General features: G+C 35.1%; 3 protein-coding genes across 3 annotated transcripts; 1 reads left to right on the top strand and 2 right to left on the bottom strand.

Moving 5' to 3' along the window:
- Positions 1-15678: 15678 nt before the first annotated feature.
- LOC126979599 (BTB/POZ domain-containing protein KCTD9) lies at positions 15679-24527 on the bottom strand. The gene is made up of 6 exons (XM_050828971.1): positions 23580-24527; positions 23217-23416; positions 22257-22392; positions 19149-19223; positions 18237-18355; positions 15679-16611 (listed from the first exon to the last, which is right to left on the bottom strand). Exons 1-6 carry the CDS (start codon positions 24112-24114, stop codon positions 16495-16497), a joined length of 1182 nt encoding a protein of 393 aa, XP_050684928.1. The 5' UTR covers positions 24115-24527; the 3' UTR covers positions 15679-16494.
- A 9491-nt stretch (positions 24528-34018) lies between these two features.
- Positions 34019-75874, top strand: LOC126979364 (methenyltetrahydrofolate synthase domain-containing protein). The gene is made up of 13 exons (XM_050828605.1): positions 34019-34207; positions 39152-39374; positions 57779-57939; positions 58814-58900; positions 59515-59603; positions 63285-63359; positions 64801-64916; positions 66190-66307; positions 67276-67443; positions 68875-68964; positions 71200-71250; positions 71935-72126; positions 72590-75874. The coding sequence occupies exons 1-13, from the start codon at positions 34168-34170 to the stop codon at positions 72596-72598; spliced, it is 1419 nt and encodes a 472-aa protein (XP_050684562.1). The 5' UTR covers positions 34019-34167; the 3' UTR covers positions 72599-75874.
- Positions 75875-77429: 1555 nt separating this feature from the next.
- Positions 77430-100664, bottom strand: LOC126979525 (uncharacterized). Its single transcript, XM_050828854.1, has 13 exons — positions 100520-100664; positions 100177-100394; positions 98433-98667; positions 93772-93983; positions 92841-93020; positions 89326-89478; positions 87282-87454; positions 86230-86304; positions 85055-85072; positions 84060-84077; positions 83538-83582; positions 79116-79145; positions 77430-77723 (listed from the first exon to the last, which is right to left on the bottom strand). The coding sequence occupies exons 1-13, from the start codon at positions 100560-100562 to the stop codon at positions 77462-77464; spliced, it is 1662 nt and encodes a 553-aa protein (XP_050684811.1). The 5' UTR covers positions 100563-100664; the 3' UTR covers positions 77430-77461.
- Positions 100665-103650: the final 2986 nt, after the last annotated feature.

The raw sequence follows: 103650 nt of genomic DNA, 5'->3' as shown, positions 1-103650 counted from the left end.
AAGACTTACTCATTTTTTGCTCACATATTTTGATTTTCGGATCATATAATAGCATCCATGCGAGATAGTGTAAAATTTATATCTTTGTTATTAACATTACAATTTTTTCATCATAAATCATACCAATCAATATACGGCAAACTGTAAGCCTCTATTTTCAGCGTCGCACGCACACTAAAACCAAATGACATACGTATCGCTAGTGTAAGGTAGCTTTTCATGTACACCAAAATAATTAACCTGGCCTGATGTCATCCGTTGCCTAACAGCATCTAGACGTAAAAATTATCTTAAAATTTTATGTATGTTATGGAGTTAATTTTACTAGAAATTTAGCCACTTACGGACAGTTTGTGGCGACATAGGGACCTTTAACCCATAAAAGCAAACTCCCATCATAAGGTCCCGCAACACATCTTGGGACGTTTGATAATGTTGATGACCAAGGGCAGCTGGATTTTATTTTCCACTAGCTGACCCGGCAAACGTTGTTTTGCCATATAAAGTATAATTCACGCGATAGTTTTATAAGTAATAAAATATTGCCTTTACAGCCTGTACATCATTTTGTTCTATTGTCAATAGTTTTTGCAGCGCACGCAAAAAATAGGTTTTCGATTTTACACCTTGTGTCACAAAATAGCAATTTTATTACGGATCCCTAATTTTGAAAAAAAAACATAGCCTATAGCCTTTCTCGATAAATGGACTACCCAACACTGAAAGAATCATTCAAATCGGACCAGTAATACCAGAGATTAGCGCGTTCAAACAAACAAACAAACACTGCAGCTTTATAATATTAGTATAGATTAGGAAAGCCTCTAATAAAAAAAAGTGTTTGTCCTTCTAGTAAACAAAAATCGCGAATCATTTTATCAGTGTAAAGAACGTATAAATGTAATTTTTAGCAATTGTCATTCCATTATTATTATCTCAGATTATTATTATAATAATATAATTTACTAACATTTTCGATAGATCAAAAATGAAATAACACAGGTAATTTTCACATTTGAAATAGATTTTTCCGAATTAAAATTTTCCCAATTCAAATCGTCTTTAAATTATTTTATATTATAATTATAAAAACAAATAAAATTTATAAACAAATTTTAAATGATCGATGCGGATGTAGAGAAATATATTTCTAATTCCCTACTTCGGTTAAAAATCGCATAGTAAGATTATATCGTGCCAGATATCCAATTTTAACAATGAAATTTATTTTTACATAATCTGTTAAAAATTAGGATACTTAACTTTCGTCAAAACCGACAGATAGACAGCTTTACTGTCAAAAAAAAACATAGCCTATAGCCTTTCTCGATAAATGGACTACCCAACACTGAAAGAATCATTCAAATCGGACCAGTAATACCAGAGATTAGCGCGTTCAAACAAACAAACAAACACTGCAGCTTTATAATATTAGTATAGATTAGGAAAGCCTCTAATAAAAAAAAGTGTTTGTCCTTCTAGTAAACAAAAATCGCGAATCATTTTATCAGTGTAAAGAACGTATAAATGTAATTTTTAGCAATTGTCATTCCATTATTATTATCTCAGATTATTATTATAATAATATAATTTACTAACATTTTCGATAGATCAAAAATGAAATAACACAGGTAATTTTCACATTTGAAATAGATTTTTCCGAATTAAAATTTTCCCAATTCAAATCGTCTTTAAATTATTTTATATTATAATTATAAAAACAAATAAAATTTATAAACAAATTTTAAATGATCGATGCGGATGTAGAGAAATATATTTCTAATTCCCTACTTCGGTTAAAAATCGCATAGTAAGATTATATCGTGCCAGATATCCAATTTTAACAATGAAATTTATTTTTACATAATCTGTTAAAAATTAGGATACTTAACTTTCGTCAAAACCGACAGATAGACAGCTTTACTGTCACTTGTTTAATACATATTACGGTATATATTGTATAATCATAAATTTTCTAATTGTAAGCTTATTTTTTTGAAACGTGAGATGACAAAAATAACTGATTAAAGACCAAATGGTTGTGACGAAAAAAAAACAAAACTCTACTTACTTTCTAAGGCCTGGAACATGAGGGCACCAAGTATACTATACACCAACAAACACAATGTCAAAAAGAAATGCGTGAACCATTTCTTCGACCACAATTTCAACTTATTATAAAACCAGAACGCGGTCTTTTCACCAGCACTCAAACCACTCTTCGCCGTGTTCATTGTAAAGTCTTTAAAACCTTCAAACTGTTTGAACATGAACTCCGAGGCTTTATTGTGGTACATGTGCACGAAAGGGTTAAAATACGGATTGATATTAGGATCTGATATATGGGAAACTGGGGTTAGGGGTACTTTGCCGTAGTACTTCGTTTGACCCCAGTAGACGGAAGAAGCGGTGGTGGGGCCTCTTGTTGTGGCTGCTGGGGTTGGGATAGTTAGTGTGATCTTTGGCCGAGGCTTGGGTGGCGGAGGAGGTGGATTATTCGGCGGAACGTCCAACGAATCCATGTTTGTTAAATGCACACTGGATTTTAGAACCGGCAGCGGCTGTGTTTGAAGCGATACTGTTTTATAAATAAGCGAGAGTTGCTTCCTGACGTGTCATCGGCGTGTGTTTAGGTAACTTCGTCAGATTAGCTGACTGTTTTTCAGTGAAGTGTCTGTTCGCTCTATATTTCACGCGCCTACGCTTTACGACTGAGCTACTTGGGCGAATGATTTCATAACTTTTTAGAAAAAACATGACAATGTTCAACAGTTAAAAGAAGTTATGACGAGATGAGCACCTCGTGGTGACACACCCAGGACTATCTAATGTGGATGGATTCTTGAAAACCCAAAATTCTAGGAGAAACGCCTATCTCAACACAGGAAAACTTCCTCAGGACAATTTCAAAAGAGTCTTGGGAAGAGCGCAAAAATTTATATAGCGCTTGTGTCATGTTGCAATACAGCAATGAACGTAAGCATATTGTAATTTGATTACAGACAGTTAGAAATTCTGCCACAGATTGCACCCTTACTGTAAGCCGTTAAGGAGTTCCATTGATCATCATATTCGACTACAATTTTACGCTAGGTGACTCAAATATACGATATATAGTAGCATATAAAAGATTCCTCCGAGTATCGTTATAGAATTAAAGAGTTTCGTTACATTTTCTATAATCAGAACCTAATCAAACTCCCATCGAACTACCCTTGAAGTACATTAGTTCCAATAAAAAAAAAGTCATCGAAATCGGTTGGCGTTTTCTCATTGATGCCATTGTCAGAACTGGACCAGCTTTCAAATAAAAAAGAATTATCAAAACCGGTTCCACCCAGTTGAAAGTTCTGAGGTAACGAACATAAAAAACCGACGAATTGAGGACCTCCTCCTTTTTTGAAGTCGATTAAAAATAACTAAGTAAGTAAATCCTAGTATTTAGATACAAGTAATGTATATTTTCATATTCAAAGATGTAAAACAGTTCCGTTGGTCATAATTATAAACTGTTTTTTGCGTTTAACATTTCACTCGTATTCAAAGTGGAAAGAAACCAAGTTATGCCTGACAAAGTAATAATGCTCTTTGTGACATCGTATAGTTACTTGTTAAACGACTATAACCTGTTGCTAAATAGCAAGAAAACCGAATATATAAAGTTATCCCGCCAAACGTTGGAAATATAGATACGAATGTTTTATAAGTGGAGAGAAGGTAAAATAGGTGTAATCTGCTATATCTAGGCATTAATAATTACTTTTGATACCAAAATAAAATGGAAAAATTTCGTTACAACCAAATTTATTTAGATATCTCCATTTCCAACCTGTGGTATCATTAAGAAAGTCATGATATTATTTTCCTTTTCCGCATAAACGTCTTTTAACAATTCTTTTGTATTTCGTAATACATTTGCTTTGAACACTTTCCGAGATCATGGTGTTAGAGCTCATGGTTTACATTGCCTCACAAACGAATTACTAACTCAAGTTGGGCGAGTAGGCATTATGTTTGTTCCTGATGTCAACATTATGATTACCACAGTTTTTCGAAAATTCGATTATAATTATAGTTTTATACGTAACTTTATAATCATCAAATTTGGCGAACGTATAGAGTTATCACCACCTCAAGACGAAACCTTTGGCAGTCAAACAGATAATTTCACGAAATGTCGCCGAAAATCAATGGAGTTGCCAGATCATGTTGTGTTCTGGAATATCTGAGTCATTATAGAGAGGCGCCTCACTGCATGATTCAATATTAGAAATAACTTTTTTATATATTTTAAAAGAAACTTTAAATTTTTTATGCCAGATACCGAAGGACAAGCGTGCCCGTACTCATGAAATAGTTTTAGGTTTAAAACCTTTTACCGCCACTTCGGAAAAATTGGAAGGAGTTTGTCTATGAATATGTGGACCGCCGCCTAGAATTGTATCCAATTCAAAATTCTTTTGGATGATATGTAATTATCCAATGTAGTAGTAGTACCTCCCAGTTTTAACTTCTTAACATCTTACGACTCAAGGTGACGAGCGTAATTATACTGCCTCTCAGAAATTTGGATTTTTCAAGAATCCTAAGCGGCACTGCATTGTAATGGGCAGGGCGTATCAATTACCAACAGCTTAAGGTCCTGCTCGTCTCGTCGCTTATTGTCATAAAAAAGGTTATCATATTTAAAATCAAAAACCGGGTTATTTGCCAAAATGACGACCGATATAGCCGAACGGTTAGTGACCCTGACTACTAAGCTAGAGGTCCCGGGTTCGAATCCCGGTGCAATCATTTGTATGAAGAATATGGATGTTTGTTTCCGAGTCATGGATGTTTATGTGTATTTTTGTACGTTTATGTAAGTAAACACATCAAAAAAGTCAAAGCAACATGCATGACATTACAAATTTACTATTTAAATGAATTAATTTCTAAGTCTTTATTCACTCAAAGTGCATAGGTATGTAAACTTTTTTGTTATTGATGACATATTTTTTTTTTTCATAAAATTAAATGAAAGTGAATTTCTTTGAATTTAAGTGCGTTTTTATTGCTACGTTTAGTCTTGATTTTCTAATTTTACCAACCATTTAAATAAAGTTAGCGACAAAATTGAACTTTTAGATATTCTGTACGTCATGGAGCGACGTCATTTGGCGGCAAATGAAATGCAATGAGCTGTAGGATGGTGCAAGCGGGAAGTAATCAATCTCAGGTATCTCGGCATTTTGGCATTCATAGAGGTGTTATTTGAATTGTCTTTGGCAGCGCTACTATAATACAAGGGAACCCGCTGAACAGCATTCAGGACGTAAAAGGATTACAACCACTCGGAAAGACCGGTACATACAACTGACTGCAAGACGCCAGCCGATGTTAACCGCTCGAGAGATAAGTTTGAGGCTACAAAATTCAAGTGCTGTTGATGCAAGTCTCCAAACTGTGCGAAATTGACTGCATGAGTACGGCCTACGAGCTCGACGCCCAATTAGGTGCCCACCGATACGTCACGGGAATCGCGCTCGTAGAAATTAATGGTTTAGAAAACGCAGAACATGGACCCAGGAACAATGGGTTAAAATTATGTTTTCCGATGAGTCGCGATTCGGGTTTAGGCCTGATACAAGAAGGGTGCGAGTGTACCGTCGGCCCGGAAATACTGTAAGGCTCAGGTGCATTCAGGAAGTTCATCCATACAGCGGCTCAACAGTTATCGTATGGGCGGGTATTATGAAGAACAGGCGAACTGAGCTCGTTTTTGTAAATGGAAACATGAACGCATGTTGCCATCGCCATCGCAATCTTCCTTAAAATAAATTCATATAATATCTTGGGAACGGGAGCGAAAACTGGAACCGGAACTGTAATAGGACATGAGATAACCATCAGTGCCAAACCTGCTTATTATTTTTAAAAACCCTTTGGCTGCGCGTACAAAGTCGGGGGCATCTGAAAATTACGTTGAGGATATTCTCAGACCTTATGTCCATCCATTTGCACAAACTTTGGCTCCGACTTTACGTTAATGCGCGTTCACATCAGCTCAGCGAACCAGTCAATACTTGGCAACGGAGAACGTCCGGGTATTGCCCTGGCCTGCACAATTGCCAGACCTCAACCCCATCGAGCACGCATGGGACAAGCTCCAGGTACGTGTTTTGAAGGACTTGGACTGAGTGACAACAACCCAACAGCTGAAGGATTTGCTACAATTCCATTTGGAGCGAATACCGCAAGATGACATAAACAGTCTCATTAATTCATTGAATAATCGTTGCCGACAAGTTCTGAATAGGAGAGGAGACTATACTTTGTATTAAATTATCCTATTCTTTCACAATAAATTCATTTTCTTTAGAAATTTCATTTTGTAAAAAAATGTTTAGTTGCTTATGTACCTTACCTTACAACCTTTCTGCAGTATATTCTAATATTGTTAATTTCTGTTATTAAAAGAACTTATAAAGACAACAGCTGTTATTTTTACATCATAGGACACTAAATATATTTAAAATAAAATAATTTCAAAATAAAATATAACGTTATAATGTGAAAAACCATCCTAAAATTTAAATTTGTACATGTTGCTTAGACATTTTTGAAGTGTGTATTTATTGTATTAAATATATCGTTGTCTTGTACGCATAGTAGAATGACTATGCCTAGTTTGGGGCAAGATAATTTGTGTAAGAGTGTGTCAATATTATTGTTATTATTATAAAAGGTATAACACAATATGTAAACGTAACCTCAAAATCAAACCAATTCGTATGAAATCCAGGTTAGGGTCCAATTATCTACAAGTTTATGTACAATCATATATTGACATAACTGATCCTAGTATTAACTACGAAAAGTTTTTTATTAAATTAAAATGTACATACCGATAAGCGCTTACTTGACCTACCAAACCAAAGATCGCCTAATTACATATGTACCTACCTACTTAGACTTGCAGATATAGTAGACTTACCCTATGTTAACACAAATAAAATATAACACTGTGGAATGAGAAAAAGAAACATTTTAAAACTGCAAAGTGTTTCTTGTGCTATAGTACGGAATTCTTCGTGATGCGAGTCCGACTCGCTATTGGCTACATTTTCTTTTTTTCGCTATTTGTAGCATTCGCGCCTCTGCGCGAAATATAGTAAATAGCCATTTAAAGTATAGTTATGCAAATTAAATTTGTAATCAAAATTTATGAACGTTTCGGGACTCGAACCCACCACCTCTCGGGTTCCTTCCGAGCACTGTTTCCACCTGAGCCAACCGTTTGAGCGACGCATGGTTCGAAAACCTTGGTATGTCATGTTCAACTCTCAGGTTGTGGCTCCATCTACAGGTTCTACTTTACAGTTGATCACCTGCTCAGCCTCAAAATTTATTGCATATTGGGAAATTGACCTGAGATGTCACTGCTACACACTTCGTTATTTTTAAAGTGCTTTTTTTTTAATTAAATTTGAATAATTATTCGCAGAAATGAGAGATATCACTTTTTAAAATAACAAATTGTTTAAAGTATCGTTGAATGCATCTGTTTGTAGTTTGCAGACTGTTATAATATTATCTAGTAGGCGGGAAAATTTCTTCCGCATTCCAAATATTTATAAACAGCTTTGTAAACTAAATTGCATCTAAATTTCAACAGTCTGTTCAAGTTTCTACTACAAATTGTGTTATAGAGTTCCGCACCTCGAAAGGAACAAATCGGAACCCTTGCAGGATCACTTTCTTGTCAGTCCGTCCGTCTGTCTGTCAAGACGCTTTATGTCGCGAACGCGTGTTCAAAATAAAATGGTATATATTCAAATTTACAGTCTCTTGATGCTGTGAAAAATCAAACTTCTAAGGTAATGTAAAAAAAACGTAAAACGACACTCTGAAGGCATTCAAAATTTATAGGGTATTTTGCGTTGACCTGGAACTTATGAAATCTGGAAAGTAATACCGTCTTATAATACTACAAGTATGGGGAAAAGTCTGAAAACGATATATTTTTAATTAAATCGTAGAGAGCAGGGTTTTTGTGCTCTTAAAACTAACCGTGTCATGTGAGTTATATAAAGGACTTCATTGGCACAAGCTTAAACACATTTCTTATTGAGTTAATTCGCCAATACAGAACGAATATATAACATTTACAACCACAACAATTTCGAGACGAGAGAGTCCGTGGGGTACTAATGCTATAAGGCTTTTTAAAGAAATAGCAATAAGGTTAGTCAGTTAACATCACAGGAGACCGAAGAGCTGGCCGGACATAGAATTAGTCTAGCTATTCAAAGGGGGAACGCTGCCTGTGTCTTCGGAACCTTCTTGCCTAAAGGGACTCCTTTTAATAATATATTTTAGTTATCATATTATGTTTATAGTTTTAGATTCATTTTTCTCATAACATTTTCATCAGATAAGTACCACGAAAATCTCACTAGTTTATCTGGGTACATCATTCATTTTATTTGACCTATTTTTTTTCAGGATTTGATTGCTTGATTCTCTAGCATTGCGTAGAGATGTGGGTTCTCTCTGCATCTTCTACCGCATTTATCACGGGGAGGGCTCAGAGGAGCTGTTCGGGTTGATTCCAGCGGCCGAATTCCACCATCGGACATTACGTGCAAAGTACCATCCGCATCACGTAGACGTATGGCATTCCACAACCGCGCGTTTTCTTCGAAATTTCTTGCCTCGCACAGCCACTTTGTGGAATCAACTACCGGCAGCGGTCTTCCCGAACAGATACGACTTTGGGACCTTCAAGAAAAAAGCATACTCCCACCTTAAAGGCCGGCAACGCATTTCTTGACACACCTGTTGTTGCGGATGTCCATAGGCGGTTGCCTCACCTCTCCCCATCCCGTGAGCCTCTTGCCCGTTTGCCCCCTCTCATATAAAAAAAAGGAAGTATCCCTACTATTCTGGTATTAGGTGATCCTAGTGCCTGCGCCGTTGCAGTAGCCGATGTGATACTGCAGGGCATGGATATTTTTATACCAAGCTCTGTAGTACCGATCGGTGGCAGATCACAGCCCTGGTTCGATGCGTCAGTTAAAGCAGCATCTGATTGCAAAAAACAGGCGTATCGAACTTGGGTTACGGCGCTGGGCACAAAGGATCCAAATTGCAAAGAGGAAATATAACCGTGCCTTCAGATTTTTTAAGCGGCAAATCGCCCGTGCGAAGTCAAAGCACGTCGTCAAAATCGGCGAGTAGCTTTCCAGTTACTCAACCGGAACACGCAAGTTCTGGTCGTTGTCGAAAGCTGCTCTTGGTAACTTCAACCAGCCGTCCATGCCGCCGTTGCACATGAGGCATGACACCCTGGCCCATACGGCAAAAGAGAAAGCCGATCACCTGTGCGCTTTTTTCGCCTCCAACTCGACTCTTGACGACAGCGGAAAAACACCGCCGACCATCCCACGGTGTCAGAGCTCTATGCCTGAAGTACAGTTCAGACAGAAAACTGTTAGGCGAGCTCTGTTTTCGTTGGACGTCAGGAAGTCGAGCGGGCCGGATGGCATTTCTCCAATCGTGCTTAGAACGTGTACCCCTGAGTTGACGCCGGTGCTAACGCGTTTATTCCAGCACTCTTATTCCAAAGGCGTAGTCCCTGACTCATGGAAGTCAGCCCTTGTCCATCCGATCCAAACAAAGGAGACAGTTCGGATCCGGCAAACTACAGGCCTTTTGCTATTACCTCCCTGCTGTCCAAAATCATTTTAGTATACCTAGAGGGTCACCAGTTGATCAACGACCGACAATACGGCTTTCGCCATGGTCGGTCGGCAGGTGATCTTCTGGTATACCTATCACATAGATGGGCGGCGGCTTTTGAAAGCAAGGGCGAAGGCCTGGCAGTTAGCCTGGATATAGCGAAGGCCTTTGATCGTGTATGGCACAAGGCGCTCCTCTCAAAACTTCCATCATTTGGGCTTCCCGAGAGCTTATGCAAGTGGACCTCCAGCTTCCTCACTGGGCGTAGCATACAAGTCGTTGTTGACGGCTTTTGCTCGAATCCCAAGCCCGTGAACGCTGGAGTGCCCCAAGGCTGTGTGCTATCTCCCACGCTGTTTCTTCTGCATATCAATGATATGTTGGACACCTCCAACATACATTGCTATGCAGACGACAGCACTGGTGATGCCGTATGCATGGGCCATGCAAGTCTCTCTCGGGAAAATGTCGACCATCGCCGACGAGGACAAACGAGCGTACACATATTGTTAAGTGATCACCGCCGCCCACAATCTCTTGCAACAGCAGAGGAATCACAGGAGCGTTGCCGGCCTTTAAGGAAGGTGTACGCGATTTTTTGAAGGTACCCATGTCGTATCGTCCCGGAAACACCGCACAAGGAAGTTCATTCCACAGCTTTATAGTACGTCGAAGAAAGCTCCTTGAAAACCGCACTGTGGAGGACCGGACACATCCAGATGGTGGGGATGATATCCTAACTTGTGGCGTGTCGTGCGAAGGTGGAATTCGGCGGCAGGAATCAGGTTAAACAGCTCTTCGGAACACTCCCCGTGATAAATGCGGTAGAAGACACACAATGAAGGGACGTCTCTACGCAACGCCAAGTGATCCAGCCGTTCACAGAGCACTGGGTCCCCGAGAATTCGAGCTGCTCTGCGTTGCACGCGGTCAAATGGATCGAGCTGATACTGGGGTGCGCCAGACCAGAGATGACAGCAAGACAGCAGCAAACTCCATGTGTGGCCGGACCTTCGCTTTGTACAGCGCTAGAATGTGGGCCGGCTTGAAGTATTGCCGTGCTCTATGACACCCATGGGCCTGGGACTCCCCTATTCTTTTTATGCCCCGGGGAAAGTACAGGGCAAACTGTAAATTGTTAACTGATAATTTAAAAAAGAATAGGGTGATAAAATCAAAACAACTACTGAAGCTCTACGCAAAGGGACTACGCACAGAAAAATTGTGTTTACGGATGAGAATTTTTTTTACAATTGAGCAACATTTTAACAAACAAAATAACCGTATTTATGCTCTCAAAGCTCTAAGGAAGCTACCCAATTAGTCGACAGAATGCAACGTGGGCACTATCCGACTTCAGTGATGGTTTGGTGGGGTATTAGCTATGAAGGAGTGACTGAGCCATACTTTGGTAAAAAAGGTATCAAAACATCGGTACAAGTGTATCAAGATACCACTCTTGAGAAGGAATCCCCTTAACAACATAATGTTCAATAACCAAGAATGGTACTTCCAGCAAGACTCGGCGCCGGGTCATAAAGCTCGGTCTACGCAGTCTTGGTTGGCAACGAACATTTCGAACTTCATTAGAGCTAAAGACTGGCCGTCGATTATGGTGAATTATGATTTATGGTCAGTTTTAGAGAGTCATCTCTCTAAAACTGACCATTAATCAAATAAATAATTTGGAGTCCCAAAAATAATCCGTACGATTGGAAGTGAAGAATTTTCCCATGGAGAGCGCGTGCTTCTATTGATAACTGGCCTCAACGTTTAAAGGACTGTATTGCAGCCAATGGAGACCACTTCGAATAAGCTTTTATATTTTAAATTGTTTTATATTTATGTCTTTAACTAAGACACTGTAAAAGTTAAAAAATGTTATTTGCAACAGAAAATGATTTTTTATCTTTGTTACAATATTGGCAAGCTGGTAGACATACTTTTACACAAATCATAATCTTGCCCCAAACTAGCCTGTAGGTACAAGACAACGATACATTATATACAAAATACTTATTTAAACATGCATAAACACATTTAAACATCCATGACTCGGAAACAAACATCCATATTCATCATATAAATTTTCGCAGCTACCGGGATTCGAACCTGAGACCTCTAGCTCTACCTCTTTATATCGCCATGAAATAATGTGGTAATGCATAGCTATATAGCCAGTAACTTTTATTAAAACTAATTTTATTTTTCGCTAAAGTCGCCTCTTAGCATAAATCACTTGGAATATTTTTCTAAGCTTATTATTCCTTTCCTAAAAATTCTCCATCTTGTACACTCAAAAATTCCAAACCTGCAGCGACTCCAGTTCCATCATCAAATCTCCCAAGACTCAAATAATGCTTAACTTTGAAAATAGATAGCAATCACTGGGAGGTCGAGTGAATTTGGAGAATGCTCAATTATTTCAAAGTCAGTACCTCCAATTGCACCCGTAAGCCGTGCCACTACATCGATCAAATAGTAGATTGTTAACCTAGGGTCGAAAGAATCAATTCCCGAGGTATTTAGACGCCGATAGTCCGAGTAGGAATTGATTCTTTTACCCGTGTTAAACACTTTACTTTTCATTTCGAAGAATTAGCTGAGTTTGTTGCGCCCATTCTTCTCAGGCCTGAGGCATTCATTTTGGAATGGATTTTTTGTTTGACTTTCAATAAGTGATTTCACATCCTATTTTGAATAAAAATATTTGAATTTGAATTTGAATAAAACTAGTTGTTTATCTAAACTATTTATTGATAATATATCATAATATTAGTAGTACCTATTTAAAATTAATTGTCAAATTAGGACAATTTATGACGATTTTTTAAATTTTAAATATGGAACTCACCGCGTAATTGTTGCGGCTTTTTCCGCTCAAAGAAGTTCACATTGGCTGTTTAGAAAGTCACATGACCACAGCTTTTTTTTAATTAGTTTTTTTTACATAAAATTCTTCACAGCTGAAAGCAGTTCTATTTTTGAAGTTCATTCCGGCCCTTAGATGGAACATATGTTGTATGAGTTTTTCCCTCTGCATGGACGGAAGCAGCATTTTCCACCCAATAATCAGATCAAGACAACATTACTTTCAGAGTATGAGAAATGAAAATAATTTTTGCCATAGTTTACCTAGCCATTTTTCACGCATTCCATAACGCTGTTGAAGTGAAAACTTCTTATTGTACTTATTATTATAAATTCTTTGTGGAGGGTAAACCGATTCTTAACGTAACGCGTTACGGCGCCAGTCTGTCTGGCTTCCCTTTTTCTCACGCATACGGCAGCGGCAGGCAGGCACCTCCTCTCTCACTCTAACCAATTGTTACTTTTACCTATAGGATTAAATAATGTACATACACAAAATTCTAGTGTAATGTAACACATTGAAGCATTATAACTAAGAATAAAATATATTTTATAATCAATAAAAGATTTTATTAGTAAATAATAATTCCTTACATTATTATATTAATATACATTAAATTTAAATAATAATCTAAGCTTTTCTCAAGTTAAACAATTTCAATATTACGTAGTTAAACTTAGATTAGTTTAAATTTTCACTTCTGTCGGGCCTACTGAGACCAACACCCGTTTTTCTATCTGCTCTGTTTAAAAAGCTTTAATAGTAATAAAAGACCCATAATTATTTTTATTTCCAATATTAATTGTTTTTATGGACATAATATTTTCTATGCGAGAATAAGGCCACGTTCAGATGACAAGCGCGTTGAATTGTTGTTTCAGTTTGAGTTCTACATTCGTCGACTCGCAAGAACTCGTCCTTATATTCCTTTGCAGAATATAAGGACGAGTTCTTGCCAAGCCCGTCTTCTTAAATTCTTATCTGAATAATCGCTACTTGTCATGTCCCAAATCGCAGGACGTTTCTCTATTTCATCAATTAATCATTCCGTATTAAAAGCTTCGGTTTCCATTTCGGACGATTTCCGGACGAACTATATGAACCCTAAAACACGCGCACAAGCTCAACTGAACGGAAACATAGAAAATCAATGATCTCAAAGAGCGCGTTGACGCGCGCTGACAACAATCGAGCGCTGGCGCAGCGATCAACGCGCGCTTAATTAAAACGCGCGTTAGCATGTGTACGGCCTGAATAAAATGTGTGTAGTAAGCGCGCGGTATGAAAACGCGCGTTGAGCGCTTGTCATCTGAACAAGGCCTTATTGAAGCACGGTTTGACAGTTCTGCTGTGAAACAATTTCATTATAACAACAGGGAGCATATTTTACGTAATAATTCTTGATGTTATGATATATTATTTTTAATTAGATTAGATTATTGAACAATTCGTATAAAACAGTATTTTATTTATTATGTACAGAATAACTTCTGTCGTGTCAACTAGTATTAAATAGTTTTTTTGGTGCGCAACTATTCCTCACACCAACAAACCTCACCTCAAAACTCCAACAAATATCGTTAATATATAAAAAAATATTCATTCATGTAGGTCCCAGAAATGACACTTATGTATAAAAAAATCTGTATTCATTCATGTAGGTCCCAGAAATGACACTTATGTATAAAAAAATCTACTGCTACTAATCGTAAAGGGTTGACTAATGAGACGAAGTAGCAAGAAACTCATTGCCACTCTTCTGAATCAAAAAAGATAATCTATTATTACTGTAACCAATTTTGATTGACAGATCGTATACAGTCCACCACGCTTGGCATTAGCTCCATAGTATTTTGAATATGGAATCACTCGCAAACGCACACAATGACAAATCAAAATTGATCACGGACTATCGGGCTATCAGAGCTACCATCAACTTTTAATAAGCGATGCTATTCCGATGCGGTTCAGTTTAGGTACCTAAACTGAATCGCTAAAATTCGTACAATGAAGTGCCTTTTACTGAATGGCGTTTGGATCGCTTAAGAAGAATGAACAAAATAAATTTGTCTGTGGTCCGCGGTGTGAGAATGAGATGACGCTCTACAGTCGTTGCATAAGTTTGTCTCTCTTACTCGAAGCATATGCGTTGCGTTTCGAAACCTAAAATGATATGATTTTAGCGGTTTTTTTGCGTAGATAATACCAAAAATACATTTTAAAATTGCGCTTTATAGCGTATAATTATAAACCATTAAGCCCTTTTTTGTACTTATTAAATAATAGTAATATAAATAAATACAGTTCTTTGAATTACATATTAAATGTTTGCTTAGGTGTTTTCATAAAAATAACGAGTTATGAACGCACCTCCATTGATGTTTGATTTGACAAGACCACAGAGAACATTTTTTTTAATTCGTTCTTGCGAACAGGCTATAGCCCGGGCCCTTTCTGCCTCGTCTTTAGTATTTTCCTTTTTGAAATTTATTTTCAGTATTTTGTATTACAAAAAAGTTCAATAAAGTATTCTAATCTCATCTTTCATCAAAAAGTTTCCTTTTCACGATTCTCTTTCCTCTAAGGAAGTAGCAATTTTTTTCGAATCGCTCACTTTGACACATAAGCTATCCAGTTTAGGTTGAAATATTACCTCATGGTACGAATGAATGAACGAACTAAATCAGTTTGCGATATAATTGATATCATTTTTGACATTCAATTGACATCATTGCGATTTTATCAGTTGATTTGACGTCAACCTAAATTAGATAGCTCTAAATCACGTCGTGGTACAAAATAGCAAAGCAGTTCATTTTAGGTTGTCAATTGAATCGCAATAAGAGTTCATGGTAGGCCCGCTGGTCGTTTATACGCTAGTGACGATATTTGATTGGTAACAATAAAAAGCTATTGTCAAACAGACAGCGAACCGAAAGCGAAGCGTTTTCATTTTGTTATGTATAGTATCGTTTGAGTCTAGTCACATAGAAAAGCGAAATCAAAACCCAAAACATGGCGAACCGAAAGGCGTGTCACTTCAGGACAATCCTGTAAAGCAGCCAGGGAAAAAATAAAAACAGTTTTCCATCACAAATTTTACACTATATTTCAGATTTTACAATTATTATAACTTTTAACGTTCACAAATATAGTCTCGTAATTATTTTACAACACTTTAACACTGCAAAATAATTAATTTAATCACGAGCAAGACATTTATATACCCCTCTCCTCTCCTCCTCCGCTCTTCACTTCACTTTACTCGTTACAATTTAAACGAGAGCGCCCGAAGCGAGGCGTGAGCGATATAGTTGTATTAGCTGGCTTTGAATGCACTACGTCAAACAGAGAACGAATGCGAGACGAGACGGTTTCATTGTAGCTTGACGTCTCCGCTTCGGTTCGTGTTGTCCACGCTTTCAGCTTGGTTCGGTTCGCATTTATGTTTGAACAATACCTTAAAGCTATTATGTCTGTTTGACAAAGCCTTTAATGATATCAAGACATCGCGAAGTACCACTGGGAGGCTTCTTTGCTCAGGATGCCGGCTAGATTATGGGTACCACAATGGTGCCTATTTAATAGTAATGTGTAAGCATTACTGTTTCAGTCCGCCGCAGGTAGTGAAATTACTAGGAAAATTAGACTTAACATCTTATGTCTCTAGGTGACGAGCGCAACTGTAGTGTCACTCAGAAGTTTTGTGTCACTCAAGAATCCTGAGCGCCACTGCATTATAATGGGCAGGGCGTATCAATGACTGTCTCTCGTCTCATCCCTTACTGTCACAAAAAAATCCCTCTGACACTAAGTACATGTAGAATGTCTCATGTCATAAATCGACGGAGATGTAGTAGAGGTTCTCTTATAGAATTAATTTATTTATCGCAGTAATATTATCGTATGGTTTGCGACATATGCAAGGGTGTTAGCATAAGTTCGAAGGCGGCATCTTTCAGGTTTGCGCCGCGTAAGTTAGCCTCGTGAAGATCGCTTCCCGATAAATCGCAGCTCTGGAAAATATAAAAAAAAAACATGTTATTGACAGAATAGTTACAACTAAAAACTATATATTAATATTAATACGATACAAACAAAATATGTATATACAAATAATGGGAATTGGCGCGCATGTTTTTTTGCACGCGCCAAATATACCTAAGGTTATTGATCAGGTACATATTGCCATACAGGCTTAAAAAATCAAATTAATAAATATAAATAAATAAAAAAAAATCAATCATAGCAACAATTTTAGAACTCTAGTTAAAGATTTTAAGAACTCTGTGAAAGTATTGGAATATTTTCTGAATGGTTGTGTCAATTTTGCTAAAGTTATGAGCGTAATGGCTAATTGTTGACATTGCATAATTATTTTTATGTACACCCATGCTTTGAATCCTCTATTAAAGATTCTGAAACAGTTAGCTTATTGCCAACATTAAAACACCCAATTTCCTAATAACCATTACATAATCCAAACGAGTGTTGTAATGTTGTACTGAATTTCATAACAACACTCCTTTGTTTTTTTTTCGATCCCTTCGTGCGCAAAGAGTTCCACCAGACAACCACATTATTTTTGCTCGATGCGTGGTATCTGTATGAATTTCAAAAAAAGAACTTTTTCGTTTACGCGCGTTCCACACTACCAGAACGTCTCGCGCCGTTAATAAAAGTAGGTTATTCGAATCCCCGCCATTTTTCCTGTAAAAATGAGCGATTCAAGTCTTGACAGCACACCGCCGGATATTTTAAAGTTTAAACGGTGCAAAAGAACAATGTTCAAGTGAATTTTAATAAATATTGCACTATACAAAATGTAGGTAAATAAATAATTCTGTCATTAATACTTAATTTATTTGTATATAATCCGTAATTGATTATATTAGCTTACTATTAAAACTGGCTGTTTTAATGTAAGCAGTAAGCTGTGTCAGAATCTTTTAGAGGATTCATATTGGTGTAGATAAAGTCTTGTATGCAACTGTTGATAATTAGGTATTAAAACACTCATGTGATACTATTATCACACTCAGCTTCGCCTCGTCTGATAAACCCACATTCGTGTTTTGATAGGTACTCCTCATTACACATCAAATTCAAATTCAAATATTTTTATTCAAAATAGGATTTAAAATCACTTATTGAACTACCACCCATTCGAAAGAGACTGCCTCAGACCTGAGAAGAATGGGCGCAAGAAACTCAGCGGGCTTTTTTTTTAATATAAAATATGGATTATAATGTGATATCGTACAATAAACATTTATAATTAAAGAGCCTGAGGGTGTTCGCTTCATTCCCAGTCCGTGGTGTCATTAAGAAAATCGTTTATGCTATAATAACCTTTCCCACACAAACGTTTTTTAACAATTCTTTTAAATTTCGTAACACATTTGTTTTGTACATTTTCTGGGATCATATTGTAGAAGCATATACATCGCCCAACTCAAGACTTACTAACTCGACCCAACAGTTGCATAAATAACTATTCTTACACGCTGTCACCGGAAAATTAATTTAAATGAAATTGAGAGTAAGTTTCTAAGCTATTTGGTAAATTAATATTAAATAAAAGTATTGATATTTATTGTAAGTATTATAGTTTATTGATTAAAAAACTGCAATAAATTACCTCTAAATCAGCTCCAGCTAAAACGGCAGCTCTCAAGTCACAGTTCTGTAGATTGGCATTCTTCAGTGTAGCTACTCGAAGAATGACGCCCGCCATATTGCTGCCTTCCAAGTTAGCACCTGGAATTAACAATTAAAAGTAAATAAATGAAATTTTAAAATTTTCATTGATTTATTTAGGTGAATTATTTTTTTTATATTATATTTCTTATAGTTACGGTTACATAGCACTTACCCATGTGTTTTGTAAGCTAGGTTATTTAAGCTGCAAAATAATTTATTTTGAAGTGAAACCTCTATAGAATCGTTGTGATTTTGTCAAGTCGATGAAACGAAAAAGCGAGACGATAGAGATACACACAGGTAAATGTATAGGATTCAGCCGGCGAGAGAATTATATAGAATACATTATACGTTAAATTTAAATTAATAATAAATAGTGTTTTGGTACCAGGCGATCATAGTTGAAAAAGACATTGTCTCGTGTATGACGCGAGTATGATTCTGACATCATGCGCACGATGTATTACTACATAGACACCAGGAGAACATAAATATGGTAGCGGTGATAGTAATGTATTTTATAGCGGTTGAAATCATGTATCATCCTAATAACATTTACCAGGACTTCTTATGCAGTTTAGAGGTTTGATGTAAATTTTGCTTCGGATACAGCGATTCCGTTGATTGCGTTTTTGGACGCCATATTTAATTTGAAAATGTGCATCAGTGATCATTCCTAAAACCTACTATTAAGCTCTTTCCGAAATTTTATATTTGTCTCATTATCTTGAAGCCAAGTTTTTTTGAAGGTTTCACTTCTACCACGAGTAAATTGCACAAATGTTTTTTTTTCTTTCTCTTATCTGTTAAATAAGTTGTAAAGACACAAACAATTTGTTATTGTTTTTACCTTTTAAATTTACACTTTCCATCACAGCCCTCGAACCCACTGGATCTTCCATGTTACAACCCTTCAAATTAGCACCTGCAAAACAACATAACATTGTTAATCTATACTAATTAATGCAAAACGGTTACATATCGCACAAGTAAAATTTGAAAAACAAAATTTTATGAACGATTCGGGACTCGAACTCACGACGTCCGGTGTTACGTGCCGGAGCTCTAACCAACAGAGCTAACCGTTCGAGTGACGTATCGTCATAAAATCTTGTATACTTCGTCCAATTCTCAGGTTGTGGCTCAGGTTCATCGTTCATAAAATTTTGTTTTTCAAATTTTATTTGTGTATTAATCCTAGAAATGAGGGTTATCACTTTAAAAACATAACAAATTGTTTAGGTTATATATCGGTTATAACGCGAAAGCTCAAAACCGATCGGAATAATACTTAAGTACCAAAAGATGCAGCGTGTTTCGGAGAAGGTTTTACTATAAAATATGTTCGTGATACTTATCCGGAACCTGTATTTTTTGACTTAGAAATACCTTAATTTATAGAAATAATTCAGTCATATGACAATTCATATAATGAACGGGCGCGGGACATTTAATACACTTAATCTGGCCATAAATTATTAAATTATTAATTAGAATTAAAAATAAACAAAATATTACATTTCAATTTGGAATCTGTAATTTTTATATGATTGTTGATTGAGTTTTCTAATTTTGGCGCCAATACAATACGAACCAACTGGTTGAGAGGTATTAAATCTCTGAGGGCAAATGAGAATGAGGTGATCGGACATTCAATTATCACTGTTACCCACTTTTTTACAACATCAGTGAAGAAATGGCAGTAACTAATGACGCGTTTATATAATATACAGGATGGAATCGTGAAGTGTGACCAAACTATTACTGATATCAAAAAACTTTGAACTGTTTAATATCAAAATTATATAACTGCATAGATATGCATGACTAATAATGCTCAGAAAGATAGTTTTATTCATAGTTCCTGTCAATATAGAAGTGACATTATAATTAATGTGTGCGTGAGCGTCACGTACTTACATTCGCCAACACGCACACAGACAACCAAAATATAATGTTGCAAGTGTTAAGTAAAGAAGTTGTTTAGAGTCGTTGTTTTTTGAAATTCGATGAAACGAAAAAGCGAGACGATAGAGGCGCCGTTCCCAGCTATATCCGAGGTTTTCTAGGGTGCAAAGAACGAATTTGGGATCATTTTTGAAATCCAAGATGGCCGCCGTGCAAAATTATGATTTCAACAATATGGATATCGTATCCGAGGCTCACGAGGGTGCGGATATCGAATTTGGGATTATTTTTTAAATACAAGATGGCCGTTGCGCAAATTTATAATTTCAACCACGAAAATCGTGACGAATTGCTATAAAATTTCTCTCATACGTCAATAAAGAAGTTTCACTTGAAAAACATACCGACGTATTGAAAACCTCCTTTTTTGAAGTCGGTTAAAAAGAGTGGCCGTTAATGTTCTCATGAGCTCAACTTTTTCCAACCATATGGTAAATTTAGTAATTTAAAAGAAATATTTATAGTGACTATTCAAAGCGCTTAGTTTCAGCCTAATTGAATTAACATTATTTGACTTTGACTTTGAATACTTATGTAACATGTAGCGTCGTACATTATAGCATCCTTTCAATATCTACCAATAAACACAAAAAACTATCGCAGCGGAGGAACTCGGGTATTATAGTACTTTCATAGCTGGCAACATATTTTTTTAATGGCGTCTGTTGTGTTTACAAAATATTTTGCTATTTTGACGAATGTATTAGCTTAAATTAAAATGTGATTTTCTTATCATAACTTTTATTATAAGACGCTTTGTGACACCCTTTCACTGCAATTAGTAATTTTTCAATTAAATTTCGCGCACTGATTGTCCTGGAAGTTGACAGAATGACACTGACGCGGCGGGAAATATAATATGTGGTCATGAAAGACCACATTTAAACTGCTTCATTTCGTTTGGGCCTACTCACGTTCTAAGCATTATTATTCTATGTATAACTATATATTTGCAAATTACAAATAAAGATTGTGGGGATTGTAGTCTTACATAACGTATCTTGTAAGCCGATATGTTGTTTGCGCCATAAACAATGGATTTAAACATAACCAGCGAGAATTAAATAAATTTCAATGTGTATGAGTTGTAAAATCAGTTCTTTCAAATTGTATAAACATAACTTAATGATTAAAAAATTTAATGTATACCAAAATTTACTAACGATGCGGGACTCGAACCCGCGCCTCTCGGATTCCGTCCGAGTGTCATGTTTAGCTCTCAGGATGTGGCTCCATCTACAGGATCTACTTTATAATTGATAACATGCTCCACCCCAATAATTGCATATTAGGGAGTTGACTTGAGATGTCACTTTACAAATCTAAACATGTGTTATAATAATAATAATTATCATAAATTTGATTTTATAAACGTTATTTAACTAGATCTTAAAGTAAGTATAACAATATTTTTATTGGTTGTATTTAATTTCTTCTTTATAACAATATTGTTCTTTCTACAAACGTAAAATAGCAAGAGGAAAAAGAAATTAAGGATTTTTGTTTTGTTACACCAAAGAAGTATAAGCGCTGACAAGTTACAACCATCAACACAACTGTGTATTGTATGTATGTACATATACACGCGAATATATATACACATATTTTATTATGATAATAAATGATGAGGACATTCAGCTGATGGTAATTGATACACCCTGCCGTTAGGCAGGGTGGCTGTTGTGTTGTAATTGTGGCTGTGTTAACAGCCACAGCCGCAGTGCCACTCAGGAAAATTATGTGTGGCACTACAACTGCGCTCGTCACCTTGAGACTTAAGTTGCTATGTTACATTTGCCCAGTAATTTCATTAGCTACGGCACCGTTCAGACCGAAACAGAATAATTCTTACACATTACTGCTTCATGGCAGAAAAATCGCCGTTTACCTACCAATAATCTAGCCGGCATCATGTGCAAAGAAGCCTCCCACTGGTTAATGCCCTAAGTTGCCATACAGACACTTAGATAATTACAATATATCAATTTACCTTCCATGTTGGCACAAAGTGCTTTAACACCCAATAAATGAGCACCTTCCAGATTAGCATGGGATAAGTCAGCTCTTTCCAAGCAGCAATGAGACAAGTTTGCCCCACTCAGATTACACTTCGACAAACATGCATACTGGAACAGAAATCAATAGAAAGATATAGGTCCAAAGTATGTAGTAGAGTAGTGGTGATATCTCTACCTATCTAAATATACAGGTTTCCCAGAACATAATGATAACCTGGCATCAGAGGAAAGGTCCTCATATGATGAACTATAACAAAAATCAGCAATCCACACCGTAGTACCACAGCACAAGTAATAGAACAGTAGCATAACTCAGAGGTTTTCTTGAAATTTAGACTTTCGTCTGAGTGGAGTGCTAGGGTACATACAAAAAAATTGACGACATGCACTATGCGGACTAGTACTTGAGTAGCAACCATTTTACTATTGGGAAATTAAATAATACGCAAACAATTTCTTTGTAGAAAAATAAGATAATATTGTTTTAATGTGCTATAAAATTTACTATTCCTAACTTTGACTACTCACACTAAAAATAATACACTTAGGGGCTGTTTCACAATGTCCAAGTAGCAGATATTCATAAAATAATGGCTACATAAAGTTCCAGATAAAACAGATTGCTTTTCACAATCACTTTATTTAATTTCTAGATGACTTATCTGGCAGATTGGTCTGGCAACCTCACCTCTTTATTTCCCTTTGATGAAATATAATATTAAATAACTGTTTCTTATAGGAAATAATGTAACACAAGCTTATTATACTTTTTAATGAAAATATTATCATTTCTTTTTCTATATATATATCTAAATAGCACTTTTACTATAATTTTCACAATAAAATGAATCATCACATAATTGTATTTTTACACAAAAATTCTAATAATGTTATATAATATTTGTAGTTATTTTTAAAACAGTTGTTCTTACTTTAAAATTAATATGCCTTAGATCCAGTCTACTCAAATCAGCTCCGGATAAGTTGACACCTTGAAATCTAAGCTCGGATGTTGTAGGGGTTATCATGATTAGCCGAACAACATCCATTCTTGTAAGTGATTGGTATTTTCCCTGTTGATTGGTTGACTCTTCAATCAATTTATTTAGCTGAGGTATAATTGAATCAAGGCCTGAAGTGAGTAAAAATAATTGTAAGAGTGTAATATAATATGTTTAATATTTAATTTACTCATTGAAAAATTGGTATATTTCAGAGAGTGAATAAATTAATATGTTAACTTGATTGATGTTTAAATATGTATGAATCATTAAGTTTCTATATATATACATTACCATAAAATTTGGCTTCTTCCAGCACACCATTAGGATTCACATTTCCATCTAATATTACCTGCCCATGTCTCAAATAGTTTAATATTGGTTCAAAATACTCAGGGCTTCTGTCAATTAAATATGCACCACTTCCATCTTTTACACTTGGGTTCATCAAATATAAATTATTTTCGTCAGCAAACATCCTAGCTAGCATTGATAGCGGTTCCTTAAGAAGTGTAGACCGGGATGTCATAAAATGCTTACCACCAACATTCAAGCTAATCCAGTCAGATACATCTCTTTCATTGTGTTCAGAAATAATCTCATCTCTCATTGGCTTATTTGATTCTAAGGACAAATACACCTTCTCATTGTCTCGTATAGCCCGTATATCAATTATCTCACAACCATTCAGAGAATAAAATTTCAAATTATCTTCAGGAATTTCAAATTTTGATGATATGATTGCTCTGAAGTGTTCAATGGAATTTTCTACAATAACCACTTTGCCTTCAACTTCTGATTTATTTCTGTAGATGTAAGCGCGTTTCATCTTAAAAGATTTGGTAGACACAGGTTTTAAGCATATACTAAGGGCTACAAATTAAATATAGTTAGTTTCCTTCAGCTCACAAAATCTTAAGCTTTTCTTTCATTATTAATTAAAACACATGAGTTTTGTAGCAAGTTATAATGAATTGATATAGAGTGCTGTAGTTTTGTGTTTTTGACCCTTTCTGTCTATATATCTGAAAATGTTTGTTGATAAGAATCAACATTCCATCCAACAAAACAATCACAGTCACACAATATTCACTAAAAATATAGTATTGTAATCTTGTAATTAACTGCTGTGTAATACGGTGCAACACGCTCGTCTCAAATAAATTTTATATGAAATATTCTTTCCAAAAGTATAAATTTTGATTCTCCAATTCACAGAACACTTTTACAGTCGTAATCAAAATAAACATACTCAACTATTTTTTTTTTTTTTGGGATTTTATGACCTGGTAACTAAGACCTTTAAGTCACTTTTTTTTATTATCTAAATATGTATACTTTTCATTTCACAGTTCACTTATCACTTCACTTTATATTGTCAGAATTGTATTCTTAATATATTTATATAATGGTTTATAACTTCTTTTGTCTCTTAATAACTGACCAAGTGGAGGCGGGCGGGATGAATTTGATTTCACAAGCCAGCACAAGTCTGTCAATCAAAAATGTTTGGCAGTCGAAAATAAGGTGGTCCATAGTTCCTTCATTGCAATGTGGGCAAATTTTATTCTCAACAATACCCAATCTTGCAAGGTGTGACGGTACAGTATTATGGCCAAAACGCAATCTTTTTATCGTGGTAATAAAATCTCTGTTGCAATCCTTCAATTGATTGTACCAGGGACTGACAGGTATGTTTTCTTGTATGCGGAAGACCACCCATAGGAAGGCCACTTGAATATGCTCAAGGTGGTATTTATATATTATTTCTTTATAAAAAAGTGGATATAGTTAGATTTAAAATTAACTGTGAGATTAGTTTAACCTTTTATTAGGAATAGAGAATCGGTTACTATTCTTAAAGTTGTGAATTTCGAGTATTCTTATTAATGCCTGATGAATTGCATATAATTCTGCTGTAAAAATTGAGCATGATTGGTGTAGAACAAAATTTTTACAAAATTTGGTTTGTGGATCGAGTGCAGAATGTGCATAGTCACTCCCTTTACTTCCATCAGTATACATAACATAGTATGTTTTATTATTACTTAAAAATTGAAGCATATCTAAATTGAAACGAAAAACATTAATAACTTATACAAAGAGTATTTAAACACTAGATTTAACTTATAATAAGTGTTTCTTTTATTTATTTAGTGGCACGGGATGCAAGTCCATAGGCCTAATAAAAAGTGACAAGCAGAATGCTGCCATAAAATAGATGTAGTTTTACCCAAGTAATAGGGTAATGTTTTGCTTAAATCAGGTTTTTATTCACTTTTATGAAACTAACATACAACAGATATTTATTATAAGTATTAATTTACAACGATATTTTTAAATCGAGTAAGGAAATTAAAACGACATTTGTACGATTTCATTGATATTAAATTAAGGGGCATGACAACAATGTGTAATGAAATAATAAACAAAATTATTCTATTTCAGGTTTCCATTAGATCCCATAATAAAAAACAATGGACAAATGCAACGAACAATTTTATTTGCATACGCAAGAATTTGTTCAGACACAAATAGTCACAAAAATTTAAACGAACGGGTTATTGAAGATGCAATTCCTTTGAATTTACATATGTAACTGCTTTATTGCTGTTAACAATAATTTAATTTGTAATGTTGCATCAAATAGAGCTCCATATTACGTCTTGTATTTTTTTAGTTATTAAGAATTTTTGCTGTCATTAAGTAGGTACCTACTTTTTTTGTTTGTAAACACATACAACAGCGCCTAGAGATGCAAGCTGTAAGCAATCAAGCTATTGTTGAGGGTACTTGGAGACAACGAGCAAACAAGCCAAAATTGAGTATTGTCTACTAATCTGGAGGCACGGCAGCGCGTGTGTGTTTATTAAAATATGTATTAATTTGGAGATAGGTACATTGTGTTTTAATAAATAAAATAAAATGAAATAAAGTAAAATAAAATAAAAAAAGACGTGTGGCACTCGGGGACTACCACGGAAAAGCTATGGCATACCATTTTTTATCAACTTATGCAATTATAATTATTCATTTATTTTATTTATGCAGTATTTTTTTCCTTTGTTTTTTTTTCTTTGATATTAATAATTCAAGTTACACTTCTGAGCGTCATGACCGATAAGAAAACAATTTTTTTTCTTTTATTAAATAAATGAGAAGTAAGTATTGTTCAAAATATTTTTATTATCTTACAATACATGTAGGTTATTGAGGAATATTTATCATTGAAACTATAGGTTTATGGTAACTGAAATAAGAAACATAAGTTTCAGACTTGATTTTTTCTAAATATCTGGAAAATACCGCGTCAATGGTGGTCCCATATTTTGTTGTGGATTCTTGTGGATCATTATTCATTTTCAAATTCAATAGTTTCGAAAGAAAAGTTGTCAACCGCTCTGATTTTTAATCAGCGAAGTTAATGTTGAAATCGCCAGCCAAACTAAGTGGAAATTTATTACCATTTGTACCAAGTATTTTCGACCCTTCTTCTGTGTACTCCAGTAAAGTGCGATGAATAAAATGCTCTACCTCGTCCAAATTTGGATTCGGAGAAATGTAAATATAAATAAAAATGTAATAAAAATTAAAAAAACCTGATAAAAAAATAAAGAAATTAAAAAAAATCAAGACGTACCCCAAGCTCGACCCTGAGACCTCCTGCATAAAAAGCATACGTGATAACCGCTGTTCCACGGCAACTGTAATGATCATGGCGAAATATCTATATACATGTAGTAAGTGGGGTGTTAGGTTATTTTCGTTACGGAATTTCTGGATTCGGTCTCCACGCTCAAGGCCCGCGATAGAAGCTATGCAATAGCTTAAAAATTCGTTACCTTATTCCGGTTTGATAAATCATAAATGTTACTCCTTTATTTCATACCTATACTATATACATACTGTAATCAATATTGGCCTTTATCTTCTTAATACTTTAAATTATGATTAAATGAATGAATGAATGAAAACTTTATTAATAACAAACACAAACACAAACACAGAATAATACAACTAAAAAAGACTTAGAGGTAAAAAAAATAATTAAAAACTTATAGCATAAAAATATACAAATTATAAAAAAAAAAGAAACAAATGTATGCATAATATTTTAGTGATTATCTTAATTTAAAAGTACTGTGTAGCAGTTATTGTTATCAAAAGGAACTGACTCAGCGTCATGCTGCATTGGAATAATACCAACACAGCGCTGATTTTCAGCAGCCCGCAGGTGACCGATTGAGTAACTACTATTGTTAAAAAATAAATTTAGTTTTATTAAAGGTTCCATAATATTATTTTTAAAGATGATAATTTTAAAAATTAGGTTCTACTTGTTCAGAATATTACATAAATATACATACATACATAAATATTAAAATAATAGCAATTTTAGAAATATTTGCAGAAACAAACTAAAACTTCGATCCCATTATGTATTATTAATAAGATATATCTTATAATGTAGGACTTATGCACATAAATTGTGAGCAGATACTTAATAATTCAAATAGACATAAGGATGAGATTTTTAACTTTTTTCTGGAAAGTTCCAACAGTCTTCAGATTGCGAAACGGTGGTGGTATATCATTCCAGCACTTGGTGGCACGGTACCTAAAACTTCCTCTAAAAGAGGCGGAATGATGAAGTGGGACTGACAGGACATTGAATGCGAACCTTGTTTCAAAATTTAACTGGCTGCGCTGACCTAGCCATTCCAATTTACTGTATAAATAATTTGGCGTTTTTGTCTTAATAATACCAAAAAGAAGCGTGGCTAAATGAAGTCGTCTACGAGCATTCATATTTAAAATATTTGCTTCTTTGAGGTATGGAGAAATGTGTTGCCGGTATGTCCCAGCAAAAACGAGCACATGCATTTTGTACTCTCTGTATTGACTTTCTTGTTCTGCCAAGAAGCCTCGGACCATACACTGTATCGGTATAGTTAAACTTGGATAGTACATGAGCCTCACAAAGACGTATGCGCAATTTTGTGGTTATAAATGGTCTAATTTGGTACAAATTTTTTAATCTATAAAAACTGTTGGAAATGACTTTATTTATATGCTTCTCAAATGTTAAGGATTCATCCATTATCAACCCAAGATTGCGAGCTTCTTGTACGCGTTGGATATCCTTATCATTAATGAGTAGTCTTAAATTGAATTCATTAATTAACTCTAAGCCGTTACAATTGCCGAAGATCATAAATTTTGTTTTATTCGGGTTCAAAATCAGCGAGTTTTTTTCAGAACACATGAATATTTCGTGAAGATCAGCATTTATAATATCTATTGCCTGTTGAGCTTCGTGTGGCGGAAAAGAAAAATATAGCTGTACAGCATAGATTTGATAATTGCAGTGTTTTATTTTTTTAATTATGTCTGGAATATATATAATAAAATTAAGGGGCCCTAAAATAGAGCTCTGAGGAACTCCCCTCGTTATAGTGTCATGTTCTGAAAATTTTGTGTTACCCTGCTCTTTTATCACTGAGACCGTCTATGTTCTATTAGTGAGATAGCTTACAAACCACTTAATACAATTTTCACTGACGTATATAAATTATGACGCTGTAGATTATATCAAAATAAATAAAATACAATGATTGCTCGCATAATACTTTCACTTATTTACAGCGTATGCGGATTGATGCATCTTGTGCACTATTACTCTTTTGAGCTTTTTTAATGATTAAGCACTTTTTCTTACACCCTTGTGTGACTTTTGACTTACTTAAGTCAAAACTTCGGTACGTATTAATATAATGTAAGATTCTAAAACTAGAAGTATATATATATTAAAAATGGCAAATAGTTTCTCGCCACTTCTTCTTATTACAACTCAGCTTATCCGATGTGTGTGGTGTTAAAAACATTGATATTCATAAGTGTGATTTTGACGAAAATGAATATGTAGCTGTACCTACAACCAATAACATCAATTAAGGACGCATTCTCAAAACAGAGAGGTATCGAATCGCACCACTACACTGACACCGCTCAAACACATACACGAACTTAAAGTTAATTGCGGGAATCAAATGAATTTGATACTTTAGCAAGTTTGAATATTGTTTTTTTTAATACCTATGTATTTTAGATAATTGTTTAATGTATTCGTTTAGTAGTTAAATATTAGAACTTTAGATGGCAATTCAGTGGCATAACGTCGTGTGCAGTAAACGCAGTTTTTTTTAAATCCAAAATGGCCGCCGCGCAAAATTATGATTTCAACAATATTGATACCGAATCCGAGGTTCTTGAGGGTACAGAGAACGAATTTGGGATCATTTGTGAAATCCAAGATGGCCGCCGCACAAAATTATGATTTTAACAATATGGATATCGTATCCGAGGTTCTCGAGGGTAAAGAGAACGATTTTGGGATCATTTTTAAAATACAAGATGGCCGCCGCGTAAAAATATGATTTCCACAATATGGGTATCGTAACCGAGGTTCTCGAGGGCGCAGAGAACGATTTTGGGATCATTTTTGAAGTGAAACTTCTTTGCCCGCACGAGGGTAAAATTTTTACGGATGAAAGGAATAAAGTGTCACGAAAATTAAGGACGTTTTTATCCAATAGAGTGAGAAAATTCGAATGTAGCATGAAGCAGACGGTACCGCTATGAAGTAAAACAACTTCACTACTAGCGTTGTATCATGCAGGTTCAGCGCGCGGCCGCGAGTATGAAGAACATCTTCCCTACTAGCTTTGTATCGTGCAGGTTTAAGAAGGTTTAATTATGATTAATTAGTAAAACATCTAATAATTTCTAATATTGACAAAAAACAATTGGTTTAGAGAACAGATTAGGATAATTATTAATATAAACGAGATTCAAATATTGGTTTTCACAAATAAGTTTCACTTCTGACATGTGTTCTTTGTACGCACGCCATTTTTTGTGTTGTTTGGTGCTTTGGACGTAGCTTCCCCCCTGAGTACACCTCCCCTAAAAGTGGAGTTGAAAAAAATACTGGAGACATACCTTGTGGGGTATCGTTGGATAGGCCTTTGAAAGTTAGATTCAGATTTGGTACATGATATTACCTTTGGTCTTTTGAAAATAATGCGGGATTAAGGAAGATATACGTTACATTTATGTGTATAGGTATCATTATATAGGTCTTTCAAAAGCAAATTTTCAGATTTTTTAATTAGATTAGTAACGGAATGTGTTTTGTAAATATTGTGGGTAAAAAGTCGAAACGTAAATATTTCTATATTTTTAGGGAATGAAGAATTAATTTAGCATGTGGGATATTGTTAGACAGGCCTTTTATTATATAATTTAAGTTCATGAAAGAATTCTAATTTTGGCGATGTAAATAACACCCATGAAGAAATTTTTTTAAATTTCATAGGCGCAAAATCAAATCAAAATCAGTTTATTCACGTAGGTCACGGAAATGACACTTATGAATGTCAAAAAAAAATTCTTATTGAATCTACCGCCATCTTGAAATTAGATTTTGACCCGAAATTCGTTATTGTTGACCCCGAAAACCATGAAAATAACACTCATGAAGAGTAGTTGGTAAAATTCATAGGCGCCATCTTGGATTTCGATTTTGACCCGATATTCGTTATTGTGGACCCCGAAAACCATGAAAATGACACCGATGAAGAGAAGTTGGTAAATTTCATAGGCGCCATCTTGGATTTCGATTTTGACCCGATATTCGTTATTGTTGACCCCAAAAACCATGAAAATGACACCCATGAAGAGAAGTTGGTAAAATTCATAGGCGCCATCTTGAACTTCGATTTTGACCCGATATTTGTTATTGTTGACCCCGAAAACCTTGAAAATGATACTCATGAAGAGAAGTTGGTAAATTTCATAGGCACCATCTTGGATTTCGATTTAATAAAGACCTTGAAGAATTTTGAGATGAAAATAAATCACTAATTCTTCAAAAAATACAGAAACAATTTTTTGAAAATATGACTGCGTACATAATATGTAAAGTATCAATGGCAATATTGTAGAGTATAAATTCATGTTCGCACAGCGATCTTTCCGAGTACGAGCTGCTACTTACAACCAACACAGTGTCTACCCACGACGGCGGCCGAGCGCGGACTGACGTTGTTTCGATAGATCTCTCTGTGCAATGCGTACGGAGGGACAAAATAACATAACCCTTAATACCACTCATTTAAGTTCATGCTTATCAGAAAAATATATGAATTTTAGACGATTCATTTTAATTTTTTTTCTGAGACTATTTATGACATATTCATTAATTTATTTCCCGTGTTTTTGAAAATATTATATCTGCTTTCCTTACGTAATTTTTAAGAGACAAAATTATGCAGGTAGTAGCAGAAAACTGATCCTGAATGACGCCCCATTTCGTCAATTTTGTGTGAAGAGGTAACAGATAATCGTTTTTACGACATAAAATATCAAAATTTTAAAGAAAATATTTCCCGATAATTGGAGATAAAAAAGTAATATATTTATTTAGTTTCATTTCATCACAAACTCTACCGAAATATATCTTATTTTTGTCGGGTTCGTAAACGCGTCCTTAATACAAATGACTAATATCTAACTTGTAACGTAATACCTTCGTAGCATTATAGATCGTAGAAATATAAATCGTGCATATTAACTGTAATAAGCGTATACCGAAAGATTCGTTCTTAAAAGAACATATTATTTTATATACCGTAATATTAGGTACCGTAATATTAAAAGAACCATTTCATGATGCTGTACATCAAGTCATAGAATAGCCAGTAGTCATCTCATCGAAGTACAAGCATCGTCACGTTCTCTCGAAGACCGCAGATATCCTCACGTGACCAGTCATATGCTCCGCGTTACACAACCTCACAGCAAGGCCGAGCGTACTCTACTAAAGCGCGTCGCGGCGTCGATCACTATTCATTCAATTTTAATCAATGAGCGACAGAGTGGGTGCTCATTGACATCCGCTAATCGAGCATCGACGCGAGTTTACACAAGCGCTCGCTGGCCGTTTTACTGCGATAGCATTCGTTTTAGAGCGAGATAGAACACATAATATTATTCTCAATTCTTATTGAATGAAACGTTTAACTATTGGTCAAAATGTAAGCTTTCGTATTGGTGTGTAATTTCTAAATTTGTAAATATTTTTTAAGTAACAATTGTAATTGGTTAACTAGTTTTAAGGATTTTGTATATATGTCGTGTAACTAAAGTAAAATATATATTCCACATATTCCTCACATTCTATATCCTACTCAAGCATTTGTTTTATTTAATCTCCAAACGCTCAGTCTCTAAAAATAAATGATTTTTTTTTATTTCTTTCTATCGTTAACATATAATATAGTTGAGGACCAGCGGAATTCTTTGAGTTATTTTAATAATTTATATAATTTTAAACAGGAAAAATAACGATACTATTAATTTTAGGTATAATAACATTTTTGTCAAAATATATAATCATCACTATAATTATTATTGTATGATATTGATATTTTGGAAATGTGAAAGAAATATCTACCTCTCTGTCTCACGAGCTCTCACTGTAAGTTTTGCAATTAAAATTGCCATACAGCACCGTACACCAGAAGATTGCCAACCAATCGACCATGACGGTCGATGATCAACTGACATTACTCTAGGCCTAGGTAGTATGCTAAGATCTCCTCTCTCCATGATTTTCGAGAGCCTAGCGGCTATGGCAATAGACCTGTAGCTAGCCGGATTCGAGCATGTCTTTTGAGTATGACCAAACGTTCTGAGCATGAGAGAAGAAATGCCACTCAATTAAATGAACATTTTAGGGTGCAAGTCTCTGAAAAACAATCTGAACTGTAGTTCAGGCACAGAACATTGATACCATAGGATGGTCGGCGGGGTCTTTCCACTGTCGCTAAGAATTGAGTTAGAAACCCGTTTTTGAAGGGATTGATAACGGGTGATGAAAAGTGGATCACTTACGACAAGTTCGTTAGGAAAAGGGTCGTAGTCAAAGGTTGGTCAGGCTTCACAATGTGGTAAAACCCGGGTTAGTTTGTAATAAGGTTATAAGATGATGTGTATATTATGGTAGGACTGGAAGGTAGGATTGTACATTATGAACTTTTACCGCCGCGCGGAACACATATAATTATACTATAATTAAATATACGTAGACTTTGATTAGGTAAGTCTTGTGTTTTCATATAAATTGCGAAGAAAAATTAACCTAGTTTTTATTTACTAATAATACTCTGAAAAATTTATAAAACCAAATACCTTATGAAGCAATATATTGAGTAAGGTAGGAAATTCCTGACATAAATTCCAAGATTTTTATTCTTTGTATTATGTCGTGATAATCTACGTTCCCTATTAAAGAAAACCTTCTCAGTAATGTATTATACGAACAAAAAGTTATGAAAAATTATTGAAAATTACTTGCGCCGACAGAAATCCTTGACATTGAAGTGCGAGATCGCTTGTATAAGATATAAAATATAACTATGGTTTAAATGGATGAAATAAGTGCTGAACTATATTCTACGATAAGTTTCCAAGTAAAGCAAACATATTTCAAAATAAATAAACAGTAAAAACGACACTTCGTTATTCGATTTGAATGGACTCTATTTCAAGTCTAATTTGTACCAACAAATATTATCTTTTAATAGATGATGTCTCAAGTCTTAAAATACATACTTACCATGTCATAAAAAAAAAGAAATGTGACGTTTGTCGCGTTTAGCTATTTGCATTTGTTTTAATATTCGCGTTCTATTTTTGTGTGTGACGGTTCTGTCCGACAAATAGAATTTTGTAATTTCATCCAATTTCATTGATTGTTTTAAATTATTCATCTATCCCTCCGAATAATTGATATATCCTGCTCTGAAAAAACCCGATCATGTTGAACGGCGAGGAAACGACGGCGGCTACAGAATCCGGTAAGTCGTAGTGAGGAATATTTATTTATTTGTCATAAAACATAATTTTCCAGGTTTCAACAAAATATTTGCAGCTTATTAAAAATCCATATAGCCATGGCATACGTATTTCATGAAACCGAAAACGTGGTCTTTTATTTTGTAGTACCCACATCATACACCGTGAAATGATTTTGTGGGCACTCACGGCTTTTTTATAATTTTAAGCGACTTATTTCAACACGGTAGTAATTTCACTTCCATTAAATTCCGTTTCGTGCATTGATTTACTGCGATTTGGGTGGGTTCCTCGGTAATAATTGCTGTTTGTAGCATAATTGGAGTGTGAAGCATGACTCACTTTGTTCAACCCACCTACTGCAAAAATATTTTATATTATTTAATTACCGGCTTTTGCTTGCTGTAATAAAATAAATTATCATCACAGGAGATATACCCAGCAAGAAAATACAAGTCTTGTGACACATGATTGATAGATTTTTTTAATCTACCCCCCACTTAAAAAATATCACACAATTTTTACTCATTGTGTATTGATAATTTTACAAATGATTTAAGTTTTCTTTAGTGTTAATTCCGCCAATATTTTCTAATTTCTTCTTTCTTTTCTATTTCGCCAAAATCTGACACACAAACACGACATGCCAGATTTTGGTGAGACAACACGTCCCGAGGATGCCTCATGTAGAGGCGAAACATGTGTCGAATTGTTTTAAAAACAAATATTGGCGGAATTAACACTAAAGAAAACTTAAATCATTTGTATAATTATGGATTTCCGCAAAGTAACACCTAATTCAATAAGTTTTTTTTATTGATAATTTTTCTAGGTATATGGTGTTATTTAAATTCATAGCACCTTTAATCAAGACATATTATAAACCTAATTAAACATCATCTTCCAGTGAATTAGGACAATTAGTAGAGAGTGTATGTACCTTATTGGAATTATTAAAATTTTAAAATATTCTCACAAACAGATGTAAAACTCAAATCACAATTATTATTCAGAATTGGATGTCTTAATTTGCTTTTTTTGAGTGTTAGTAATCTTTGGAATCTCTTTTTCAATGCACTCAAATAGTTTGTGATGCTCTGGATAATATTGGAGATTATGTTGTAGATTAAAAAAATTATAAACATTTTTTTGAAGTGTAAGCCTCTTTTGGCCACCACACATAATTATCATAGGTCAAGTTAGGCTGATCTGTCACACTCTGAGATAAAAGACTCCATCGGGTGAACTTGGGATGGTCGAGTGTGCCTGAACGTGAAAGACACTAACAGCTACTCTTTGCTGCTGAATGGTGAAAGGTTCGATCGGAGTCCTGAGTTACTACCTATTGTTATCATTAGGAATTTCTCTATTAAGTCATGGTGGTCTAGTATATTCCATAGTTTCAGACTGCACATTGCCTCTGGAACTTATTTTCAAATGTTCATTTGACTGCTCCATCAGTTTTTTTGTATTTAATTTTGGTGTTCCTCATAACCTCTTTCAATGTGTTAATATTAAGGTACCTATGGACTTCAAATATAAGAAATCACAGTGTGTTTCTGAATTGTACTACTTAATAACATAGTACAAGTCTAGGAAAGTACTGGTGATGCCAGATTTTGCTCTCAGCTTGAAGTTTCCTTAGTTGTTTCTGTTTGGGAATACTGCAGCCTGGTCATGGGGCCATCATCCCTCAAATTTGCCCCTTAAGTACCATTTTTCTTTAAATTCAGGCCATCAAAATGACAAACAGACTGAAAGATCAGCTTGGATTGTTGGGGACCCATTGCTCTGTGAATGGCTGGATAGCTTGATGTTGCGTAGGGGAACAAGTTCAAGAATCTTATTAGAAAGCTGTGGAATGAGCTTCCTTGTGAAGTGTTTCCAGGAAAATACAATATATGGGTACCTTAAAAAAAAGTGTGTACACCTTTCTTAATACCGGCAACACTCCTGTGATACTTCTGGTGTTGCAAGAGAATGTACGCAGTGGTGATCATTTAACACCAGTTGACCCCTATGCTTGCTTGTCCTCCTTTCCCATAAAAAAAAAAGAGATTGTTGTTAGAAAATCTTTGATCAGATACGGGATGTTGTACCCATGTCAAGCATGGTGTATGCAAGTATTGGTGAATGTGTTAGACTTAAATATCTTTTACTTTGTGCCTTTAAAATAAGAAAATATTCCTACTTGAAACCTATCACTGCATATAATTTTATTGTTTAACAAAGAATTTAATTGTATGAACAGGTGGTTTACTTGTCATAACCTTGTTAACACTGTTTGCTTAAATAATACAATTATAATAATTTAAATTAAATTATATGGCACATGCATGAATTTCTTACTGTAAGTGTAAGCAACAGGAACCCTATTACTACTACTTACTATTTGTTGCCCGTCTTGTCTGTTAGCAGGCTGTATGTCAGTGGTCTTAAAAGGCTCACTTTTCGGTCTACCCTCATTACTTTTTAATCATTGCTATGTGCCAATGAATTTGAGTACCTTGTTGATTCACAAAATGTGGATTTTCTTTATATCTGCAATCAGCTTCAGCAGTCTTAATCAGATTTGTAGATCATTCAGTGATGTGTCAACTCTTAATTATTAGGCACTTCAAATTGTCTTTAGGTAGCTACTTGAGATCTTTTCAGCCAAAATGTGGAATATTTTGTATTTATAAGATTTATAGCCAGATGACTCTTATGTCTGTCAAGTCTTTGTTTATAGACCTCAGAAGACCTTTCTATTTCTTCTTTGATTTTTGGGATTCCCAGGTAATCAGGAACACGGAAGTCCTTATGAACCACACATTGCCCAAGGTCTTTAGTACTTTATACCGGTAGCGCGTAAGAATTTATTAAAATAATAATTACAAATTATTAAAAAAAATCGTAATTATTATTTGGTTCAGTGTAAATTATAAATCCCTCTAACATATTTCAGGGAAGGAAACGACCCGCCACATGGTGCTGACAAGCAATAATAATCATTGTTAGTAGGCTCCATAAAGATCAGTTGATGCACTTTTATAATTAAACCTTAGCCAATAAATTTTAAAGGTTTTTATTCTAATAAGACTTGTGAATGAATAACTCAACTGCAGGTTATCTAATCTATCAGACAAACTGGGACTAGATTGTGATTGTCTCACAGCAGTTCCTTATGTGCCGCATTGTATGTATTATGGTATTTTATAGTAATAGTAAAAATAAAAGGCAGGTAGAATTTCTATATTTTTATTACTTGATGGCAAGTGCCTGCCCTGCCCAGTATAATGCAGTGCTGCTCAGGATTCCTGATTGCAGTTACACTCATCACTTTGAGACAAAAGATGTTAAGTCACACTTACCCAGTCATTTCACTAGGTATGGCAACTTTTAAGGCCTGACTTTGATTTCCGAAAATTCACTCTAGTTATAAGCGTTTTTCTTATAATAATTATATTATAAGAAAAACATAGATAATTACCACATAAACATAGATAATCACCACATAAACATAGATAATCACCTACCCTCGCCCTGTGAGCAAGGTCACTGGCATGTATCAACGCCACTGAAACCACTGACCACTAACAGTTACCACTGGACTGGCGGCTGTCAAAGTGGTTTTGTGCCTGTTTGATATTCGCCATTTTGGCGCTGTTGGCTATATAGTCTGCGGTACTAAAACTAGTGATGACAACCTCAGCAAACATCGATAGATGGTGGGAAACTATTTACAAAAAAATTGTGTACTTTATTACGTTGATTCTTGAAGTATAAATAACATGGAAAACAAACGAAATTAATTCAAAATGAAAAAATACTTCAAAGTATTGTACGTTCCTTCGCAGCAATTTGTATTACACGTCAAAATTAGTTCTCGGGACGCTCGCGAGTGGCGCTTCAAATAGGTTCAAAAAAAATTGCTGTCAAACATATGGAACAGCCTGCCCAGTGGTTTTTATACAGGTCAGTGACCAAAACACAATACTGCTTGACGCCTGAAAAACGATATTACACGACGGACCAAATAGCAGTCATCCTGCGCAAAGAAGTCTCCCATTGGTTCTTGCGTCGTGTCTCCCAGCGCGATGTTTTCTTCCGAAGCGGTGGTAGTGATGACTGAACATCAGGTGACCCGTGCGCTCGTTTGTCCTCCTCTACCATAAAAAATATTATAATATATACGCCCATATAGTCTCAAGTGATTTGAGAAACTTAGTGATGTTCCCCACTACACCGGCTTCCAAACCGGAACATAACAGTAGGTTGATTCTAGAGTACCGTTGGCTCGCGGCAAAAATAGGAGGCCTACGTCGAACAGTGCAGGTAGAATTATTTCTACAAGTTGTACACAATGACTCTGTGCATGTATAATAATGTTTAATACTAATCGTTTACTTCGTAATACCAATGTAATTTATATTTTATACTAGGCGTTGTATGTCTTGTGGGGAAAATAGAAAAAAATAAATAAATACATAAAGCGGGTAGTGCCTAATAAACGTATACAAATCAATGTTTACCTAAAGAAATAATAAAATAATCAAACATTAGTAGAAATACATAAGAATCGAGTCATCTATTATCATAGCCTATAGCATTTTTTAAGATTGTAGTTTAAGAAATAAAGAATTAAACAATAATTATATTTAGATTTGAAAGAGCGACATCTCAAGTCAATTTCCTATGCAAATATTGGGGTTGAGTAGGTTAACGACTGTAAAGTAGATACTGTAGATGGAGCCCCAACCTGAGAGTTGAACAAAGACGGCTAGCTCAGTGGAACAGCGCTGGCACGGAACGGTAGAGATCGCGGGCTCGAGTCCCGCATCGTTCATACATTTTGTTTTCAAATTTAATTTGTGTAATTTATACCAGAAGTGAGGGTTATTGCTTAAAATATATATTTCCATTTAGTACAGATGTGTAACGTCTAACTACTACTTTTGTTTCAGCAAATAACCCGATACCGGAAGAAGTGACGAAGCAATCGTTCCGCCTCAAGGTATGGCGCCATTTGGAGACCAATGGTCTGGCTATGTTTCCGAGGCCGGTGTACAACCGCATCCCGAACTTCAAGGGCGCGCAGGAAGCCGCTGCCAAGCTGGCGGAACTCGACGTGTTCAAAAATGCCAAAACTGTCAAAGTCAACCCGGACAAACCGCAGGAGCCTGTCAGGTACGTATAGTTAACATGTAAAGAGAATGTAAATCACACTGACCTCTACTATATACCACTGGACTGGCGGCTGTCAAAGTGCTTTTGTGCCTGTTTGATATTCGGCATTTTGGCGCTGTTGGCCATGAAGAGTCTGCGGTACTAAAACTAGTGATGACAACCTCAGCAAACACCGAGAGATGGTGGGAAAATTCTTGAAGTATAAATAACACGGAAAACGAACGAAATTAATTCAAAATGCAAAAATACTTCAGAGTATTGTACGTTCCTTCGCAGCCATTTGTATTATACGTAAAATTTAGTTCTCTGAACGCTCGCGAGTGGCGCTTCAAATAGGCACAAAAAATTTGCTGTCAAATAAGGAACAGCCTGTCTAGTGGTATTTATACAGGTCCAATTTACGTAAACATTGAAATTGGACATAAGTTTGAAATAGTAATTACAATTAAAGCGACGAAGTATAATCCGGCTAAGTTTGAAAGCGAACATTTACTTAAAACGTAGTGGATTTCGGCTATATCCCTTTTTTTTACAAGATTATAGCCGTCATCTGTCAATCTATCAATGACTGCACGTTTCAGTTACATATACATCCCCCCCCTTTTTTATAAGATGTTATCTATTCATAGTTATGTCCAATATAGTTATAGTCCACTGTTTTATGTCGATAGGTTATTGAGGTTATTAAGTAAGCGTAAAAGGATAGATTCGTCTACCTCTAGTAAGTTAAACTAATGATAGATAGGATATTGGAAACGGCCGTTATACAATTGCATTCAATCGCTTTAGCAATATCAGTGTCAACATTTTATATATAATGTACAACGCAAACAGACAATTTTTAAAGGTTACAAATTTTTATATGCTAAGAATCCATTTTTTAAATTATCTCATAATTATCTGTTTGTTTCGGTCTGTCATCCGTTACTCTTTAGCTGAAAGTATGTGAGTGATTCTTTACACCAATCGAGCAACGAATACATGCAACTTATAATTAATTCATAGTTTATTTCGATCACGTAATTTCCGTGTCATATTATATCAACGCTAACTAGCTGGTCACGAATGGGTGCACACGCTGTGTTCCCGCATCAACTGTTTTGTGTCCCATATCGAACAGCTATTTCTACCGACTGGTTACATAGAGTATAAAACCAAAACACCACAGAGTAAGCTTATTAAACCATATTTTAAGAATACAGATTAAACGAAAGCGTACTCAAATTTTTGTGTCTGTTCATAAGAAATCTAATAATATGTCATTCACACACCTACCAGTGGGATGCTCCTGTGCACAGGAAGCCGGCTAGATTATGGGTACCATAACGGCGTCTATTTCCGCCGTGAAGCAGTAATGTGTAAGCGTTACTGTGTTTCGGTCTGAAGGGCGCCGTAGCTAGTGAAATTACTGAGCAAATGAGGCTTATCATCTTATGTCTCAAGGTGACGAGCGCGATTGTAGTGCCGCTCAGAATTTTTGGGTTTTTTGAGAATCCTGAGCGGCACTGCATTGTAATGGGCATGGCGTATCAATTACCATCAGCTGAACGTCCTGCTCGTCTCGTCCCTTATTATCATATAAAAAAATATATTATAGTATTTTAGCAATTAAAAAGCTACTTAAAAGGTTTTCCGTTTATATAATATCAGCATAGATGTTGCTAAACTATTGTCATTCACACACTTACCTAGTCTAGGTTTTTTTTTTTATGATAATAAGGGAGGAGACGAGCAGGACGTTCAGCTGATGGTAATTGATATGCCATGCCCATTACAATGCAGTGCCGCTCAGGATTCTCAAAAAACCCAAAAATTCTGAGCGGCACTACAATTGCGCTCGTCACCTTGAGACATAAGATGTTAAGCCTCATTTGCCCAGTAATTTTACTAGCTACGGCGCCCTTCAGACCGAAACACAGTAATGCTTACACATTACTGCTTCACGGCAGAAATAGGCGCCGTTGTGGTACCCATATTCTAGCCGGCATCCTGTGCAAAGGAGCCTCCCACGGTAATATAATATAGTAATGATACTATATAATATATTACAGGGCGTCCCACGAGCCATATGCCACATGAGTACCTTTAATATTGTAGATGTAACATTTCATGAAAGAAGACATTATTTTAATTTAAAAAACAATTTAAACTGCTTTCATAGATTTTTAAATAATCGCCTTATTGAACCTTGAATTGAACCCGCTACACGAGTAAAAAAATACCATGTAGCTTTATCCATATCCTATGCTGATGCTATGTTATGTAGCAAAATGTAAGGCAGAAATAAAAGTAAGACCGTGAATTTTAACATATAATATGATGTAAACTTTCAGTTCAGAAAATCGAAAATCTGACACTGCCGTAAGGCTATAGAACTGACAGAATCATGTTTGATTTCCGGTTCTATCAGTTAGTTTGTTTTTTAAATTAGAATAGTCTTTTTTCAGTAAAACGTTACATATTTAATGTACTTCCCCTCCATGTGGCATAGCCGTGGGACGCCCAGTACATAAAAAATACGTTAATGAAAAAATAAATTAACTTTAATAAAAGGCATTTATTTTCTCAAAATTGATTCCTTTAGAATTCTTTTTGATGTCATTCCTAATATACTAGATACTACTACCGCTTCGGAAACAAATGGCGCTCTGAGAGAGAGAAGAAGCGGCGTTACATTTACCCTTAAAGCTATTATGTATCCTATGAAGCCTACTAGAATTAGTTACAAGCAATCCCCTTATTTCTAGTGTTATAATAATGAAAATCACTACTAAGAGCAAAAGGTGACGTTTTTTGTGGACGTATATTAAATTTTCTTAAATGTACTGGACAATGAACAGTCATAATATTTATTTCTTTAATTTTTTTTTTAGTATATAGTTTTAATTAATAGCACAAGCCATAATAAAAGAAAAGTCACTCCCGAAGTGCATTGTTTATTCGCTTGCGCTGCCGTAGCCTATATGCTTATTATATTGTTCCTTGGGAATTTCCTATTTGTTATAATTCATAAAACACAAAGATTAGAACGCGGTTCCCAGATTGTTAGTTTATAATTAAAATACCCTGTTTTACACTTACCTTCTTCCCGTGGGGGTAAGCAGAGACAGCAGAATGTTCTATCCCTACAAACCTCACGCGCTTCCTCCACATTCATTACTCTTTTCATACATGCTCTCCGGATCCGGGTGCTTCGGACCTTTCCTTTCTTCAATAGGTCTCCAATTTATTCGACGAATATTCCACTAGGTCTCCCGCGACCGACTTGCCCACACACACATACATGCCTTATATTTGATAATTCATTCTTTCTTCACTCAGTCTTCCACGTGTCCAACAATAATATCCCAGAGGTTAGTGACCCTGCCTACTGAGCTAGAGGTCCCGGGTTCGAATCCCGGTAGGTGAAATCATTTATATTATGATGAATATGAATGTTTGTTTCCGAGTTATGGATGTTTATTTGTATTTATGTATGTTTAAGTAAGTATATTGTATTTAAATAAAACACTTTTAAAGGTTTAAAACGCGTGTTATTGTAACTGTTTTTACATTAGATTTTTGCGTAAAAGTTACATTTTTATTTTAGTTGTTTAGTGTTGAAACGTAGGGTTGTCTAAAATAAAAAAAAATGTAACTCGCGTTAATCAAAGAAAATACTAAGTATTAAATATATCGTTGTCTTGTACCCATAGTACAGGCTATGCCTAGTTTGGGGCAAGATAATTTGTGAAAGAGTGTTAATTAATCAGATGTTAATAATATTATTGTTACTCAATAGGGCTCAAATTTTCAATAGATTATTTGTATACAACATTTTCAGAAGTTTTTGATGCGTTGAATACTCAAAGACTGGATAGAATCCGGTCAAACATTTCACTAGTTTACGTGTATATTTAGATGTGTTAAACTATTCTATTACGTCACCCGACTTACTAAAAACTCGTATCATGAATATAATGCTATCATACTGTTATTTCTGTACTGCGGTGAGGAGAGGATTTACAAACGAAATACTAGGCATTTCGATAGACCTTAATTGACTATTTTAAAAATATTTATTTATTATACCAGTTGAGGAATTATTAGTTGGTTAAAACCATAGAATTGGAGTGACATATTTAGCTTATTTTTTTTATAACAACCAAACTCCTTTGTTTATCAGCGGACTATCTCAAACCATAATAGTTTACAGCCTTAGATTTAGTATTTTATAAGTCAAGATAGATCCTCTTGCTGTTAGGCAACGCATGAAAACAGGCCAGGTTTATTACTTTAGTGTGCGTGACAAGCTATGTCTTACACACGCGATACGTATTTTACTTTGTATTAGTGTGCGTGCGTAGCTGAAAATAGACGTTAACAACTCGCCGCTATTTTTTTCGACGTGTTCACAGCTGTCATAGTCTATCTAGACACAGCTTTACAATTAGAAATGGCCGCCATGCACATTTAAGAAAATTTGTCATTTAAAATAGTATTTTAAAAGTGCAGTGTTATATATTGTACTACTGTACAAAAGCGTTCGTATTTAGCTCGCACTTATTTTGGGTTCTGTTCCTTAAAAGGAAAAAACGTTACCCTTTTTGATCACTTTGTTATCCTTCCGTCCGTCCGTCCGCCTATCCGGCAAGATCCTCGGGAACTCGTCATCCTGGGATCCAATGGTATTGATACCGCGTTGAAATCAAAACAATACACTTACTCAGGTGTAGAGTAAGCTCTGAAAATAATCAAACTTCTAAGTGAACGTAAAAAAAAGATATGGACATCTATGGCGCAAAAAAACTACATTTCACACTCGCAAGGTATTTCAAATTTCTAGGGTATAGTATAAAGAAATCTTCTTTGTTTGAGGCTCATTCGAGCCTAAACCACTGATCGTGTCGACATGAAACTACCATCGTTCGATGCAAAATTTGTCCTAGTTATTTTTTTTTTATTCATTTATTTATTTCCTTTTAAAATTCGTCCAGCGATGCGGGCGGCAACGGTTAGTTATATAATAGGATGGAATATTGACAAGGCACTGTTATAATTTTAACGCGCAGAGACTGTTGATAGTTCCTTGTTAATGGGCCAAATTGATGTGAATAAAACTAATTTAATACTTACTATTACTACGCGGTTACATTATCTCTGGAGCTGACGTCGATGACGTCACATCGTCGCTTTGTTACGGTGTGCAAAACAAGCATCACTAGGATATTATTACTATTAAAAAATAAACAACGATTTATTTATTTTACCTATTTTAACAACATTTTACCACTTTGTCTCGATATAATTTTTAAAGACCTATCCATAGATAACAGGTATGGGTTTGATGAAAAAAAATTGAGTTTCAATTCTAAGTATGGGGAACCCCCTTTATGGTTTTTATATGCTACAAATATGATGATACTTGAAATGAAAATTTTATTTTTATTATTATATTATATTTATTATATTTTTGGAAGAAAATCTTAATGCGGTTCCCAGAATACCAAGTTTTAACAGTATATTTCTTATAGTGACATACGGACGGACAGACAGACATGACGAATCGGAGCCCTTAAAATCAATGAAAGAATCTGAGTTAGGTAAAGTATTTTTTTTTGGCAGTAGGTACTATTGTAGCGACACAGAGCAACAGAAACACACATTAAAAAAGTCTAAGCAACATGTACTAATTTAAATTTTAGGATGGTTTTTCACATTATAACGTTGTATTTTATTTTTAAAATAATATTTTTAGGGTCCTATGATGTAAAAATAAAAGCTGTTGTTTTTATAAGTTCTTTTAATAACAGAAATTAACAATATTAGAATATACTGCAGAGAGTAAGGTACATAACCAACTAAATATTATTTTTAACAAAATGAAATCTCTAAAGAAAATGAATTTATTGTGAAAGAATAGGATAATTTAATACAAAGTATGGCCTCCTCTACTATTCAGAACTTGTCGGCAACGATAATTCATTAAATTAATGAGACTGTTTATGTCATCTTGCGGTATTCGCATTGGAATTGTAGCAAATCCTTCAGCTGTTGGGTTGTTGTCACTCCGTCCAAGTCCTTCATTTCTGGAGCATGTCCCATGCGTGCTCGATGGGGTTGAAGTCTGGCGATTGTGCAGGGCAGGGCAATACCCGGACGGTCTCCTTTGCGAAGTATTGACTGGTTCGCCGAGCTGTATGTGAACGCGCATTGTCATGCATTTACGTAAAATCGGAGCCAAAGGTTTGTGCAAATGGATGCACATAAGGTCTGAGAATATCCTCAACGTAATTTTCAGCGTTCATGTTTCCATTTACAAAAACGAGCTCAGTTCGCCTGTTCTTCATAATACCTGCCCATACCATAGAATTTTGTAGCCTCAAACTTATCCCTCGAGCGGTTAACATCGGCTGTCGTCTTGCAGTCAGTTGTATGTACCGGTCTTGCTGAGTGGTTGTACTCCTTTTACGGCCTGAATGCTGTTCAGCGGGTTCCCTTGTATTATTGAAGCGCTGCCAATGACGACAAATAACACTTCTATGAATGCCAAAATGCCGAGAAACCTGAAATTGATTACTTCCCGCTTGAACATCCCTACAGCTCTTTGCACTTCATTTGCCGTCAAATGACGTCGCTCCATGACGTAAAGAATATCTAACAATTCAATTTTCTCGCTAGCTTCATTTAAATGGTTGGTTATAATTTTATAAAATCAAGACTAATCGTAGCAATAAAAACGCACTTAAATTCAAACAAATTCCCTTTCATCAAATTTTATGAAAAATACAAAACATAATCGATTTTTTTCCACCAGCCAGCAGTATTGATTTCAGAATATTTATTATCTCAAAAAGAATACAAATTCACTTACTGAGATACTTAAACTAACATGATACATATATTGAGCGGCAAATCGTTATATACTATACACAATTTAAGACGTTATATTTAAAGTTACAATAATTACACAGAGTTACAATAAATACTAATTAGGTAGATACATTAATAACGAAATAGGTGGGTAAAGTATAAAATAAATGTTTACAGTAATGAATAAAATACCTACACTATTTTATTATTTATTATAATTACAGCTATGAGGGTATTTGTTTATTAAGGTCTCGTTCATGGTCATAGCCGGAAGCGGTCTAATAAAATAAGTTATGAGAAATCCTTCAAAATGTGGTGTTTTAACGTTTTTTTAAAAACATTTAATGACTGTAATTCTTTAATATCTTTTGGGAGGTTGTTATACAATTTTGCCCCTTCGTACATTATATTTCTTGTTCCATATTTTGTTCTAGGTTTTATTAAGCAAATATTGAGGGCTTGTCTTGTTAGAATTTTTTGAATGTTTATTCTTTTTGTGAATGTAATTTGTGTATGTAAATCCTTAGTTAAAATTTTTCTTATGAGAATACATGTGTTATATTTATATATTTGATTTAAATTCATTAATTTTGTTTCCCGATATATTTGAACAGTAGGAGTTAGGTAGTTGTATCGAAACAAAGTTTTAATAATTTTATTTTGACTTATTTGTAAGCTTTTTAAGTTAGTTTTTTCCGCCGTTCCCCAAATTTCCACTAAATATTCTATATGTGGCTTTATCATGGAATTATATATTAAATACCGCACCTTTTTTGGGAGGCATCGGGCCATTCCACGAAATGCTCCTGTTAGGGATGTAAGTTTGCTCCGCACACTTTCTATATGCGGTTTCCACTTTAATTGAGGATCAAGAATTAATCCCAAGTATTTCTCTTTGTTAACATTGTTAATAACTTGACTGTTTATAGTCAATGGGTTGTAATGACCAATTTCTTTATTTTTTGCAGCGAATATAATATAATTTGTTTTGCTTGTATTTATGGTTAGTAAATTTGTTTGCAACCATTCATGTAGAAGATCAAGGTCATGTTGTGCTTTTTTTACTATGGTATTTATTGATCGACCCGTGTAGAATAAACTTGTGTCATCAGCGTATAATGTTATATCTCCTTGCAAACCGATTTCATGAATATCATTTATGTAAATTAAAAATAATAACGGTCCAATAATTGAACCTTGTGGAACGCCATAAGTTACTAATTGTGGACTGCTCTGGGTATCTCCTAATTTCGTTATTTGGTATCGATTTGAGAGGTATGACTGAAAGATTTCATAGGCCGATCCAGTTATTCCTATGGATTTTAATTTAGTTAAAAGTTTTTCATGGCTAACAGTGTCAAACGCCTTTTTTAAATCGATGAATATACCAAGAATTATATGTTTCTGATCTATGCTGAGTTTTAATGATGTTATTAAATCCATTGCCGCAGTAAGAGTATTTGATTTAGGCCGGAAACCATATTGTTTTTTAAATAAGAAATTTTTAGATGAAAGGTACTCGTTTAAACGATTATGTAAAATTCTTTCAAATATTTTTGATAATATAGGTAGTACTGATATTGGTCTGTAGTTGTTCGGATTGGTTTTACTTCCTGCCTTATGTAATGGACTCACTTTGGCTATTTTTAAAGAATCGGGGAAATGGCCGTCAGTAAAGCACTTATTTATACAATGAGTGAGACTTTCTACTATTAAAGATTTAACGCATTTTATGGTTTTAGTTGTAATTTTGTCTATACCAGAACTTGTGTTTGAGTCCAAATTATTTATTATTTTTTCTACCTCGTTTACAGTGGCAAGTTTCAGTTTATGTAGGGCTGAGTCATTTTGTAAAGTATTATCAGCCGTTAAAATCTTTTGAGTTGTATGATATTTTTGAGGAATTTGGCCAGCTAGTTCAGCTCCAATATTAGAAAAAAAAATATATTAAAATATTCGCAAATATCTTTACTTTCTGTAATTTGGCCTGAAGGAGTATCTAGTTTTGCAGGTGTTATTAGGTTTTTTTTTATTTTATTATGTGCTAAATTATTTATAAGTTGCCACATTTTTAATGGATTTTTCTCACACTTATTGAAAGCGTCATAGTAGTACTGATTTTTCGTAGTTTGTATAGCAACATGTACCGAGCTCCTTTCCTGCAAGAAATTTTGTTTTAGTTCTTTGTCTTCAGGAGAACGCTTTAATTGATGCCAGAGAATATTTCTTTTGTTTATAGAAGCAATCAAATCCTTGTTAATCCAATCTTTCTGGGGTTGATTTTGAACTTTAATTTTCGTTGCCTTGTTTTGTGATATTGCTTTTAATAGAGTAGACTCTAATAAGTTAAAGTCTTTATACAGATTAGTCTCAGTCATGTCTTTTAATGTGAAAAATAATTGTTTATAATTAACGGCTTCATACTGTACTCGTTTATTTGCTTCAGGTTTGACTCTCTTTACTTCTAGATAAATTTGTTTGTGATCTGAAAAAGAACTTTCGATGAGAGCCATATGGAAAGTGTTATTTTTTAAGCTGGTACACACATGATCTAATAACGTTGCAGTGGTTTCTGTTTTGCGTGTGCAGTGATCTTTGTCAATTTTATTCAATACTCTCATACCATTTTCCTTTAGTACTATCTTATATTCTTTGATGGAGTTTTCTTTACTGAGTAGATTTAGATTTAGGTCTCCAAAAACTAATGCTCTTCTTCTTCGCGAAAGTTGGTTACTATACGTCTCCAAAAACTTTTTCACATTTGAGGAAGGTTGTTTATATATGACCCCAATGTCTAGAGAGAGATTTTTCAAATGAATCCATAGAAAGTGGTTGAAGTCTTCACATTCATCATCTAGAAATTCCTGTTTTAAATTTTTGTGCACGTATATTGACACACCACCTCCTACACTTGTAGTTCTATGGTTATAGTAATGATTGTAACCTGGTAAGTTAAGTCTCTGAGCGTCTAGTTCATTTTTAATCCATGTTTCAGTTATAATGACAACATTCAATGTTGCTTTAAAACTTTCTATGATACATCTAAGTTCATCGTGTTGACCAGGCTTTACTAAGCTTCGAGCGTTTGCGTATAGAAATTTTAATGTTTTGTTTGTGATTGTGACGTCGGCATAATTATTAGTTATTTCGTATGTATTGATATCTAGATCTGTTGATTCTTGGTCTTTATTTAGTTTTTTGATGCTTGTTTAATAATTTTTGGATTTCCTTTGATATATTTAATAGTTAGGTGCTCTTCACCATTCTCCTGTCGTATTTTGAGTTTATTTTTAAGTTCTGTTAAGTATTTTATCTGTTGCGGAGTTTGATCGGAATAGATTCGGACTCCTTCTAAGTTGATAGAGTTTTTGTTACGTAGTATTAATTTAGCCGTTTCTTCTGATGTAAAACATACTTTTAACGGTCGTCCTTTTTTATTATTATATTTTCCAAGACGTAGGATTTTCTTGACATTTGGTAAATAATCAGGGCAAATACATTTTAAGATTTCGTCTACCTTAGACCTATCGACCTCTTGTCTTGCTTCCCGGCTTTCCAGGTGCTGTTCGGGGATACCAAATATTACTACATTTTTACTTCGCTCTACACGTTCTTGAATTTCCGTTATTACATCGTTATAAGAACTTACTACTGGAGATTGCAATTGTAAGTTTGTTTGAAAGCACGTCTTTATTTCTGAGATTTCAGTTTGTAGTTCAGAAATTTTTTCTTCGTTGAGCTTTACTGTATTTTTTAATGTTACCATTTCCGATTTTAATTTCTTATTTTCAGTGAGTAGGTGTTCTGTTGTGGTTTTGATGTCCTGTAACTGTTCTCGGATGGAGGTAGTATTCTCACTTATTGTAGTGATACTCTCGTTATGACGTCTGCTAGATTCTTTTAGTATATCTAGAACTTCTTTCTTAAATGTGTTGAGTTGGCTAAAAAAGTCATTATCAGGTGCTTTTCTTTTTCGCAATGAGACATTTCTTGATACCGGTTCAGCTACGTCTAATAGAAGCTTAGACAGATCAGGTTGGGAACTGCTGTTATTTCCCGTTGATATCATCTTCTCTGATAACTTTTTAGTAGGAGAATTAGAGACACTCATTTTTTTTTGATAAGTTTTTTATCGCCCCGCTTATCACCCCGCTAAGTACTTAATACGCACCTTTATAATCTCTCAGGTAGATGCGTCGGTGCCAGATTTTAACTGCGTTTCTTTTACTCTAATGGTTGATTAATAAGCACTTTAGGTAGCACAACGAAACACGGTTATTGCAGTACGCACTCGAAATTAAGTTCTTTAGTTAGGATGTTTGAGATAAAAGTAAAACTATTTTATAACACTATAATAATATATACACGTCCTGTCACAACGACTGCCTGCAGTAAATGTAAGTAAGTATGTCATCAATAACAAAAAAGTTTATTGACGGATTGCAGAGAAATATTGGTTCTTATATAAAATAGTTACGTTTAATGTCTATGTATCTAATGGCTGTAAATTGTGCGGGGTTTTTATGTGCCAAATGTGTTGATAGTTTGTTGAACTCTGCATGTATTTCGGGACGTTTGTTCGGCAATGATAATGTTAATGATTCCTCTAAAAACATTTTCACTCATTTTATAGACAAACATTTGTTTTTCAAAATTGATTTTATGAGAATTAATACGGTTTGACGTAAGTTTTTTAATTGAATAAAACTAAAATTCTCCTAGTGTGCGGTGTGTCCTATAATTGCACGGTAGGGTTTTCAAGGAACTTTCTTCCACGTGCTGCAAAGCTGTGTATTTCGAATTTCGAACAGCTGCTTAAAACGTATCAGATATTTTTTATTTTACAAGACAATAGCCATCATCAGTCAATCTATCAAAGACTGCACGTTTCTTACAATCGAGTGAATCGCTTTTTTTAATGAGAAGAAGTCGCAAGGAACTCATTGCTACTACTTTTACAGCTTTATCATTCCACAAAACATTTGAATTAGAATTTATGCGAAGCAATTTATCAAAAATAATCAAATGTCTGAAGTACACCAGTAAGTTAGTAGATAGAGACAACCGATGAAAACAGGCTAGGCTTATTACTTTAGTGTGCGTGACAAGCTGTCTTACACTCGCGATATGTAAGTCACTTTGTGTTAGCGTGCGTGCATTGTTGAAAATTGAGGTAACTGTAAACCTCAATTTTTCCCAATTGTCCTTTAGATTTCAATACCTACGCGGGGAGAGTGAGACAGACCTGCCGTAACGCATACCGATATCGTCGTCGGAGCCGACGATGTACCAAACTTGCGTCCGATAGGTAGAATCTCGCTTTAAAAGTTGTTAGGTATATCACAGGTTCGCTTCGCTTCACATAACCAATTGCATAATATACCTACACAAAATTTAAAAATATTTTTGGTTGTTACGAAAATTATATAAGTTTATATTACAATGTTTATTTCGGTTTTCCCTGTTCTTGTAATGAAGAATGTCGCAGCAGAACTGTAAAAATGCGGGTCAAAATATATCTCATATCAATTATATTATATTTATTTTTATACATTCTTATATTATTATTATTCACACAGATATAAAATACTAAATAAAAATATATTACGGGTCACGAATCGAAAGAAATAAAAACGATCACATCTCTCAAGTCGGATTAAAGAAATTTGATTGACTTCATCACGGACAAACAACGTGACACGAAATTGTATAATATTATTTATAAGAAGATTTGGAATAAAAATATTTAGAATTAGAATTATTTACTGTTCATGTAGTAACAGTGCATGCGCTGCAACTGTGCAGTAAATTATTTATATTGAATAATGCGATGATAACCCGTCGCATTGAACTCTATACTTTGTTTGGTAAATATGAACCAACTACAAAGATTATAATCTAATTGGTTGCTATTGACAACAATCACAAGTTTTTATACTCACATACTGTCTCCCAGCAGGGTAGAGCGAGATTAGGGTCTTCCAATGGTTCTTCCTTCTTCCACTCGCAATCCAACCTTTTATATCATAAATACATCCCAATCGCGAACTATGGGCCTTATGAGAAAGCTCAAGGTCGCTCTGAGGGCAATGATGCGGGCTACGCTCAGAGTTCCCTGCGAGATCGAATCATAAATGAGGAGATCCGTGAGAGAACCAAAGTCACCGACATAGCGAACATGATTGCGAAACTAAAGTGGTAGTGGGCAGGGTACATAGCTCGACGTACATATGGCCGTTGGGTCAGTTAAGACTTCGAAGAAACTGAGGGTCATAAATAGCGAGACACTATTTCAAGCCACGCTCTTTAAAGCGCAGGTCCGGCCACATATGGAGTATTGCAGTCATCTCTGGTCTGGCGCACCACAGTATCAGCTCGAACAAGTATATTCATGATTATAAATGTAAACATTTATTAATTATTAATTTTTTTTATAAAAAAAATATTTTTTTTATAAATTTAATTATTATTTAATATTATTTATTTTATTTATTTATTATAAACAAACAGTTTCTTCTTAAAATAATACAAAGTCCTGTAAAACTGTTTACACAGTTTGTCTGAAGGATCGAGCGAGTCTCATAAAATAAATCTTAAAATGTATTTTACAAATGTTACTGCAACAATAAATAATAATTGAATAGGTTTTTAAATTTATTTTTGTTTAGGTCCCATCGGATGTCCTATGGCAAACTATTAAGCAGATATGGTATTCTTTTCTTTAAAGTTCTATCGCCAAAGTAATTGTTTACTCTAGGTACTTCAAGTTTGCCTGATGTCATCGAACGGGTGCCATGATTATGACTAATTAAGGATGGGCTATGATCTTGAGGAGTCATGGTTATTTAAGGCAAATAGGTATTTGTGCTTTTTACTTTAGCTTTTGTTTTTTTGTTAACAAGTAATTTTAAAAACCTTATTTGCAATTATTCGATTTTATCAATATATGTTTTAAATGTAAGACCATAACTATCAAAAGCGTAGGTCAAAATTGAATCTACTAATGAAAGATACAAACATTTTAATGTAGCTAAGGGAACCTTAAAACTGAAGTGATAGAATTTACCTAAAAGTATCCGTAACTTATTTACAAATAAAATCTATATGGTGGGACCATGAAAAGTTTGAATCTACATAGGCTGCACTAAAAGTGTCGGGAATGGAATATTTCCACTGTTCCAGTCATATTAAAATCGTTTTTATTGAAAATTCCTTGGTTTTAAAAATCGAATACCATTTATTTATTTAAAAAAAGATTCTCGGTCTTGTCACAAGGTCTTGCCAAACTTGTTTAGTCGTTGAGAAAATGGAATTGACTCGTGAAAATCCTAGAGCGATGATTTATTATGACTTTCGAAGTGGTTTAACACAAAACAGTGTGTTGACCGGATGATTTCTGCATTTGGTGATGAAGCCCCATCCATAACCACAATTTATCGCTGGTTTGCTGAATTTCAACGTGGACGTGTCAAGCTCAGTGATGATCCCCGTCAAGGTCGTCAATAAACTGCAGTCACCAAAGAAAACGTTGATGCTGTGCGTAAGCTGATTGAGGAAGATCGACATGTGACATACCGCGAAATTCAGGCAACTTTAGACATTGGCATGAGTCAAATAAAAATAATCTTGCATGAACAATTGGGTGTAAAAAAGTTGTTTTCCCGATGGATACCGCATTTGCTCTGTGAAGAGCAAATGCGGTATCAACTCCTGACAAATCCTGGATATACGCGTACGAACCCGAAACAAAAAACCAGTCACGAGTTTGGGTGTTCGAAAATGAGTTAAAGCCAACAAAAATTGTTCGTTCACGGAGTGTTGCAAAAAAAATGGTGGCCACGTTTGTCTCCATAACCGGCCATGTTGCGACTATTCCTCTTGAGGGACAAAGAACGGTTAATGCAGAATGGTATGCTAGCATTTGTTTGGCACAGGTCGTTTCTGAACTCTGTAAAGAGAACTCGCGAGAATGCGAGTCCTCACACCGCGCATAGTACAAAAGAGTTTTTAGAGCAAGAAATAAATATAATAATATAATAAAAAAAGATAGAATTATTAGACCATCCGCCGTACAGCCCCGACCTAAGCCCTAATGATTTCTATACTTTCCCTAAAAGAATAAATTGCGTGGTCAGAGATTTTCATCACCTGAAGAAGCTGTGGACGCCTACAAAACAGCCATTTTGGAGACCCCAACTTCCGAATGGAATGGTTGCATCAATGATTGGCTCCATCGTATGGAAAAATGTGTCAAATTTCGCGGAGAATACTTCGAAAAGCAATAGCAACATTTTTAAATAGTAATGTTGTGTCACTTCCTTGATTCCCGAAATTTTCAGTGCTGCCCTCTTACTTTAACACCGAGATAAGTTATACAATTAACTCTTTCAATTGGTTTACACTTACAGTTTGTAAAATTATTATGAAGGCACAGTAGACTATGTATATACATTCGGGGGTAAATATGGTGAGTGAATAATAACTAGTTTAATTTTTTCCAAATTATATATAGAACTATACCATTATCGTGAGACCACTTAACTACGTTATCTATGTCTAACTGTACTAAGCTACACGTTTCAGGGAGTTGGTGCCGGCTAGCAATGTACATAAATCGTCGGCAAATATGCAAGCTTAACAATACCGAATTACTCCACATAAGCTATTTACTTGCATTAGGTAGCAGATGGGCCCACATCCGGACCCTTGTGGTACTCCACATCCCTCGCTGAACGTGTCACCGACTCTAACACGATAAGAGCGTGAGGTGAGGTAGTCGCGGAACCAGTGGTTGATCGGCTATCCCACACGACACATGATGTCTAACAGAAAAATAACTAAATTAGCTATAACAGACTAGACTTTATCAACAACTAACTTTATATCAGACATGCGTAGGAGATCTTCTACCAGGTGATTTATTTTTATTCATATTAAACTTTTTTGACATCACTACTAGTGACTGGTTGCCATCTCTTGCCCACGTCGCACTTTACCACATAGCTGTCCCTTTGTAAAAATTGATCACTACATATATGTTTAATTAGGTTCATTTCATTTAAAAAAATTGAAGCAAACTTGCCACAAATCTCTTTTTGATTGCCTTGTTTTACCATATTCGTAAGTATCAGATCATCTACAGATTGTCTAGGTTTATCCAATAAACTATTTATCTTATCCCATATATTTTAATATTTTTATTTCACTTTAATATAGTTAAATCATACTCTGATTTATACTTAATAATAGCTTTATTACACTTATTTCTAAATTAAGTAAAGTTTAATCTTTTTAACATATTTTTTGCACCATATTGCAAATAACCTATCTCTTTCTGGTATCATTTCCTTTAAATTATCAGTTATCCAACCCTTATTATTCCATTTCTAGTAGGCTTCATAGGATACAATATAATAGCTTTAATACACAATACAATATTGTATATTTTATTAAAAAAACAACCGACTTCTATAACACTATTCCAAAACAATAGATATAATATGCACTAAACAGTATAAAAATAATTGCGTATTTTTATACAATCAAATTAATCTAATTCTAGTTCCGATTATTGTTATTTTTTTCGGCCGAGTATCGTTAATTTGCCCCTTAGAATTGAAGAGTTCCGCTACTTTGTCATGGATTCCGTAATCAGATCCTCACCAAAGTCTCACCAAACTATCTTTGAAGTATATACTTTATATGCTTCCGAATTCGGTTGGCGCGATATTGAGTTATTCGTAAATTTATCATCCACTTTGCTATACGTATGTATAGGTATTCTGGACCAAAATACATTGGGACCACACGTGAAGCACCAGCTTTCAAATAAAAGAATTATCAAAATCGGTTCACCCAGTCGAAAGTTTTGAGGTAACAAACATAAAAAAAACATACCGACGAATTGCGAACCTCCTCCTTTTCTGAAGTCGGTTAAAAAGAGCGCAAAAAAAAAGAAAGCTGGGAGAGTTTCTTGCGCCGCTTTTTCTCCCTCAGAGCGCCATTTGTTTCCGAAGCGATGGTAGTATGACATCAAAAATAATTCCAAAGGAATCAATTTTGAGGTAATAAATGCCTTTTATAGCTTTTTAAAAAAAGCAAGTAGGTATTATCAACTTTAATATTGCAAAGTTTATTTAGCGTCTTAGAGCTTCTGGTGTTAAACGGTATCAAATGCTCATTATAATGTCAACAATATGATCTGAGTAGGCATTATGAGACGTAGCGTAATTAACATAATAACTAACAGTTACATCTCGAAGCATATCGCAATATTATAACCTTGACTACATCACACTGCTCGGCCGTCATCCTGAAACGATAAAGGAGATTTGTCCGCATACAATCCGATATCTAGTGATGACCTAGTATCGAGTCAATCCTACGCTCGAACATCGATGAAAAAGTTGAATCACGAACTATTTGATTTGTTACATAATATTTACCTTTACGGTAGAAAATTAATGTGCACCCACACATTATTTATGCAATTCCTTACGTTGCTACTCCATGGAAATGTCTATGACCATAGATGTATTTTAACTAATAACTACGTGCATTACCTTAGTTGATGGCAGTTTGTTAATAGAAAATAAAATCAGTGGGAGGCTCCTTTGCACAGGAAGCCGGCTAGATTATGGGTACCACAACGGCGTCTATTTCTGCCGTGAAACAGTAATGTGTAAACATTAATGTTTTTCGGTCTGAAGGGCGGCCGTAGCTAGTGAAATTACTGGGCAAATGAGACTTAACATCTTATGTTTCCAAGTTGTCCAGCGCAGTTGTAGTGCCGCTCAGTAATTTTATTTTATTGCCCGCAAATAAAAAAGGTAGCGTACCTATATCTTAAAATATAACGCCAGGCGTGCAAGTTTGAAGTAGGGCTTCCAATCCCGCGGCCTGTAATCTCGGCATTTGCGGGACCACAAATTTACAATCCCGCGGGATCTCGGTATTTGTGGGATCCCGCATATTGCACATTACACAGCATAAGCACATTGTAAAAGAATGAGTTTACCAACTCCACATTTATTTACTTACATATTACTATTAAAATGAGATCAATCATATTATACTGTTTTTTTTACAAAAAAACCAATAACAAATTCTGAATAAAAAGCATATCAAAAGAAAACGAATCGTTTTCAAAAAATACGCAAAGCAAAATTAAAAAATCAAGCAAAAAAATAACACACAAAAACAATTTTAAACTGATAAATTATTACTTAATTATTAAGTTTTTCAGCTTTTAATCTTAACTGAAACTAATTTTAGACGCAATATAGCCTGCAGCAGAAAATGCCCTTTCTGCTTCCACACTTGTGGGGTTTAAGGGGTTGTACGTGAATGAAAGATTAATTGGATGTATTAATAAACTTCACGAAAATACGAAACAGTTCATAACTTGAGTTATTAAGAATAATATTTGACGCAGATTATCCTATTTTGGATTGGAAAATGGCGCGGGATCCCGCAATACCGAGATCTCGGCAGTCCTTATAGTACTATGTGCCCCTCCAGATAGTGGTCATTAATATATTTGTTTCTTTCAGAGTGCTGTGTCTCGAGCAACAAAAAACACTGTATGTGCCGGTCCCTCGGCTGCAGAACGGTTTCCTGAACCAACTCGTGTTGCCGGAAGGAGAGACCGGCCCGGGTGCGATCAAGAAGGCTGTCTCCCGGAACGGAATGGAAACCTATGGAAAACCACTGTGTATGTTTTTATTAAGTTTTTTTGATATCGGTTCCTGTAGCGACTCCATAGTCTATACACAGTATAACAAATGTTGCACTTTCACGCAAATTATCTATAGAAAGGCCAACACGACGAGATTAAGAATGTATTCAAAGTTTCGGGAGTTCAAAACATTTTTATCGATGTATTTGAATATTGAAAATAATTGATATATTTCGAAGGGTGTATGGAGGCGCCAGGCTGTGATTCCATAATTAAAATCAACAATTACTCACAATAACAGCGAAAATCAATAAGAAAACTAAAACTAACAGGAAAATACGTGTTTTGAATCGATATTTTCTGTCGCGAGTCCATGCTCTATGCACAGTATAACAAATGTCTCACTTTCACGCAAATTATCTATAGAAAGGCCAACAAGACGAGATTAAGAATGTATTCAAAGTTTCAGGGGTTCAAAACATTTTTATCGATGTCTTAAGTAATTGATATATTTTGAAAGATGTCTGGAGGTGCCAGGCTGTGATTTCATAATTAAAATCAACAATTACTCACTATAACACCAAAAATCACCAAAAAAACTAACAGGAAATACATGTTTTGAATCGATATTTTCTAATAATTTAATATTATGAATGAAGTGTTAAAAACACTTGCAAATACCATATAGGATCATTAGGAACATAGATATACAATAATTGTAAATCCACAGAAGCCAGTAGCAATTGTTTGCGATATGTTGTGATCATAGCTTGACCAATCAGCACTCACCTTAGTTGATGGATAGACTGGTTTGCATTGCTAATATTAGTAATTCTACTGGATTTTGAAGGTCGATGGTTTAAATATAGCATTACGTTGTACTCATGGATCGTTAATTATTATTTTTCAGCCATAGAAGACTCGGTGACGCTGGACCTCGTAGTGATGGGTTCCGTTGCGGTCTCAAAAGAAGGCTTTCGTATTGGCAAAGGAAAAGGTTAGTCGTGTTATCGTGTTCGGAAGAATACTTTATAATAGGTCTTTACCTAATTTATTAAGATTGTGCAATTTTTTATATTGATAGGGATTGGCTGTAATACCAGACATAAAATGTGTCGTAATTTTTTTATTATTTTGAGATTTATTACTTAATTTTTTTATCTCTAGTTACTATCTCTAGTTCTAGTACATAATTATAACATTTGCAAGGTAAAAAAAATCTTCCAAATGTCATTAAAAATTAATTTGTACCAAAACTTTATGCACGATGCTCGAACCTCTCGGGTTCCGTCCGAGCGCTCTTACCATCTGAGCCAACCGTCCGAGTGACAAAATCGAAACTTTGGTAAGTCTTGTTTAACTCTCAGGTTGTAGCTCCATCTATAGGATGTACTTTACCGTCGATAACCTACTCGACCCCGATAATTGCATTTTAGGATATTGACTTGCTTGTTATTTCTAATTTCGAGACCCGAGTTGTCCATGAATTTTGATACAAATTAATTTTTATATTTAATCCCAGAAGTGAGGGCTTTCACTTAAAAATAAAAACATTTTTTGGAATTTAAAATCATGATAATATGGTTATTATTATGGATTTTCAAACCGCAGGCTATGGAGATTTGGAGTTTGGTCTGATGATGCACATGAAAGCGTTGAAGCCGACCACTCTTGTAGTGACCACTGTACACGACTGTCAGGTATTGTATTCTGTCCTTTTATTATGGCGACCCCTATAGCCTAGTGGTTAGTGACCCTGCCTACTGAGCTAGTGGACCCGGGTTCGAATTCTGGTAGGTGCAATCATTTGTATGATGAAAATGAATGTTTGTTTCCGAGTCACGTATTATATATATTTATATTATACAAGCTGTCCCAGCAAACGTTGTATTGCCGATATTAAAATCGCTATAAAAAAGTAACTGTTGATCGTAGATGGGTAAAATTTGAAGTTGTATGTATTTTTTAATGCTTACTCATAATCAAACAAATAAAAAAAAATCGTGTATAAAATAACCACCCTTAACATTTAGGGGGATGAAAAATAGATGTTGTCCGATTCTCAGATCTACCCAATATGCACTCAAAATTTCATGAGAATTGGTTTTTAAAAACACGTTTTTTACAAAAAAAAAAGTGTGTGTGTACATACATGTACGCACGTAAGAAGTTACACTTCTTTGGCGTAACAAAACAAAAATACTCTAAAGTTAATTTTCCTTGTGCTACTTTACGTTTGTAGAAAGAACAATAATATTATGAATGTATTAAATAAAACCAATGACAATATTATTATACCGCTTTATAATGTTAAACAACGTTTATTTAAATAACATTAATATTTTTTAGTACAATTAGGCAATAATTAAATTTGTGGATCTCACAGAACTTGACAATAACAATGACACACTTTTGTAGTTGCAGATAAAGTGCCATCTAGCGAATCTAAACATAATTAAAGTGTTCTTCACGTAAGAAAAGAGTTTGATATGTATTTAACCATACTACAAGTATTAACCTAAATGTCTTTTATTAATAAAATCAAATCTATAATACTTGCTAATAAAGTTAATCGACATCTTTTATAGGTATAACAATTTTGGATGGATACAATTTAAAAAAATACTGTTATAGCCCATTTTTTTTTCTTTTATCCATTTAGGGGCTTTTATACGTATGTACATGTCAGCCCCATTATAATCTAAGTACATTAAAAAGACAAAAGAAAAACAAAATTCTTAACTTAACAAACTAACAAAAAAGTTAATAAAACGAAAAGCAAGTTATATCTATAGTTCAACAAATAAGGCTTATGGATCAAACAGACCTATGGCATCCTTAGATGCAGGGCGGGCAAGCATATTTACAAGCATGCCCGTATCGAATCTGTTCAAACCCATAAGTCTTACAATTTTGTCTGTACTAGACTGACATCGGACACATTCCTTTAACAAGTGCTCAACATCCTCAATTGTTCCACATGACTCACATAGAGGTGACTCCGCAATTTTCATCAAAAATTTAAACTTATTCAAAGATCGGGACACATCCGGATCTCAGTCTGTGAGCAATAACAATCAACCTCCTTTTAACTTTACATTAAGCGCATAATTTAATTAAATACATGTGGTCTAGTTAACCAAGTAACGACAGAGTCTCGAATTTGGGTGTCGGTGTGCACACGCCAAAACGAGTTGCCTAGAAGGGCTCTGAGCGGCGCGCAATATTATGAGGTTCCGTGGGGATATGGGGGAGTGTAATAAGAGTTTTTTTTTATGGAATAGGAGGACAAACGAGCGTACGGGTCACCTGGTGTTAAGTGATCACCGCCGCTCACATTCTCTTGCAACACCAGAGGAATCACGAGCTTTTTTTGAAGGTACCCATGTTGTATTGTCCCGGAAACACCGCACAAGGAAGCTCATTCCATAGCTTTGTAGTACGATGGAGAAAGCTCCTTAAAAACCGCACGTGGAGGACCGCCACACATCCAGATGGTGGGGATGATATCCTAACTTGTGGCGTGTCGCGCGAAGGTGAAATTAAATAAGGAGTGATATTAAATAAGGCAAAATTATTGCACTTTTCTCGTGTTCACATTATACTTTAGTTTATTTACAATATGTGTACGTTGATGATATTAACATGCTATGGTATAGGGGCCTTGAAAAGAAACCTTTATTTACCTTTACCGGCGCTGAGCACACTTTTCTAGGGATGGGTATAAAATGTTAAACTCGCGTCAGGACACGTGGCCTGACGAAAATTCGTAAAGCAGTCGTTGAAATTATGAATGAAATATTTACACTTCTATCTAATTATAGTTCGGCTAAGTTAATCATCATTGAACCAGTGGTTGAATCATTGTGATTGGGAAGACGAAACACCGCGAGATCAAGGGATCGAATCTCAGCCGTTAATATTTTTACAGTTTAGTTATGGATGAAAGTTAATTTTTCTGAGAGATAAAGTAATATAAATTGTCATCTTTGTGTACGGTAGCGCAATAAATGAATATTATATTTCAGCACATAAATTCTAGTACTTTTGTACTGATAAATAAAGAAATTCGTGCGAAACTATTTCTTAACCATTCCAAAATATTCAAAAATGCACAACGTTAATGTTGAATGAAGTTTTCACTTCTGCCGGCACTCCCGTAGTGCAACCCGTATTTTTTAATGTTTGGGTAATCCGGGAATATCACGTATCATTGCATATCCATGCATATATTATGAATTGATTAAAACCTTGATTAACTATCGGCCCATATAGTCTGAAGTGTGGGCGCTCTGAGACATGAACACTGAAGTCTCGTATAGAGCGAGTATTTAGCTAAAATGACTATTAATGACTTATTAGCCAACTGTTTCCACCAAAGCGGAGAGGAGACGAGGGGAGATAGGCCGCGAAGCGGTCAGGTTATTTCCACCGAAGCGGAGAGGAGATTGGTAGCGTGGAGGAGATGTGAGCTGTGCACAGCGGAGATGTGAGAGCTCGAAATCAGTCAACTGATATCTACGAAAGGAGGACGTCCTCCTTATTTGAGTTAAAATAGTTCTTTAAACTGCTAAAGTTGGTTAAAAAAATGGAAGGAACGCCTTTTGCATGCAAGATCAGTCAATCGAATAAATGAAGCTTTCGGGTGTGCGAGACGAGGGGAGAAGGTGAAAACTGCCGCGCCGTTTGCTTGCTCGCGGCACAAAAAAAAGACATCTACTCTCCGCTTGATCCATTTCCGAAGCTAAGCGGAGAAGAGATGTGTAAATACCGAAATCTGATTGGTTATCAAAACGCATCCCCTCTCTGCTTTGGTGGAAACCGGACCTAAAATCAGTACGCTCCTGTTAGATGCGTGGATATATCGCTCGCGTCCGTGAAAAAAACTGATTTATTACAAGGGACACACATTTTTGGAACGAAGCTCCTTACGGCAGGCTTGGAGGAGATAGGGATTTTGCTGCGGGACCGAACTGAAAAAAATGTGATAGTAAAACCGTAAGAAAAAGTCCGTGGAATAAAACCGTTAAATGAGATGTGCGCAGGCGCGACAGTCATTTCTATTTCTATGTAATTTTATGTTGTCAAACAAAAATAAAGAGACATATTATGTTATTTTAATTGATAATTTGGATTACGATTTTTTTTATTTTACGTAATTTATTATTTCCTAAAATACTGAATTTCCTAAATACTTTCGTGTACTTAATAAACACTAATCTGCAAAATTTGAGAGAAAAATCAAGAAAACCTACATGAAATTGAACACGATTTTTTTTTACAAATTGTGTCGATTCTACATTAGGTGAAGGAACTTCGTTCCTACCTGGTGTCCCACGACACCACATCTTTTTATATTATTAATACTTTTTTTTGATCAGGTATTCGACACGCTTCCGGCAGAGCTGTTCAAGCCACACGACGTACCAATCGATATCATAATAACGCCTACACAGGTAAGTGAAATATACCATTTACATTTATCTTACCTTTGTCACAACAGAATGACATGACAGGGAGAAGTTATTTTAAATTTGGAATGACTTTACACTTCTTTTATTAATAAGACAGTAATTAATTAGCATTAATTTACGCTTTAATTATTTTTAATACATTTACTGAAATGGTTGCTTTTTCCATGTGTAGTGAGCGTGCGTAAAGTTGTTCTTTTCCGCACTAGTGCTTCTTGTTTTATTGAATTAGCGTTTTTTAACTCTATCCTCAACAATAATTGTTCAAACTGTATTTATTACATGTCTAGGATTAAACTGTTTTTCATTGATTTCTTTTCGTTATTTTTTTATTGTATTACTCATGCGGGAAAAGTAGTATCTCAGCGCTCGTTGTTGCGGTTGAAAAAGAGCCGTTTGCCCATTTTAAAATTACGCTTGAGTTTTTTCGTAAATGAAACTGTTGTTTGAGTGCGAAATGTTTACTTGTCGCACGCAAATTGAGATAAAATCGCTAAAATAAATAAAATAATAACAAAAAAAAACCACATCGACATTTGATATGTCCTGTAACTGAATTGAGGTAGACGCGTCTGACAGTTTAATTTAATAAATATAATTATAACTTGTCGCACGAGTTGCACAAAATATACTATTTCATTGATTTCTTTTCGTTGTTTTTTAGAATTTTCTCGAGTCAATTCCATTTTCTCAACGACTAAACAAGTTTGAAAAGTCCTTGTGACAAGACCGAGAATCTTTTTTTCAAAAAATAAATGGTATTCGATTTTTAAAACCAAGGAGAACAGTAACAGGAAATATTCCTTCCCCGATACGTTTAGTGCCGCCCTCGTATTTACATAACATTTGCCTGTAACGTTCATCTTATTATTTAAATAAAAAGTATTCCCAGGCCATAAAGATGCATGTCTTTTATACACACTGCTTTGATTGTTGGATAAAGAAGTGTGAATCGAGTGTGCGTTAATCATAACACTCTCGGTTCCCTTATCGCGCTCGCCTGTGGATCGGGCTATTAAATACCACGTCGACCTTAGATCATTTATAGATTATAGATTGTGACAGCTGTGAAAACGTCGAAAAAAAATGAGGTTGACAGTTAACCTCTACTTTGAGCAATGCACGGCACACTTACAAAGTGGCATAAAAATCGCGATTGTAAGTCGTACCTAGCTTGGGAAAAATTTTGAGGTTGATAGTTAACCTCTATTTTGAGCAATGCACGCACGCTTACACAAAGTGACATATAAGTCGCTAGTGTGAGACGTAACTTGGCACGCACGCACATTATTAAACCTGGTCTGTTTTCAACGGTTGTCTAGCAGCAAATGGCTCTAGATGCTAGATGCTCTAGACGTATGAATTATCTAAGACGGCAACGTAATGATCAATTTAGCACAGTAGTCGCATAATGCATTATTTCTAGGTGATTGAAACTCATCGCGTGAGCCATCGGCCCACCGGCATATTGTGGCATCTGCTCTCCAACCGCCGTGTGGAGATGATGCCCGTGCTGGGACAATTGAGGGAGATTGAAATGCTGTATGTTTTTCACTTCTATTTCATATATACTAGCGCCGACACTCGTTAAATAATTGACAGTATAATGTTTTTTTTTGTAATAAGTAATTGCACTCTTCGTTGACAGTATAATAACAAATTCGTAGTATTTTTGTAATAAGTGATTGCACTGTTTATTGACAGCATAATCAACAAATTTGTTTTTTTTTGTAATAAGTAATTGCACTCTTCGTTGACAGTATAATAACAAATTCGTAGTATTTTTGTAATAAGTGATTGCACTGTTTATTGACAGCATAATCAACAAACTTGTTTTTTTTTTTGTAATAAGTAATTGCACTCTTCGTTGACAGTATAATAACAAATTCGTAGTATTTTTGTAATAAGTGATTGCACTGTTTATTGACAGCATAATCAACAAATTTGTTTTTTTTTTTGTAATAAGTAATTGCACTCTTCGTTGACAGTATAATAACAAATTCGTAGTATTTTTGGTATAAGTGATTGCACTGTTTATTGACAGCATAATCAACAAATTTGTTTTTTTTTTTGTAATAAGTAATTGCACTCTTCGTTGACAGTATAATAACAAATTCGTAGTATTTTTGTAATAAGTGATTGCACTGTTTATTGACAGCATAATCAACAAATTTGTTTTTTTTTTGTAATAAGTAATTGCACTCTTCGTTGACAGTATAATAACAAATTCGTAGTATTTTTGTAATAAGTGATTGCACTGTTTATTGACAGCATAATCAACAAATTTGTTTTTTTTTGCAATAAGTAATTGCACTCTTCGTTGACAGTATAATAACAAATTCGTAGTATTTTTGTAATAAGTGATTGCACTGTTTATTGACAGCATAATCAACAAATTTGTTTTTTTTTTGTAATAAGTAATTGCACTCTTCGTTGACAGTATAATAACAAATTCGTAGTATTTTTGTAATAAGTGATTGCACTGTTTATTGACAGCATAATCAACAAATTTGTTTTTTTTTGTAATAAGTAATTGCACTCTTCGTTGACAGTATAATCAACATCTTTGTTGTTTTTTGTAATAAAAAATTTGCTCTGTTTGATGACAGTATAATCAACAAATTTGTTGTTTTGTAAAAAGTGATTGCTCTGTTTGTTGACAGTATAATCAACAAAGTTGTTTGTTTTTTGTAATAAGTAATTTCACTGCTTATTGACAGTATAATCAACAAATTTGTTGTTTTTTCTCGTAATAAAAATTTGCACAATCTCACGAGTCACCAAGTAGATAATGATACTAAAGCAAAAATTACAGCGCTGGCAAAGCTTGCACATTGAAAGAAGAAGACACGGACGTAGAGGAGCGGGCGGTACAACGAGCGCGTAGACAGAGACGTCGCACTAAGTCTACCAAGACACAGAGCGAGGGAGAGGTAATATATCTACATTTATATCACTCTATATGAACCATAGAAATCTTAAACAGAAGGTACTAGAAGTATTTTTAATTAGGAACTACGTTTTAATTTCGGTTTAACCGAACTAAAAGTATTATTGTTAAAAAAAAAAACGTAAATGACTTTCTTAATTCTTAATCTAAATTTCTTAATCTACTTCAGATTGGGAATGGAGCGACCGCCCTCATGCTATTAAATAATAAATTTTAAAGTACGGTATTACGTTGTAATTATATTATTTAATTTAACAAAGAAGCCCGCCAAGTTTCTTGCGCCCGTTCTTTTTTAATAGCAAAGTTTTATTCATATATATCACAATCTTAAATATATAAAACTCCGTCTTAAAGAACATTTTCAACGGCTGACTGAAAAAATAACGCGGGAGCAACTCCCCCGCTTTCCGCACGCCTCACCTCGTGCGCCTACAGTGTAGTGCTGTGCCGTAGTTGTAGCTTACCGTGTTATGGCGTTAATACTAAAGTTTCGGACCCGTGTTATTTTTTTGATTTTAATTATGACTCATCCGACTCCATTGGGTTCTGTTCCAAAAAAAACGAGTTTTCTTTCATCGCGAAGCACGAGAAACGGCGAAAAATGTTTTAGACAATGTATCTTGAAGAAGTAAAAAAAAAATATTTTACATTTAATTATTAGCTTAAAAAGATGAAAGAATTACTAAACTATTTTTTCCTACATTTCAACATAGTGTAAAATGCTGAATTTGAAAGCATTGTATAAATTTATCGACATACTACTAGGTCGTCAATTATAATTTGGTCACAGCACTATCGCATTTCTAAACTCTGCATTCAACTCGCGCGTTATCTGTAGTTGCATTTGCAGTTATGTAATTACTAGTAGCTAATACACTTATACAGTACTATTACCACATAAACATTGAAACAGCGTATAAATTATTAAAAATTGTGAATTATCGTAAGCAGGGTAATACGACAGAAGGCGAGGACGGCAAGAGCAAGCCGCGACGCAATCCGCGCAGGCGCAACAGTCACAAGTCTGTCGGTCCCGAGGACACCCTGAAGGCTGACGGCAAGGAACAGAAGTCCAGGAAGTTCAAGCGGCCAAAGCCGGTCATCGACTTCTCCGTAAAGGTCAGAATATGTGTTTACTGATTTTTTGAGGCAACCGCCCATGGACAGCATGCATGGACAGCAACAACAGGTGTGTCAAGAAATGTGTTGCCGTCCTTTAAGGTGGAAGTATGCTTTTTTTTCTTGAAGGTCCCTAAGTCTTATCTGTTCGGGAAAACCGCAGCCGGTACTTGATTCCACAAAGTGGCTGTGCGAGGCAAGAAATTTCTAACAAAACGCGCGGTTGTAGAATGCCAGACGTCTACGTGATGCGGGTGGTACTATTTCTTGTTATGGAAGTCTGAATCGCATGAAAAACAGCACAGATATTTGGAAACAGAGGACAAACGAGCGTACGGGTTACCTGATGTTAAAGTAATCAACGTCGCCCACATTCTCTTGCAACATCTGAAAAATCGCAGGAGCGTTGCCGGCATTTAAGGAAGATGTAAGCGTTTTTTTTTTGAAGGAAAGAAGGAAGGAATCTCACTGCCTTGTTGTATGGAAGAAAGTTCCTTGGAAAACGCACTGTGGAGGAACGCCAAGGTGGAGGATGACATTCTAATTTGTGGCGTCTCGTGCGAAGGTGGAGTTCGGCATTATTAAAAAGACATATTTTAATAATATTTCAAAAGAGATGGATAAATTGTGCCCCAAAGTGAACAAAAAAGAATTACAAATGAAAATTATAAAAAAAAGTTATGATTTTTATAAATTTATTAATTCACTATATTGTTCTATTTGATTTCATTCTGTGGCTAAGGCTGTACCCACAATGTTGCCATATAATATTAACAAAGAACAGGGAATACTAGCTTAACTCAGACCGAGCCTAAAATGTACAATATTCATAACTCACCGTAACTTACGGCCGGTCTCAATAATCTACCTACAGTTAAACTCGGTTAGCTACTAGAGTCTATCGTATCTTCCAAACTATCTGTTACTGCCGTCTCAATAACGAAATTCTCGCAAGGCTAACTACAGTTACAGACGGATAGGCCTTTGGTAAACGTCTCCCTCTCGCGCGTTCTGCTTTTATTTTTTAACAAAACGGCTGAGTTATATGTTAACAAACAAATGTTTAGAATTTAGATTTACTTTCGCAATATAATTTTAAGTAATATTATACTTATTTTTAAAGTTCTACTTAAAATTTATACACAAAAATGGTACAGTTTATGAATGAGATAATCTTAAAAATACTAAAGCCGAGAACAATTATACTCTGAAGCAAGTAATTGAGACCGGCCGTTAATATTTAATACATCATTATTATTGTTTATGTATTATCAACAAATTGAAATATAAAATAATATCTATGCACACTATCGAATAGTCTATAATTATCCATGGTTATTCAATGAGTGTGATTTATGTCATGTGTAAGTAAAATTTTATTTAAACGTAATATTTGTGATATATAATAGTTATTATATTCTTTGGAAACAGATCTCGAACATCAGCCCAACCACAAGAGTTCGCGATCTGAAGCAAGCGCTCTCTGAACGCGGCGTCAAGCCGCAGATGATGACATGGAAGGTGAGTGTTGTGGCCTTAACGTGGTCTAAGACGCAGAATTGAATCGTATGACGTACGTAAACGGCGTGTTGCGATCCGCGTCGGTTAATAACCCAGTAAATTTCCAATACTATCTGTATCTCTAAGAAAAAGTGTGTACAGTCCCTCAAAGAAAAAGTGTGTAAAGTCTCTCAAAAAAAATATTAAATAAATATTATGACTGTTCATTGTCAGTACATTTATGAAAATTTACTATACGTTCACAAAAATCGTCACCCTTTTGCTCTCAATTGTGATTCTCATTATAATAACACTAGAAATAAGGTATTGCATGTATCTAATTCTAGTCGGCTTCATAAGATACATAATAGCTTTAAGGTTAAATGTATACACTTTTATAATAAAGGCATAAAAGGCATTTATTTTCTCAAAATTGATTCCTTTAGAATGTTTTTTGATGTCATTTCTAATAAACTAGACACTACTACCGCTTCGGAAACAAATGGCGCTCTCAGAGTGAATTCTTTTAGTGCGCTCTTTTCAATAAAATTATTGTATATTGTACAGTCATTTCTATCGCTATAAAATAATCACAATCTAGTCCCAGGCTGTCCGATCATTTAGATATTCAGCTGTGGAGTAATAGGATTTACGATAGAGCCATTTTTTTTATAAATCATTTAAATTAATTTATAGATAATGCCTGAACAGTGGCTGGGACTTTATTATAGAAGTGTATACATTTACCCTTCAAGCTATTATGTATCTTATGAAGCCTACTAGAATTAGTTACAAGCAATCCCTTATTTCTAGTGTTATAATATATAATAAAGTCCCAGACACTGTTCAGGTATTATCTATAAATAAATTTAATTTTCACTTCTCATGCTCTGAAATTGCTTATTTGTGCACGATGTAGGCTGCACAAAATCGATTTTTGTGCACAAGTGCACAAAAGTATCTCAAGTACTCATAAATGTGTCTATATTAAGGCAAAGAAAATGAGCCATACAGCCAAACACAATAAAAGTTCAGAAATAGAATTTAAGACATAAAAGATATTAAAATTTTAATTAAAATACAGTAGGTTATTTAATTAATTAAAAAAAAATATATATATTACAAAATGAATTTAATAGTAGGCTGTATAGGTCTGGAGCCCAAGCCTAATATCAATGTCGTAAAATAAAAAAAAAGCGGCGGGAAACAGGTCATGTTTTTTCGTGCGTTAAAGAAGTTCTTCAAATTTGCTAAAGTTGTTATAAATGTCCATGTTATACTACTGTTTTATTTCCTCGCAATCGAAATGAAAAGCAGAATTTATAACTCGTCCACAAAATGATTTTATCCTCGACATTACTATCAGCCCGAGCCGAATTGTGCACTCGTTGTAAAATCTACTATGTTTTATTAAAAATGGCTCTATTGTTAATCTTACTACTGCGACAGACAGACTACGGACAGCCTGGGACTAGATTATAATTATTTTATAGTAATAGCAGTGACAGTACAATATTGTATATTTTATTAAAAAGAGCGCAAAAAAAGAATGCTGGGAGAGTTTCTTGCGCCGCTTCTTCACTCTTAGAGTGCCATTTGTTTCCGAAGCGGTAGTAGTGTCTAATATATTAGAAATGACATCAAAAAGAATTCTAAAGTAATCAATTTTGAGAAAATAAATGCCTTTTATGCCTTTATCGCGCTAGTTGAATGCAGAGTTCAGAATGCGATAGTGCTGTGACCTAATTAATAATTGATGACCATTATCATGAGTGTGTCGATAGATTTAAACAACGCCCCAAGTTTATCATTTCAACCTAATAGTTAAATCACAAATTTTTGTACTGCCCTTCTCCAACACATATGTCCAAAACATTTTTCGCTAAAAATAACACGCAATCGCAACTTTGGTATAACTACTATTCGTATTAACGCGATGACGCGATAAGCGATTATGGCACAGCACTACACTGTAGGCGCACGAGGTGAGGAGTGCGGAAAGCGGGGGGAGATGGAAATGCGACTGCATTCAACTTCGCGTTAACTGTACCTATATATTATTTACAATGCATAAATATCAGCCAAACAACTGAGGTTTGCGGGCACGTGTTACTGAATGCTTTATTGGTGAGGTAATGAGCACAATTATTCTAATTGGTTGTAATCGTAATGTATATCGTTAAGCAATATGCAATCGTAGTTAAAAGTAATTAATGGTGACTGATTAAAAGTATAAAGATATATTTTGTCTTTCAGGGTTTCCGAGGATACTGCTATTTGCACTTTTTAAAGCCTGGACCACAAAAGGTAAGACTTTGTATAAGACATTATCCAGACACCTTATTATCCTTAGAACAAAGTTATACATCTAAAGAAAAATCTATAGTAATACAAAAAGACGGCATTACTTTATCGTCATCGACTTGTTCGAGCGTTAACTTTTGGTTTTCGCGCAATATAAAGAATTATCTTATAGTATCCCGAAACTTGTAATAAGATTAACTAATTTAAACATGCATTAATTGAAATACGCAACTTTACATGAAAAAAAAACGCAATTGTAAATATTCATTATTTGTATTGGATCTTCAACTCGGGTTTGTACTAACTAAAACGTAAGAGATGTCATTAATAATTTAATATCTTAACCGATAGTAGAGTCTCCGAATTGGAAGCAACATACTCATCGTATTTTAGATAAACGTTTACCATACAAAAAGAGAGTCGGCTAGATTACGAGTCACAACGTTGCCTTTTTCTGCCGTGAAACATGTGTAATGTGTAAGCATTATTGTGTTTCGCTCTGAATTTACTGGGCAAATGAGACTTAATATCTTTTATCTCAAGCCGACGAGCGCTAATGTAGTCCCGCTCAGAATATCAATTACCGTTAGCTGAACGTCCTGCTCGTCTCGTCCCTTATTGTCATAAAAGAAACACACACATACATATTTTTTTACAAATCTTTTATAGAAGTTTTTATGTAAATAGGGCGAAGGCGACAATTTCGAACCGCCGAACATGGACGGCATCATAACGGCGCTTGCGGAGATGTCGATAGCCGCCGAGGAGGGCCAAGCCGCTGAGAAGCCCCGCCTGCTGAAGGTGGAGCCGGCGCCGCCCCGCGACCCGTTGCAGCAACCGCAACCGCAGCAACAACAACCGCTGCCGCAGACTGCAGAGGTACTAAAAGCTATTTTTCTTTGATTAACGCGAGTATTACACATTTAAATAAAACATCTTTAAAGGATTAAAACGCATGTAATTTGCGTAAAAGTTAAATTTTTATTTTAGTTAACCCAAGGCTTTTCCAGACCTTTCCTTCTTTTTTTTCCCATCTGCTGTCTCCCTGAAAACGAAATCTGGAAAGGTCTTGAAACGGGGGTATTACTACTTGCCGACATGCAAAAATCTTAAATAAATGTATTTATAAGTAAACATAGTTTTATTACCCTTACAATGGTTAACCCACCGTGTGCGAGATGAACTCGCACTTAGCCGGTTTTTTTTAGTATAGGTAATTGATTTGGACGATCTTTTTAAAAACTTTAACAGCCTGGTCTGTCTCAAGCAAACAGTTGTTGTTATATTTTCACCTAATACCTATTTAAAAAAACTAACAATTAATTGTGGTCATAATTTTCAGGTACATTAACATCAATGGTCGTCGAGTCGAGTATTTTATTAGTAAGGCACACATAAAAGGACGTTGCTAGCATATTGTATACGCGTAGGATTCATTCCTGTCGCATTCCGGTACTAATTTCTTTATATTATTTAAGTCAATTTTTCGTTGCGCGCGGCCGTTTCTGCTTGTTGTACCCTCGGATGGTATTATGCAAAAGTAATCTTAATGAACTCATTGTAAAGTTCCCATATCAAACTTGTAGTTTTAAGGCTCGGAATTTTTAAGTGCAATTTAGTTTAGACTTAATACGTTTAAGCATTAATATTTTTCTTATATTATTATTTTGAACGGTTTCTAACCTACAATTTGTCAGGCAAAGTGCATTGATTGTTACTTTTGCATAATTTTCTTCTTTTACGTAAAACGAAATAGAATAATATTCGAAGCGATTGTTCGATTTTTGTTTTAAGCTCACTTTCGAACGGGGTCGGTTGGTATGGTATTTTGTTCTTGTCGCATTAACGGTCGCCGCTTTTGTGTGTGAGGGAGTAAGCTGTATCGGTGGCAGAAAAATAGCTTAGCTGAACACATTAAATGGTAAAATGTTTATTATGTTATCTAACTTTATATTAAGCAAAGTAGATTTTTCATTTTGATTTAAGTCATTCTTATCCGGAACTTACCGTTAAACTTTAGTATTTTTCATCAGAACCTATCAACCCTTGGTTAAAAATATTTGTTATATTATATTATAGCAATTTTTGAAACAGTGACTTAATTGTTTCTAGTAACAAGTTCAACCTTTAATGTTGTTTTTGTCTGTCACCGCTACATCGTTCTACGAATATATTTGTTTGTTCTCTAGTCTTAGAATTTAATCTACTCATGTTTTCAATACATAATATTTTAAGGATTCTTCCATGTTATGAAATTTAAAAAGAACTATTTTAATATTATACCTAATATAGATTCTTAATACTTTTATGGTAACGGTAGACATGTTCGTAAATATTTATCTTAAAAGGAAATAGATTAATTTTGTGAATTTAGATATCGCTTCGAATTGAATGCGATGGGTGGTTTTCAAAAAAATATTATTATAATAACATTTATAAATTATTATTATTTCGAATTAATTCATTTTTAATTAAATTGGGGTCTCGATTGTGTTATGTACATAAACACCTCAACATCCTATGCATAGGGTTGCATAAATATTTAGGTCAGGTAAGGTCAACCTACTTTTTGAAATATTAAATACATTGTTTAATATTTTTAAAAATATAGTCATTGGTTATATTCTTGTTTTATCTTTCCCGGTTCAACTTGATATTTATCAAATATAAATTTGAATTGAAACAGAACGTACATATTTGTCATCTTGTTTAATATTGAATACATACCGAAACACCTGATTACACATGTGTATCTATTTGTTACACCTAGTTAGTAGTTTTTTTGGAGTTGTGACACTATTTCTTTAAATAGAATAGATTATTTTGAACATGTTTATCCGAATCATGGTGCTTGTTTTGGGGCGTCTTAACTGTTGTGAAATGGATTTGATTAATTAGTCTTTAATAACTTAAGAGATATTATTTATTTATAAATTTATAGTTTCTACAATCGGGTGCCCCCCATGGAGAGTCGTGCCAATACGCTTTATTTACTCATTGCTTTAAATTTAACATATCTCGCCAAAATTTGACTCTTACGGAGTGTAGAATATTCTTTTATCAAAATGGATTCTATGATCTGAGGGTTGCTGGTGATAAATTTCAGAACTATACCTATTAGGGTTTCAAAATAATTAGAACATAACATTCTGTAAAATTTGTTCATTTTGTTTGTATGCAGTAGTGCATCCAACCAAAGCTGCCTGGCCATTGACGTAGAAAATAGAAGAGCAAAGAAGTGCACATTTTGTGTATTTTATTAAATATATTTTAATCACCGATGATAAAAAGAATCTCAAAATCAAATTTATTTGTTCATTCGTATATTTATCGACCTATTCGAAAATATATGCATCGCACCTCAGAAAAGCGGTACTTAGAAACTCGAGGACCTATTTTTATTTACAACAAAAACCAATGACAGATTGAGTATATGTAGTGAGACAAAGAACATTTCATTGCATATTGTCTGAGAGGACGTGAACATTCTGCAAAATTTGTTCCCCCACTGCTCCATAGTAATCTACTTCGTCGCTTCACGTCAATGGACATGTAGCCAACGTTGTTAGCTCATTTAATAGTAGGTAAACCATACTTCTCACTCGGTAAACATATGCTTCGTGTGTTGTGTTATGTTCTAAGTATCAAGATGTCAACAGGTCATTACGACTGTCGTAATAGTGCTATATTTATTAAGAACCTTAACGAGGTAGGCACTGCCTAATTGTCTTAGATATGGTATGCAAGCCCCTGTTACGACGGTATCTACGGTTATTGACAATTCCAGCCTAAACAGTTTTATGGGCTAGTCAACCTTCGGTCCATTAAACATAACAAGGCTTTTTTTTGTACAATTTAGATCGAAATGAATATCTGTTTTATTTATCATCAGCCCCTTTGTTTATTAAATTGGATTCTCGCTACTAATTTCAGTATTAGATTTAATGTAAGACTAGGAGAGTAATATATTATATTAAATAAGATTATATCTACTTTAAGGGTTGTGCGGACGGTGGTCTAAGTCCTATTATTGGTCTCTTAGTTAATTTTGTACGGTTGTGCTGCGTTAAGACGGTTTGGCGCTTGTCTGTGTGGGTTTTATAAGATTATTGTCTACAGCAAACCTTTTAGTCTATTAAAATATTTCAAAAGTACAATACTCATCTTTTCAGGTTCGCGTTTTGACAGTTATCCCTATACATTAAATAAATAAATGAAACATGTTGTCATTAGCCATGTTACTATTACGTTTCTATTTGATTGATATTGAATTTATCAAAATTGGAAATGGTTAATCGAAATCTAGGCTTATATTGGCTTTCAAACCGCCTTATCGCACGCAAATCTTTTCTAAATTATTATGTTCAGTCGATCTTGTTTTACTTTAGAGTTAATACTGCAGCTACTTTAAAGTTCATTTACGCACATATAATGTATATAAGTTTATTAACTTTTAAAACATCGGGTAGCATGCGTGGAGGTTTGTTTTATATTTTTTTTTAATAAATTTTATTTAACACTTTGTTTTTTGTTTCTTTTTAGACGTTTTAAGCTTTAGGTTATTGTGGAAGATATTGTGATGAACGTTTAGAGGTTGAACGAATTAAATTCTATTTTTCTAGTTGAATGGTGTTTTATTGAGAAGTGTGAAAATGTCATAACTCTTTCTGTATTTATCTTACAACTTATTCGGATATTGCCTTAGTAATTGATGGCCAACAACTGGGCCGAAACTGCGTAATTTAGCGACCTCATTTATATGCCTTATAAATTAAGTATCGATTAAAAGTAATGAATGAATAGGTTGGTAATGATATCGTTATACCTCGATTTATATTAAAAATTGTTCAATAAAATGCTAGGTACACAATCTTCTGATGATGAGTCAGCCACTATATTATATGTAATAGAAAGGAGAAGCTGAGGAGTTAATTACATCAGTTTTTTTCGTACTTCGATAATTTATACGTCTAGATAGTATTTTTTATGGTGACACTGTGTTAGTGTGAGTGAATTGCTCAATATAGAGTTTAGTTCTAATGTCTATTTTTTTAGACGTTTTCACAGCTGTCATAGTCTATAACTATATCTATCTTTCTATTTATAGAGTATAATAATGATCTAAGGGGAGATAATGATGCTGATATGCAGCTCAGCGAGACTTCACCAACAAGATAATTCGGAAACATACATACAGGTGAGGTTAAGGAACGTAAGTGGCGATGGGCAAGGGATCTCAAACCTTGCCTGCGAAACATAGCGTTACCAAAGACTATGTAATTGTACATGAACAGAAGGCGCACTCTTCAAAATCAATTAAGAAAAGGGACTCTAGCTACCATACGATAAGGTGTAATTCCGATCGCACATCCTACATTTATATTCACCTATCTTACCTCTTCTGACGTCGTTAGGGTTGTCTTCTTTACTTACCTAGTTTAAGGTTATCTTATAAAAATACCCCATTTTTTCTATAATATAAATAGGTAAATAATCGTAATTTTTAAATCAGTATGATTCGTTGTCAAAGCGACATTAGTTGAAAATAGTAATGTATGCGTTGGAAGACCACGACATAGTCAAAATAATTCATATTTCCCTCAAAATGTAGGAACTGTTTTTGTACGTGAGCGTCCCTACTGGATAGCCACGCTGACGTGGCCGTCGCGTCTACTGAAAATCCCGATTCCTACACGGAGAGTAAGACAGGCCTTTCGTTACTTGGCTGTTATCTAGCTAGGTTTTCCGTGCGAGTGTAAAACAATAGTCTGCCTCGTTTGTGCTTTCGTCGTTAGATGGCACCGTGACTCTCTCACACCTAAAATTCTGTTGCTAAAGCTAGCGAAAAAAAACAGGTGATGAGCGCAATTGACTACAATTTGGCCGCCCAGAATTTTTGGGCTTTTCAAGAATCCTGAGTGGCACTGCATTGTAATGGGCAGGGTGTATCAATTACCATCAGCTGAATGTCCTGCTCGTCCCGTCCCGTATTGTCATAAAAAAATCCAGGCGCCTCCTACGACACCCTGGATCCTAATCTCTTTACTCCCCTCGACCGATCTAGGCATCTAATCGAATTCCGGCGTTGATTAAACTTGGTATCCGTCATATTATTAACATAGGCAAAATTCACAAACTTAATAAACTCATTAATGTTAAGGAATTTGGATTGAAAGTCAATAGAATATTAATTTTAATTTACTCATTCATTAACCTATTCTTCATCGGGTTCATTTACATTTTCATCTCTGCTAGATTCATACGAACCATCCTTTGGAGCTTTACTTTTAGCAGCTGCTGCTTTCTTTTCCTTTTTTCCTTTTGAATGATGCTTACCACTTTTTTTGCTTACATTTTTGTGTTTGGATGTTTTGATTTTTGCGTCTTCTTTTTTATCAGGCTTTGTTTTGGGCTTTTCTGTTTCTTCTTCTACTGCACTTGAATTGTCTTTTGCTTTTTCGCTATTCTTTTTGGCGCTTTAATGTGAAAATATTATAGTATTAGTGGTGTGTATTACAGACATATCTGCTCTTTCAACAATTGTTTCTAGTTTTCTATGATCAATATGTCTCTTATAAAGAACGATTTAAAATTCTTCAATTCAATGAAGAAGAAATTAAATGTATAGAAAGAGGACTTCACAGAACAATAAGCGAAAATAGTTTTACATTTTTTTAAACTAATTTTATTCTATGAAGTATCTATATAATACGAAAAGAAATATTTTTATTCACAACTATATAATATTATGCACTAAACACCGAAGCAGTATTATTATCTTGCAGTAGTTTTTCATAGTGAAGTTAATTTTTTGATGTGACTATCTTAATTTCTTATATTAGCTAGCTAGACAGATATATACCGCACTACCTAAGAACAATATCTTTTTTATTATGGCAACTATTAGATGCTTGTGTGCGTGGCATCTTGACACTCAATGGTATCTTTCAAATTTTGTAACAAACGCTTCATGTTATTTTACATTTTACAAATTAATAATAGTTTTTCTAATTTAGTATTAGTTTTACTAAGCAACCCGGTATTTTAGTTTCAATTATTAGCAGAGTTTAACAGAACGTGTGGCACGTCACACATTGTACAAGACTCGCTCGAGTACGCCCACTTGGGCGTAGTATTAGTTGCCGAACTTTGCGACTACGCCTACGGTATCTAGTTGCAGCGCAGCGGAGACCAATTTTTAGTATAAGATGTCTAAAGAGTAATAACAAGCAATATAGACCGGATACCAAATATTTACCGGATAGTCGTTTCATCCTTAATACAGATGATCACATATAAAAAGGCATAAAAGGCATTTATTTCTCAAAATTGATTCCTTTAGATTTTTTTTTAATGTCATTTCTAACTGCTAGATACTACTACCGCTTCGGAAACAAATGGCACTCTGAGAAAGAAGAAGCGGCGAAAGAAACTACCAGCACTCTTTTTTTGCGCTCTTTTTAATAAAAATATACAATATTTTACAGTCATTTCTATCGCTATAAAATAATTACAATATATTCCCAGGCTGTCCGATCATTTAGATATTCAGCTTATATTAGGATTTACGACACAGCAATTTTTTTTATAAAACATTTAAACTTATTTATAGATAATGCCTGAACAGTGGCTGGGACTTTATTAGAGAAGTGTATACACTTACCCTTAAAGCTATTTTGTATCTTATGAAGCTTACTAGAATTAGTTACAAGCAATCCCTTATTTCTAGTGTTATAATATAAATAATATATATATATATATATATGAAGCAATACATGTGAATAAACAGAAGTACTTAAGTAACTAATAAACAAATATTATTTTAAGTGCTGATATAAATTTAAATTATAAAAAGGTCATATAAATACCCTTCATCTCTTAGGCTAGGCTTGTCATCGCTGCAAAGAAAGTATTTGATTAAAATATCTCATTACGTTACTTCACCCCGAATTGCATAAGCTATTGCAAAGGTTTTCTTTTATTTAAAGATAGATTCGCTTTTCCCAGAACTAGAGAAAGCTAAGTTAATGGATCTTCTATGGGCTTCTAAGGGGTATACGCCCTGTACTTTCCCCGGGGCGTAAAAAGAATAGGGGAGTCCCAGGCCCATGGGTGTCGTAAGAGGCGACTAAGGGCTTTTTAGAAGTGGGAGAGTCACGCTGCCGTCTTATGACGTCAGCACAATCGGGCCAGACTCGCCCGGGTTAATTACCACACTCGCACAGAATACCGGCGTGAAGTAGCGGCCTAGTGCCGCTATGTTTCGCATAGGTTAGTGTCGAGGACCGGAGGCCATCCCTTCCCCCCCCCCCCCACAAAATATGAGAGCGGTTCGTAAAAAGATATTACCCCAGGAGGGTACCGGCTCTACCAGAGCCGGAGAATCCCTCCCCGAGCACTCTCGCTCGGGCCGCCCTTCGTATTCTGGGGTGGGCACAGTCTACAGGTCCCATAGTGGTAACGCAGAAACCGATCATCTCATGGGCTGCGTTCAAGCGGCAATTGACGTCGTGCTTGCACAGATCCCCTCCGCTGAAATCGTAGTCTTGGGTGATTTCAACGGGCGCAATGCCGAATGGCTTGGATCACGTACCACAGACTACGCAGGGCGATCTGTTCATAATTTTGCATTGGCGTATGGTCTGTCCCAATTGGTTGAGTCGCCAACGCGGCTCCCGGATGTGGATAGCCACATGCCGTCCTTATTAGATCTTCTGCTGACTACACATCCCGATGGTTACCAGGTCATTGTCGACGCCCCTCTCGGAACGTCCGACCATTGCCTGGTCAGGAGTGTAGTGCCTATCCGACGCCAACGTCGCAGACCACCAGCGACCCGCCGCGTTTGGCACTACAAGTCAGCAGATTGGGATAGGATGCGTTCCTTTTTGCATCCTACCCTTGGGGCAAGGTTTGTTTCCCTTCGGATGATCCTAGTGCCTGCGCCATTGCAGTAGCCGATGTGATACTGCAGGGCATGGATATTTTTATACCAAGCTCTGTAGTACCGATCGGTGGCAGATCACAGCCCTGGTTCGATAGGTCAGTTAAAGCAGCATCTGACTGCAAAAAACAGGCGTATCGAACTTGGGTTGCGGCGCTGGGCACAAAGGATCCGAACTGCAAAGTTCTTAAGAGGAAATATAACCGTGCCTCCAGATTTTTAAGCGGCAAATCGCCCGTGCGAAGTCTAAGCACGTCGTCAAAATCGGCGAGCAGCTTTCCAGTTACCCGAACGGAACACGCAAGTTCTGGTCGTTGTCGAAAGCTGCTCTAGGTAACTTCAACCAGCCGTCCATGCCGCCGTTGCATATGAGGAATGACACCCTGGCCCATACGGCAAAAGAGAAAGCCGAGCTCCTGTGCGCTCTTTTCGCCTCCAACTCTACTCTTGACGACAACGGAAAAACACCGCCGACCATCCCGCGGTGCCAGAGCTCTATGCCTGAAGTACAGTTCAGACAGAAAACTTTAAGGCGAGCTCTGTTTTCGTTGGACGTCAGGAAGTCGAGCGGGCCGGATGGCATTTCTCCAATCGTGCTTAGAACGTGTGCCCCTGAGTTGACGCCGGTGCTAATGCGTTTATTCCGGCACTCTTATTCCAAAGGCGTAGTCCCTGACTCATGGAAGTCAGCCCTTGTCCATCTGATCCAAAAAAAAGGAGACAGTTTGGATCCGGCGAACTACAGGCCTATTGCTATCACTTCCCTGCTCTCCAAAATCATGGAAAGCATAATTAGCCGCCAGCTTTTAGTATACCTAGAGGGTCACCAGTTGATCAACGACCGACAGTACGGCTTTCGCCATGGACGGTCGGCAGGTGATCTTCTGGTATACCTAACACATAGATGGGCGGCGGCTATTGAAAGCAAGGGGGAAGGCCTGGCAGTTAGCCTGGATATAGCGAAGGCCTTTGATCGTGTATGGCACAAGGCGCTCCTCTCAAAACTTCCATCATTTGGGCTTCCCGAGAGCTTGTGCAAGTGGACCTCCAGCTTCCTCACTGGGCGTAGCATACAGGTCGTTGTCGACGGATATTGCTCGAACCCGAAGCCCGTGAATGATGGAGTGCCCCAAGGCTGTGTGATATCTCCTACGCTGTTTCTTCTGCATATCAATGATATGTTGGACACCTCCAACATGCATTGCTATGCAGATGACAGCACTGGTGATGCCGTATACACGGGCCATGCAGGTCTCTCTCGGGAAATCGTCGACCAGTGCCGGGAGAAACTTGTGTCTTCTATCGAGTCCTCTCTCGTGAAGGTCTCGGAATGGGGTAAATTGAACCTTGTCCAATTTAACCCCCAGAAGACTCAAGTTTGCGCGTTTACCACTAAAAAAACCCCATTTGTCGTATCACCGCTCTTCGAGAACACTTCTCTTAAAGCCGCGCCTAGTATCGGAATACTGGGTCTCGAAATCTTGAGCGATTGCCAATTCCGTGGCTATTTGGAGGGCAACGCCAAATTGGCTTCGAAGAAGCTGGGCGTCATCAATAGAGCACGGCAATACTTCAAGCCGGCCCACATTCTAGCGCTCTACAAAGCGCAGGTCCGGCCACACATGGAGTATTGCTGTCATCTCTGGTCTGGTGCACCCCAGTATCTGCTCGATCCATTTGACCGCGTGCAGAGCGTAGAGCAGCTCGAATTGTCGGGGACTCAGTGCTCTGTGAACGGCTGGATCACTTGGCGTTGCGTAGAGACGTCGCTTCATTGTGTGTCTTCTACCGCATTTATCACGGGGAGTGTTCCGAAGAGCTGTTTAACCTGATTCCTGCCGCCGAATTTCACCTTCGCACGACACGCCACAAGTTAGGATATCTTCCCCACCATCTGGATGTGTGGCGGTCTTCCACAGTGCGGTTTTCAAGAAGCTTTCTTCCTCGTACTACAAAGCTGTGGAATGAGCTTCCTTGTGCGGTGTTTCCGGGACGATACGACATGGGTACCTTTAAAAAAAGCGCGTACACCTTCCTTAAAGGCCGGCAACGCTCTTGTGATTCCTCTGGTGTTGCAAGAGAATGTGGGCGGCGGTGATCACTTAACACCAGGTGACCCGTACGCTCGTTTGTCCTCCTCTTCCATAAAAAAAAACAACGCATTGTGAAATAATCACGCTGCGCCCGTCATCCTTACGATTAACCATTGGCACATGGATGCCGGCTAGTTAATGGGCACCACAACGGCGCCTTTTTCTACCGTGAAGCAAGCAAATAATGTGAACATTATTGTATTTCAGTCTGAAGTGCGCTGTAACTAGTGAAATTACTGGGCAAATGAGACTTAACATCATACATCTTAAGGTGACGTGTGCAATAGTTGTGCCGCTCTTTTTTTGGGGTTTTTAAGAATCCTGAGCGGCTTTGCACTGTAAGGGGCAGGGCGTATCAATTACCATCAGCTGAACATCCTGCTCGTCTCGTCCCTTATTTTGATAAAAAAAATCTTAAGTCTCTAAGGTGGCAGGGTCCATCGTAATGTAACCATCGTTGTATTATTATCTAAATCAAATCAAATATCATTCATCATCAGGTCAAAAAATTTGACCCTTATGAATAGGTTTTACTTAGTGAGAAGTAGTGCCAAGAAAGCCATTTCCTCTCTTGAATTGTCACATACAATTTCAGCATTTTACAAAATATTTATACAATACCTGTAAAGACACAATACATTAATAGAACAGTACTTTAACTTCATGCTAGAGCGTCCTAATCGACGCACGCACACATTCACACTATATACACGGCCGCTAAGCAATCTTGGGGAGACAAAACTATTAATAAGTACCACGCCATACGCCGCCGAGACCGGTCGCTGTCCGAGTTAAATTAGCTGCGCCGCGCTGTCCGCGTCGTCAATCTTTTTGTATGTAGCAACCCTAGCTCTCCAGACGTAGGTATAAATTTCAAGGAGACCGCTGAGTTACCCTACTGTTCAATTACTTGTATTGTGGTAAGGAGATGCAGCACAAATACTAGAACGTTTCACCTTATTTGAGCAAATTAATTAACTAGCTCTCAACGAAAACCAAATTTGCCTTGAGAGCACCGACTTAAGCAGCGTTGGGTCAGTTCACAAGCATAACTCCCCTCGCCATGTCTTAGTTGGGGGAACGACATCACCACAAGCGAGCAAGACTAAGCTTTTTTTGTTATGGAAAAGGAGCGATCATTGCTACAGGTAGATGATTCGGCCCAACACCAGGACTATCTTCTCTTTACGTCACTTGTTTTAAAAAAAAATAAAGACTTAGATTAACAAATCGATTGATAAATTAAATCTTACCTGTCACTATCATCATCATCGTCGTCGTCATCACGGTTTGATGAACTGGGAAAATTAAATTTGAATTGAAAATTTACCTTACCTTTAAGGCTTACGAAAATTTGTGCCCTAAATAGTATGTCGTATAAAATGTTAAAGTACAGTTTGTAAGCACAATGGACCAATGAATGAGCATCATGCTGATTAATAAGTATGGTCAGCAAATAAATTCTTATGAAAGAAAGGCAACGTGACATCGTGAGAACATCCTAGCCCTCACATATTTATTTCCTCACTTATAAAAGAAACAAACGTTATAAAATTTTTAGGCTTAATCTTAAATGGAAATTGTACTGGAAACTTCAATGTCATATTGTGGCAGAAATCATTCAACAGCCACGAAATAAATGTGTTCTGCGCACCTATACAAGATTTTACTTCAATAAACAATTATTTTAAATGCAGATTTCTTTTCCAATGTAATCAGATTATTTTATCACTTTAAACGGAATTTATAATACTTAATATAAAAAAATAACAAACCTATCGTTATTTTCATTCCTGTAAATAAAATATATCATGTGTGTGTTAATCAGCTAGGGTTGCCACTTGTACTTCATTATAAAGTATTATATACTCTAGTTTTAAGTCAAAAAGAACGGGCTACTTATGTCAATGTTAGTATCGATTATTGTTGTTATTCATGATCCGCGTGTTCTCGCCTCGTCAGCGTTCTTTCAGAGAGTTTTCTGTAAAGACTTCCCTGTAAATAAGACCAGTGGAAGGCATCTTTCCAGATGATGAGATAAACAAGCAGTATTATGCAAGTGCAAGTCGTTTGAAGGGTGCCAGTGATAGTATTGTGACTTAACATCCTTTGTCTCATAGTGATAAGGTTCAATCAAGAATCCTAAGATCCACTTAATTGGGGTTTGGACTATCACATTAGTTATTAGATGTAACCTCAGGCTCTTTAATTATAAATGTTTATTGTACGATATGACATTGTAATCCATATTTAAAAAAAAATAAGGCCTGAGGCAGTCTCTTTTGAATGGGTGCTAGATTTTGATGTTTAATAAGTGATTATAAATCCTATTTTGAATTAAAATATTTTTATTTGAATAACTATTTACTAGAAGCTGATACTTTGTCCTTGTACACACATGACTGTGGAAGTCGTGCTTGTAAGAATCTTTGTTTCTTATAAGTTTAATAATAAAGGCCGGCAACGCTCCTGTGATGCCTCTGGTGTTGCAAGAGATTGTGGGCGGCGGTGATCACTTAACAACAGGTGACCCGTACGCTCGTTTGTTTCTATTCCATAAAAAAAAACTTCATATTTAATGAAGATATCGCAACAATTTTAGATAAGGGCCATGTGTTTAAGAAATAAAACATAGAAGACAATATTTGGAATCTATCCAGTAGGTCTGTGATTATGACAGATGAAAACCTCTATCATTTTATTTAGATAGATATGCAATCTTTTGCCCAGTAGTGGATGTCTTATACCTGTTAAGTAAGTATGTACAAACCTTAAGTCGATGTCATCTCTGAAAATTTATATACGTTGTATTTAACCTGCATCATTAGCTTAATTTTTTTTAGTAAAATGTTAGTCAAAAATTTGGTAAACAATCCCAATTATACCAAATTATAAATAAATCATCATATAATACCCATAATAAAATCCAATCAATTTGTTCAAAAGAGAGCACTTATGAATGTTAAAAGTTTGTACCATTTTAAACCATTTCGGAAAAGAAATTAGGCAATAACTCATGGTCACTTTTTTTAATCAAATATACAGTTTCATCGTTTCACAAATTATTTTAATTCAAATATCCTCTTTCGGAAGAAAATACATAGAGTATAGACTTTATGTGGAACTGTTTTCAACGTGAGATTGGCTCATCTGATTTGTTTCTTATTATTTTTTTATATTTATTTATAATTTAAGATATTACATAGATAAAAGTAAGTATTATTACAAACACTAAACCTTTTAAAGCTTAACTGTGAATGTTAGTCACTTAGTTTTTACTAAAAAAAAATATAAACAAAAACTTTAATTTTTTCGTGAAAAACTTTTAAAAAAAAAAAATTTTTTAATGTTTTTGAAGTGATAACTTCTTTAGCCGTGTTGAGCACTTTTATTGGGATGGGTATCAAATGTTAAACTCGCGTCAGGACACGTGGCCTGATCAAAAATTCGTAAGACAGTCGTTGAAATATAAATTGTCATTTTTGTGAATGATAGCGCAATCAATGAATATTGTAATTAGCCACATAAATGCTAGTAGCCAAATTTAGTCCCATCACCTTTGTTACGTATCTCTTCCAGGGGTAATACGAATTAACACTAAAGAAAACTCAAATCATTTGTATAAATGCTAGTACTTTTATATTGATAAATAAACCAATTCGTGCGAAATTATCCCCTTAGCATTCCAAAATATTCAAACATGCACAAACGTTAATGTTAATAACCGTTTTTCTTTTCCTTAGATCATTTATACGTCTAGATAGTTAACCTCTTTCTTGAGCAATGCACGCACAACATAAAGTGACATACAAATTGCGAGTGCTTGTCACGCACACTATATTAACCTGGCCTGTTTTCATCGGTTGTCTATCAGCAATAGGTTCTATCTAGACGTATAAATTATCTAAGTTGTTTGAATATATAAGGATAATATAAAAAACTTACTCGTCAACACCGTCCCAATCTACTGTTATCTCTTCATGAGTGATGCCTGTTCGAAATACTCGTCTGCAACTCTCCCTGATAAAGAAGAAACAATATTGTTTTTTATGCAAGAAACAGGATTTGATTTTTTTTTAAAGTGATAACCCTCACTTCTGGGATTAATTATACAAATTAAATTAATGAATGATGCGGAAATCGAACCCACGACGTCTCGCGCCCCGTGCGAGAGTTTTTCCGACTGAGACAACGGTTCGAGTGACGTATCGTTGATAAATCTTGTTTTAAATTTTTTTTTGTGTTAGAAACAAGTTGTATGAAGTTCCTCTTCAGTGCGGTTTTCATGGAACTTTCTTTCACGTACAATCAAGCTGTGGAATGAGCTTCCTTGTGCGGTGTTTTTAAAAAGATACGACTTGGGCACCTTCATAAAAAGCCTCTGTTGTTGCAAGAAATTGTGAGCGACAGTGATCATTTTACACCAGGTGATCCGTACGCTCGTTTGTCCTCCTTTTCCCATACAAAAAATTATTCTCAGTTATAAATTTATATCCTTAGATTAAGGATTGGTCTCCGCTGGGCTCAAACTAGATACCGCAGGCGTACTCGCAAAGTACGGCAACTTTTACAATGTCTCGAACAATGTTTGACATTGACCTGCCACATGTTCTGCTAAACTTTGCTAATAATTGAAACTAAAATGCCAGGTTGCGCAGTAGGACTTTGTAAAAATAATACTACAAGACTACAAAAGACACTCTGATCTATAATCAGTAATTATATTGTATTTTATTACAATCAAGAAACATTTCTTGTAAAATAACATGAAGCGTATGTTACAAAATTTTAAAGATGTTATTAAGTATCAGTATGCCACGCACACAACCATCTAATAGTTTAGCAATAAAGAAGCTCTTAGAAAGAAGAAGTTCTTAGGTAGTGCGGTATCTAGTTGTATCGCAGCGGAGATTAATCCTTAATCTAAGTCTATACCAAATTTATTTGTAAGGCTGCAAGAGTTTGAAGCGAAATATAAGAATATTACTAATACATACTCCACGTCCTTATTAATAGCACAGGAGATGAACTGTCGGTTCTTAAACACACTGGTGTAAAGGAATGGTCCGTGGCAGCTGTGACTCTTCGGGTCGATCTTGCATGCTGATATGACACCAACAACTCGTTCTTTTCCTTGGTACTTCACTATCAATGGACCGCCGTGATCGTTCTAAGGAAATGTGAATTTGTGAGTCAATTCAAAGACGTAGAAAATTACCAAAAAAAAAAGATTGACGTAAGAAAAAAAAAGTGTGTGTACTTTTATGTATGCATGCAAGAAGTTATACTTCTTTGGCCTAAAGAAGCAAAAATCATTAAAATTATTTATTCCTCGTGCTATTCTACGTTTTTAGAAAGAATAATTTTGTAAAAATCTTGCAAAGATGAGCTTGACAGTTAATTATTAAATAAAGAATAGGGCCGTATGGGCTTCAACCCTTTGCCAGTCCTAATAATGGGCGGAGAAACCAAATAAAAAAAATTACGAACGACGCAAATGTCAGAAAATTTTAGGAACCAACTTCAACCTGTTACAGTGATGCGCGCGCATCTTAAAGTTCTCTCTCACTCTCATCATTTTTTCATAACGCGCCTAACGAAGTATTACTTCAAAAGAGAAAGAGAGAGAAATTAAGAAAACAGAAAAGATATAGAAAATTGGTAAGATATAAGATAAATTTCATCAAATAAAGCTGATGAATTCAAATTCATTGCCGACTAAATACTACAACGCGAAGGCAATTTTTTCAAACATCTTTATGTTTTAACCATCTTTCGTTTTCAATATTCACATAAAATAGGGACATTCTGAAAGTTTCAAGAAGCAATTACTTGTTTTTACATTTATCTTCTCCCTGTGTTACTTTTAAGTGACAAAAAAGTGTATTAATTACATTTTAATATATAGACGAAAGGATTTCTTCATCCTTTGATTTCAGGCGACAGGTTCTAAAAGATCAGTTTGCTAAATTTCATTCATGTCTAATCACTCTTATTACAAACTTTAACGAATGAGTAGACACTTCCTACTAATATTATAAATGTGAAAGTTTGTATGTCTGGATGTATATATGTATGTTTGTACTTCTTTAACGCAAAAACTACTGAATGTATTTTGATGAAACTTTACAATAATATAGCTTACACACCAGAATAACAAATAGGCTGTAATTTATAAAACTGTAGTGTGAATTATCCAAAATATAAAAGAAGTATGAAGTAAGTAGTAAAGAAATCTGCAAGCTATTTATGCTTGCTCCCCAAAATTCACAGGAGTTACAAATATACATGTTTATCTTAAATAATCCTACAAAAAAGTGGACCATAAATAAATTAAAAAATATTAATTTATTTGCATGTAAATATTGTCGAACGCGGGCGCCGGGCAGACAGCGATGAAGGTTGTGTCCTTAATGTAATTTATATATTGTATGTATTGTAATAGTTTTAAAGTTTTTTTTTGTGGTTAGAAGACACGTATAGAAAGATAGTTGTTTTTATAACATCACATCGGTAGGTTACTTTACTTTATACTTAACAATGCAGCTAAAATTAAGTTTTGTTCTAATTTTATTAATGTAAGCTTTAAAGATATAATTAATAATACATTATGGACTACATGGGACTTAAGTCCAAGAGTGTTGTAACTCCACAAGTCGTTTAGTGTGAGATTTAATCATAATATTGTCGTCATTGTCACGAAGGACAGAACAAGGGCGATATAAAATTAGGTAGGATATTAAGAAAATTATTATTGAAAGAGATAACATTAATAATATTACCCAAACAGGTTCTTGAATCTATGCTTAATAATTTTGCTACTATTTTATGTATGCAATATAACATAAGCGTGTTGTTATCTTAATTAAGTAAAATTCTGTGCATGCTGTGATTTCCTGTAAGTGATCAGACACTTAGCATTAATTTAATTGCATTGTTTTTATTGTTGTATTAGTGTACTTGTTGTTGGAAATCCTAATAAATAAATCAAATCCTTGCCTTCACTTATTTCCATAAAATGTTATGTCTGAAGTAAGTCACCTCACAGAACCCTCCTTGCTTAGTGCTTCTACGTGCAGTGTAGTCGTCTGGATCACGTAAATGTCGCCCCAGGTCTACTTGATGTGAAGATAGATCATCATCACCTTCATTGTTGCGTCTTTGTTCTACATCCGTACAGTTGGCGTATTTTTTCTGCAAAAATATTTTTTTTGGTATTGATTTTATTTTAAATCGTCGTGTTAGCATCATTTACGATAGCGGAGTTGCATGAGGAACAAATTCTATTACAAGTTTCATTCCGTCCTATAATAGTTCTTGTAACTGGAATAGAAAAATTTCGTTTTATTTCAAGTATAACGATAAGGTACTTGAATTTTTTTCTAGGGAACATAATAATATAGATATATTAGTTATATTACAAAATTCAATATAATTATATTACAATAATGTGTATTGTCTGGTGTAAACGTCTCGTTAGGATCACACTCATTTGGGCGAAAGATCTGTTCAAGGTGATCGGCAAATATTTGAGCTTTTTGCTCATTGTTCACTGCCCATTTCTCATCTATGTCCTTTATAGGTACTTGAACTGTTATACAATTTAATTTATCTGTAGAATCTATGTTATTGTTTACATTTTCGCATAGAAATATAATGTCAAGCATACCCCGACGAGCTGTTATTTTTGTAGGTTAAAAAATTGTGACCTACTATTGTAACCACTTATATTGCTTATGATTTTATTATTTTTACATAGTTGTCGATTAAAAGTACGTCACTATGTACTGAATAATATGGATACCATATTGTTCTGTTAAATTAAATCCGTGTAATGTCTCGCGTTTGGGCACAGGTGACAGGTGGAACAACAAGTAGCATCGCACCTGGGGATATCTGGTCTCGACTAACGACTGATTGAAAGTTGAAACTGACGACAGCACTGATTAGTGAACAGTGAATACGAATTACGAATTACGAATAGACGCGCATGCGCCAACAGAGACAGACCACTATTACTGATTACTCCAACGCCATCTGACTACAGTAATGACTAATGAGTAAAGATTAGTTTAGTAAACTCAAGTCTCAACTCGGGACTCAGTCTTTTTTTTTATACGTGTGGACCCCCACGGGCCGTCACCCCACCGGGGTTTTCGGTAGGGTGGTGTGTCGGAATCGAACCGACTAAAATCACACGGTGTACCATACCACGCCTTTGTAGGAGGAGTCCGGGAACGGCGTTATTAATACATCCGGTACAAATATTATATAATTAAAAATCCTTTGTGTGGGTAGAGTTCGAACCCACACTCCCTCTCGCGAACGAGAGCTTATATCGGTGCTTCACACCACTCGGCCAACCCGATTTAACTCAGGACTCAGCCTAGCGCAACTCTCTAAGAAAAACGCTTTTGTATGAAACGTGCAGCCATTGATAAATTAACAGATTAAGTGCCGGGAGAAACTTTTGTCTTCTATCGAGTCCTCTCTTAAGTAGGTCGCGGAATGGGGTAAATTGAACCTTGTCCAATTTAACCCCCAGAAGACTCGCGCTTACCACAAAATAAACCCCATTTATCGTACGTATCACCGCTCTTCGACAACACTTCCAGCCTCGCCTAGTAACAGAATACTGGGTCTCGAAATCTCGAGCGATTGCCAATTCCGCGGCCATCTGGAGAGCAAAGCCAAATTGGCTTCGAAGAAACTAGGCGTCATAAATAAAGCACGGCAATACTTCAAGCCGGCCCATATTCTAGCGCGGTCGAAGGTCCTGACACATTTGGAGTATTACTGTCAGACCAGAGTCTGGCGCACCCCAGAATCAGCTCGATCCATTTGACCGCACGTAACGCAGAGCAGCTCGAATTGTTGGGGACACAGTGCTCTGTGGCTGGATCACTTGGTGTTGCGTAGAGACCGCTTCATTTTGTGTTTTCTACCATTAATCACGGGGAGTGTTCCGAAGAGCTGTTAAACCTGATTCCTGCCGCTGAATTCCACCTTCGCACGACACGCCACAAGTTAGGATATCATCCCCACCATCTGGATGTGTGACGGTCTTCCACAGTGTGGTTTTCAAGGAGCTTTCTTCCACGTACTACAAAGCTGTGGAATAAACTTCCTTGTGCGGTGTTTCCGGGAAGATACGACATGGGTACCTACAAAAAAGCGCGTACACCTTCCTTAAAGGCCGGCAACCCTCCTGTGATTACTCTGGTGTTGCAAGAGAATGTGGGCGGCGGTGATCATTTAACACCAGGTGACCCGTACGCTCGTTTGTCCTCCTTTCCCATAAAAGTGATGCAACAAAAATACTCAAACGTCAAAAACTAAATGGTTTACACGAATAAGTAAAAAAAAGATAATAATTAAAAACATGAGTTATTGAGTACATTACTGCATTAAAACTAAATAAGGGCCATAAACTAAGGAATACTCAATTCAGCGGTAGTCACAGACGTGTATAAATAGCACTAGACCAGGGCAATTGCATATGTTTGACAGCAAATTTTTTGTGCCTATTTGAAGCGAGCGACCACAGAACTAATTTGACGTATAATACAAATGGCTGCGAAGGAACGAACAATACTCTGAAGTTGAATTAATTTCGTTCGTTTTCCGTGTTATTTATACTTCAAGAATCAACGTAATAAAGTACACAATTTTTTTTTGTTAATAGTTTCCCACCATCTATGTTCTCCACTAGGTTGTCATCACTAGTTTTAGTACCGCATAAAAGGCATTTATTTTCTCAAAATTGATTCCTTTAGAATTCTTTCTGATGTCATTTCTTATACTACTAGATACTATTACCGCTTCTGAAACAAATTTCGCTCTGAGAGAGAAGAAGCGGCGCAAGAAACTCTCCCAGCATTCTTTTTTTTGCGCTGTTTTCAATAAAAATATACAATATTGTACAGTCATTTCTATCGCTATATAATAATCACAATCTAGTCCCAGGCTGTCCGATCATTTAGATATTCAGCAGTGGAGTAATAGGATTTACGACAGAGCCATTTTTTATAAAACATTTAAATTTATTTATAGATAATGCCTGAACAGTGGCTGGGACTTTATTGTAGAAGTGTATACATTTACCCTTAAAGCTATTATGTATCTTATCATACTCTCGCTACATGGACGATAGCGCCAAAATAGCGAATTTCAAACAGACACAAAAGTACTCTGACAGCCACCAGTCCAGTGGTATACAGGGTCAAAGATTTTCTAAAAATTACTTGCCTCGTCTGGGAATCGAACCGACTTAAATGTAAAAAAAACTCACTATACAACATACTATGTTACTTAAGAAGAATTATTAGTATATGGCCATTCTTTCGATTGGCATTATAAAAGTAGGGGTGTTTTTCTTGTAATTTTTAGAAAATCTTTGAATGCAGAAGTACTAACTCTTAAAAATAACATAAAGAGTCTTTCAGTAAAATAGCCTATCTTCGATATATAAGGTACTTTCCCTTCATGTCCCATAACTTTGGGACGCCCTGTATAGTAGAGGTCAGTGGCGGTAGGTAATCGAATACTTTACATACGTCACATATTTCACTCAGTCGCTTCATGACGTCTCTAGTGCAGATCATGTATTGCGTTATAATGTTTCTAAATCTTTCAGCCCACTTCTTGGCGCACTGTTCGTTATCCATTATACACACTTTAGCTTCTTGCAAGCATTTTGCGTTTTCTGGCCTCATAGAATCCCGACGATAAACTCCCTAGTATGGAAAAAAAACAATATTGTATATTATAGTAATTTCTTTGATTAACGCGAGTGTTACATGTTTAAATAAAATACTTTTTAAAGGATTAAAACGCGTATTATCTACATAAGCTATATGCGTAAAAGTTACATTTTTATAATTTACATACGTAGAAAACGTGCCCTGCAAATGTCAGGAAACGTCGTGTTAAATTAATAAATTGTAAATGTAAACTATTTTAATCATTTGAAAAGTATTTTATTTAAAAAATATAGCATAAGAATATAATAATCAAACTAATACACGAATACAATTTTAACATCACGTGAAAAGTACAAATTGATGATTAATAAATTGTCCAAACACTCTCTTCTTTTGCAATACATTGATAAACGGCTACAGATACTTAATATTTTAAGCTTTTGAATAACTGAGTACAGACGATGTAATTCATTATTTCATGGCCAGTAAATGGGAAAGGTTCTAGAAGGCAGAAGACCCTAATTTCAGAAAATAAATTAAGGTTCTACGAAAAAAAGGGAAAATGGTTTGATAAATTGTGACAACAATTAAAATCGTCAGATTGCTACGTAAACGAAAAAATCAGAAAAAGTACGAAACTGTTGTATTAAAATTCAAAAGGTATAATTATAATTTGTAAAATGAAATGAAAAAATAATCGCAAGAAATTTTTTAGCCTATCTGCGCAATATAGTTACAAAGTTTTGAGTACAAACGTCATATATTTGTTAGTGGCTATCCTTACCTCTCTAAACTGATAACCACTTCCCCATCCGGCTATAAATCCTTTGGTACCAGCTTTTTCCAATTCCCGACTGACATTGTTGTAACATACCAGATCCGTTGCAAATTCACAATTGGACTCTTTCACGCCGAGCTTGAACGGTTTGTCTACTTTCACTATTGCTATATCATTAGCCGACCATTTTATACTATCTTGGAAATCAAATTTGTAATCTGTAAATTTTATGATATTATATTAATAATTTCATCAGAAAAAGTGACGAGAATAACAAGATGTTTTGATTAGTAATAAGCCCTGCCAATTATTAATTTTGAAGTAAAACTTCTTTACGCACACTTCGTATATGGACATATCATTCGCCGTCTCATAACGGCACGGCAAAAGTGTGCTTAAAGAAAATGTAAGCACATTTTTTTCCTTAGTGGTGTGTCAGCTGTGTGTCAATCGACAAGTCAAAGTTTGCATTAAAAAGACTTAAATAATACGTTAACGACACAAAAAAAAGATGGTGTGACTTATCATCGGTAAGGTTATTTTATTTATGTAAGATTGATATGCAAAAAGCCTAAGTAATTTAATAAAACGAATATTTTTTCATTAAATATGGTACAATATTATTGAAAAGTCCCCAGACAACGCCCGCTTGTCAGAATGGGACACATGAAAGGACACAGTCAGAAATTAAAACAATAGAGTCGCTCTTTATAACCGACTTCAAAAAAGGAGGAGGTTCTCAATTTGTCGGTATGTTTTTATTATGTTTTTTACCTCAGAACATTCGACTGGGTGAACCGATTTTGATAATTCTTTTTTTATTTGAATGCTGGTGCTTCCCGTGTGGCCTCATTGGTGCAAATCTACGATTTACGATTTAAGAACTTTATTTCTCAGAAGAATATTACAATATTCACTTATAGAGAAAATATATTCTAATTACTATATAATATAATATGCGAGCCGTGAGAATATAACAATATCTATAATATATCGTAAGTAAGTAAGTAAAGTGGAAAAAAAAAACAGTAAACACACACTAGATGAAACACTTAAAAAGAAATAACTATACAAATTATAATCTAAAGAACATTCATAAATAAGTTACCTACACTACACTAATGAATATCAACTAAAGACACAATTCTGAATACAATAATACAAGAACTTTAGTGAATTACGCGATCGAGCGGCGCGATGCGCATGCGCAGACCGTCATTCGCAATTTGTAAATATTATAAAGCTGTGACTACACTGCAGCAACAATTATTCATCTACTTATTTTTAAACCGTAACAATTTTTTATTTATATTTTTAAATGTTTTCTTTTAATATTTTTTTAAAAGTATTTAAGCTTTTGATTTATTTAATGTCTTTGGGGAGGCTGTTGTAAAGTTTCGCCCCTTCAAACATGATATTCTTTTTTCCGTAATTAGTTCTAGGTGTTTTTATATAAATATTATTTGCTTGTCGAGTTATCCTTTTTTGTATTTGGAATGTTTTTGTAAATGTCACGTGGGAATGTATCTCTTTAGATAGAATTTTCCTAATAAGAACGCACGTTTTATACTTATAGAGTTGAGAAATATTCATGATTTCGGTATCTTGGTAATTTTTTGCGGATGGTGTTAAGAAATTATATCGGAACAGTGATTTAATAATTTTATTTTGTGCTATCTGTAGCGGTTGTAAATTAGTCTTTGACGCAGTTCCCCAAACTTCAATTAAATAATCTAAGTGAGACTTGACCATAGAAATATAAATAGTGAAGTGCACTTGCCTTGGGAAGCATCGTGCAATGCTACGTACTGCACCAGTAAGTGATGTTAACTTTTTACGGATATATTCTATATGCGGTTTCCATGTGAGTTTGCTATCAAGTATCAGACCGAGATATTTTTCTTTATTTATTTTGTTTATTATTTCACCATTGATGGTTAAGTTATTATGGCTTCCAATTTTTTTGTTTTTTGCTGTGAATAATATGTAGTTTGTTTTAGATGTATTTAAAGTAAGTAAATTACATTGTAGCCAGGTGTGTAGTAGATCCAAATCATGTTGTGCTTGTTCTATTATTGTTGTTATAGTATTTCCAAAGTAAAATAGACTTGTATCATGAGCATACAGCGTGATATCTCCACTTAGGCCGATTTTATGTATGTCATTTATATAGACTAGAAATAATGATGGGCCGAGAATAGAGCCCTGAGGAACGCCACATGTGATGAGTTGGGGTAACCTCTCAACTCTATTAATTTTAACTATTTGATATCGGTTTGTCAGATATGATTTGAACATTTTAAATGCAAAACCAGAAAAACCAATGTTTTTTAATTTTGTTAGCATGATTTCGTGGCTTGCAGTGTCAAATGCTTTTTTTAAGTCAATGAATATTCCTAATGATATTTTCTTTTGATCAATGCCAAGTTTAATTTTTGTTACTAAGTCAATTGTTGCTGCAAGAGTATTAGAATTACAACGAAATCCATATTGTTTTTTGAAAAGAAAATTTGTAGATGTAAGAAATCCATTGAGTCGATTATGTAATATTTTCTCAAATATTTTTGATAAGATAGGAAGCACAGATGTTGGACGGTAATTACTGGGATCCATTTAATCACTGGACTTGTAAATAGGAATCACTTTTGCTATTTTTTTTTCTGACAATAGCAACCATGAGAAAACCATAAAAGTCTTAAAATTTGATGTACGTGCGCAATAAATTTACGAACACAATATCGCGCCAACCGATTTCGATAGTTCTTTTTTATTGAAAAGGATATACTACAAAGGTAGTTTGATTATGGAATCCATGGAAAAGTAACAGAACTCTTCAATTAACAGGAGTAAATTAACGATACTAGGCCGAATCTTTTTTATGCTATCCGGATGTTTGAGTCAAGTACCGTAACGTCGTTATGGTCAAGTAATTGTCGTAGTAAAATACGCTTATTATACGTTCATTGCTGCATTGCAAAATTTAGTAGATCTACACATATTTAGACAAATTATTAGTAAGTGTAGTTCAGATTCACTAAAAATCTAAAAATAACAAATAAACAACCGACTTCAAAAACACTATTCCACAACAATAGATATAATATGCACTAAAAAGTATAAACATATTTGCGTATTTTTATACAATTTAATCAATAAATCTAATTTTAGTAACGATTATTTTTATTTTTGGAGCCGGTGTCAGCCAAGGTAGGTTTGTAACTATATACATTGTTAAAGGTGAGCTGTGTTTGAGTCGCACACAGGACGTGAGGAAGCGAGAGGCGAGAACGGGGCCGCGACGGGAGGACATCGATTAAAAAATAACAGTCATGGTTACTAGAATTAAATTTTTAACAAGATTGTCTAAAAATACGTATTTTATTAACACGTTATCACGGAATTATGGTTACCTAGTGATAATTGATACTTATGTTCATCGCAAATTTGTAATATTTTTCAGCTTTTCCGTACACGAGATAATAAAAGAGTTGGTAAAGAGGGAGATGTGAAGAAATTCACAAACTAAATAAGCATATTTATATTTTACTTATATACTTATTTATTTAAGTTTTTTGGATTTAACCACTTTTAAAATTTGACAAAAGCTGTCATACATGTTGAGGTCCGCTTACATATACGTTTTTACATTATTACATTTCTAAGTCTAAACGACAAATTGTTACATGTGTGTTACATTTCATGTTAGGTTTGACCAATCTGTATTATTTATATATTATTATTATCTTATTGAATGTATGACGAGAGCGTTACTAAGGGTGTGACCGGGCGAGGCGAACGCAAGTTGAAAGGGAGATATAAGTTATTGAAGAGATACAGAGATAGTTTCGTTTCGTATCTTAATGAATAATATAATTACAACATTCTATCATTCCTTGTAAAACATATAAATAGTATTTAGTTAAATTTAATTATTATATATTTTAGTTTAAGTTAAATTGTTTCAGTGACAAGTGCCGAAAACTTCAAAGAATGTTTTCTTCAATCGCGCCTAAAGATTGACTATCGACCAAGGCATCCAAAAATTTTCTGTTCCATGTTAGCGACATTGTCTAATGCTATACTACTGTTTCATGCTCGCACAGATAAGCTAGTCAATAAGTTGAATATAATTAGTAAAATAGAGTCGAGTGCAATCTATGGTTGTTAGGGGAAACACCAGCTCTTTAAATGACCATCCTACTGAATCCGCTTAGCAGTATATATATTGTCCATTCATGCATTAGCATATTGGATTACTTACACAAATTAAATTTGAAAACACAATTTATGAACGATGAGGGAACCCGCGACCTCTCGCGTTCCGTGCGAGCGCTCTCATGACTTCGTAAATGTATAGATGTTAAGATTTGAAAGAGCGACATCTCAAGTCCATTTCCTAATATGCAAATATTGGGGTTGAACACGTTATCAACAGCTGTACAGTAGATTCTGTAGATGATGCCACAACCTGAGAGGTGAACAAGACAACTCGAACGGTTGGCTCAGTGGAAAGAGCGCCCGCACGAAACGTGAGAGGTCACGGGTACGTCCCACATCGTTCATAAATTTTGTTTTCAAATTTTATTTGTGTAATCAGTCCCAGAAGTGAGGGAAAAATAACAAATTGTTCAAATTGTACTTAATGGACAAATCATTTATAAACTTACTCTTGGGTATACATTTCCAGACAACACGCCTTCTATGGTTACAGACGCAATTATTGCTCTTATAATCAAAACTGTCAACGAAGCGGGTGGTACCAGGGACAACGTAGAAATGTTCCGCGTCCTCAACGCAGGCCGCTGACGTAAGCACGTAAGAAGGGTGGACTATGACGCCACCGCATAGCCAGCCTCTGTATTTATGTGCTTTTGCTGACTCCTTTGTTAATTGTAAATAAACCTGAGGTAAAGATAATAAAAAATAAATTTAAAAGATATAGTGGATATTCTAATATCTCGTGAAGCTATAGATATTTTATTGCATCCGTTATAATAAAACATTTCTTATCTATTATGATCATTTTAATAGCTTCATCATCATTATCATCAACCACTGGAAGACGTCCTCTGCTGGACAAAGACACCCCCAAAGATCTCCACCACGATCGGTCCTGCGCTGCCCTCATCCGAAGTATTTCGGCGATCTTGACCAGATCGTCCGTCCATCTTGTGGGGAGTCTACCAACACTGCGTCTTCCGGAACGTGGTTGGCATTCCAGGACTTTACTGTCCCATCGCCCATCTATATCTTTACGTCGCACTATGTGCCCTGCCCACTGCCACTACAGATTCCCAATCATCTGGCTATGTCGGTGACTTTGGTTCTCCTACGGATCTCCTCATTTATGATTCGATCTCGCAGGGAATACTCCATTGACCATTCTTCATTGCCAACATTGTTATACTTTATTTATAACAATGTTTTAGGGCAACGAACAAAATATGACTTTACAAACACACTTATATATATATATATATATATATATATATATATATATAAATAATATGAATAGGAGTTAATTCAATTACAATTACTGCATTTATAATTTTTAACTAAGTTTTAAGTCAAATTTGTTTTTTATAATTTAAAACTAATATCTACAAACATTATAATACAACAACAAAAATATTATATGAAAACAAAGTAAATCACTTGTGGAATTTTAGTAATTTCTTTTTATACTGAGCAAACGGCAATTAGTATTAATCAATATCCTGAGATTTGGCCAGTTTGTTAAATGAAATACAGAGTGTGGAAATAGTTGCGTTTTGACCCAGATTAGTCCTAGATAGTGGTACTAAAAACTTTTTAATAATTCTTTTTATTAGCTTTGAAGGAACGTTTATTAGGAATTTTGACAGTAAATATGTTGAATCTATCTTAACGTTAAAAATATTGTGTAAAATCAAAATATATATGTTCTAACCATTTTTGGTAGCTTGAGCGCAAGTTCAGTATCTTCGGAGATCGGATGTAGCTGCTTATATATTCTTGTTTCCTTAATCAAAATCTCCAAAGGGATAGGAAATACCAAGTGTGGATTTATGTAATAATATATAATAAACTATTTTAAACCAGACGTGGTCGCTAACTATAGGCCTTATGAGAAAGCTCATGGTCGCTCAGAGGGCAATGGAGAGGGAGTTTCCCTGTGCGATCGAATCAGAAATGAGGAGATTTGTAGGAGCACCAAAGTTACCGACATAGCCCAAATGATGGCGAAACTGAAGTGGCAGTGGGCAGGGCACATAGTTCGCCGGACAGATGGCCGTTGGGACAGTAAAGTCCTCGAATGGCGACCACGTACCGTAAGACGCAGTGTTGGTAGGCCCCCCACAGTGTCCAGCAGTGGACATCTTCCGGCTGATGATGATGACATAATAAAGATTATATTAAGTAAATACTCACCATATAAGGCCGTTTACCAATACCAACTCTCTTGCTATACAAGATTCTTCTTGTATCCACTATCGTTTGGTTTTCATATTCCCAGCCTTCATCGTCGATTTCGTCTCCATTAGTATCAGTTGCATTGGTTTTATTTACTTGGGTTTCATTATGATCGCCATTTGTGGTTTGTTTAATAGTTGTATTTGTGGTTGGATTTGAAAAAACTGCTGCTATTACTAAAATAGCGGAATAAAATATAATTTAAAGTATTTCGTTGGCTAATTACAAATTTCATCCGTAATAAGTAGTGCAAAGTACAAGATAGTAGAACTAATGAAACTAGAAAATAATTTATTCTTACCAATTAAAAATAAAGCAAATACGGCGACACGAAAAGTAGACATCGCAAAACCTAAAAGAATTCAAAGTGTGTTGGATTGGAATACCAATGCAATTTGATTATTTTAATTAAATGGCCAATTTCATAGAACGTTTTGCTCCATGATTCTTAATTAAATAAAAACTAATAATTCAAGATAGTTTTTGCAATATAATAACGAATAAATTAAAATTGTATTTTTCCATTCATTTCGGAAATTTAAATTGATGACGACCTACCTACAGAATGCAAGGAAGATCATTTTTGATTGATTAATGTCCCTCAAGAGCTTGTAGACCTGGTGTATTAATAATTAAATAATATGATTGAATTAAAGAAGATTATGATTTGAATTCATTAAATTCAAGAAGAAAGGATAAACTGTTATTACTATTTACCAGTGCGAGGCTCCTTTGCACAGGATGCCGGCTAGATTATGGGCACCACAACGGCGCCTATTTCTGCTGTGAAGCAGCAATATGTAAGCATTACTGTGTTTCGGTCTGAAGGGCACCGTAGATAGTGAAATTACTGGGCAAATTAGACTTAACATCTTATGTCTCAAGGTGAATCCTGAGTGGCACTGCATTGTAATGGGCAGGGCGTATCAATTACCATAGGCTGAATGTCCTGCTCGTCATGTCCCTTATTTTCATTAAAAAAACTGTACACGTTGTTTAATTTGTTAGCTAGAGTTAAGAGCTCCTTTATAGGTCTGTATTTAATTTTACAATTAAATACCAGTATACTAGGACTCAATGAGCACAATTTTAAGAAATATATTAGAGCTTCTTTGACAAAGAAAGCTTAGTTTAGTGTAGTAGTCACAGACATAGATCCAAGTAGATAACGCAAATCCCTCCGTCTGTACGAAAGCCATGCGTACCCATTTTTTGTACCAACTGTGACGTCGTTAAAATGACAGTGCATCGAGCCTAACGTTTAGCTACACACCTCATCATTAGTTGACGTTTTCAGTACATCAATAGTCGGTATTGCTTATTACTAAAATCGCCAATGTATTATAAATCATAATAAAAAATAAAATAAATGCGTCAAAGGAAGAGCATTGCTCCTCTTTTTGTCGTCTTTTTGACACGCGAAGTACATACACTCGCGGTATCTATTTGGATCCATGTCTGTGTTAGTAGTAATCTAGTAGAAGTATATATTTATAAAGAACTAGCTGACCCGACCGACGTTGTTCTGTAAATAATAAATAAAGTAATGTTTTTTATGAATTTGTCAATAATATATCATAACATCAAGAGTTACTTTGTAAAATATGCACCCTGCTGTCGTAATGAAATTGTTTCACAGCAGAACTGTCAAACCGTGCATCAATAAATTCTCTCATAGAAATTATGTATGGACACATCAAAGGAAAAACAAATTTGTTGTTATTATTTAATTTAGCAGCATTTTCCTATTTATTCACCTTTTAAACCTTCTCTGGACTTCCACAAATAATTCAAGACCTAAATTTGCCAAATCGGTTCAGCCGTTCTCGAGTTTTAGCGAGACTAACGAACAGGATTTCATTTTTATATATATAGATATAGATAGATAGATAGATGATGCATGGTTTTTGTCTGGTTTTGCCCAGGTCGCCTAAAATTGTATAATATTATATTAAGTAAGATAAATTGTTGTAATATGATTCAAAAGAAGATCGTCTATACGCTAGTCTATGGTACTACCAGTAAATTTTTTTTTTAATATTATACATACACAGCACCTCTACGATTAGGTACCTCATTTCGTTTAAACGAATTTTATAATGATTTTATTTTATCTAAAACTATTCTCAGTTACATACAACAGTCTCTCCATATAAAAAAATACGGATTGCACTCCGGGAGTGCCGACAGTAGTGAAAACTTCAATATTAACGTTATGCATTTTTGAAAATTTTTGAATCGTGAGGCAATAATTTCGCACGAATTACTTTGTTAATCAGTATAAAAGTACTTGCATTTATGTGGTTAAATATAATATTCATTTATTTATTATATATATTCATTTATCACCAAATTCATCTATGATTTCAACGACTATCTTATAATTTTACTGTGGGGTCATGCTGCTGACATTGATATAGTGTTTGTTCTGCAAAATAGAGCTGTTCGAGCTGTATATCAGCTTGGTTATAGACAGTCTCTCAAAGAAAAATTTAAAGAAATAAATATTATGACTGTTCATTTTCAGTACATTTATAAAAATTTATTGAACGTTCACAAAAATCTTCACCTTTTTGCTCTCAATGGTTGTTTTCATTATTATAACACTAGAAATAAGGGATTGCTTGTAACTAATTCTAGTAGGCTTCATAAGATACATATAACTTTAAGGGTAAATCTATATACTTTTATAATAAAGTCCCAGCTACTGTTCAGGCATTATATATAAATAAATTTAAATGTTTTATAAAAAAATGGCTCTATCGTAAATCCTATTACCTACTCCACAGCTGAATATCTAAGTGATCGGACAGCCTGGGACTAGATTATGATTATTTATAGCGATAGAAAAGACTGTACAATATTTTATATTTTTATTGAAAAGAGTGCAAAACAAAAGTATGCTGGGAGAGTTTCTTGCGCCGCTTCTTCTCTCTCAGAGCGCCATTTGTTTCCGAAGCGGTAGTAGTATATTAGAAATTACATCAAAAAGAATTCTAAAGGAATCAATTTTGAGAAATAAATGCCTTTTATGCCTTTTAATATTTGTTCAGCCAAAACGTGTCCTGACGCCAGTTTTACATTTATCATCCATCCCAAGAAAGTGCTCAACGCCGCTTAAGAAGGTTTCACTTCAAAAATAAATAATTTTCTACTTCTTAATCCGACTTTTAATTGATCGGACGGGAAAATTTTCTGGGCTGAAGGAATTTTCCTATTTGGCCGTCAGAGTACTTATATGCTTAAAAATTTGTTATTTTAAGTGATATACCTCACTTCTGGGATTAAGTAGAGTATATAAGGATATAGACGAACATATAATATAATATATAATACTGAAACCCTTTTATACAAATTATCTTGCCCCAAACTAGGCTCAGCCTGTCCTATGGATACAAGACAACGGTATATTTAATAGAACATACTTATTTA

The sequence above is a fragment of the Leptidea sinapis genome, chromosome 3 (genome assembly GCF_905404315.1).
Source record: "Leptidea sinapis chromosome 3, ilLepSina1.1, whole genome shotgun sequence".
Classification (NCBI taxonomy): Eukaryota; Metazoa; Arthropoda; class Insecta; order Lepidoptera; family Pieridae; genus Leptidea; species Leptidea sinapis.
This window is presented reverse-complemented; position numbering and strand designations above follow the sequence as displayed.

What these genes read in the sequence shown, in the direction of transcription:
- LOC126979599 (XM_050828971.1), bottom strand. Translation starts at nt 24,114, where the DNA reads ATGAAACGCGCTTACATCTACAGAAATAAATCAGAAGTTGAAGGCAAA. An exon ending in TAAGGCATATTAATTTTAAA is followed by an intron (nt 22,393 to 23,216) that starts GTAAGAACAACT and finishes TTTCTGTTCCAG; the next exon opens with TATGCATGTTTGTCGAAGTG. An exon ending in TAGCTGGAGCTGATTTAGAG is followed by an intron (nt 16,612 to 18,236) that starts GTAATTTATTGC and finishes TATATTTTCCAG; the next exon opens with AGCTGCGATTTATCGGGAAG.
- LOC126979364 (XM_050828605.1), top strand. Translation starts at nt 34,168, where the DNA reads ATGTTGAACGGCGAGGAAACGACGGCGGCTACAGAATCCG. An exon ending in GACGGCGGCTACAGAATCCG is followed by an intron (nt 34,208 to 39,151) that starts GTAAGTCGTAGT and finishes CTTTTGTTTCAG; the next exon opens with CAAATAACCCGATACCGGAA. An exon ending in TCGTATTGGCAAAGGAAAAG is followed by an intron (nt 58,901 to 59,514) that starts GTTAGTCGTGTT and finishes TTCAAACCGCAG; the next exon opens with GCTATGGAGATTTGGAGTTT.
- LOC126979525 (XM_050828854.1), bottom strand. Translation starts at nt 100,562, where the DNA reads ATGTCTACTTTTCGTGTCGCCGTATTTGCTTTATTTTTAATTG. An exon ending in GTGGTTATCAGTTTAGAGAG is followed by an intron (nt 93,021 to 93,771) that starts GTAAGGATAGCC and finishes TTTCCATACTAG; the next exon opens with GGAGTTTATCGTCGGGATTC. An exon ending in AGCAAGGAGGGTTCTGTGAG is followed by an intron (nt 87,455 to 89,325) that starts GTGACTTACTTC and finishes ACATTTCCTTAG; the next exon opens with AACGATCACGGCGGTCCATT.